This window comes from Trichosurus vulpecula, chromosome 4, assembly GCF_011100635.1.
Source record: "Trichosurus vulpecula isolate mTriVul1 chromosome 4, mTriVul1.pri, whole genome shotgun sequence".
Classification (NCBI taxonomy): domain Eukaryota; kingdom Metazoa; phylum Chordata; class Mammalia; order Diprotodontia; family Phalangeridae; genus Trichosurus; species Trichosurus vulpecula.
This window is the reverse complement of record NC_050576.1, coordinates 280,709,232-280,825,886: the sequence shown is the minus strand read 5'-3', so window position 1 is coordinate 280,825,886 and position 116,655 is coordinate 280,709,232. Positions and strand designations below refer to the sequence as shown.

General features: G+C 49.2%; 3 protein-coding genes across 16 annotated transcripts; all 3 read left to right on the top strand.

Annotated features, from left to right (window-relative positions):
* Window positions 1–7,406: 7,406 nt before the first annotated feature.
* On the top strand, window positions 7,407–90,441 carry SPEG (striated muscle enriched protein kinase). Of its 7 annotated transcripts, XM_036754447.1 has the most exons (42): window positions 7,407–8,019; window positions 18,928–18,957; window positions 19,524–19,613; window positions 19,712–20,063; window positions 22,844–24,150; window positions 25,105–25,248; window positions 25,425–25,607; window positions 42,997–43,172; window positions 43,585–43,673; window positions 47,185–47,360; window positions 50,470–50,730; window positions 54,660–54,818; window positions 55,279–55,468; window positions 55,691–55,914; window positions 59,211–59,330; window positions 61,533–61,637; window positions 62,484–62,690; window positions 64,467–64,590; window positions 64,782–64,957; window positions 66,454–66,566; window positions 66,890–67,058; window positions 67,611–67,707; window positions 68,053–68,253; window positions 68,492–68,549; window positions 69,428–69,505; window positions 69,648–69,826; window positions 69,984–70,010; window positions 70,311–70,463; window positions 71,257–71,299; window positions 71,893–71,961; window positions 76,038–78,018; window positions 79,364–79,510; window positions 82,902–83,018; window positions 83,306–83,473; window positions 83,613–83,735; window positions 83,989–84,156; window positions 84,408–85,218; window positions 85,566–85,805; window positions 85,968–86,191; window positions 88,220–88,295; window positions 88,828–88,977; window positions 89,113–90,441. In XM_036754447.1, exons 1-42 carry the CDS (start codon window positions 7,608–7,610, stop codon window positions 89,303–89,305), a joined length of 10,110 nt encoding a protein of 3,369 aa, XP_036610342.1. In that variant the 5' UTR covers window positions 7,407–7,607; the 3' UTR covers window positions 89,306–90,441. The 7 variants fall into 7 exon arrangements, with proteins under 7 accessions (XP_036610342.1, XP_036610343.1, XP_036610338.1 ...); XM_036754448.1 differs by lacking the exon at window positions 18,928–18,957; XM_036754443.1 differs by lacking the exons at window positions 18,928–18,957; window positions 70,311–70,463; window positions 71,257–71,299; ... (11 more) ...; window positions 88,828–88,977; window positions 89,113–90,441 and having other exon boundaries at window positions 19,712–19,880; window positions 69,984–70,237.
* Window positions 90,442–97,664: 7,223 nt separating this feature from the next.
* SPEGNB (SPEG neighbor) lies at window positions 97,665–99,560 on the top strand. The gene is made up of 4 exons (XM_036753941.1): window positions 97,665–97,786; window positions 98,203–98,510; window positions 99,145–99,286; window positions 99,422–99,560. The coding sequence occupies exons 1-4, from the start codon at window positions 97,665–97,667 to the stop codon at window positions 99,558–99,560; spliced, it is 711 nt and encodes a 236-aa protein (XP_036609836.1).
* Window positions 99,561–101,173: 1,613 nt separating this feature from the next.
* GMPPA (GDP-mannose pyrophosphorylase A) lies at window positions 101,174–108,507 on the top strand. 8 transcript variants are annotated; one of them, XM_036757564.1, is made up of 14 exons: window positions 101,195–101,247; window positions 102,427–102,488; window positions 102,710–102,807; window positions 103,229–103,332; window positions 103,608–103,794; window positions 104,104–104,163; window positions 104,593–104,723; window positions 105,202–105,216; window positions 105,875–106,009; window positions 106,142–106,239; window positions 106,420–106,466; window positions 106,683–106,775; window positions 107,624–107,792; window positions 108,201–108,507. In XM_036757564.1, the coding sequence occupies exons 2-14, from the start codon at window positions 102,449–102,451 to the stop codon at window positions 108,299–108,301; spliced, it is 1,278 nt and encodes a 425-aa protein (XP_036613459.1). In that variant the 5' UTR covers window positions 101,195–101,247; window positions 102,427–102,448; the 3' UTR covers window positions 108,302–108,507. The 8 variants fall into 8 exon arrangements, with proteins under 8 accessions (XP_036613464.1, XP_036613459.1, XP_036613465.1 ...); XM_036757565.1 differs by lacking the exon at window positions 101,195–101,247 and adding an exon at window positions 101,289–101,378; XM_036757566.1 differs by lacking the exon at window positions 101,195–101,247 and adding an exon at window positions 101,298–101,374.
* The last annotated feature ends 8,148 nt before the right edge of the window (window positions 108,508–116,655 follow it).

Genomic DNA, 116,655 nt, shown 5'->3' with positions numbered 1-116,655 from the left:
TCTCAGTGCGAGAGGGGAATGTTTCTTATTTTCCTCACTCTAGAGCTCATACTTGGTGGAGAAAAAGGGGTTTGATGAGGAGAAAAGGTGTCTGGATACCAAAGTTGTCACAATTCCACTGAGATAAAATGAGATGGTATTTGTAAAACACTTAGCATGGAGCCTGGCCACCTAGTAGGTGCTAAATAAATGCTTATTCCATTCCTTCGCTTCCATGGCAGTGGAATCTGGGGCTAGGTGAATACTTTCACTTTGACCATGTTGGTCAGTCACCTAGCATATATTGAGTCAGAGGAGACAAGAAGGTGTATGTCACAGGTGTTATGGCAACAGACTGGATATGGGGGATGAGAGAGAGTGAGGAGCTGAGTAAGCTGTGAGCCTGGGTGATGGGGAGAGTGATGTTAGCATCGACAGTAACAGGGAAATAAGGAAGACCAGGGTGGGTGTTGGGGACAAAGATCATGAGTTCAGTTTCGGACATATTGAGTTTAAGATGATCCTGGGACTTCCAGTTTGAGATGTGTGAAAGGTGGTTGGAGATAGGAACCGGGGGTATAGAGTGAGCCTAGGGCTGAACAAATAGATCTGAGAGTCATCTGAACCAAAATCATAATTGGAACCATGGAAGCTGATATCACTATCACTCTGTGTTTGTGTGTGTGTGTGTGTGTGTGTGTGTGTGGGTGTGGGTGTGGGTGTGTGGGTTTGTGTGTGTGTGTGTGTGTGTGTGTGTGTGTGTGAGAGAGAGAGAGAGAGAGAGAGAGAGAGAGAGAGAGAGATTCCAGGAGTCCCTGGGGTTCATGATCCAGTGGGACTTTAGCTTCCCCAAAGGATCAACATTCCTTCCTTCCCCAGAAAGAATAATATTGGGGAAAGAAGTTACTTTTGAGTATGATGGTACTAAAAAGGCTTGAAGCCAGACAATTCAGTTCAATTAAACAAAACTTCATTAAGCATCTCCCATGTGCAAAGTTCTGCAGTTACTGGGGATACAAAGACTAAAGAAAGAACAATACTTGCCTTCAAAGACTTTACATTCTACTGAATAAACATAGTATGCCCTGTACATGGAAAAGTCAATACAAGATAATTTGAAGAGCACTAATCGCTAAGGGTATCAGAAAAGGTAGTCCTACTTCAGTGAGGGAGAGGTGCAGTCAAGGGAAGGTCTGAAACCTACCTGCCATAGGAAGGAAGTAGCAACTTGAGTTGGGACTTGAAGGAGCTGGCTTTCAAGAGTCAGAGCCTAGAAGGTGGCAAAACATAAAGGCAGGAGATAGAAGGCCAAGTTCAAGGAAGAGCAAATAGGCCATATAGGTGCGATGTAGAGTATGCAAAGGGGAGGAAACTGTGCTCAGAAGGACAGGCTGGAGACAGACTGTGAAGGGCTTTAAATGCTAGGCTAAGGAATTTGTATTTTATTCTAGAGGCAAAAGGGAGTCATTGAGGGGTCAGATCTGTGCTTTAGAAAAATTATTTTCACAGTTGTTTGAAGGTTGGATTGGAGAGGGGAAAGACTGTAAGCAAGGTCATCAATCAGGTCCTTCTGCAATAGGGCAGGTGAGAGGTGACTTCGGGTAGTGACTTGTGTGAGGGGAGTCAGGAGGACCTGAGTTCAAATCTGATCTCAGACACTCACTAGCTGTGTGACTCTGGGCAAGTCACTTAACCTGATTACCTGATTGCCTCCAAAAGGAGAGAGAGAGAGAGAGAGGAGAGAGAGAGAGAGAGAGAGAGAGAGAGAGAGAGAGAGAGAGACAGAGAGAGAGAGAGACAGAGAGAGACAGAGAGAGAGAGACAGAGAGAGACAGAGAGAGACAGAGAGAGACAGAGAGAGGGAGGTGACAAAGGGAAAGGTCTAGTGTCAGTCCCAACAAACATTTGTTAAGTGCCTACTATGTATCCTGGCCTGGAGTCAGGAGGACCTGAGTTCAAATGTGACTGATATCAGTCAAATCTGATATGTACTGGCTGTGTGACTCTGGGCAAGTCACTTCACCCTGTTTTCCGCACTTTCCTCATCTGTAAAATGAACTGGAGAAAGAAATGACAAACCATTCCAGTATCGTTGCCAAGAAAACCCCAAATGGGATCACAGAGTCTAACAGGACTGAAAATGACTGAACGAAAACAACATACATCAGGTCCCCGATCTCAAGAAGCTCACAGTATAATGAGGAGACGACATGCAAATGTTTATGAAAAAAGAAGATATATACAAGATAAATTGGAGATAATCAACAGAAGAAGGGCACTAGCACTAAATGAGAACAGGAAAGCCTTCTTGGAAAAGCTGGGATTTTAGCTGAGACTTGAAGGAAGCTGCAAAGCTAGGAGCTAGAGAGAAAAAAGGGAGAAAATTCTAGGTATTTGAGACAATAAGAGAAAATGTTGGGAGTTAGGAATGGAGCATCTGGTGTGAAGAATAGCAATGAGGCCAACACCACTGGGTCAGAGAGTATCATGGACCTAAAACTGGCAAGATCCAGCAATTAATTGGTTCTAGGTCCTAGGAGAGGGAAGAATTCAGTGTGATCCTGAGGGCTGAGAGACTAGGTAACTGGAAGGTGGTAGTACCTTTAACAGAAATAGGAGGAGGGGATGGTTCAAGCTGTCAGTGTGTGGGACAGGAGGCTCACTTGGTGTGAAGGGGAGCCCAGCACTAAATAAAACCCAGGGAAACCAAAATGGAGTAAGAGGAGAGGCCTCAAAGACTATCAGGGCCCATGCCCCTTGATTTGCCTATCCTCATTCCTTCTTGGCATCTAAGCAATGACTTGAAAAAGCAGTTTTCAGGGAAGGAAAAGCTTACTAAATGGTGTTAAAAAAATCTGAATTTGTCATTCAGTCATCTGGATCCAGTCACACCATCCTCCACACAAAGACCATCCATAAATGAGGGGGTTGGAGAAGATAATTCCTAAAGTCCCTCCTAGATATAAATGCTATACCCTTTTGACTTTCCCACCCCCATCCAGGCAGCTTTTGGTATTCATTTTAGCTTGCATGCCATTTGTATGCCAATGTGAGTCATCCAATATAATTCCTTACCTAAAACAAGATTCTGCTCCCCATCCTCAACATGTAGTCATCCATCCAAGTTTCTACTTAAACACTCCCAGTAACTCGGAGCTCAGCATCTAATCAGGCAGCCTGGTTCATCTTCAGAGATCTCAAGTTTTTCAGAATCCTTTCTCCCTCTACACCCCTCCCCCCATTTTTAATCATTGGAAACCCCCTCCACTGTACTCCAGCACTCCTCAAAAAATTTCCCCCAAGAGGTCTAATCAGCAAAGGCCTAACTTACATGGAGAGGAAATGAGCCAGCCCCTGATTGCTGACCCTGAACCATCCTGCCTCCCGCTCTTATAGCCATCATACCCCTTGCCCCAAATGCCCAAATATCATCTGACCCGGGTATCCAGCCCAGAGGTCTTCTGTGATCAGAATGGATGTGGCTTAGGCTAGGCTCAAGGTTTCTCAGATGCTTTTCCACTCCCAGACCCACAAATGAATTCCCCTCCCAGTAAAGGAATTCTCAACTGAAGCCCTGGAGCCTCCCAGCTGCCTCTTCTCCTGAAATTTCATTTAGGGAGAGATCTTGGAGGAATATACCTATCTGTCACCCCCAAGACAGGGAGGAGTGTCTGTATGTTTTCTCGCAGCTTAGGCAGCTGGCCCAAGAACCCCGTGGGGTATAGGCATAGGGACACATGAGGGAATCTTTATTAGCCTGCACAGAACAGCCTGTCCTGAGGGAGAGCAGCCAGAGATCCATTCCTGGAGTGTCTTCCGTTCAGCCACAGATGGGAGAATGTTTACTCCGGCAGGGGGTGCCAGTTACGAAGAAAATCCTATACAACAGCTACTCCAGGCACACGTGGAAATGGGGACACAGTTGTATACAGACTGATTGAGGAGTGCATGCACAGGATTCCTCTCCTCTTCCCATCCTCACAATTCGTGTTCCCTTTGTATACAAGATAGCACTCTGGACACACAGTTCATGAGACTCATGCTTGGATGGTTTTTATAGGACTAGTTTCTCTCTCTCTCTCTCTCTCTCTCTCTCTCTCTCTCTCTCTCTCTCTCTCTCTCTTCCTCCCTCTTCCCCCCCCCCCCCCCCCGTCTCTGTCTTTCTCTATCTCATGTCCTACTTTACACATCACACACACACACACACTCACACACACACACACACACACACACACACACTCAGAGTTAGAAGTCATCTTGGTCCACACTTCATAAGAATCCTCTCAACATAACCCCTCCCCCCTTCCAGCTTTCTTTGGTGTGTTGTCTTCCTCCATTAAATTATAAGATCCCTGAGGATAGGAACTGTCTTTCTTTTTCTTGTTTTGTATCTCCAGAACTTAGCGCCATACCTGGCACATAGTAGGTTATCTTATTAATTAAGTTTTAAGTTAAATTAATATATTTCATTAATTAATTAATTGGATTAATTAAATTAATAAATTGATTAATTTAATTAATTAATTAATATTAATAAATGTTTTGAATTGAACTGACGTGGTCATGCAGCCTCTAAGTTATGCCGTGTAGTGAAGAGAAACTCCTTCCTCTTCTGGGTAGCTCTAAGTTTGGAAGTTTTTCTTAATACTGAAGTGGAAGCTATTTCCCTCAGCTTTTTCCTATGGCTACTAGCTCTGCTCTCAGGAACTCAGTAGAATCAGTCTTATCCCGTCTTTCACAGGTCACCTGTCACCTGTTCAAGAATTTGAATGATTCCCTGGAACACTTCTCCAGGCAAAACATTCAGGCAACAACCTAGTTGCAACAGTTGACATTCCTATGGTGTTTTTTAGGTCAAAGACTACATTTTTCTTTTTTGCCACAAGGATACATTCCATTAGCATTTATTAAGGACCTACTGTGTGCCGGGCATGGTGCTGTGTAACAGAGATGGAAGCGCAAAAATGAAATAATCCCTGCCCTCAAGGAGCTTATGTTCTACTTCATATGGTAAATTCTATTCATTAAACACAACATTAGGGCATGGGTAATACCTTTATTCATCTTTGTATTGCTTTGGTTCCTAGCACTGTACTTTATTCTTCTAAGCATTTAACAGATATTTGTTGAATAAGTGATTCAATGAATGTGAATGAACAAATGTGCTAAGTTTGGTAAGGTAGGTAGTTTTAAGCCCATTTTGCTGATGAGACTTAGAGAGGTTAACTGGGTAGCCCAGGGTTACACAGTCAGTAAGTAGTTACCCCTTCTTCTTTTTAATAATATTTTATTTTTTTCCAATTACACATAAAATTTTTTAACATTCATTTTTAAGAATTTTGAGTTTTGGGGCAGCTAGGTGGCGCAGTGAGTAGAGCACCAGCCCTGGAGTCAGGAGGACCTGAGTTCCAATCTGACCTCTGACACTTGACATACTTTCTAGTTGTGTGACCTTGGTCACTTAACCCCAATTGTCCTGCCTTCCCCCCTGCAAAAAGAAAAAAAATTTTTGACTTTCAAATTCTCTGACTCCATCCCTGCCCTTCCCCCTCCCTGAGATGGCAAGCAATTTGATATAGGTTATACATGTGCAATAACGCAGAATATTTCTGTATTAGTCACATTCTGAAGTAGTTACCCTTCTTGATCAGACTTTTTCCCTACCTCAGTATAACGGCTCTCTCTCTTTCCCACTGCGTGGAGGAAGTTGGAGCTCCATAATGCACAAAAGTGCTGGCCCTGGGGTCAGAAAGATCTGAGTTCAAATCCAGCCTCAGACACAAGCCAGTAAGCTGTGTGACCCTGAACAAGTCACTTCGCCTGCCTCAGGTCCCTCAATTGTAAAATGAGGGTAATAATAGCCACAACCTGCCAGGATCAAATGAAGTAGTAGTTGGAAGGTGCCCGGCACACAGTAGGTGCTTAATAAATGCTGCCTTCCTTCCTCTGAATCAGAGCATTCAGAGGGGTTCTTATACCCATAAACCCAGGAAAAGAACTTTAGTCCTTGGGGAACATTGCATTCCCTATCTCCATCCCTCCTCCCGCCCCTTCCTTGTGTTTCTTCTCCCTCCACAGAGCCAACAACTTTAGCTAGCCTATCAAGGCTTTTGTTCCATAATATATAGGCAGGGAGGATGAGGAGGGAAGTTGGAATACATAGGGTGGGGAGTGTGGGCTTGGGATCTCCTAACCAACCGAGGGGAAATAGGGAAGAAGGAGGCCAAGGTCCTGAGATCCTGAACCCATAGGACATTAGCTTGGGTGCACAGGTGAGAAAAATGAAGTGAGGATATTGCCTAGGTTAAAGCTGCAGGGCCAGGAGGACGGGCATGAGGAAGGAGCTTCCATGGTACTCTGCCTCGATCAGACATTATCCAGAAAATTGTGTTCAATTCTGGGCGACACACTATAGTAATAATATTGACTAACTGGAAATGGATCAAAACGAAGAGACCGAGGCAGCAAGGGCCCCGGAGAGTGTTGTTGCACAAAGACTGGTTGAAAAAAAATGGGAACGTGTATCTCAGAGGAAGGGAGACTTAGAGAGAACTTGATTGCTTATATTCAAGTATTTAAAGCGTTGTTATACAAAAGAGAGATGAGACTTGTTATGCTTGGACATGAAGGGCAGCACGAGGGTCAACGACAGGAAGTTTCAGAGAGTTCGATCTTAGCTCTATATAAGGAGAAAATTCCCAGCATTTAGAGCTGTCCATCAATAAAATGGGCTGTCTTGTGGGGGTGGTGGTCTGAGTCACTACTGTCATCATCATTATCATCACCACCACCACCATCATCACCACCACCCTCACCATCATCACCATCCTCCTCCTCCTCACAACTGATACAGAGAACTCTAAGGTTCACAAAGCATTTGTGAACTCACTGGCTGGCCTCTGGTACCTCATTTCATTTTCACAACAAACCTGTGAAATAGGAACTATATTAGATAGTGAGTTCCCCATCATGAGAGGTCCTTAAGTAGAGTTTAGATGACCACTTGCTGGCAATGTGGTCCAGAGGATTCTTGATTTGGGTGAAAGTTGGACTAGGTGGTCCCTTTGACTCTAGAATCTGTGATTCTTATGCTTTGTCAGCTCAGTTCTTCATTTTCCTTTTCCCTACCTTATCTCTGGTTCCTTCTCCTCTACCACATTCCTTTCCTTTTCTTTCAATAGTTTACATCAGGCTTAAGTGAGAAGGATAGAATGGGACTCAGATAATAATCCTCTTCTCTGAGGGTGTAGGCTAGGGTTGGGGGGAGGGGATTGGTATGGGAGAGGCTTCATAAACATGAGAGTTAATGATTAGCATGAAATCCCTGAGTAAGGAAGAGTGTGGGGGGTGAAGGTTGGAAGGAGGAGAGGAGAAGGGGCCCTGTCCATATTCCCCCTTCTGCTGCCCCCTCCCTTTGCTATTACACAGGCAACCCGAGCTGGGGGCCTAAAAATAGCCCCCAGGCGAGGCGTAGCCACCAGCCGCCCCGGTGACCTTCTGGGTGGCACAGGCCGGCAGAAGACAGGGCTGCTCAGGCCCACTGGGGACTCCTCCTTCAGGGCTCCACTCCACCCAGGTGCTCCTGTGGGCTCCAGGGTCTCCCACCGCTCACCCCCTCTGCAGTAGCCATGCAGAAAGCCCGGGGGACCCGGGGAGAATCTGTCAGCCCAAGGGCACCCCCCAGCCCAGGTGTGCCCCCAAAGAGGGCCAAGGTGGGGACTGGGGCTGGAGCTAGGGCTGGGGCTGGAAGTGGGGCCCGGGGGACAACAGCGGGAGCCCCAGTCTTTCTTCGGCAGCTGAAGAACACAGCCGTTTTCTCTGGCCGGGATGTAAGGCTGCAGGTGGCGGTGAGTGGGACACCCCAGCCTGCCCTCAGCTGGTTCCGAGATGGGGATCCTCTTCCTGACCCATCCCCGGACCCCAGCTGCCTCTGGCTCCGTGGCTGCCGGGCCCAGGATGCAGGAGCATACACCTGTACCGCCAGGAATGAGAAGGGAGAGGCTTCCTCTACCGGCGTACTGACGGTGCTGGAGGTGGAAGGTAATGGCACGGATGGGGGGAGGCTGGAGGAAAGGGAGGCTGCTGAAACAGAGATGAGGAGCTGGGGGCATCTGAAAAAGCTAATCCCTCCCACAGCCTCTGTGGCTTCCCGAGGTTACCTTCTTTCTTTGTTTTTTCCTTCCTACTGGGGCCAGGAGTCTGACGGGGAAGGATAGTATAGGGATGTAGAATCACAGCTAATGAGAAAAATTGGGGTGGGGAATGAGAAAACCTGGGTTTTAGTCCAGTCTCAGTCACTAACTAGCTACATAACCTTGGTCCAGTCATTCTTTGGGTCTCAGTTTCCTTCTTTGTAAAATGAAGGAGTTGCACTCAGATCCTCTTGCAGCTCCAGCGTTCTAAGAGCTTATGGCTCTCAGTTTCTTGGTGTGTAAAATGAGGACTTTTCAACAATCCTTTCATTTCGAATTGGTACTTTGTGTTCAGTGTCCAAGGAGCCAGACATAATTTTAAAAAGCCCAGACATATGCTTAGTCTCTTCTCTTGGGGCCTCGGGCAGATGCCTTGAGAGGGACTCCGACCTAGTGCAAGAATCCAGTGGGGAGGGTCTCACTGAACCAGTTCTGTCAACCCTCCTTTAGCTTTTTCTTTTTCTTTTTTAACTGGAAAGTGTGTGTGTGTGTGTGTGTGTGTGTGTGTGTGGAGGGAGCAGGAAGAGGGGCAGTTCTTCAATGCCTCACAATTTATGGGTGTTAGTGTGGACACCCAGAACCCCACAGGCAGGTGGTAGGATGGGGAGGGTGGGAGAGGCTGATGAGACTGAGGTCAGGAAAAGGTAGATAGGAAGGTGTTCAAATTTGGCTAATGTTAGGTTTGAGGTTGCTGTGGGCATTTGGAGAATTAGATACAGAGGGAATGGTATATAAGAATGAGGGAGTGTGAGAGGTGAAGGGGCTGGAGGGAGGGAGCAAAGTAGGAATAAGGCCACCAAGGGGTGGGGGGGGGGGACTTCTGTGAGATGGTACCAGAGGCCAGCCTGCCAGCTAGAGAGTCCCTGGGCTGATGCTTATAAGAGAGGGCAAGGAAGGCAGGAGTGTGAGGAATCGGTGTTTGGGAGGCATGGCAGACTGCCGAGTAGAGTTCAAATTGTGTGTCACTCTGTGTGTGTGTGTGTGTGTGTGTGTGTGTGTGTATGAGTGAAAGTCTATGGGAAGATAATGTCTTGTGGTGCCTGGAGGCTACCAATCCTTAGCCTGGCCCCACAGAGCATAGAATGGGAAGGCTAAGGGCATGTATGTCTGATGGTGGTGTGGGGAGGGTTGAGAAGGGAGTTACTATTCTGGAGGATATAGGGGGTTCGGAGCTTCCTCTTTCTACTCTTCCAGGCCCTGAATACCTCACCATGATTACTGTATAGGTGAGAGAGAGACAGAGAGACAGAAAGAGCAGAGACAGAGTTAGGCAGAGAGAGCAGAGACAGAGAGACAGAAAGACAGAGAGAGAGAGAAAAAGAGACAAAGAGACAGACAGACAGACAGAGAGAGACAGAGAGAGAAGACAGAAACAAAGATTGCCTGGAAAGGAGATTTCAAGGCAGTTTTGGGATAGGGAAGTATAGCAGAAAAGTTTGATTTCCTTAGTCTTCCTTATGTCACCTTAGGGTCCTGGATGACTCAGGAGGGCATGCCTAAGCAGAAGGTGTTGAAAAGGGATTTTGCAGAAGAGGAAGCCCACTGGTTGGGGGGTGGTGTGGTTCCTAAGGGTCATGATTAGGGGTATGATGGGGGCTGGGGAGATAGAAGCATGACCAGAGGAAACAAAGAGGAGGGGAGGATGCCAGTGGCTAGAAAGGTCATCCTGGGGTGGGTGGCACTGAGACAGACTGGGACAGAGACAGGTGCTGCAGGATCAGTCTCTGCTGCTTGGTACCCAGCTCTCTGCCTATACTCCTTAAGACCTCCAGGCAGATCCACACTCTATGGGTACCCAGTTGCTCTAGGTTGGAAAGGTATTCGCGTCGGGATGGAGAGTGCTTGAGTTGCTTTTCCTCTTGACACCTGGGAATGGCATTGGGTCATTCCCCTACCTTCCTTAGCCTACTTTATACCCCATCATAAGATGGATTTGTAATCCCCAATTTAGTCTGAGCCCTCAAAGATTATGGGGAAAGAGCTAGGTACCAGGACAACAAAATATTAAATTAAATAAATTAATTAAAAACTAGGTTTATATCTAAAAGCAGATAAAGAGATAGAGAGAGGAGCATTATAGGAAGGAAAAAGATATTGGGGCATATAGAGTATGGGGGAGATATTAGGGGAGGGAAATCATGCATTTACGGGAGTATTAGAAAAGGGGAGTCTGTGGGGGAAAATATTGGAAGAAGGGAATATGGGGAAGAAAATATTAAACGAGGGAAGAGGAATATTCAGGGAGGGAAAGGGAATAATGCTTAAAAGAGTGTTGAAAGGGGCATATGAGAAGCAGAGTACTGGTCTTATTTCCTCTTCAATTAGCTGGGAATGGGAAAAATGGGCTCTGAGAATTTCAGTTCAGCAAACAGCTACTTAATATGTGCAAATCTTTGTGCTGGGAGGAGTGGAGGAGGAGGAGGAGGAGGAGGAGGAGGAGGAGGAGGAGACCAACAAAAACAAAAGCTAAGCAGTCTCTGGCCTCAGGATATGGTATAAGGGGAACTGCACATTGGCTCTGCAGGCTGAAAACCCGGGTGTGAATCCTGACTGCTTCTTGTGTGACCTTAGTCAAGTGACTTAACTTTCTGTTAGCTTCAGTTTCCTTGAATGTAAAGAGGTGGTTGTGTCAGATGCTTTCTAGGATGGCTGAGGGGCTGGAACACTGGCCTGGAGTCAAGAAGATCTGACTTCAAATCCTGCCTCAGATACTTACCAGCTGTGTGATCTTGGGCAAGTCACTTAACCTCTATGTGCCTGAGTTCCCCCAACTATAAAATGGGGGTAATGATAGTATCTCCCAGGTAATGATACTTCCCAGGGTTGTTGCAGGAATCAGATGAGATAATATAGCAGGTGTTCAATATAGTATAATGGGATGCTATATTAAATACTATATTATATAGTCTATACTGGGATATACTTTGTTATACCAGTATAGTAAGTGTTTAATAGATGCTTGATTCCTTTTCAGTGGGAAGAATTAGAGGGAGGTAGATCATGGAGGGAGGAGGGGAGGGAAGATAAGGACAGGCACTATTAGGGAAAAGTAATATGGGGGAAAGCCGCCCTGGGTTTAGGAGGGGACTGAGGAAGGAATTCTGGGGGAAGGGGCTCGGAGCATAAGGGGAGATGTTCAAGGGACTCTTTTGTTATGATCTCTCCGATCAGCCCAAGGGGAGCCCATCTGGGTGGGACTTGCCTGGATCCTCAGAATGGAGTGATGGATGTGGAGGGATAAGGTGGGAAGGCTGCCTCCTCACCTTTCATCTCCCTCCCTCTCTCCCTTCCTCCAAACACACACAAATCCAGGTCACTTTCCTACTGTAATTAAGGTTAGCTCGGAGCTGTACGTACTTGAAAACACAGCAGAGAGGACTGTTCTTAATTGGGGCTAGTCCTCAAGGACAGAGAGGAACTTGAGAAGCCTTGAGGGAAAGGAGCAGTCTGGAGCTTTGTGAGGATGCAGGTGGAGGCTGGGTGGATTTCTATACAGCTGGATGTTCAAAGAATCACTTTGCCTTTGTGACCAGGGACTAGCTGGGGGGTTGGGGAGGGTGGAAAGGAGCAGAGAGTGGGCTGTGTATCTTGGTAAAGTCAGATGAAAATGAACATCAAAGGCAACCTCAAAGGAGATGTCTGGTGCAATCCTCAATGCACACCTGATAGACTGATTTAGAAAGCTTTTTTTTAACCTAAACAATATCTAGTTTTGGAAGGTCACTTTCAGGTCATAGCTGGTGTCCTGGAAAAGCACACAGGTTCTATGATACCTCTTGGAACCTCAGGTTCTTCGTCTGTAAAATGAAGGGGCTGGGCTAGGGGACTTCTAAGATGCCTTACAAGTCTAACAATCCAGCAAAAGGAATCATTAAAAGGCCACTTTTGGCCTTGGTTTAGTGTACCCGAAAGAGCATTACATTTGGAATCAGAGGAGACCTTGGTTCGGATACCTACTTGGCCCAGAACTAACCTGGATTTGTCATCTTGGCCCTTTCAATTTATTGGAGTCTATTTCTTCATCTGTAAACAAGGAGGCTGGATCTCATCATTATAATTTCCTGTTTGGGTGACTTCGGCATTTCACACCCCCCCCATTCTGGGACTCAGTTTCCTCATTTGTAATCTGTAGGTGACCTCTAAATTCCTTACATATTTAAATCTTATGAGATTGTCTTTAAAGCCCTTTCAGCTCTAAAGCTGATGAAATCTTGGATTGATAAAAGAGACCACTTTAGTTACCAAACGTGGTGGGGGTGGAATAGGATGTATTGGGTTGATTGTATGTATAGCATTGTCAGGGCATTTTTAGCACCACTAGAAACCACTGAGGCTGCCCTATTGGCTGGCAGCAGCTCTGCTATACCTGTGACTTTGAAATTATAGTTTGGGCTGTGGTTCTGATACACTGGCATTTCTCAGTCTCACTCATGGGAAACATTCTAGGTTGGTATAAACAGCAGAACTTCAGGGGCACTGGAGGGAATTCAGTGTCCAAATCCTAATTCCTGGCTTAAGAAGGAAGGCAGTTTTCTGGCCAGGAACACTTGTTTGGCTCAGAATGCTAGACAGCAAAGGTGCCTGGCATCCCAATAAATGAGGAGTTTTCTTGGAGATGTAGTCTGTGAGTGTGTGTGTGTGTGTGTGTCTGTGCGTGTATGTGTATGTGTGTGTGTGTTGGGAGAAAGGGAATGGAGTGAAATTCAGAGAATCTTGGAGAATGCTGAGGTTAGGAGAGACTGAGAAGCAAGGAAAAGAAGATGAACAGCTTTGAAGTGAAGCAAAAGAGGGGCTAGGATGGGAAGAGGATTGTGGGGAAAAGGAAGTAAAGAGTGACATCACCGATTTTATCCTTTGTGGAATTCTAGAGTTTAGAGTCTAAGGGTCAACTAAGCCAACCTCCTGGCCCAGAGAGAAATCTTTTCTTCTTCAAGATGCTTTATTAAATAGTTTATTAAATTTAGTAAACATGATACTGCCATGCTGTGTTGAGTACAGCAAATACCCAGGACCTCGTCCCTAAGGTCTGGGACCTTAGAATCTGAATGAAATTCCCAAAATTTGGGCTGGGGAGATGGAGACTGGAATGAAAGGCTGTGACAAGAGATATGAGTGGAAAGGGATAAGGGGGAGAATTGGTTAGATTTATCTGTTAGGGTTGAGGTTTTAGAGGGACATCTAGGATTAGAAATGTGAGAGGCAGAAAGTCCTACAGGAGGGGGCAATAGAAGGAGAGGTGAGAGATAAAGAGATGGGGAGGTAATAGGCAGAGAGGAGGGGGTGATGGAAGGAAGAAGTGAGAGATAAAGAGATGGGAAGACAATAGGCAGAGATGAGGGAGCAATGGAAGGGAGAGGTGAGAGATAGAAATGGGGAGGGGATAGGCAGAGATGAGGGGGGATGGAAGGAAGAGGTGAGAGATAAGGAGATGGGGAGGTGATAGACAGGTATCAGCAATGGAGAGTTCTAGGGCTGGAGAAAAGATGGGGATCTGAATGGAGAATTCTTCACTTGTTGCCATCTAGGCATGCATCTAAAAGGAAGACATTGCCCAGGGCAGGATATTGGCGGGTAAACATTCGTTGGCTCATTCATTCAATGCCCTGGGTGCCCATCAGCATACCAGGTGCTAGGCAGAGGTGAGAAGAGAAGGAGGGCAGAGACAGAGTTGTGAGGAGCCCTGGAAGAGAAGGGAGCTGCTTCAGAACCTAAGGAGACAGGAACAAAAAAGTCCCTAAGTTAGCTCACAGGCAAAGCTGGGCCAGGGAGGACTGCCAGGCAGGAGAGCCAACAGTGCCCATTCAAAGACTGCTTTCCTCTTTGTGCTTAGAATGGAAATAGGCTAGGGACAAGTTTTGGACATACTGGAGTACAATGGGCCAGAAAGCATTCTAAAGGGAGTGAGGAGATGCCAGTCCTATATTTCCTTGCCCAACCTCCTATTCCTTCAATCCTCTTCAGGAAGAGGTACTGGGTAGGAAAGGAAGAAAGGCTGAAGGGCTGGATGGGGAAGCTGTAAAAACATGAAGTAGCCTAAACCTACATAAAAATCTCAGGGATGAAGAGAGTATGAAGGAGACATACCGCAAGAAGAAAGAGTCAGAGATCTCATGGGGGGTGGAAATGAGAGAGAAAGAAAGGGGAAAAGAAAAAGGGAGGGAACCTTCTGAGAGAAGGAAAGGAGTGAAGTGAGGGGAGGTAAGGATGGGAGATGGGGCATAGGAGAATGCATTGTTGTGGCCTTCTGGATTCTGGGGTTCAGAGGAACCCAACGAGTGCCCAGATTGGTAGACTGGGTGTAAAATGGGAATAGCTACCAAGGCTCCACTTGGTAGCGAGAACTGTCATTAGGGAAGACAGCTGTGTGGGTAAAGAGCCGTTTGGAGTAGGTCCCAACTTGAGAGCATGGTACAGGGCAGAGGAAGGGACAGAAGGCTGAAGTGAGGGGCAGCTTCTAGGGTAGGAGGCAGGGGCACAGTTTAGTGGGGCAAGGCAGCTCTGAGGCTCTGTGGGGCCCAGCTGTCCTGCCACTCACACCTGCTGCCCAATAGCTATTTTTGACATGGAATGTGCCAGCCCCTAGGATTCTCCTGGGCCACAGGGGCTCGGGTTACCTCTCTCCTCACTCCACTCCCCTATCTGTGGGAGGGTGTGTGTCTAGGTGGGTGTGTACCAATGCTTTTGCTTCCATGTGCCTTTGATAGGTACAGATGTGGGCAATTGTACCTGGATCTGGGGTATAGACACTGGAACATGTACTGGGTTTGGAACCAAAGAACCTAAATTCAAATTCTTGCTCTGCCAACTCACTAGTAGCTTTGTTAGCTGTGTGTGACATTGGGCAAGTCATTCAACCTCTCTGAGCCTCAGTTTCTTCATCCGTAAATAAGGGTTGGATTAGGTGGCCTCAAAAGTCCTTTCTCTCTCTAAGTTTATGATCCTATGAACCCATGTTCTGGTGCATGTTTCCGGGCAACATCAAACTCCGACTGTCTGTGAAAAATGTAGGCACATGCACATGCACATAGAGAATGATGAAACTGGTTTCCAAGGGTGGCTTGTGAAATAAGTCTCACTACAGTCTAAGCCACACTTCTTATTTTTATAGCTGCACTGGTACGGTGTGTGTGTGTGTGTGTGTGTGTGTGTGTGTGTGTGTGTGTGTGTGTTGTGCCCTGTGAAGTATGTGATGTATGTGGAATATTCATTTGTATTGTTATTTTTGCACAGCCAGTCTATGTACTGTGGCTGTAATTGCATGATGATTTTAGTTCAGTGGGGTGTGTGTGTGTGTGTGTGTGTGTGTGTGTCTGCGTAAGAGGGCAAGTGGATGTGTTCTAGGAGGTTGTATGGCATGAGATGACTGCTTGCAGGGGACATTGGTTCGGGCTGTTGTGGCTTCTCTAATGTTCACTCGAACGTCTCTGACGGTTCCTGGGCTGGCTTTTATTCTCTGCCTCACTGCTTGGCCCCTGAAGCCTTAGCCCAGGTCACACCTAGGCTCGGAGGACAGCTCTGGGGCTTCTAGATATGCTTGGCCTAACTACTTTTTTCTGCTGGGGCATTCTAGGATGCTGTACTATATGACCCAGAGATGCAAAGTCCCAGGCCAGATGCATTGCCTCAGATTGGCCTTTGAGCAAAGGTGATAAAACTGATAACCCACATTATTGGGGTTTACAAAGTGCTTTCCTCACAAACATCCTAGGAGGTAGGGAGTGTAAGGACTGTATTCCATGTTTGACCCAGCTCTTTGCTGCTTAGACCCCGGGACAAGCAGGAGGGTGTTTCCTCTTTGTATGGCTTACTTGGACTGCAGGGTATAAAGGCCAGGTGAGCTGGGGGCCCTAGCTGTGCTTAGCTGTGCCTAGGCTTGGAACTAGGGGGTGAAGTTCAGGCCATATGGAGCCTCATGGGCTATATCCTGGTGACCCTGAGCCAATGCCTTTCCTTTTCTGTGCCTCAGTTTCCCCATCTGCTCCAAGGAGGCAAGGAAGCCTCTCCCCTTGGTCTGGGAGGGTCCTTAATTTAGGGGGTGGGGTGTGCACCCAGGTGTGTGGTGGCTGCGGGTGGGCAGGGTGGGACCTGAGCTGGGGCCCCCCTGGAAAGAGAGGAGAGGCAGGTGAGATGGGAGGCAGGGGCGGGGGTGGGGTAGGGTCCGGAGCTGAGGTACCGGGGGCCGGGGGAGGAGCAGGAACAGGCTCGGGGCGCCGCACCCGCACCTGCCGCTCTCTCCGCTCCGGATTCCGCTCCGGATTCCGCTCGCGATTCCCGTCCCGGGAGGCTCCGGGGGCTCCTAGACTGGCTGCAGAGGCGGCTCCCGTTCGTGCTCGGCTCCCGCGGTCGCCCCCGGCTCCTCCTCCGACTCCGCCCCCGCCCCCGCCTAGTCCCCTCCTGGCTCCGGCCGCCCGGCCCGGCCCTCCCCCCCTGCCATGAAGAAGCTGTGGGTGAAGAAGCGGTTCCAGGTAAGGGCTCTCCCGGCCGCGCGTGGGTGGGGTGGAGGGGGGGGCCGAGGGCCGGGGAGCCGGGAGGGCGGGGCGGAGGCGGGGGCCCCAGGGAGGGCTAGGTGGGCATCGGCCTGGGCCCTTCCCTGGGCCCTGCGGCCTCGCCCGGGCACCCCTCCTGCCCCAGTCCCTGGCACAGCCTGCAGGATGGCTCCCCCCTCTCCGAGCTGCGCTAGCTAGGCCCATCCCCCATCCCCTCCTCAGGACCACGTCTCCGTACCCCATGGTCTGTAGCACCCTGTGCCTTTATGTCCGTGGCTGTCATCAGCCTACCCTCTCTCTCCTTTTCTCCTCCCTGGTCTGATCCTTTTCACTGACGCCCCATGCCTCCATTCTGCCTACCTCCCTTCCTGTGGGGTGATTCCATCCACCTTGGTAATCTCCTGTTTTACTGGGTTTCTAAATGCTGACTTTGCTCTCCCTAGCTAAGAAATGCCCAGAAGGAACTCCATCTCCATGTTAACATCCTCCTTGTCCCTGGTGACCCTGCATCTTCTCCTGCCCCCACACTCTATTTCTGAGACTCCCATACCTTGTTACCTACCATGTCTGATGTCCCCACCCATGTCCCTGACCCATATGTCTCCTCGACTGGTACCTTCCTATATATTCCAGCATCCAGGCCCTCTTCTCAGCACTCTATCTCTACGGCCCTGTATCTCCCATGGTCCTATATCTCTTCTTATGTAGAACCTTCCATTCTCCATGCTCTTCTCTCTCCTTTTGCTTTGCTTTCCTCAATCTTCCTTTCTTTCCCTCATTCCCTTCTCCATGTGCTCCATGCCCTTCCATATCTCTGGACCTCAGGGTCCTCCAAGGTCTCCCTGTTTCTCCTTGTCCTACCAGTTTATGTTGAGGTTCTCCATGTTCCTGGGCCTAAGGTTCCTGGGTGTCCAAAGCCTGGACATTGATCAGAGGTCTATACCATGAGTGCCCCCTCCTCCCCTCCCCTGGTAAAGTGTGACATTGACCACCATTTTATCTTGGCTGGCATAAACATGTACATAGGCTTGGCACTCTAAGATCAGGGAGGGCCAGATGCTTAGTAACAGGGTTGTTGTAAGTATAGGCATCCCAGAAAACCCAATGGGGATCCCTCTGGGGCAAGATTGGTCATTGGAGGGAAAGAATCCCTTCCCCAAAATGTTGTCTTAGTATTTTACATTGCCCATGTCTCCTTGTGCTCCCTACTCCATGCCACAGGTCTCTGGGATTAGGAATGTTGCTAAATTGGGGTGGATTCCCCTAACAAATCAATTTGATTTTTCTTTTTCAGAAAACTGGCCACTCGCGGCGGGCCTTTGGTCGATTCACCCATGGTGCGTGGGACTGTGGCTGTCCCTTCTTTATAGCCCTCTTCCCAATGGCTCCCTCCCCAGGCTCACTTGGCTAGATTCTCCCCAGACTCCTGGTTAAGGGGTCAGAGCCATGATGATGCCTTATTGCTTTTAGTGACCCCTTGGGATTTGGCATAGACCTTCAACTTGAATGTATACAGCCAAGAGAGGGACAGGAGTCAGGAAGGACTAGAGTCAAGTTCAAAGAAAGGGCCTAGGCCTTCTGTTTCTCATCTCTGAGACTTCCGTTTGGCTCCTTGTCCCACTCATGGTTGTAGATGTGGAAAGGTAGACACCCTCACTTTGGTAAATTCTACATGGGATTTACTTTCCCGTTGCAAAGATGGAGAAACTGAGGCAAAGAGGGGAGAATGGGCTCAGGATTCAACAGGATTTTGAGAACTTGGAACAAAACCCAGGAGTTCTGACTTTCAATCTAACCATTGGACTTTTTAGGGGAAAGAGAGAGAGAGAGAGAGAGAGAGAGAGAGAGAGAGAGTGTGTGTGAGTGTGTGTGTGTGTGTGTGTGTGTGTGTGTGTGTGTGTGCATACCTACTTGTTCCAGCTTGCAAGTGTGAGCATTGGGGTATGTTTGTATGTGTATAGACCAAGGACAGAATATAACTGAGGAGGAAGGGGTTTTGGGGAGAAAAAAACCAAACCTTATGTACTTGGACCTCATTATTCTATGTATAGTAAGAACCTTTAGATACATCCAGGGAGAGAAGAAACTAGTTGTGAGCAGTGTGGGACTGTGCTCCCAGGTTTCCCCAACTCAGTCCCTGCAGAACACCTCTGGGAACTGGGAAGCCCAATTTCCCTCTCTACCCCATCCGCCCCATCATGCCCTGCCCCACAGACGCTCTGATAACAGTCTGTCGATGTCTCTCTCCTGCTGCTCCTATGGAAGCGAAGTTTTCCGCTCCTGCAGAAAGCAAAGCTACGGTAGGAAACGGATCCCTGCTTCTGCTCCTTGGTCCTTCCTGAGGGTTCCTGGCCTCAGGGCCTGGCCCCAACACCATGTGCTGGTCTGGGGTGGAGGATGGGACTGGCCCTGTAAGTTGGTAGCTTTCCTTGAGAGTAAGGTGTGACAGTGACTGCCATGTTTCCTTGGGATGACATTCCTTTCTACTACTGAATCTGAGTTCCTTAGACCTGGGACCCTGTTGGTGTTCTAGAGAGGGACCTGGAGAATAGCAGGCAGGGGCGCGGTGGGTTCCTTTAGTTGGGAGCAAATCCGGTGCTGTCAAAGGGACTCCATGGAGGCAGTGTGGGTGGTAGGGGTGAAGGGGAACTAGGAGCCCACAGGGGTGATGGGGAGAACTTTGGGAATGGAAATCGATAAGAGGAGCAGGTGAGGAGTGGGGAGATAAGGAGGCCTAGCTGATGATGCAGTGGAATCATGCTGGGGTCAGGGTCAGGAAAAGAGAAACATTCCAGGAAAAGCTGAGGAGGTGGTGGTTGTGGGTGGCAGAGAGGGGCTTCGTCCATGGAGGTCCCTTCTTCCCTAGACTCGGAGACCGGTGAAGATGATATCAGTGATGCTCAAGGGACACAGCGCCTGGAACTACAAGATGATGGGGCCTTCAGCACTCCCACAGGTTTGTCTTCCTTTGAGGCCTGGGGTGGGGGAAAGACTTCCAGGAAGAGAGGGTCGTATCCTCGAAGCCTCCGAGCTCATGGCTTTTCTTCTTCCTAGGGGGCTCAGACACCCTGGTGGGCTCCTCCCTTGACACCCCTCCGACCTCCGTGACGGGCACCTCTGAGGAGCAGGCGAGCTGGTGGGGCAGCGGGCAGACGGTGTTGGAGCAGGAGGCGGGCGGCAGCGCTGGTGGTGGTAGTTCCCGCCGGCTCCCAGGCAGCCCAAGGCAAGCACAGGCAGCCGGGGCCGGGGCCGGGCCGCGGCACCTGGGGGTGGAGCCGCTGGTGCGGGCATCTCGTGCTAATCTGGTGGGCACAAGCTGGGGGTCAGAGGATAGCCTTTCGGTGGCCAGTGACCTGTACGGCAGCGCGTTCAGCCTGTACAGAGGACGAGCCCTCTCCATACACGTGTAAGTAATGGCCTTGGTCGGCCCTGCTGCACCTCCACTTCACACTCCCCCGCACTGCCCCCCGTCACTGGCCCATTTTCTCCCTCACTGCTCCATCTCTCTGTGACTGACCCATTTCCCCTCCATTGCCCTATCTCCCTCTCATCCACCCCACCTCTACACAGTTTTGGCCCCATCCCACCACACTGTGTCTTCCTCTCCGTCTCTCATTCTTCAGATCCCTTCTGCTCCCACCTGCCCTGGTCTCATCATTCTGCCCCCATCACCTCTTGGATTCCCCCATCCTCTCCTCTCTCCTTCCCCCTCATCTCCATGGTCCTCAGGATCCCCATGTCCCCTCCCCCATTCGAGCTCCCACATCATTTCCAGTGTCTCCTCCCCCCTCCCTCCCTCCCCCCCCTTGGCCCCCTCCGCTCCTGCTGTCTTAGCAGATGCTGCTTTTTTTCCATTTTCCCTTCATATGCCTCTTCCCATTTAGCCCTTTTCTGTGAGAAACAGAACCTCTCAGCACTGCAGTTCCCAGGAGAGTGGGAGAGAGAAAGGGAAGAGAGCTGCTGGGAAAGAGAAGAGAGCGAGGTGGTAGGGCAGACAGAAGGGGAAGGAGGGAGGGCAGGAGGGGCAAAAGGAGAGAGCACGTCAGGAAGCAGTGGAAGGGTGGGCACGGGGAGGTCTGGGTGGGGCGTGGGAGAGGAGAAGAGGCAGGTTCAGGAAGGTGAGGTGAGAGGAAGATTCTCCCTCCTTTTGGGAGACAGCATGGCCTGGGGGTAAAGAAGCATTGGCATGGGGCTGTTCTTGAAGGCAAGGACAGGGAGGGGCTGGGGTGGGGTGGCCTGCTATGGGAAGCTATTCTGGGAAAGGAGCACAGAGTTACACAATGGGGGTACTGTGGAAGGTGGCGGGAGTGGCTGGTGCTGGGACCGGGGGTAGCATTTTAGGAGATGGGTGGGGGGCAACTAGTAATACAGAAGGTTTTTGTTTGGATCTAGGGGTGGGTTGGGAAGATGAGGGGGTAGAGTGGTTGTTGATGGCAAAGGGAAAGGGCAGGAGGGTTGTTTTGGAGATGGGTGAGGTGGTTGGTGGGATAGGGATGAAGTGGTGGGGGGACCTTGCTGATCTAGGGGAGACTTGTCCTAATAGCATTAGCCAGGTGGCCCTTCTGCTAGTACATGCCAGCTCCTGTGGCCTCCTCCTCCAACAAGGCCCCAGCCGGAGCCTGGAGTTGCCATGGCAACCTCCCAGGCACCCATTTCCTTAGTGATGTCTGTGGCACAGAGACCAGCCTGGAGGTGGGCCTGGAGCGGAGTTGACAGTAAAAGGGCCTTCTCAACTCTGGCCCCTTGCCTCTCCATGCCACCTTCCATTTATTGGGATAACTCTATGGGATTCCCTACCTCATAAATACATCCCTCTCTGAGAGAAACCAGCCCTCCCTCATCTTCTTCCCAGAATGCTCTGTATTCCTGTTGTTGTCATTTCTAGTCTTGTCTCCCTCAAGGCACTTTGTAACCCTCCCCCATGACTCCATCATTGTACTCACCCCTCCATCAGAGACTTGGCACTAGCACAAAGGGGTCAGACAGTCAGGCTGCCATATATATTAAGATATTACTACTGTAATGGCCCTGGATTGGGGGTGATGTGACCTAGGAAGGGTGCCCTCCAAAAGATGCTCTAGCCTTATTTTGAGAAGCATGCCTACTGTATTTCCTCTTCCTACTATATTTCCTTACCCTTGAGATCAGGGAGTGTTTTAACAGAGACACTGTGGGGCTAATGTGGGCTACCTGAGGTCCAGTGGAGACTCAGGAAGCAAGAGTTGGAAATCAAAGACCTTGAGCCATTCAGGTCCTGTTGGCCAGAGGTCTTGGCTGGTCCCTTTATAGTCATTCCCTCAGGCTCTTTCAATCTGCTAATTTCTTTACCTTTCTCCATTTGGGGGATTCTTGAATATCTGGGTGGGGAACTCTGAGAGACTAAAGGTAAATTGTATTTCCCTAGAAGAAGCCCATGTAAGAGTAACTCCATGTTGGCAAAGAATTGCTACCTATGGTAGGAGCTTGAGATTCTGAGAGTCCCGGGGTGACAAATGCAACTTTCAAAGTCCATGAGCACTAGTGATTGTGATGTTAGGGATGGGACCTAGGAGCACCCATACCAGCTGTGTGCACTGCTCCCAAGAGTTGAGTGATTATTGATCCATTTCTCTGAGAGGATTGTGACTGGGGGTTGTGAGGCAAAGACAAAAAGATACCACTCCTCTTAGGAGCTGCAGTGGAAGGGAGAATATCCTGGTTGAAAATGGGACTGCCTGGTGGCAGGTCTGAAAGGGTTGCATTCTCTTCAGGTCTTTCACTAAGCTCAGCCTGCTTCTCTCCTTTCCCTCCCTCACTTCATCCTTCAGATCTTCAGCCTCATTCTTTTCTTTCCCTCTTGTTCAGTTCTGTCTCTGCTGCTTGCCAGCTTTGGTGGCTGGGGAGAAAAGGCTGGCCAGGATTACTGGGGCCAAATGATTTTCAATGTCTGGAGTTTAGACCTTTCTTCCTCCAGCTTGGTCCCTAATACTCAGAGCCAGCCTCTGTCTCCCAAGGACCCCACCTAGGCCCAAGTTCCAGCTCTGGCTGCAGCCTGCACACAGTAATCAGTGGGGTCCCAGTGGTTGTTCAACTTAGGATATCCCATCTTTCTTCCCTTTGGGCTCCTTCCTTCTGCAGCTTTTCCAGAATCTGTATGTGGAAGCCCCATTCCTAATGCCAGCTCACTCTTTTTGACTTGGTTTGCAGCAGTGTGCCACAGGGTGGGCTTTGGAGGGAGGACCCTGATCCTCAGCCCCAGCCTGCCAGTGAAGCTCCAAGACGGCCTGCCCAACCACCTCCTTCCAAATCAGCTCTGCTCCCGCCACCCTCCCCGAGGGTGGGGAAGCGACCTCCTCCTGGGCCTGGTACACAGCCCCCTGCCACCCCCACCTTGCCCCATAGGAAGCTTCAGGAGCCAGGGCCACCGGAAGAGTTGGAAGAGAAGAGGGGGAAGAAGCCCAAGTCATCAGGGCCCTCGCTGGCGGGCACCCTGGAGTCTCGCTCCCAGACACCTCTGAGTGAAGCTTCGGGCCGCCTTTCTGGGGTGCGCTGCTCCCCGCGGTTGGTGCGAGCTGGCTCCCGGATCTTAGACAAGCTGCAGTTCTTTGAGGAGCGTCGGCGCAGCCTGGAGAAGAGTGATTCTCCGGTTCCTCTGAGGGCATGGGTTCCCTTGCGGAAGGCGCGATCCCTGGATCAGCCAAAGACCGAAAGTGGCCAGTGGGACACACCAGGGACCTCAAGGGAAGAGTTACGGGGTGGATCGCGAGGTGAGCTAGGTACTGTGGCAGAGAGGCGCTGGGCATTTCGGCAGAAGGCAGCCTCACTGGACGAGCGGGTCCGGCAGCGTAGCCCCAGCCCCGCCTCTGACCTTGAGCACCGCTTTGCCCAGGAGCTGGGGCGCATCCGCCGCTCGGCCTCCAGGGAGGAGTTAGTTCGATCTCATGAGTCCCTGCGGTCCACTTTGCAGAGGGCCCCATCTCCCCGGGACCCAGCGGAGCCTCCCTTGTTCTCTAGCCCCTCTACCCCAAAGACTCCCCCACCAGAGAGCACCTCCACTATTCAGCAGTTGGCCTTGAGCAGCGTGGGGAAGGTTGGTGAAGAGGCAGCAGGAAAGGGGTGCAGTGTGGCCAGAGGCCGAGGGCCGGCTGGCAGGACAGAACTTGGGGAAGGCCACCAGCAAGAGGTTCGACGGAGAGAACAGTTTCCACTTACTCGGGGGAGGGCTATTCAGGAATCCAGGAGCCCTGAGCCCCCTGAGCCCAGGACAAAAGCACATCTAGCCCGGAAGAGGGATCCTCCTGTGCAAGCTGTACGCTTTTTACCCTGGGCCATGCCTGAGCCAGAGGGGACCGCCATCCCCCCAAACCTGGAAAAGAACCAGCCTGGGCCTGAGGCAGAGAAGAGACTGCGGAGAGGCCCAGAGGAGGATGGACCCTGGGGGGCCTGGGACCGGCGAGCACCCCGTAGCAAGGGCAAAGGTCATCACCGGATACGGCCTACCTCACCCGACCTTGGTATGGTCCCACAGAGGGATGTCAGGGAGCACGGGAGACTGGGGAGAATTTTCAGAGGTGAATTCTCTTTTGAGGGAGTCCTTTTTGCCTCTCGAATTTTTCAAAGAGGGCAATTTGTCAGGGAAGGCAAACCAGAGCCTTTTGGGGTTAAGTGTCTGTGGGGTTTTGTGGGGTTTCATGCCAATGCTAGCTACTGGCATAGAGTTAGTGAGGCCAAGAAAGAGCAGGGCACATATGCCAGCATTCTCTTCATATTCTTCAGACCTGGTAGAATCTCCATTTTTTTTCTCTCATACACCATCCCCACCTCTCTCAGTCTCCCCCAGCTAGAAGTGATTTTCTGGTGGGGGTGGGTTGGAGATGACAAATGGGCAAAAGACTAGGGACAGACCATTCAGATTGCCCCCTCATCTTTTCTTCCTTTCTGCTAAGTTATGTTTGATGAAATGTCCTGAGACCACTGGCCATGGTCCAGGGGTTTGCTGGGGTGCCACTGTTTAGAGCCTGGGGCCCAGGGTCTAGGAGGTACAAAAGAAGAGATTGTCGCTAGATGAAGCCCCTTAGCAGTCACTGAGTATTCACTGAGCACCAATAATGGGCAAGGCTGTTGGAGAGACGTGTCCTTCTCTCACTCTGAAAGATCTTTCCCTCTCTACTTCCTTCAGGGTTCTTCTGAATTCCCTAGTTCTTCATGAAACCTTCCCAACCAGGGCACTGGCTACTTACACCTCTTGTCTGGTGTCCCTGGGACACCTCTTACATTGTTCTCTTGTATTGATTTTTAATTTTTTATGTTCATGTCTTTTCTCCCTAACTAGGCTGTAAACTTCTTGAGGGCAGGGACTGGAGGCGATAGCTTGTATCCCCTTTGACAGCTTGTACAGTACAATGTAGCAGATACAGTCAATGCTTTGTACATCTTTGTTGATTCTGTGAATGCTTCTGTATCCCCAGAGTCCTCAGATGATTCCTATGTCTCAGCTGGAGAGGAACCCTTGGAAGCTCCTGTCTTTGAGATACCATTGCAGAGTGTGGTGGTGGCTCCAGGGTTCGACACTATGCTCAAATGTATTGTCACAGCCAACCCCCCAGCCCAAGGTGAGTCCTAGGATAGGGGCTTGGAATGTGTGAGTGGGGAGGAGAGGAGGAGATCAAGGGCTTTTGGGGAGGCATGCTTTCCTGCTTTGTCCTACTCCCTCTAGAGACCCCAGGGAGAAGCAGCAAAGAAGGGCTGAGGGTCCCAAAGTGACCTGTCTCTGATGCTTTCCTTGCAGTGTCTTGGCAAAAAGATGGCACAACCCTCCAGAATAGTGAGAGGGTCCTCATCCGGGCTGAAGGTGAGCGGCACACTCTGTTGCTGCAGGAAGCCCAGTTAGCCGATGCTGGTCACTACACCATCACCGCCACCAACGAGTTGGGCCAGGCCAGCTGCAATGCCTTGCTCTCTGTTGAACCTGGTAGGGATCTGGCAAGGGAGGGGGTTGGGAACTCTTTGTTTTTGTTTTTGGGGAGGGGGTGGGGGTGGTGGGGGAAATGGAAAGGCTCTCTTTCTGAGTTAGGAACTCTTGATGAGGGCCATGATGATAGTTTGACTACTATGGCCAGTTATGAACTAAGAATTGGGACAGACTACCTGGCTCTCTACCCTCATTCTATTTTCAATTTAGAATTGAAGCTTTTTAAAAATGTGCGTGCGTGTGTGTGTGTGTGTGTGTGTGTGTATACATATATGTGTATATATATATATACATTTATAAGTGTGTGTATGTATAAGAATTTAATTTCAGATGCCAGTAGACCAATGAAAAAAAATTTTAAAATGTCGCTACTCCACTGTGATGCAGTGGGAAGAATGCTAAATTTGAACGGAGAGCACCTGGGTTCAAATTCTTTCTCTACTCCAGGTGTGATTTTGGACAAATCACTTAAGCTCTTTAGACCTTAGTTCTTCCTTTGCAAAGTGAGGGAGCTGGACTACATGGCCCCTGACGTTGCTTCTGGTTTTAAATCTGAGAGGCAACTTTGTGTTATAGATTGGGCCCTGCCTTTGGAGCCAGGAAGACTTGGGTTCCAATCCGGCCTCAGCTACTTACTAGCTGTGTGACCCTGGGCAGATCATTTAACCTTTGTGTACCTGTTTCTTCCTTCATCTGTAAAAAGATGATGTTGGTCTTGAGGGCTCCTTCCAAGTCTAAATCTATGATCCTATACCTGAGTCTCCAGAATGGAGACTGTAAACTCTATGAATGTCCTTGTACCTCCCTTTCTTGAACCCTGCTTTCCCCGATTTTAGTATCACCAGGTCCCCAGGATTCCCTTATTTACAATTCTCTCCTCTCAAAGAAGTAATACATCAGATGAGGTCATTCGTACCAGGAATTTGCTGGAGTTTTCGGTTTTGTAAAGAAATGTGAGAAGGGCCATGGTACACCAGCTGAGCTTGAAGAGTCTTCTCTGTGAGTTTTTATTTATAGGCCTGAATCCCTTGTATCAGCCTTTGATACTGTCATTCCTTGCTAGCCCTTCAACCTCCCCATATCCCTCCAGCTAGTTCTCTTGGCCGAGGTGAGGGAGATAAACTTTTCTCTTTCTAGGCTTTGCTTCTTACTTGTGTGATGTTGGGCAGGTCACTCCCTTGTCCTCAGTTTCCTCATTGTAAAAACGAGAGGACTGGGCTAGCTTACTTCTGAAGTCTTGTCAAGTTTTAGGCCCATTACCCTATGCTCCTAAACGATGTACTATCTGTGTCACCTTGGGAAAACAGCTTCCTTTTTCTGGGTCCCCATTTCCTCATCTGTACAGTGAGTAGGTTGGTCTAGATTTTTACAGGTGTGGGGATCCTGCAGCCTCAAGACCACATATTGGCAGGTTCCTCATCCCTGGTCTAGAAGGTCTCTAAGAATTCATCCTTCTGGCTCTGACTTTCTGTGGTCCTAAATCTCTTCCCCAACATGGGTCTGAAATTTCCTCATCTGTGGGAAGTGGTTTTTCTAGATGGTCTCTGAGATCTATTTCTTCTTTTCAGGCTCTACTACTCATTACCTGTGTGACCTTAGGCAAGCTACTGTCCCTCTGGGCCTCAGTCTCTCTAAGGGTTTGGCCCGGAAGTTTTGTTCAAGGTGACACAGTAGTAGCTGCCATTACTAATGGAGATTTTTGGGAACATTTTATTTTTTCCCAATTATGTGTAAAAACAATTTTTAACATTCATTTAAAAATTTTTTGAGTCCCAAGTTCTCTCCCTCTCTCCCTCCTCTCTCCTCACCCCTAAGATGGTAAGCAATTTGATATGGGTTATACATGCACAGTCCTGCAAAACGTATTTTAATGGAGATTCTTCAGTAAATTAACAGGATATCCTTCAAATCATGTTAGCTAGGCAGCTCTTGGTGAATATAGCCCCGTTGGATGTTCCTGTCATGGTAACTTACAAGCTTTAAGAAAGAGTGAATTTCTCTCCCAAATCCTTGTGAGGTAGGTATTGCTGATGCTTACAAACCTTCAAGTACTCTAGTAATGTCTGTGTTATAAAGAGGAGACTGAGGCTCAGAGAGGCTTAAAGCGGCAGTGGGATTCAAATGAATTAACAACCGGTTCTCCTCAGAACCCAGCCCAGCATAGCCCTTGCCAATGATGTGGTGGGCGCAGGCCCCGCCCCCGTTAACAAACGGTTTCGGGGGAACTCAACCTAAAATTAGGTACCAGTTCTCTTGAACCGGTGCAAACTGGCTGAATCTCACCACTGGCTTAAGGACTGTCCCATAGTTGCAGAACTGCTGCAGAATTGTACTAAGTGAACCCTAGCTAGAATTGTGGAATCTTAGAATTAGAAGGAACCCTTAAGGTCATCTAGGCTGACCTATACTGAGACTGGAATAATCCCTGTGACATTCTTGACAAGGGGTCAGCCAGACCTTGTTTGATACGGTTAGGTGGCCTGGTGGTTTGAGGGCTGGGCCCAGAGTCAGGAAGATCTGAGTTCAAATCTGGCCTCGGACACTTACAAGCTGTGTGACCCTGGGCAAGTCACTTAACCCCCATTTGCCTCTGTTCCTCATCTGTAAATTGGGGATACTGGGTTCATTGTTTCTGGAAAATATGGCCATTCAAAAAGAAAAGTTCAGGGGATCCTTTAACACACTGGAGAAGGAAATGGCAGGCCACTCCATGGGGTCCCATAGACTTGGACACAACTCAACAATAACAACAACATAAGTCTCCTTAATCTCACCTAGGCCTGAACTTGTGGGGAACTTCCTAAAGGAAGAGACAGATTAATTTGGGCCATGTTGGTGTGATGGAGTTGGGGAAGAAGGGTTTCTCGCATCCCTGCCTCTAATCCAAAAACTACCTTATGCTAGTCACACCCTTCCAAAGTCATTTCTTTTCTCCTCCTGCCTCTAGACAAGTAACAAAAAAGTTACCCTTGCCTGTAAGGGCCCAGCCTCAGATCATCTCCTAGCATCAGACCCCCCCCACCCAGCCCAGAGCCCAGCCGAAAGAGCTCAGAGCAAAATGTAATAGTGATAAGTGGAGGTCACCTTGTTTTCTATTTTTATGAAAAATCCTTACTTGGCTTCAACCCAACTTCTTTTGGGCATAGCCCAGTTTCTTTCTAGTGAGGTGAAAGTACAAGGCCCATCCTAATTTGTGCGGCCCAGGCAATTCAATTAAGCAAATACTGAATTCAGAGAATGTACTCTGTGACCAACCCGCTACAGGACCCGTTATAGGGATGCGAAAGGCCTTGCCGTAATTGTCCCTGCCTCCGAGGAGCTAAGAGTCTGGTTGGGGAGGCAGACTATTCTAGAGCAGTATAGGACCGAGAGGGCTGGAGTTATCGGGGAGGACTTCCTAGTATCTGGATGTCTGGGGAGGACTGGGTGAGAGCATTTCAAATAGGAGAGACTGTCTACGTGAGCTGCCCTTTTCCATTTGATAAGCCTTGTGGGAGAGGCGACCCCCAGGGTGGTCGTCTACTCTTTGTCAGAAGCACTTCCTTTTGTCCAGTCACCCTCCCTGCTACTGTTTCATGTCAAACCACTCATTGTGAGTGGTCATGGTGAGAATGTCTGGTCTTGATCTTCCACATGAAGATAAATCTTTCCAGGATTTGAAGCTCCATCTTCAATCCCTGCTTATTACTGTTTTAAAACGGTATAATGCCAGCTCCTTCTAAGTCACATGCCTGAATCCTTCCTTCTCTTTTGCCTTTTCTCCCAATTTATGTCTTTGGTTAGTTGTGGGCCCCACTCTGACCCCAGAATTTTCTGAGCTGAAGACAGAGGGACTCAAGCCCTGGGTAGCTATCTTCCATATGGTGGGCTTTTTTTTGAAATCCCAATGATTTGTCAGTTAAAAAATCAATAAATTTATCAATTAAAAATGATAATTATAATAATTCTACATATACTTGCACCCCTTTAGAATTTGTAAAGTGCTTTTATATCAGGTATCATTTCCATTTTATAGATGAGGAAGCAGGCTCAGAGAGTTACTTAAGGTGCATGTAGCTGGTAATTTGCGGGCTCAAACATAGATTTTCTGGACTTGGTGCACGGACTTGAGTGTAACTTGCATTCCCCTTTGAACTCCAGCAACGTTGTCATCTCTGGGTAGCTTATTTCCTCTTCCTAAATATGTCACTATTTTAAAAGCTTTTTTAAAGACAATTTTAAACATTTTTTAAAATAAAATTTTGAGTTCCAAATTTTCTCTCTCCCTCCCTTCTCCCTAAGACAGTAAGCAGTTTGATGGAGGTTTAAATATATATATTGCTGATATTTTCTAGATGTGCAAAAGACAAAGGAATTTTACAGGCATGGAAGGAAATAAACCAAGGAGGGAAGAAACTTTGGTGAAAAATTAAAATTCCTTCTCACCCAACTTTGATTCTGTCCTTCCCCATGCACTGGTTCCTGCCTCTGGGTCCACTAAAAAGTAGGAAGGAAAGAGCTTAAGCTAGATTTGGATCATTTAATTAATTTGAATTGAACAAGTCTTTATTATGTACCCACTATATGTAAGGCATGGTCCTCAGTGCCGGGGATACAAAGACCAAATTGCCAGTGCCTGGATCATGGGCCTATTAGGAAGGAAGGAAGGAAGCAAGCAAGCATTCACAAAGAGTCGTCTGGTGCCTCCTCTTGCCCCACAGTGATCCCTCAAATAAGGCAATTCTTTGTAGTCCAGAACTCATTGACAGCTACTCACTTGAGCTTTCTACCTACATGCAAAGCCCTGGGCAGGGCCAGATGATTTTGGGAATACAGATATAAGTTGCCTTGAAGGCTGGGGAGGTGCTGACACATCAGTCTGGGCTGCCTTCCTGGCTTTGAGTTCCTTGGCTTCCTTTTGACCCCCTGGTCTGTGAGAGGAGTGAAAACCCCCTAATCTAATGGAGGCATGGTCAGAAAAAATTAAATGATGGAGCAACTCAACAACTTTGTAACATGACCATCCTCAATGTTTTTGTGCTTTCTTTTACTGGATGTAACCTTTCCCTTAATGACCTAATAAAATCTTGGGATTTTTTTTTAGTACTACTTTCTCTGCTGGGGTTTGGACATATTAAGGAGCAAGGAGATCCTCACAGAGGGGGCTCTGGGACCCGGCTGTTTCTGTCCCCTTCACACTCGGGGCCATTTTGTTATAATCAGATCTGGGAATTTTATTGTTGTTGTGATGAATGAATTAAGCTTTCATCTGGGGTACTTCTACCATTAGCAGGGGCTGGAAAACTTAGGTTAGAATGATCCAAGAGTCAGCAGCCGGTGGTATTCTTTTCTTTCCTGACTGGGACATTTCCTCATAGGAAATTGCTATGAACGTCTGTATCTCTAAGGAGCTGGTTTCTACCTGATCCTAGTTGAATAAGATTCCAGTGAGGTCCTTGTGTTCTGAGGTGCCACTTCCTGGTACTAAGAAACTCAGACTGGCCAAAGCCTGGAATGAGGGATGGTGTTGAATGTAATTAGGGAGCAGTGCATGCCTCCAGAAGCCCCCATCTAGTTATTGTCCTTGCATATTCTGGATTTTCTCCGGGTATTCCACCTCACACCCTCCAACAAAGTCTATGGCACCCAGGTCTCTTCCTGTACCAAGGCTTTGTAGCTCCTACCCTGCGTCCAGTCTGGCCAAGAAGTCTGTGCCATTTGTCTCACCTGTCTTACTTGAGAGCCCTGCCTCGGTCGTGCAAAGAAATCAGAAGGGCTTACTTGGGAGACTTAGTCCTACTAGTGATACTAACCTTAGAATTTAGAGCTAGAAGGGACCATCTAGCTCAGGGGTGGGGAACCTGCGGCCTCAAGGCCACATGTGGCCCTCTAGGTCCTCAAGTGTGGCCCTTTGACTGAATCCAAACTTCCCAGAACCAATCCCCTTAACAAAAGGTTTTGTTCTGTAAAACTTGGACTCAGTCAAAAGGCCACATCCAAGGACCTAGAAGGCCACATGTGGCCTTGAGGCTGAAGGTTCCCCACCTCTGATTTAGCTGATTGGTTCTTAACCTATGGTCCATGAATTAAAAAAAAACAAAACCAACAAACTGACAAGTATATTTACATATAATTGATTTTCTTTATCATGCTATGCATTTTATGTATTTAAAAACATTATCCTGAGACCATGACACCCAAAAGGTTAAGAGCCCCCAATTTCTAGCCCAATTCTTTTATTTTATTTTTAACTTTTTTTGAAAAATATGTACGTTCAAATAAAAAAGCAAAATTGTAAGAAAAGAAAATATGAAATACTAACAAAGCAATGGTTCAAACCTAGCTCTCTCCTGAGCTTATAAAGAATTGTGCTGCTGTCTGCAGACATCTGTTATTTACCGATTGTTAACCCCACCCCCAAAGATGTTCCTGCTTCTAACGGTAGTATTTGCATTTTCCTTTTTTGTTTTCGTGATCCTTTTGGTTACCTCCTGAGTCCATATCCTGCCTTTCTTCTTGCTGTTATCCGTAACTAAATAGCCGTAGTCTGCACATTGGAGTTTTGTTTTTGTTTTTTTGATTTTTGGATCTGTTTTTTGCCCCTCTACATTCACTTCACAAAACTCTTCTCCAGACTCTCATCTTATGGATGAAGAAACTGAGGCCCAGGAATAAATTGCCTAAGGTCACACAGTAAATAATAGAGCTAGCGAATTTTCTCCTGTACCCCACAACCTTTCGTGTTGGTAGAGAGTAGTATCTCTGGGGTGACTTGGAGAAGCACCTGACTGGGAATCAGGAGGTGTGGTTTCTAGTCCTGTCTTGGTTACCAAATGATTTGGGTAAGTCATTTCATTCCTCTGGGCCTCAGTTTCTCTCTCTGTAAAATGAAGGGGTTGGCCCAGGTGATGCCACTGGCTTTCTGATTGCTCACATAGGCTATGGTTCTATCATCCTGTGGAGGCAGAGGAGAAGGGGCTTCTGCATCAGGCTCCTGTCCAGCTCTGGTCTGGCGGCCTTCGAGGAAGCAGGCTTCTTTACCCTATAAGGCTCTGTTTGGGCCAAATGGCCTGGAGTGTGGCCAGCCTCTTAGAGCTCCGGGAGTACAGAATGAGCCAGTAAATGGAAAGAGTGGGCAGTACGGGTGGATGGGGAGACTGACCCAGGCTAGGGGCTGGGGATGGGGCAGAAGAGCTCTTAAAAGGATGTAGTAGGTACATGGGAAAATAGAATTTGTAAAGAGCCTGGACTCTTACAGGAAAAGGCCTACAGGGAGCCAGTTTGCTCCTACACTCCCACTTTCTCTGTGCTGTGGCAGCCAAGGACAGCTTCCCCACTCCCTACAGGGTGTTTACCCAAAGAGATTGGAGCCAGGGTCAGTGGTGAACCTGATGCAATGGGGAGAGAGGAGAGATATGTGTGGGAACAAATCAGTGGAGTGTGTCTAGCCACGTGAGGGTTAGTGGACCTGGCTCTCTCATGTTTCTTAGCCATATTCCTCCCTAAAAGGGCTCAGTGTGCTTTGGCTAAGCCAGTGGCTGCTGATTTTCCTGTAACAGCAGCTTATGTTTTATGTTCTTCAAAGTGCTGTCATAACCACTAGGGAAGGCAGGCAGAGTAAGAGCTATTATACCTATTGTAGAGATGGGAACACTGAGCTTCAGGGTGGCATCGGAGTATACCAGAAAGCACTAGACTGGGAGTTAGAAGACCTGGGTCTTCTCTTGTTTCTACCATGAACCTTAGGAAAATCACAATACCTCACTGTACCTCAGTTTCTCCATTTGTGAAATGTGAGGGTCAGATTCAGGAGTGGGAATCTGCGGCCTTGAGGCCCCACGTGGCTCTCTAGGTCCTCAAGTGCAGCCCTTTGACTGAATCCAAACTTTACAGAACAAATCCAATAATATAATACGATATAATATATAATATAATTAACATAGTAATAAGGGATTTATTTTGTGAAGTTTGGATTCAGTCAAAGGGCCATACTTGAGGACCTAGAGGGCAATGGTCCTTGAGTATGGCCCTTTGGCTGAATCCAAACTTCACAGAACAAATCACCTTAGTACAAGGATTTGTTCTGTAAAATGTGGACTCAGGGGCACCTAGATGACCTAGTGAGTAGAGCCCCAGCCCTGGACTCAGGAGGACCTGCGTTCAAATCCGAACTCAGACATTTGACACACTTACTAGCTGTGTAACCTTGGGCAAGTCACTTAACCCCAATTGCCCTGCCCTAAATGCCTTCCCCCTTCAAACCTCCCTCCAAACTTGAACTCAGTCAAAAGCCCTCACCCAAGGACCTAGAGGGCCACATGTGACCTCGAGGCCCCAGGTACCTCACCCTTGGTCAAATTATTTGACCCACTAATGGCTCCATAGTGATATGATTCTGTCATTCAGTGACTTGCTTGTAGAGGAGTTAGCCTGGTGCAGCAGTGTAAAAGTCAGAAGATCTGGGTTCGAGTCTACCACTTAATGTCCCTGTGATTCTGAGCAAATCACTTAGTCACTGGCCTTTAGTTTTCTCATCTGTAAAATGGGAATCATAATACTTGCCCTGTCTACTTCATGAGGTTACTGGGGGGAAAGTGCTTTGAACATCATAAGTATGAGCTATTTGCTTAAGATCCTAATGCCAAAGCCTGGACTAGAACTCATGTCTTCCCTCCCGGGACTCTCTCTACTGCAACATAGTCTATTTTATTTGGTCAATGGAATGGAGAGCCATCCCCAAAGATCCCAGCACGATAGCCAGCGAGTTCTCAGAGAATCTGGAAGAGGGAGTTAGAAAGCTTATTGATGGAAAGAAGGAAAGAAAGAAGTACTTATTAAGTGCCTACTATGTGTCAGGCTAAGAGCTTTACAAATAGTATCTTATACGGTCCTCACGTCAACCCTGAAACGTAGGTGCTATGATTAGTCCCATTTTAGAGTTGGGGAAAGCAAGGCAGACACCAGGAAAATGACTTGTCCAGAGTCACACAGCTGGTGTCTGAGACTGATCTTGAACTCATGTCTTCCTGACTCCAGGACACTCTATCCGCTGCTCCCTCTTAATGGGAGAGAACAAGCTGGCTATCAAACCGGGGCTAGGGATTCCTCAACCTGCCAGAGGAGTAGAAACTATTATCACCACACTGAGAAGGGCTTTGAGCTCTCAGGCGAGTGAAAACTCTTAAGGACGCATGATGCTATCTTGACATATTTGAAAAAATTGTCATGTGGAAGAGTGATGAGGCCTCAGACAGTACTAGGAGTACAGAGTGGAATTTTAAGAGAGGCTGATTTCCAGCTTGCACCCTGTCTTGGGGATGGGGGAGGGGAGGGAGACGGAGAAAATTAAAAACTTAAGGAAGTGAATATTGAAAACTAAAAATAAATTAATTAGTTAAAAAAAGAACCTCAAATAACTTAAAACGTGGTATGCTATTGTGATGTGATAATAAAAACAGCTCATATTTATAAAAAAATAAAGAGGCTGATTTCGGGTCAATGTCAAGAAAATGTTAAGAAAAACTTCTGAAAAATTAGAATTATGCAAAATTCTAAGGAAGCAGTGGGCTTCTATTTGTCAGAGGGAGGGATACTAGAGAGGGAGATTATGATTCAGATTTAGTGTATGGTTTTTTCCAATGCTGAGGCTATTTGGTCAGTTCCTCTGGTTATCATCCATATTTAGGCTTCTTGTTCTAGTCTCTTATACCACATAGCATGGGGCAGCTAGGTGGTGCCATAGTGCATAGAGACCCCGGTCGGGAGTCAAGAAGACTCATGCTCCTGAGTTCAAATGTGACCTCAGACACTTACTAGCTGTGTGACCCTGGGCAAGTCACTTAACCCTGTTTGCCTCAGTTTCCTCATCTGTAAAATGAGCTGGAGAAGGAAATGGCAAACCACTGCAGTATCTTTGCCAAGAAAACCCCAAATGGGGTCACAAAGAGTCAGACATGACAGAAATGACTGAACAACAACAAACCTACCCCAGCTCCTACCTGCAGTCTCTGGCAGGTTTCCTTGCAACAGGATTTAGGAAGGAGCCTGTGGAGGACACTGTTGCTTCAGTCCTCTTGTCCTCAGTTACCTTCTTACCCAAGGGTGGCTTTATTAGATACTTTCCTGGATGTCTGTCTGGGCTGGACACTTGAAAAACTGAGTTCTACATATCCTTCCTCTGCTCTTTGTGAACCTGTGGTCTGAGCACACCGACATAGAGGGGACAGCTTGGTGGCCCATTGAGGGCTGGACTCTGAGTCAGGAAGATCTGAAATTGAATCTTCTATACCTGCCTGGGCAAGCTACTTAATCTCCCTCAGCTTCAATTCTCCCATTCACAAAATAAGGGAGTTGGATTCAGGGGCCTCTTAGATCCCTGCCAGCTATAATTCCATGATTCTACCTCAGTGGATAAAGCCTCATCTTCCTGAGTTCAAATCCAGCCTCAGACACTTACCACGTGCCCCTGGGCAAGTCACTTCACCCTGTTTGCCTCAGTTTCCCCATCTGTAAAATGAAATGGAGAAGGAAATGGCAAACCACTCCAGTGTCTCTGCCAAGACAACTGCAAATGGGGTAAAGAAGAATCGAACATAACTAAACAACAATAATGTATTAGGAATAGCAAGAAAATTGAATAATAAACAAGGAAAAAAGTTGCTCATAATGAATATTTCTCCTATTTTCAAGTAAATGGAGAGGGGCAGTGTGGGAGAGGGGAAAGAGTGAAAAACAGAGGGCCTGGGATCAAATCCTGCCTCCAGCTCTTACCATCTGTGTGATCACCTAATTTCCCTTGATCCCTCATTTATGAAATGAGGGGGTTGGTCTAGATGATCTTGAAGTTTCCTTCTAGTTCCAAATATGTGAAAAGAGTCAAGTAAATGGAAAATACCTTCAGGGGGTCAGTTTGGAAAGACTGAGAAGTCCTGTATTGAGACCTGCTGTGATTGGAGTAAATCTTTTCAGTCTGGAAGGCCATTGTGCAAGAGGTGGGATTTAAGAATCTCTGTAGGTGACAGGAAAGAGGGAGCATGTATGTATATGTATGTGTACATGCATGTGTATGTGCATGCATGCGTGCGTGCACGTGTGCGTGTGTGTGTGTGAGTGTGTATGTGTGTATGGGAGTAGGGGGAGTTATCAGGGACCTAGAAGATGTTCTAAGTACATCACAGCCTGGAAGATTTCGAGGTAATTAGATGAAGGGAATGTGTGGTGCGTTTGCCCAAGAGAAACAAAGGAGATAACTGAAACAGAAGCAGGCTAGAGACGTGACTATAAGTAGGCGACAGTTTGGGGCAACTTTTCTAAATCCATGGCTATGGATTTTGGTTGTGAGGGGGAGGCTCATTGTCGTTCATTCGTGTCTGACTCTTCGTGACTTTGTATGGGGTTTTCTTAGCACAGATACTGGAGTGGTTTGCTATTTCCTTCTCCAGCTCATTTTATAGATGAGGAATTGAGGCAAACAGGGTTAAGTGACTTGCCTAGGGTCACATGGCTAGTAAATGTCTGAGGTTGGATTTGAACCCTGGTTTTCCTGACTCCACTGTACCATCTAGCTGCCCCCGAGGGTCACCGTAGGGCATTACGCAAGGCTGCCAGACAGTACAATCCCTAAGAATTTACAGGACTAGGGACCTCCTTAGGGAGTTAAGCCAGGGTCAAATAGTCCCCTCCTCCCCAGCCCCAAGATCTGGATCATTTTTATACAGGGTAAATGAACATTAAGGGAAGTCTTGGAGTAGAAAAGATACCATAAAAGGCAGCCTGAGGGGTGTGCTGGGGTGGGAGGGGGTTTAGGGCTGCTCCTATGTATATTAACCCTAAATCTCCTTTGCTATCTCCTTCCCATCACTTCTCAGCCATTGTCTAGACACCAGCAAACTGCCTGTGCTCTGTGGTAGGGGGTGGGTGGCTGGGGGTGTTGGACACGGGTTGGTGTGATCAGAGCAACAGGCCTAGAAGACAATTTTGGCGACAAAACTAGTGAAGATTCCCTTAACAAGTGCTATAGAGAAGGGGTGTGTGTGTGTGTGTGTGTGTGTGTGAGAGAGAGAGAGAGAGGGAGAGAGAGAGAGAGAGAGAGAGAGAGAGAGAGAGAGAGAGAGAATGGTGGGGGGCAGATTCCAGCGTCATCTTTGCTGGGGCTTTAACCATCTCCTTGGTGACACAGTTATCAGAGGAGAGGAGATCTGGCTACTGTCTCGTGTCAGGGAATGAGCTAAGATGACTTTTCTGGGTGAAGTGGGAAGATACTAGCAGAGAGACGATAGTCTGGACTTTTTTTTTTTTTCTGAGATGGAAATGAATCTCACGGGAGTTCTTTGTCGAACCAACCATTAGCATCTTTGCATTTTCCTCCTAGAGTCACCAGCTCCCTGTCTTTCCTCCCCACTTGAAAGGGTGGGAGAAGGGTTGGATGGGGCAGTGCGGTGGACCAGGCAATATACTGGCTTTGGAGTTGGAGAATGCAGTAAAGGTTCTAGACTCAGCTCACTGCTATCCATCTGACCCTGGGCAAGCCGTTCAGCTCTGTGGTCAAGTTTCGTCATCTGTAAAATGAGCTCTAGGTCTTGAGATCTATCTGTAAGAAGGCGAGAAACTGATGTATAGAAGCTGGTTGGTGGTGGGGTGGGTAGGGGCGCTTTTCTCCCCTTCTCCCATTTTGGGTCAGATCTGAGCATCTATCATAAAGGCTGCTCCCTGACAGTGGTGCTTGGGGACCATAAGGGTTAGCTAGTCCAACTGCTTCATTTTACAGATGAGGAAACTGAGTCATAGAGAAATGACTTAATCAAAGTCAAATGGGATTAAGTAGCAGAGACAAGATTTGTTCTCAGGACTGACTCTGACTCCAGATCTAGAGCTCTCTCCCCTGTACCCCACTAATGAGAGTAGCAGGAGTTGATTAGTTAGCAGACTAATAATTGAAGAGAAGTACAAAGTGCTGTGCCAGGGCTGAGTTAGGGGAAAATCACTTGTAAATGGGAAGGATCAGGAAGGCTTCTTGGAGGAGGTGGAATTTGAGCTGGGCCTTGAAAGGATGGGTAGGATTTCAACAGGTGAAGATGGGGGTGACATTCCAGGCATAGAGAACAGTGCCTTGTTTAGCCCTCAGAACTCAGGAGGAGGCTAACCTGGCAAGTGCTTGGAAGCCACGAGGTGGGTGGGGAGGGGGGTGCTGGAGAGGAGGAGGAAGGGGAGAGGCCAAAGCTGCCTGAGTCACTTGGTTAGAATGTCCCTTGGGAGTGGGGATCAGGAAGCTGGAGAGCAGAATGACCCTGGAATGTAGTGTCCCAAGTAGCCACCAGGGGGTGCTTAGTATGCTCCCAAACTTGGGCAAGCCTCTAAGGCTCCCTTTGGCAGAGAGATACTTGAGCAGGAATGGCCGGGTTCTTGGTTCTGTGTTCCATGGTGGCAATGGGTGTTGGGGACTGGGGCACCTTCCTAAGGGAGACCGTAGCTTCTTTTTGGGGAGCAGCTGATGCAGTGGAGTAGAGCATTGGGTCTATATTCAGAAGGCGTGGGTTGGGAGGTGGGATTTGGACTGAGCTCTTCAACTACTTTCTACCTGTTTGACCTTATGTAAGTAGCTACACCTGCCTGGGTCTCAGTTTCCTCATCTGTAAAATGGGAGATTGGACCACCCCAGGGGTGGGGAACCTGGAGGCCTTGAGGCCACATATGGCCACAGCTCTGACTCAGTCAGAGCTGCACTTGAGGACCTAGAGGGCCACATATGGCCTTGAGGCTGCCAGGTTCCCATCCTCAGATGCTCTCTGAGGTTCCTTCCAGGGGGACCTAATCCCTACTCTGTATTACCCCAGAGAGCTGAATGTAGGGTTGTTTGTCGAGAACACTTCTTGGCTCCTGGCTCCTTTTCCTGTGTTTCTGCTGTCCTCCTCTGTTATCCACCTTCCCGTCCCTTTGCCTTGAGGATTATGGATCTGGAGGACAGGGAACCTTTGGGATCCTCTTCGTAGGATCATAATATCTAAATCTGAAAGGAACTTTAGAACTCCTCTGGGCCATCTCCCTCATTTTACAGATCGAGAAACTGAGGCCAATGCATGAGTGTCTTTCTTAAGGTCAGAAATCAGTGCCAGAACAGCGCTCAAATCCAGATTTTTCTGAATCCAGCTTGTGTTGTCGCCAGTGCCCTACCAAGGCAGCTAGGTGGCACAGTGGGTACAGTATGGGATTTGGGAGTCAGAAAGACCTGAGTTCAAATCCAGACTCAGACACTTACTGGCTGTGTGACCCTGGGAAAGTCACTTCACTGCTGGCTGCCTCAGTTTCTTTGTCTGTAAAATTGCGTTGATAATAGCACCTACCTTCCAGGGTTGTTGTGAAGGACCAAATAAGATAACACCTGTCAAGCGCTTAGCATAGTACCTGACATGTTTTTGTGATTCGATCGTGTCCAACTTTTCTTGACCCCACTTGGGGTTTTCTTGGCAAAGATACTGGAATCATTTTGCTCTTTCCTTCTCATTCTACAGATGAGGAAACTGAGTCAAACAAGGTTAAGTCACTTGCCCAGGGTCATGCAGCTAGTAAGTGTCTGAGACCAGATTTGAACTCACAGTGCCCATAGTAGCTGACACACAGTAGGCACTTAATAAATGCTTCTCCCTTCCCTTCAAATGTGTTCTTCTACCTCCATAGCCAGTGCATCATGCTACTGTTACTGTCTCTGCCTTCTCTTCTTCCGACCTCACTGCCATTGTAGCTGGAAAAATCCAGGGCCCATTTAGTACATTCAGATGGGGAGGAGACCACAGACTTCTACCCTCTCTCTTTTTGTACCTACTCCTTCTACCAAACAGGAAAAGGTTGACATGTGAACAAGGTACGAGGAACAAGTCTCGCTCATCCAGGCCCTGGCTGAGATGGGTTGGGTCGGGGTATGCTGCCAACAGGTGCATTTGGCAGAGGGCCGTGAGGGATCTGGATACAGGCCCAGCATAGCTGGGGAAGCTCTTGGGCTGGCCAGATGGGCCATGGTCTGGTGAAGTGAGTAAAGGACTTGTCCTTGGACCTTCAACTTCCATGACCCGTTTTGTGTGTGCATAACATGGTGCTCAGGAAGGTATGAAGTTTAGATAAGACAGAGATCACTATAAAACCCAATATTGCTTCTCTTGTGCCTTTCCATCTAGGGGTTGAGTATAACAAGGCCTAGGGGTCTAGGATGATGATCCATTCCAGTCTTGCATACCAGATAAACCAAGGGGCTTTAGGGGAAGATTAGGTTTATATAAAGGCTTGGTTTGAGCTTCTTGTCTTGTAGATTTTATAAGTTGTTCTCTGAATTTTGGAGGTGGGTGGGACAGGACAATGGGTTTTTGAGGGGAGAGAGTGTGGGGTCCTAGGACGTAGAATCATAGGATTTAGAGGTGAAAGAGACCTTGGGTAGGACCAGTCTAGTCCAGTCCATTTATTTTGCAGATGAGAAAACTGAGACCCAGGGCTTAAGTGACTTGTCTCAGCTTCCATAGGTTCCAAGTATCAAGACTGAATTTTGAAGGCAGGCTGTTGGATTTGAAAACCATTGGTCTTTTCTGGCATCTTCTGGCAGTGAAAGGTGGCTTGGCGTGGTATGATGGTTTGCCAAGCTATGGCCTGGGCTAGATGAGTGTTTGGCGTTATCTGTTGTGTGCCCTAACCTGTGGGGCGTAGGGCAGTGCCAGATTTAGACAGGCCCCTGAAGAGATGAGTGCTAGGTGTGGAGCATGTGGTGGGAGGAATGCCCCCTCCCAAGTCCTTTCCTCTTGAGGAGCCAGGGCTGCCCTACCTCGAGGGGAGGTGCTCATATGTGTCAGGGTCCTTAGCCCGCAAGGAGAGAAAGAACAGACGCAGCTGCTGGGGAATGAGAGGGGTGGCTAAATCCGGCAGTCCCTCCCCTCCCCTCCCCCTTTCTCCTCTCTCTGGGGCTCTGGCTGCATATGGTTTTAGCAGGCACCACCACTGCTGCCGTCACCTTCCCCAGCCAGCTGCCTTCTTGCAGCCCAGACACTGCCCTGACCCCCCCCTCCCCCTCCCCCCACAGAGCTGGCTCTCTGTACAGAATCTCAGTGGGGCCCAGGCTAGGCTAGGCTGGGTTGGGCTCTCTCCTCCCAGGGGAGCAGGGACAGGGGTGGCCAGCTCGCCTCCTTGCAGACCACTCTGGACCAGGCACGAGGGGGCAAAAGCTGAGGCTAGAAGGACACAGGCTGGAGTCTATGTGCTCCGTGGGTGAGTTGGGGTGCAGCAGGGCCCGGTGACTAGAAGGCAGGGCCAGGAGGGACTTGGGGGGGGGGATGGGGAGGGAGGTAAGGAGGAGGGGCTAGAGGGAGCTGGTAGCAACTGATTCCTGTCTCTATTTGGCAGTCGGAGCAGAGCCAAACAGGGCCAGCCTGGGCCCTGGGCCAGCCACTGGGGAGGGCCTCTAGGCTTGGGTCCCCTATAGGGACACCCCCTCCCTGAAAAGACTTTTGTTTTCCCCTACCTTCCCTAGGCTGACCTCCGTCCCTCCATCCACTAACTTGCAAGATCACTTCCTAGCCCCCTCCCTGCTTTGGGGTCTGTTTCCCTAGCAGGTGTCTCTGGGGTAGGAAGCTGAGTGGGGGGAGGAGCACAGGCTCACAGTAACTTCGATATGGCATTCTGAATTGGGAGGAGGATGTAGTCTAGAGTGGAGAGACCCCTGGGTAGGTTTGGAACCCTGCTCTTCCCTTTAGCAGCCCCATCCAAAAAGGGTCTTAGGGGAGGGAGGAGCCCGAGAAATGAAAGAGGCCTCTGATTCTAGTGTTTATTACCACTCTGGGGCCCTGGAGACCAGTCTGATCTGACATTTTGGCCCCTCTCTGCCTTTCTCCAGTTCCCAGCCTCCAGCTCTCTATCCTGCCTCTTCCCTGAGAAATCTGTTTAGTCAGTGGTCAGGCTTTTCAGTTTCCTTTGAGCCCCTTATCCTCCCAGTGTGGAGAGTCCTTGGTCTTCTAAATCTCTTACTCTGGCTCTTCCTATTGGTGACCTCCTGGGTTCCTAAGCTTTGTTATAGAATTGGAGATGGAAAGAGCCCGAGAGACCATCTATTCCAACTCTTCTCACTTGAAATATGAGGAAGCTGAGGACCAGGGAGCTGAAGGTTTTGCCCTAGATCAGAGTGACTCTGGGTGCTTGGCTTGTTAGTTGTAAGGGATGTGTGTGGGACGTCCCTATTCCTTCAGGCTGGGTGGTCCTGGATTTGGTGGTTCTGAACCCAGGGCAGCTAAGATTCCCTGGTCCCCGGCCCCAGGGACTGATCTCTTCTTATAGGTTCTGTTGTGTTGTCTCCCTTTCTCTTTTTCCCTCTCCTGCCCTCCCTACTCCATGTACCCAACTTTCTGCCCTTCTTTCCCCCTCCCCTCTTCATCTTTTCCAGGAGGGGCCACATCCCCTTTCAGCAGCCCCATCACATCAGATGAAGAGTATTTGAGCCCTCCTGAGGAGTTCCCAGAACCAGAGGAGGCCTGGCACCGGTCTTCTGCCATGAAGCTCAGCCCCAGCCAGAATCAAAGCACCCCAGACACCAGCTCCAGGGCTCCCCCCATCTTCAAGGTTAGATGTCTGAGAGCAAATGTGGTCCTGCTCCTCTGGGAGCTCTCCCCAGTGAATGTCCAGAGGGCCCCTGGCCCTGTGTCCTATGCCCATCCTGTCACCCCTAGTTCTTGGCATAGCCCCAGAGACAAGGGGCTCCCTGCTCCCTCCTGTGACTCTGCCACTTCCCTAGATCTCCATCCATAAGGATTTGTTCCTTCCCTGATGTTTATTCTCAGCCAGAGAATACAATTGTCCTTACTCAGATATCAATACTGTCTCTCCTTCACTCCCCTCCTTCCCCACCATGGTCCTTGACTTATCCTGGGTATAGAATAGTGGTCCATTCCATACTTGCCTCCTTACCCTTTGGCTCCAGAAGCCATTGTCCTGGTCATTCTTACCTTGTATCACCTCAAGTTCCCCCTTTTAGGTTTCACTCATGGACCAGTCAGTAAGGGAGGGCCAGGATGTGACCATGAGCATCCGAGTGCAGGGGGAGCCCAAACCTGTTGTCTCCTGGTAAGTACCTGAGGCCCTGGTTTTCTATTAACTCTTCTTGTTAACTCTTTTAACCCTTACTAGAGATCACAATTTCATCCTGAAGATGTTAAAGATGTCAAGGGGGTGGACCCTTCTATAACTCACCATGAGCCTGCAGAGGGTCCCTGTACGCTGCTCTCCCCATAATCCATTGTCCAACCCTCCCCCACCATCTTCAGAGAATTGGGATAATAAATCACAGACCTTACAAGAGGAGAGAGGTCAGAACAAGAAATTCTGACATAAGAATTCCAAGAAATTCCGATCTCTTCAAAAAGGACTCTGACTTCCAGGCCTAGATATAGCCCTTCTCTAGGAGATAAAGGTGGTTAATGTAAGGAGTAGAATTGTATCTTATATTTATCCGTGTCTTACCTAAATTAGTACTGTTGTGCATACAGTAGGTGTTTAATAAGTGTCCATGGAACTATTTCTGCTTCCTCTATGACCCATTTGGTAGAGGGGTAGTTACCTGCCCCAGTTTCATGTAGTAGCTGACCATGTCCAAATCACTGCTCCAGCCAGTTCCTCCTCCAACCTCTCTTGCTGGCCTTACCACCACCACTACCACCAACACCAACACCACCATCACCACCATCACCAACACCAACACCACCATCACCACCACCACAAACACCAAAAGTGTGATTGGTATTTCCTCCAGTTCTAAGAAAAAAAATTCCCCACTTCCTTTCTTCATTTGGCAGTGTTTCTCAGGATCCTTTTCTGAATTTTTCCTTCCTCAGCGACAGGTATCCCATGTCCCTAGAACAGGGACTCTTGACTTGTCCATGAACTTGTTTTTTATAAAAAATATTGGGGTAGCTAGGTGGTGCAATGGATAGAGCACCAGCCTTGGAGTTAGGAGGACCTGAATTCAAATCTAGCCTCAGATACTTACTAGCTGTGTGACCCTGGGCAAGTTACTTTCTCCAAAAAATTACTTTCATAGCTATTTCAATATAATTCATTTCCTTTGTAATCCTTTGCATTTTATTTTGTGCATTTAAAGCCATTATTCCGAGAAGGGGTCCTCCATAGGTTCCACCAGACTGCCAGAGGGGTCTAGGACACATCAAAGATGTCCCAGAGCCAATCAGTCATACAGCCTTAAAGCTACAAGGGACATTAACAGCTACCTTGTCCAACCTCCTCATTTCCTACAAAGGTTGAATGACTTGCCCATGATCACACAGCTAGTAAATGTCCAAGTGGCAGGATTGGAAATCATGTCCTCTCGACTCCAAATCCAGCATTTTCATGATGCTTCTACTCCAACTCCCCTCATTTTATTAGTGATGAAATTGAGGTCCAGAGGCCCAGTGATTTGACCAAGCTCTCACAGGTAGTAACTAGCAGATGTGGAATATGAACCCAGATCCTCTGACTTGCAATCCATTGCTTTTTTCAAAGGAGGTGATTTTCCTAGCACGTAGTAGGTGTTTACCAAATGCTTGTTCCCATTTTCCCATGCACCTTCCTCTGATCCACTACTATTTGTCAAATAGTGCTATTTGCTCTGCACTGTGCTGGACACTGGGGGTAGGGGGGTGAGGTGGGATACAAAACAGAAAAATGACTAAGAATAGTCCATTTTAATATTTGAAAGATCCAGAAGATCATCATGGGGGAAGGGGTGGGGAGAGAAGAGGGTGCTCTCTCCACTGAGGCAAATCGTGTTTTCTATTTCTATTTCATAAGAGATGTAGATCTCTTATGTCTCACCCTATGCATTGTTCGGTGCATACAGCGGGTGCTTAATAAATGTTTGTAGAAGTATTTCTGTTTTCTCTGTGGCCCATTTCCAGCTTCTCTGCAGTCAGATGGTGATTTTGCGGATTGCTGTGGCCAAATAAATTTATCACCTGATGGTGGCGAGTGTCCCTGAAGGTAGCTAAACCAGTCCTAGGAGGCTAGATGTATCTAAAGCTGCTGCTTTAATTGCCATCTTGGAAGCCTCTTCAGTGAGGCACAACTCTCCTTGCCACAATGAGACAGTAGAGTCAGGCTTCATCAAAGGGCATGAAACTACTGCCTGGCATTAGGAATTCACGCTTAAGCTGCCAGATCCGCCCCCCACCCCCCCATCTCATTTGATCCTCCCTATGATTTCAGTAGATATTAGTATCCTGATGTTAAATATGAGGAGACAGGCTCCGAAAAGTTCAATGATTCTCCCAGAGTCACACAGCCACCAAGTGGCAAAGTCAGAGCATGAGCCTGTTTTTTGAAAATTCAGTTTTATTTTATGTTCAGGTCCCCATTCTCTTCCTACTACTTCCACCTTCCACCCCCTCCCAACATTAAAAAAATAAGAAAGAAAGAACCATTACATAGTCAAGTGAAACAAAACCCCACATTGACCATGCTGATAGAGACAGATAATAAAAGGATACATACACATATGTATATGTAAATATAATGCACATGACTACATAGAGGTAATATATAAATACACGTGCATAGAGGTGTACATACATGTAACACATGTATATGCATAGAGATATAGACATGCAACACATGTATGTATATATGTAGGGGTATATATGAACATAATACATATATACCTCTATGTAAACATAAATACGATACATATATCCATATACACAGGTCTATATGTATAAATATAATACCTACATTGTGTATACGAAGCTCCACGTGTATGTCTTCATATGCATAGTGAAACATACTATGAACATATACAAACATGTATGTGTTTGTGTGTACACATGTAGTGACACCCATGTACACATATGTGAGTGTATATGTGTGTGTGTCTCTTTATATTTTTATTTGCCTCTGTTTGTATTCTGGGTCCCTTACCTCTGTATCCAGAGGTGAGTGGGGAGCATGCTTTATCATGAGTCTTTTGGAATTGTGGTCAGGAACCCAAGACTCTTGAAATCCATTCCAGAGCTTTTCCATGATGTCATGCTGATTCTAAGAAAAATATAAGATCTAGCCTTCCCTCCAGAAGCTTATAGTCTTTTTAGGGAAGTGAGGCAGATACTCTGGGAAACAGGACAATTAAATGACACGAGTTCCTGGTGATCAGTGTAAGAGGCATCCAGAGGAAGAAGAAGTCAATGCGGGTTGAAGACCTCTGGGGTCTCATCATGTAGGAGTCGGAATGGTATTAGTGTGTGTATATGTGTGTGTGTGTGTGTGTGTGTGTGTGTGTGTGGTGTGAGCACGCACGTGCACCCATATGCCTGCCTTGGGCCACCACCTGCCACAGGGCTTTGTACATTAGTAGACCCAGGGTCAATCAACAAGCATTTATTAAGTACTTTTAATGTACCAAGGACTATTCTAGGCATTGAGGCTACAGAGACAAGAATGAAACCCTCAAGGCTCTCATGAGAGTTTGCTGATTGCATGGTATGGGGGCGACACCATACTTAGCCCTTCAGGTTGAGGGCACTCTGCGGGGAAAGGAGGAGGTTGGGAATCCAAACCCCTCAGCTGAGGGCCTTGTCCCCACTGGCAGGCTTCGGAATCACCAGCCTGTACGCCCGGACCAAAGACGCTTTGCCGAGGAGGCAGAAGGTGGCTTGTGTCGGCTTCGTATCCTAGCAGCGGAACGTGGAGATGCTGGCTTCTATACCTGCAAGGCAGTGAATGAATATGGCACCCGGCAGTGTGAGGCCAGACTGGAGGTCAGAGGTAAACCTCCCGCATGCCTCTTCTCTTTGTGGTTCCAGTGCTCTTATGCCCAGGCCCACTAGGCCCCTAAGAAGTGGAAGGAGAACTGGTCTGACCCGGGAAACCCAATGACCCAACATCCCCTTTTGCTCAGGGTACCTCACTCCTGTAGATCTATTATCTTAGAGAACCTAGAGCTGGAGATCACCACAAACCTCTTATTGGAGGTGGCAAGGGGTGAAGTGATTTGTCTAAGGCTACCTAGTGAATTAGTAACAGGGCAAGGCCTAGAAGCCAGATCTTTTGACTCACAGTCCAGTGCTATTGCTGCCATATCATGTCTCAGTCAAGACCTCAGATTTGCCTCCTGCCCCCTACTTTGTGCTGGCCTGTTCCCTGAGTTTCTTTCCTGGTGCCCTTCCTTCTGTTTCCTCATGCCCCTTCTGCTCTTCTTTCTCTTCCTCTCCCTGCACCCAGATTTCCCAACCTTCCTTTCTGCTCCATTCCCCCAACCTCCTCTTTCTTTCTTCCTTTCCACCTCTTCCATCCCACCCCCATTTTTTCCTACTGATTGTAGTGTTTTGCAGAAATTGTCATTGTGGTATATTGTATCGGGGGGTTGGTGGCTGGACCCGTTCGGAGTGACTCTTGGGGGGAAGTATCTCAGGTTCACAGGAGGCCTGGGGCAGCTTTGTCTGCTGTTCCTGGCCCAGAAGGATGGCAGAGAGGAGGAAATGAGGATCTTAGTGTTTGGTGCCGGGGCAGGGTCAGTGGAAGTGGCTCAAGTCACGTGGGTGTGTTCATGGCCTGTCTTGGGGCATAGATGATAGGACACAGGGATATAAGGAGTATTGATGGGTAGCGAGCTGGCCGAAGTTGTGGGTCTGCCCCGCACTCAGTCCGATGCTCGAGTCTTTACCCCTAAGTGGGAGATGATGGCACATTGTTCCTTCTCTTGCCTTCCTTCCTCTCTTCCTCCCCTCGGTCCCCTTTAGTTTCTGGCTGAGTGACCTAAGGACCATACTTCCTCTTGGCTCATCTGAGTCTTGGCCCTCTTGTTCCCCTGGCTGCCTTCTGTCCCCCGGGATGCCCGTGGTAGGTTTGGTATAGCTAGAGTGGTATTTTCCATGGGGAAGGGACTTTGCAGTAAAATATGCTGCTTTCCTAGCCCCTGGCCTTCTCTGTCCGGCCTCTACCAGATGCGTCTTTCTTTGGTTTTTCTGCCCTGTGTTTTCTCCCTCGCTCTAATGGACGCCTTGTCCTGAGTGAGCTGGACCTGGAGCCCCATGCCCAGAGTGGCCCTGGCTGCTGCCCCTATCTCTGCCATGCTTCTCTGTATTAACCAGTGTTGAGCGCTTTCCTCCTCCAGACAGTTTCTTTCTTTGCCTTTCCCCGACTTGGTGAAGAGAGCCTGCTTTCCAGGCCACTGCCTTCCCCTAACCCATCCCCTGTGAGGCCAGGAGGCAAGGTGCCCTCTTATGGGAAAGCCACACCAGCTGCTTAGAAGCAGCTTCTTGGAGTTCTTTCTGTCCAGCCAAGTCCCTTAGCCCCAACCCTCAGGTGTGCGGGTGCGTGTGCAAAAGCACGTGTGAGTGCATGTGCGTATGTGTGTGTGCGTGTGTGTGTGCCAGACTAACCTGCCGCTTGCTGACTGCGGTTTTTGTCTGTACACAGGCGAGTGAGCTCAGGGGGCTGCCTGCCCTCCCTCCCGCTGCCCTTCGTGCCACACGCCTCTGGCTCAGGCACCACTTGGACCTCGCTGTGTCTCACTGCCTCCTGCCCACAGACCCAACCGGCGAGCCGGCCCGGACCCCTGGCCTCCCGGCCTCCCCACCCCGTGTGGTGCCCCGGGTCTGCCCGTGGGCTCGGCGGAGCTCCCCCCTTCCCTCCCCAAGTGGACGTATGGACGGGCGGGCACCGAAGCCCTCAGTTGGAACGTGTGTAGGGTGGGGAGGTGGGCTTGCGTTGGGGCATTGAAATCCCCCTCCCCCTGTTGTGGGAGCACCAAGCGCATGGGCTGCTGTTGCTGCTGCTGCTGCCGTGGCTGCGGCTTTGGAACACTGTCTATCTGTCCAGGGCTCACTGTCTATCTGTTGGTCTCTCTGTCTGTTGTACCATTGGGGTGGGGTGACTCAGAGAACATCCATCCTGGGCAGAGTGGGGTAGGGAGGGGGTCTGATTAGGGTAGGATGGGGAGGGGAGATCCCTGCTGGTTGGTATTGAGGACCATTCTAGGAAAAAGCACAGTTAGGGGTGGAGGGGCCATTTGGAGGTATATTGGGGACCAAGGTCTCTGCTAATATTCCCTTCCTCCCCCCAAACACTTCAGGCTCAGGAGGGAGGTTGGGGAAAACCAGAAGCAGTTTTCAAATGGCACAAAAAATTTTCATTTCCCCAAGTGACCAAAAGCCAAATGCCTCTCCGGCTCCTGGGACCCTAGGGTAGGTGAGACAGGGCACAGGGCAAGGATGAAGGTGGAGTTCCAGGGCACCTGCTGGCTATAGCCATGCTGGCTCAGGCCCCCCTGCTCTGCAGGCTGGATTGGGGGGGGTCATTTGGTCCATTTTCTAGCTGCCCTTGTCTCTGCCCAGCAAGGACAAGCTCTGTCTCAGTAAGGGGGGGGCCAGAGGGGGTGGTGTCACCAGGCATGTGATGTGGGAGGGGACGTGGAGCACTTGGTAATGCCTGGTCCTAAGCTCTAATAAAGTCTGGTTTGTACCCAGCTGGTGTGGTTGTTTGTTATTGTGCCGCCGCCGCCCAAACGCTGCCCCCCCCCACCTTCTCGATCTGGCATTGCCCTCCTCCCTCCTCCCTCCCTTCCGTCCTTTCCCCTCTCTCACATTCCCCTCATTGAGGCCCAGCCTAGGTCAGCCCCCAGTAGGACCACTGCCTTTCCCGGAGCCTTTCTGCCCTGCTCTGCTGGCACCAGGCCCCGTGGCTTCATCCTGCCTGGGTTCTGGTCCCGTTTTCCCTTTCTTTAGGGACCAAATTGCATCTCTCTCTCTTTCTCTCTGTTACTCGTCTGTCTGTCTGTCTGCGTCTCTCTCTCTACACCCCCTCTCCCACTCTGTGTGTCTTTCTGCTCTTTGTGTATCCCCCTATCTCCTCTCTCCGGCCTCTGCTCCCCCAGCGCACCCTGAAAGTCGGTCCCTGGCGGTGGTGGCCCCCCTGCAGGACGTGAACGTGGGGGCCGGGGAGATGGCTCTCTTTGAGTGCCTGGTCACAGGCCCTTCGGATGTGGAGGTAGACTGGCTGTGTCGGGGCCGGCTGCTGCAGCCTGCCCTGCTCAGGTGTAAGATGCACTTTGATGGGAGGAAGTCCAAGCTGCTGCTCACATCTGTGCACGAAGATGACAGTGGCGTCTATACCTGCAAGCTTAGTACAGCCAAAGGTATGCCTTCCCCCTCCCCCAGCGTGGGACATGAGACAGCATGGGGGATATAGTGCAAGGAACAGGGTGATGTTTTAGAGGTGTGTTTGAGGGGGGAGCCAGAGAGAGACTGGCCCGGGCACCAGGAGGCCTGGACCCCAGAGCTTCCTAGAAAATTAGGTTATTCTTGGAATCAGGCTCCCCGGGGCCTGTGTCCCATTCTCCTAGGTGAGTGTTGGGAGCTGGCATCAATATGCCACTGGGGGTGGGAGTGGAGGGGAGGGAGACAACATTTTCAAGGAGTGCTAGTTAGGGAGATTGCTTGCCTGGCTGGCATGGGGGTGGGGATGAGCATGGATGAATAGAGGTGATCAGGGTTCAAGATCTGGATGGTCCTGGGGGAAGGCTCAGTGCAGAGGGGTTGGGGAGCAGGGAGTGCCAGCTCCAAGTTCCTGTCTTAGGAACTGTTGGGACTCTTGGTCTGTGTCGCAGAACAGGCCACCTGGGCGGGGCAGGTAGTATAGGATAGGATGGACAGGATAGGATCTTCCTTCCATATAGACACATATCAGGGGCCGATTCAGCACTTCCAGATTCCTTCCCAGCAGCTCTCACCTGATACTATTCTTTCCTATAACTCCTGTCAGGCCCCAGCCTGTCCTTGCTGCCTTCTTCATCCAGGAGAGTGTAAGCTCCTTCATAGAAGGGACTGTTTTATAGTGTGTCTGTGGATCAACTAAGTCCAACAAACATTTATCAAATTAATTGAATTACTAAGAGCTCTGTGTGAGGCATCGTGCTAGGCACTGGGGACACTGAAGTGAAACCATCCTGGCCCTCAGGGAGCTTCTATTCTTCTGGCAGCCACCCACACACCCAGATAAGTGTGATTTGAGAGGAGAAAGGGCTCTAACAACCTGGAGGATGGGGATGCTAAGACTTCTAAAAGCCTTGAAACACATTGTTCAGAGTTCTAAGAGGTGCAATAGACATGAAGTGGATTTCAAGCACAGAGGCTGGAGATGGACTTCCAATTTGGGGGCACAGCAAGCAGGCTAGTTTGGCTGAAAGGAAGATTGTAAAGGAGAGTGAGCTGGAATAACATGCTGCAGATCTGAGTGTCACATTAAAAAAATTAAAAATAGCTAGCAGTGTGTGGGATAGAGTGTTGGATTTGAAGCTAGAAAGATCTGAGTTCACATCCTGCCTCAGACACTTACTAAGTAGGGGACCCTGGGAAAGTCACTTAACTTACTCTCAACCTCAGTTTCCTCTTCTCTAAAGTGGGGATAATCATAGCGCCTACCTCATATGGTTGTCCTGAGGTTCAAATGAGATAACATATGGGAAGTGCTTTGAAAACTTAAAAATGCTGTGTAAAAAGCCAGATGTGTAAGACTTTGATCGCTATGCTGAGGGATTTGAATTTCACCCTAGAGCAAAAGGGAGCCATAGAAAGTTTTTGAGCAGGAGAGTGACATATGAGACTTGTGCTTTAGGAAGATTGTTTTGACAGTGGTGAGGAGAAGGATGGTTTGGAGAGGGGGAGAGACTAAAGGTAGGGAAGTCAATGAAGGAATTGTTGCAATAGTCCAGGTGGGAGGTTGTAAGGACTTGAATTAGGGTACTGTCCAGATGGAAGGAGGGAGGGGTGAAGGTAGAATTGATAACTAATTTGATATGGTGGGGGTGGGATGCTAAGGGAAAGGGAAGAGTCGAGTTTTGAATTCAGGTGACTGAGGGCAGATTTAGGTATGGGGGAATAGTGAGTTCTATTCTGGATATGTTAAGCTTAAGTTACCTGTGAGACCTCCAAGTGGAGATGTTCAGTCAATGGTTGGTGACGCAAGAGTGGTGTCCAATAGAAATTAGGATGGATAGATTGGAAATCACCTACATAAAGATGGTATTTGAACCTATGGGAGTTACTGGGGCCATCAAAAAAGAAAGAGAAGGTATAGAAAGAGAAGAGATCCTTGGAGGACACCCATGTTTGAAGGACAGACCCATGGGTAGTGATTCAGCAAAGCATACTGAGGAGTAGTCATCTAGATGGATGGAAAGCCAGAAGAGGGCAGTGTCACAAAACTAAGGGAGGAGGGGACAGTGTGCAAGAGAAGTGACTGACAATGTCTCTAGTGATTGACAATGTTAGTGAGGGCAATAAAAATAGTAATAAGTAGCAATTGTATAGTTCTTTAAAGTTTTCAAAGCGTTTTACTTGTATTACCTCATTTTACCCTCACAACGACCTTGTGAAGGTAGGTTATCTCCATTTTACAGATGAGGAAACTGAGGCAGACTTCCAGGGTCACTCAGCTAGTAGTGTCTGAGACAGGATTTAACCTCAGGTCTTCCTGACTCCAAGTCCCTCATTCTATCCACTGTATCCCCCAGCTGCCTGCAAAAAGGGAAGAGGTATGAGGAAAAGGCTATTGGATTTAGCAGTGAAGAGATCATTAGTAACCTTGGAATGAGTCTTTTCAGTTGAATACTGGATTTGAAAGCCAGATTACATATGGCTGAGAAGTACGTGGGAGGTGAAGAAGTAGCTGCAACAAATGGAAATGATCTTTTTTTTTTTTACTAGAAGTTTGGGTGTGGAACAGAGGAGAAATATGGGATGTTAGCTTGAGGGGATGGCAGTGTAAAGAGAAAGGTTTTTAATGATGAGGGAGACCTGATCATGTTTGTTGGCAGTGCGATGAAGAGACAATGAGAGAGAGAGAGAGAGAGAGAGAGACAGACAGAGAGAGAGAGAGAGAGAGACAGAGAGACAGAGAGACAGACACAGACACAGAGACAGAGAGACAGAGAGACAGAGAGACAGAGAGACAGACACAGACACAGAGACAGAGAGACAGAGAGACAGACTGGCAGACAGAGACAGAAACACAGAGAGAGACACATACAGATACAGACATACAGACAGACAGAGAGAGAGAGAGAATGATTGGTGGAACAAGTTCCTAGAGGAGACAAGAGGGGATAGTCATGTTTGTTTGCAGAGTAACAAATGGATAAGGAGAAACAGAGAGAGAGGGAGAGAGAGAGAGAGAGAGAGAGAGAGAGAGAGAGAGAGAGAGAGAGAGAGAGAATGATTAATGGAACAGGCTCCTGGAGGGGATAGCACTGAGAGCTAAAGTGAAGGGAATGACCTTGGGAAGGAGAAGGGTCACAAGGGAGACAATGGGGGACGATGTTGAGAGCTTTTGAAGTATGGAGTAGGAGGGGAAAGGCAGTTCTTGATGGATGGCCTTGATTTTCCCACTAAAGTTGAAGGCATGATTCTCTGCTGAGAGGAAGGATGGAGGGAATAGCAGAGGGGAGTAGAGGAGAGAAGAGGTTTGAAATGGCCTTCTTGGGGAGTTGGAGAGAGTCTGGCATGCAGCAGTGAGCAATGAGTCTGGTGAATACTAGATAACTTAACAGTTTTGTCAATTGATTTTTTCTTGGTTGAATTGATTTCCCAAGATCTCTCTTTCAGGCTGAGCTAGGCTCTGCCCAAGACCGCTCTCCGAGTACTGGGCTCCCTGTCCCTGTTCTTTCCCTATAATGTACAACCTCTGGTTGGTACTCTATCCAGCGTGTTGCTTTTGGGAGGAAAGGAGACTTGGTAACTGTCCTGATGCTTCTGCTTCAGCAGACTCCTCTTCTGTAGATAATTAGGTGGTACAGTGGATAGAGTGCTGGGTCTGGAGTCAGGAAGACCTGAGTTCAAATCCGATTTCAGATATTAGCTGTGTGACCTTGGGCAGGTCACTTAATTTCTGTCTGCCTCAGTTTCCTCAACTGTAAGATGAAAAGATTAATGGCACCTACCTCCCAGGGGTTTTGGAGGATGAAATGAGTTGATATTTGTATGTAGTACAAATGGACGTAGTAGGGACTTAATAAATTCTTGTCCTTTCTTCCTCATCTCTCCCTCTTCCTTCTACCCCCAAAATCAGATGAACTGACCTGCAGCGCCCGACTGACTGTTCAGCCCTCGATGGCACCATTGTTCACCAGGATGTTGGAGGACGTGGAAGTTCTGGAGGGCCGTGGAGCTCGGTTCGACTGCAAGATCAGTGGCTTGCCACCCCCCACCGTCACCTGGACTCATTTCGGTAACGTGCTTTAGCGAGGTTCTTTTGGAATCGGTGTGGGGCATGGGCTGGAGAATGATGTCACCACTCAAAGAACTTCTGTGACTCTGGTCTGGCTCCAACCTACTTTTCCAGCCTTATTTCATATATTGACTCCTCTCCCCACGTTCTTCTTCCTTCCTCAATCTGACTGAGATCTAACTCTGAAGATCTTCAGCCCTTAGTCTTCCGGGGTGATCCTAGACTCCCCCCGCCCGCGTCCCCTATTCGAGGTCTACTGCCCTCTTGCTTCACCTGGTTGATTCTTCTTGGGCACTGATTCTACTCCCATCATTACCCTGACCCCCACACCCTTCCAATTCTGACCCCTCTTTCTTTGCCTTTGGTTCCTTCAGTCCTCCCTCTCCCCTCCCCCCCGCCTACCCTCCCCCTTCCTCTTTTGGTTTCCTAGTCTCCTCATTCCACCCCCTTTGCTCCTCAGGTAACCCCGTGGAGGAAAATGAGAATGTGAGGCTGAGGCATGAAGGGGGCCTTCATTCCCTGCTCATAGCCCACGTGGGCAGTGAGGATGAAGGTCTGTATGAAGTCAGTGCCACCAACATTCATGGCCAGGCCAACTGCTCTGCCCAGCTCTACGTGGAAGAACCTCGCTCATCCACCTCAGGTCCCAGGTACTTCCCAGTGCCCCTGGGGTAGGGTAGGGATGGGGTCTGGGAGTACTACCCCCCCCCCACAAATACCTGCTTGAGCTGTAGTGCTAGGTGAAGAAGCCTGGTTGGGGTGGAGAGAGAAGGTAGTTCCCAGGAACCTCTGTGTGAAGTGGGTAGTCTTTCACTTTGGTGGGTGGGGTGAAGTCCTTCAGTTTCCTCAAGCATTTGCACTATTGGTTATAGCTCCAAGTTGGAGAAGATGCCTTCGATCCCTGAGGAGCCTGAGCAGGGGGAGCTGGAGCGGTTGTCCATGCCCGATTTCCTCAGGCCGCTGATGGACCTGGAGGTGGGGCTGGCCAAGGAGGTTGTGCTGGAGTGCCAGGTGACTGGACTGCCCTACCCCACCATCAGCTGGTTCCATAATGGGCAACGCATCCAGAGTTCTGACGATCGTCGAATGACACAGTGTAGGTATCTGGCATCTGGCTGTGAAACAGTGAAGCAGTAAAGCCCCTTGGGTGGGGGTGGGGAGTGGGAGGGGAGCAGATGGAGGAGGGATAGGTGTCACTTCAGGTCCCCAGTTACCCAGGCCCATCTTTCTTCCTACTGGAGGTACTCTTAACAATTTCTATGAGCTGCCCCCCCGCCCCTGACCTGTTTGCACACTTCAGCCAGACCCTTTGCCTGGCCAAAGACCCAGCTGGTCAAAGACCCAGCAGGTCCGTAGAGAGGAAAGGATCTTAGATGACCAGAGAGTATGAAGAATGAGGATGGGCGACCAGAGTCTACATGCTGGCTCTGCCTTCCAGCGGTTCCACAACTCTAGGATCCACTGTTCTCATGCCACCCCATCTCTGATACTACTGTCTCGCACCTCCATAGACAGGGCACAACACTCACTCCTTTCCCTCTGTTGGATGCTGATCAGTATACATGACTCTATAGACAGGGCATTGCACTCACTTCTTTCCCTCTATTGTATGCTGATTTGTATACATGCCCTCTGACTTTGTCTGTGACTCAGCCTGAATTTCTATCTCTGTTGCTAGCTTTGGATTTTTAGGAGAGGCAAAGGGCTCATAGGGAAGGGAGACTTTCTGGTAGGGGCAGCTCACAACTGCAGTATCTCCCTCTTCCATCTGTAAATTGTGGAGTTTTAAGTTTAGATAAATTCAGTGGTCATAGATAAAGCTGTGGCAGGATGGTTATCGAGGGAAAAAAGGAATGTTGGGATAGATGATCTTCACCTCTGAGACTAATTCAAGGAAGATAGTCATAGGATTTCAACCTGGAAAGAATCTTAGCGAACATCTAAGGTGGCATCTAGGTGGCATGGTGGATACAGCATGGGAAAAGTGTCAGGGAGACAAGTTCAAATCCTGCCTCAGACACTTACCAGTTGTGTGACCCTGGGGAAGTCATTTTAAAATGTAAATAGCATTTTATTATTTTTTTCAATTACATCTAAATATCATGTTCAAAATTTTTCTCCCTTCCTCCCTCCCCAAGATGGCAAGCAATCTGATATAGGTTATACATGTGCAGTCACGTTAAATGTATTTCCATGTTAGTCACCACTTTCTGCCTTGGTTTCTTCATCTATAAAATGCGGATAATAATAGCCCCTACCTCTCAGAGTTATTGTTAGGATCAAAGGGGATAACATTTTTAAAGTGTTTTGAAAACCTTAATGTGCTCTATAAATGCTTGCTGTTAGGACTGCTATTATTGTCATCAGCAGCTAGTTTAGCATCCTCAGTTCATAAATGAGGAGAAAACTCAGGCTTAGAGATGGAAATTGACTGGCCTAAAAGCATCCAAGTTGTAAGATTTGAACCCAGATCCTCTGACTCCAAGACTAGTGTTCTTTCTGCTTCCGTGTTAACTTGCATTCTCCCACAGCACATCCCTTGGTAGCACTGTCGTAGACAAAATCCTCCTCAATAAACATTGGGCATCTGCTATGTGTAGGGCATTACCCTCCATTTCAGAAAGGTAAAGCTATTTAAGACATATTACCTGCCCCCAGTGGGCTTCCAGTCTAATTAAGGAAATTAGACATGTACTTAAGAAAAGTAAACTAACAACACAAGGCAATATGATATAGTATATTCACAGTGGATAGATTGCCGGGCCTGAAGTCAGGAAGACCTGAGTTCAAATGTGGCTTCAGACCCTTTCTAGCTATGTGACCCTGGGCAAGTCACTTAACCCTGTTTGCCTCAGTTTCCTCATCTGTAAAAATGAGCTGGAGAAGGAAATGGCAAACCATTACAGTATCTTTATCAAGAAAACCCCAAATGGGGTCATGAAGAGTCAGATATGAGTGACAACAACTGACTAAACACAGCAGAAATTATGAGAGAAAAGATCAGAGTGTTAGGGGTGGTGAGAGAAGGCTTCACTAAGGAAGTGGACTGCACCTTGAAGGAAGAAGAGGAGGTCAATGTGGGGAGGAAGGGATTTCCCCTAAGGTAGAGGTAATGACATGACCATGATGCAAATGCAGACATAGGAATGTTTTCGGGAAGCAAGGACACTTGACAGGCTGGAGTGGCGCAGAGGACTTCTGCAGGAGAGTAGTGGGAGCTTAGTCTGGAGAGGCAGGGAGGTGCGCAATTGTGGGAGCCTTTGTGTGCCAGGCCCGGAGTCTGGATTTTGTCCTGTAGGCATTTGCAAATCATTAGAAATTTCTGAGCCCATGAGTTATGTGAGCAGAGCTGTGTAATCTCTATAAAAGTTGTCAGATTGGTCTGGTAGTACGGTGTGGGTTGGACCAGAGGGGAGAAAGACTGAAAGCAGAGGGAAGAGTTAGGAGCAGCATGGTGCACTAGGGATAGCACTAGACTTGGGTGCTAGCTGACAAGCTAGCCATGGGCTCTTGGCTAAGCCCCTTAAGCCCTCTGGGTCTCAGTTTTCTCATCTGTAAAATGAGAGTGTTGGATAAGATCATCTCTAAGGTCCTTCCAGCTCTGACATTTTGCAATTCTCTAATTCTAGACTATTTTCGTTCAGATGTTAGAGGCTATGGGTCTGAACTAGTGTTACGGCTGTGATGAAACTATAAAGGAAAAGGTGTGAGAGACATTTTGAAAGAAGAATCAAAGAGATTTTGTGATTCACTGGTGTAGAGGGGAGGGGGAAGAATCAAGGATGACTCCAAGCTTGGTGACAAGGAGACTGGTGATACTATTAACAGAAATAGAGAAATTGGATGGAGTGGGACTACAGTTTTTTTTGGGGGGGTGGCGCACGAGAGAAAGATGATCATTAGTTTTAGGTGTATTTAAGGGGCGTCCAAGGTTCTCAGCAGAGATTTGAGACTGAAAGCTAGGAGACAACCTGTGTGACCTTGGGGACCTTGGGCAAAGCACTCCTTCTTGAGCATCAGTTTCCTTATCTGTAAAACAAGGTAGTTTGATTAGATGATCTCTAAGGTCCCTTCCAGTTACAAATTGCATGAGCCTTAAAAACCAAATCTAGAGATGTAGACTAGGGAATCAGTCTTGGGCTGGCTAGATCAGGGTTCTGACCCAAGATAACCATTCTTCTGTTCTCTTCATCCTTCCTCTTTCTCTTTGGTGAGTCCCAGCAGAAGGAGTGTAGCTGATGCCAGTGAACACATAACCCTTGTCTCTGGGGCTTCTCCAAGCCTGACATTTGCAGGTTTCAGGGTCTTGACTGAACTATGGGAACCACAGCCTTTGTAGAATCTCCCTACCTCCCACCTTGTGCTTGCTTTTGTGCTCCTTTCCCTCCCCAGACAGGGATGTACATCGACTGGTGTTCCCAATGGTGGGGCCACAGCATGCTGGTGTCTACAAGAGCGTCATCGCTAACAAGCTGGGCAAGGCTGCCTGTTATGCCCACCTCTATGTCACAGGTGAGGACTGCTGTCTTCTAATGGTCCCTTCCCACCCTGAGATCTGAGAATCCCTGGGTCAGAAAGAGCTGCCCCTAAAGGACAGTTGGACATTTGTCTAGAAGCTTCCTCTGGCATTCCTTTTATTTTTAGAAGGGGTGGGGGGTGGGGTGAAGAGCTCTATGGCATTTCCTCCCCAGAATCAAATAATCAATAGGCAGGTGCTTATGTACCTCACATAGTGTTCCGTCCAGTGGCCTAGTAAGTTTGGCTTACCCTGAACTAGACAGGGATTCTTTTTTTTTTCTTTTTCTTTTAAATAGTATTTTATTTTTTCCAGTTACATGCATTTTTCACATTCTTTTTTTCCATAAAATTTTGAGTTCCAAAATTTTCCCTTCCTCTTCCCTAAGATGGTAAACAATTTGATATAGGTTATATATGTGCAATCATGTAAAACATATTTCCATATTAGTCATATTGTGAAAGGAGAAACAGACCGAAAGGAAAAAAACCATGAAAAAAAATAAAGTGAAAATAGTATGCTTCAATCTACATTCAGAGTCTGTCAGTTCTTTCTCTGGGTGTGGATCGCATTTTCCATCATAAGTGTTTTGGAATTGTCTTGGATCATTGTACTGCTGAGAGGAGCTAAGTGAATCATAGCTGATCATCGCACAATGTTGCTGATACTGTATATGATGTTCTCCTGGTTCTTCTCACTTCATTTTGCATCAGTTCATGTAATAGACAGGGATTCTTGACCTTTATTTGTGTCATGGACCTCTTTGGAGAGCTGGTGAAAGTTATAGACCCCTTATCAGAATAATAGACTTAAAAAAAATTCATAATAGAAGGAAATGCTAAGTTTTAATTAGAGGCTATTGAAAATAAAGATGTATTTTAGTTTCTATCCAAGTTTACAGACCTCTTGAAATCTATCCACAAACTGCTTGCGGGGGTGGAGGGTAGGGCATGGACTCTAAGTTAAGATATCTTGGTCTACAGTTAGAAAACTTGGGTTCAGATTTGGCTCTGATACCATGTGACCATGGGCAAATGACTTAACCTGTTATTACTCTATGCTAGATGTGTCAAACACATTCCCCAGGGACCGCATGCGACCCACAACACTCCTAAGTGTGGCCTGAACCAGATTAAAATGTAATTGGGAAATATTTAATAAAACAAATAAAAATGTAGATAATATTACTTTTTAATTTTTTTCATATTTTTTGAATATTTTTTCCCCCCAATTACATGTAAAAATAATTTTTAACATTTGTTTTTAAAAAATGTTGAGTTCTAAATTCTCTCTTTCTCTCCCTTTCCTGCCCTTCCCTGAAACAGCAAGCCATTTAATATAAGTTATACATGTGCAATCATGCAAAACATACATTATCGCATTTTAAAACTAAATCCATATACAGCCTGCAGGGATCCTTCTGCACCGTTTAGTGGTCCTGGTTTCTGTCTGAGCACCTTTCTAAGACTAAGTTGCCAAGAAGGGGCCAATCTGTGTTTGTGCAGAGAGTTACCTAGATTCACTCTGGAAAGAGGACCAGCTTAGCTCAGTTTGGCGATGCTTATCACCAAGTTGGTGACAGCAAGTACCCAGGCCTTGGGGGAAATGATGCAGAGTGAAATGAACAGGGCTAGAAGAATATTTTCTGTAATAGCAATCATACTGAACAGACAAACAACTTTGAAAGACTTCAGAGCTCTGATCAATGCGTCACCAGCCTTGAATCCAGAGCGCCAATGATGAAGCGTGTTACCCACCTCCTGACACAGAGGTGACAGACTCAGGGTGCAGAATGGGACATACATTTTGGGGCATGGCCAATGTGGGAATTTGTGCATATTTGTTCCAATGTTTTTCTCTTTTCTTTTCTCTACGAGGGTGGGGTGAGAGGGAGAATAAAAATAGATTTTTTTTTTGGTCAATTGAAAAAAATTAAATTTAGAAATTTTAAAAAGAAGTCAGACTACAGGAAGTTGGATGATAAAGTTTTTAGCCACAGAAATTCACAAAGACTGTCTACTAAGGCAGGATGATTAATGATGCTGATGATGATGATGATGATGACGGTGGTGGTGGTGATGGTGGTGGTATGGTGATAACCGATGTACCTTTGCCTAGGATTTACTCTGGAATTCTTCCCAGGGAGATATGGGGTCCACCCCCACCTCACTGGAATTGCCTCTTGTTATGACTTTCAGATTTAGTGCCTGGTCCTCCTGATGGGCCCCCACAGGTGGTGACTGTGACCGGGAGAATGGTTATGCTCAAATGGAACCCTCCCAGAAGCGTCGACATGGCCATTGGTGAGTCAGGACTGCAGAGAGATGCCAGGAATCTGAGTGGGCGTGTTTTGCTATAGGGGAGCGCAGAGGTTTAAGGAGAGCCACAGGTGTTGAGTAAAGCTTGCCAAATGGAGTGAGAACAAAGGGGAGAAAGGCTGCTGGAAAGGAGAACAGGGATTAAGATTCGGGTTGGTGAGACTGCAGGCCTTCTTCCATTCCCTAGTCCCCTCCTTGCCCTCCCCATATCAGCTATGAGCCGTCACTGGGCATTAAGGCTTAAGGAGCAGATATTTCACTGCATCCAGTTGAATCTGCTAAACTACTGATCTGGCCCTTGGGCTGGGCATGCAGAATGTACGGGTGTCTATCCTGGGACTGTTTGGGGCTGTGCTCTTGCTCTGTGCCTCAGTTTTTCTGCTTGGAGAGGCATCATTGGCTGTGCTCACATGATGCAACATGATGAAATAGAAGTAGAAGTGTATTTGGAATCAGAAGACATGGGTTCAAATCCTGGCTCTGCATTTATTAGCTGTGTGACCCGAGGCAGGTCACTTAACCCCTCTGGACCTTCTTTTTCTTATTTGTAAAATGAGAGGCTTGGTCTAGATAGTCTCTAAGGCCCTTAACAGCTCTAAAACTATGACATTGTGATCCTATGACATACCATGTTTACTTCTACCCTGGATGTCTAGTAACGGAGTGTCAGATCCTTTATTCTCTAAGCCTGGTATAGCAGGAGTCCCTCTTTTGCCCAGGAAAGCAATAGGGAAGGAAAGCCCAAGGCCCTAGTCCAAGAGTGTTGGGGACTAGAGTGGGGGGGGGGCAGGAAAACTTTCCTACAAAGAAGTCTGTCCTACCTGCTTTCAGATCCAGACACCCTGACCTACACAGTTCAGCACCAAGTGGTAGGTTCAGGCCAGTGGACAGCTCTGGCCACAGGCCTCCGGGAGCCAAGTTGGGCAGCCATGGGGTTGCGCAAAGGAGCACAACACATCTTCCGAATCCTCAGCACCACAGTCAAGAGCAGCAGCAAGCCTTCCCCAGCCTCTGAACCTGTGCAGCTGTTGGAACGGGGTAGGTGGACAACCAGGTGGTGGTATTGGGATGCTCTTGCTCCCTGGCGAATGGGGATAAGGTAGGAGTGGTGGTTAGAACTTGCTGTGGGGGACAGAGGGGGAAGTGATTGAAGGAAAACCTGATATGGTAAGACAGGGATGGGAAGGGGGTTGTGATAAACCAGGAAAGGAGGAAAAGAGATGAGTTTTCCTTACCCTATCAAAGATCAAGCACTGGCTTCTAAGCTTCTGTAGTGCCTTGTGTGATTTCTACTTGACAGCACCCTACTCATCTTGCTGTGTCCCGTGTCTCCTGCTGCTCCTAGCACCTGCCTAGGCCTTGGTTCTCCTAGATTCTCTTGGCTTAAGGGTGGAAATAACCCACTTCCTTCCCCTTAGCTCATCTGAGCATATCTGTGCATATGCCCATCAGGCACTGCCTATGGGTGTTGTAAACCAGTAAGTATTTCCCTGGTGGAAGTCAATGGAACTATGACTCAGTCAAAGTAGGTAGAGCTTTGCAGATATGGCCACTGGGAGGACTAGCCCTGGAAATTGATGGGAAGAGACCCAGGAGGGGTGCTAGCCTTGAAAGGCAAAGTTGAGTCTTTCACAGAAAAAACTTTACTAGAATTCAAAGGAGAAAAGGCGAAATAAAACATTGTTATGATACAGAATTGTAGAACTATTGAACATGGGAACATCATCCTAAATCAGGGATTCCAAACCTAGGCTTCCTGAACTTTAAAAAAAAACATGTTTTTATAATTGCATTTCAATAGAATTGATTTTCTTTGTAATCTTGTGTATTTTATTTTGTGCATTTGAAAGCACGATTCTAAAAAAAAAAATTTAATTTAAAAAGCTTTAAAAACCCCATGATTCTGAGAAGGGGTCCATAGGCTTTGCCAGACTATTCAAAGGGTCCATAACCCAGAAAAAGTTAAGAACTCTTGTCCTACAGTACAACAGAGGCTGTACTCAGAAGGTACAGCTTCTGCTTTTGTAAGCTTGGGCAAGACCCTGAACTTCTTTGACCCTCAATTTCCCCATCTATGAAATGGACCTAATCCTTGTATTACCTAAGGCAATTGGGAGAGAAGTGCTTTATAAACTGTGAAGTGCCATCTAAATGGGAATTATTGTTAATAATAAGAGAAAATAAAGGCTAGCACAAGTTTCATGGCTGACTAGCTACTCCCTTCCTTCACCTACCACCTCCTATTCAGCTCTCCTGTGATCCCACCATTTTGCCTTAGGAAAACCTCCCATTACCTTGTGTCTCTGATCCAGTTCCAGTCACAAGCTCCTTCTGCCTCTCAAGGCTAGCACTCCTCCTGGGTCTCCTCTAATCAATTTCTGGGACTAGTCCTCCCAGTGGCCATATCTGCAAAGCTCTTCTTTGGCTTCAGCTGAGTTCCATTGCCTTCCACCAGGGAAATACTTACCAGTTTACAACACCCACAGGCAATACCGGACAAGCATAGGCACATACAATTTGTACCAACGAGCGAAGGGTCTTTCTTTACAAGAGTGTCACCTTATAGGTTGGGTTGAAGGGGGTAGTATCAGACCCAGTGTGGGAGGCGGAGAGATAGAGCACCAGGCAGGGGCTTGGGAGACCTCTATTCAGGTTTCATCCCTGCCTCTGAGATCCTCCGGCATTGAATCAGGTCCCTTCCAGTTCTTAGCTTTCTGTGTTTCTGTGATGGATTCTTCTCTCTGCTTCTATAGCTCAGGATGGACTCATGTGTTTTTCCCCCTCCTCACCCCATTTATTGTCCTGGTTCTTTAGGCCCCGTTCTGGAAGAAGCCCCTGTCGTACTGGACAAGCCAGATGTGGTGTATGTGGTAGAGGGGCAGCCAGTCAGTGTCACTGTCACCTTCAACCACGTGGAAGCCCAGGTTGTCTGGAGGAGGTACTGTTAACTACTGGCTCTGCTCTTCTTCCCCCAGTGCATTCTGATCCCAGCCCTCTCCCTTGTCCTAGCCCCAATCAATGGTCTCAACGCTACCCTATCTGTGCTCCCTATACCTGCTCCATCTGGGCCATAATGCTCCCAGCCCTCAGTTGAGGGTGATCATTCCTCTCTTCTCTATCCCCTTCCAGCTGTCGAGGGGCACTGCTGGAGGCACGTGCAGGAATGTATGAGCTAAGCCAACCAGATGATGACCAGTACTGTCTGCGCATTTGCCATGTGAATCGTCGAGATGTGGGGCCCCTCAGCTGTACAGCACGAAATCGGCATGGCACCCAGGCTTGCTCTATCACCCTGGAACTAGCAGGTGGGCCTGGGGTTCAGGGCTTATGCTAATACTCTTCTGAGCCACGGCTGCTTTTTTCAAAGGGATTTTGCTAGCATTTAAGAGAAAGAAGTCAATTCAATTGTCTTCAGCTAACCAAAAAAAGAAAGAAAGAAAGAAAGAAAGAAAGAAAGAAAGAAAGAAAGAAAGAAAGAAAGAAAGAAAGAAAGAAAAAGAAACTTTCAAAGCACAACCTTATAGCACAGAAATCTTATCCTCATATCTCCCTGATCAGGCTGGCACAAGCTGCCCGACTAATCAGCACCAACCACTCACAGCTAGTTTATATTTCTCTTGACTCAGATTCCACATCCCTGCATGTCTTCTATCCAGCTGTGCCCAGGACCAACCTCCGACTTCTATTCAAAACTAGGGCTCTTTTTGGTCCCTCCTACTGGTTTCTGGGGTCAGTGCTTTGAGCCACTAATAAGTCCATCACATTTGCAAGGCTCTAGCCAGACTGGTTCAATTCAGGTCAATTAAGTCCAACAGATATCTATTTATATTAAGTGCCCACTACATATGGAGCCCTGTGCTAGACTTTGAGGGGATTACACTGAAGAGTGCTTGTCTTCTTAGACCTCAGAAGGAGGACATGATAAAGATCGGCAAATAGAACACAAAATAGTCCATGAAAAGTGCATTGTACGATAAAAGGTACAATCGAACATGTTAGGTGGGACTTTAAAGAAAAAGGTCATGGCCAATCGGGGGAGGGGGCAAGGAAGGCTTCCTGGAGGAAGTGGAATTTGATTTGGATTATGAAGCAATTCAACAGGTGAAGCAGAGGGAAAGGATTCCAGGCATAAAGAACCATGTGAATGAAAGCATGGAGTTAATAAAGCACAGGGCATCTATATCTCTATATAAATATATCCACACTTAATTGTAGCCTGGAGGAGAGGGGGGAGGAAAGGGGAAAAAGAACAAAGGAAAAAGTGTACAGCAGAGAATAAAAGAAAACCTATAAGGAAGCAAAGAAAAGACAGACAGCTTTTAACACAACATGCAGTGTTTAATATATAGGCTTTCTTGAAATGAAAATTTATTGCTATATATTTTTAATCCTCTCTCATGTTCTACTGTGCACAGGACAAGATTTTTTTTTCTTGTTTTATATTTAAGTTTTTAAAGCTTCTTTGTTATTATTTATTTAAGCCTAAAATTAAAAAAGATAAAAAAATAAAGCACAGGGTAGGTTTGGGGGCTAAGAGAAGTCCAGTTTAGTGGGGCATGGGGTGTGCACAGCAAAATTAAACGAACTAAAGGTGGAGAAGTAAGGCACCACCAGATCGTAGAGGGCCTTGAATGCCTGTTTTTACAGGTGATAGTGAGCCACCAAAGAGTTTTGAGCTGAGGAATGAAATGACCCCCTCAGAGGGTTTGAAATACCCCATATGCTAGAATAAATAAGTACAAATTCCAGCAAGGAAGGGTCACTCCTTCAGACCCTCCACTTCAACTCCCTTGTGTTTCAGAGGCACCACGGTTCGAGTCCATCATGGAGGATGTAGAGGTTGGATCTGGAGAGACAGCTCGTTTTGCCGTTGTGGTGGAAGGGAAGCCACTGCCAGATATCATGTGGTACAAGGTGAGTGCGGAATGAAGGGAATAGGTAGCCCCAGATGGGGGGGGTTGGTTCTAAGGGAAGAATGAGGGAAGGCAAATTGAGTTCAGAGAATAGAAGCAATCCTTGGGGGTCCCAGGGGATTTTGTAGAGTGTGAATTTCCTTATTCTGAGGAGGGCTGCAAGAGATGAGCCATCTGAATGGAGCTGGCATTCTGAAGGGGGGAGTGTCAATCTTGGGAGGAAATTATCCCTGTGGGGAATCGGGACTGTGGGGGCCACAGGAGAGATATGGGGCCTTGGGTGTGATTGGGGCCCGGGGGTGGAGGTGATCTCCTGCTCCACAGGAGGAGACCCTGTTGGAAGAGAGCAGCCACGTGAGCTTTGTGTATGAGGAGAGTGAGTGCTCCTTGGTCGTGTTGAGCACGGGACCCCAAGATGGCGGCGTCTATACCTGCACAGCCCGCAACCTAGCGGGGGAAGTATCTTGCAAGGCTGAGCTTGCCATTCGAACAGGTGACTAGGCTGGTAGCATTCTTGCTTGGATTAGGGTGAAGGGGATGCCTACTACTACTCCTTTTCCCCTAAGGACCCTGCCTTTCATGCCTCCCTTTTCCCAGAGTACTTGGTCCACATAGAAAGCCCCATGGCCCAACATTCCCTGTGCTCAGTTCTTCTATTCACAGAATCAGAGATTTAAATTACCATTACAAGGCCATCAATTTTTTATTTTACGGATGAGGAAACTGAGGCTGACTGAGGTTAAGTGATTTATATAGTGTCACATAAAAACTAATAATAATTATCTGAGGCACTATTTTAAGTCAGGCCTTCCCGACTCTGAATCCAGGACTCCATCTTGGTCCTTGTTTTCTAGACCCCAGTGTCCTAATCCCCAGCTACTGCCCCCAAAGCACTTAGCCCCTTTTCCTCACCCAATCTGCCACTTCCTGGCCCACCTCCAGCTTTATCTATTGCTCCCCTGCCCTTCTTCCTTTGCCCTATCTTCCTTCCATCCCTGCTTTCTGCCTTTTAGCCTTCCATCCATCAGCCTTATCTTTCCTCCAGCTCAGACATCCATGGAGATTGAAGGAGTGGGGGAAGATGAAGAGCTACGGGGAAGGAGGCTTAGTGACTTTTATGATATCCATCAGGAGATCGGCAGGTACGGCAGTGTGGTCCTACTCTTGACATCTGGGTCTCTTTGAGAGGCTGAATGTCTAGGTCAGGGATGGGGAACCTCAAGGCTGCATGTGGCCCTCTAGGTCCTCAAGTACGACTGAATCCAAACTTCACAAAACAAATCCCCTTAATAAAAGGATTTGTTCTGTAAAACTTGGACTCAGTCAAAAGGTTGCACCCAAGGACCTAGAAGGCCACAGGTTCCCCACCCTTGGACTAGTAGCTTTGGTCTGGGGGGTGGGGTGAGGGTTAAAGGGAGAAGAGAGAACAGGGGTGCCAGGGTTGGGGAACAAACCCTAACCCCTCCCCCTGGCCACCTGTATCTCAGAGGTGCCTTCTCCTACCTTCGTCGGGTGGTGGAACGGAGTTCTGGCCTCGAGTTTGCTGCCAAGTTCATCCCAAGCCAGGCCAAACCAAAGGCATCTGCACGTCGGGAGGCTGGGCTATTGGCCAGGCTCCAGCATGACTGTGTCATTTACTTCCATGAAGCCTTCGAGAGGCGACGGGGACTTGTTATCGTCACTGAACTGTACCCAGGGGACGGGCTGTGGGGAGGCATGGTCACTGTCTGCCGCTGAGCCATACTTAAAGGACAGTGTGTGATGGGGGCTGGTGGGAAGTACACGTTGTCACAGGAGAGGGAGGGAGGGGGCATTTGGGGGAGAACACACTATGACTGGCCTTCTCCAGTGAGGTTGGGTGGTGGGGAGCCCAGGGGGCTGATGAGGGTCAATCTAGGCCCTTTTTCTCCTTGACCCTGGATTCAGTTGCACAGAAGAGCTTCTAGAACGAATGGCCAGGAAACCAACTGTGTGTGAGTCCGAGGTGAGGGCAGGGGGTGGGTGGAATTGGGTATGGGACTGTCTTCCTCCTGTCTAAACCTCTGCAATGGCTAGGCTGGCTAGGACCAGACTCTGGGGAGATAGCTCTGTCCATGTTGGTGGTGGTGGAGGTGGGTGGGGCAGGACAGAGAGAAGTGTCCTTTATAGGAATAGACACCACCTGAGGAACCTCTTAGTCCAGTTAATCCCTGGTGCATTGGGAACGGCTCCAGGCTTTGCAAACAGTACTATCTAGTAAATAGTTTTTTAAATTGGTAATTTTTAAGTGGAAACAACTTGACCAAAAATCCATAGCAGAATTTTAAGCCCATTAAAACAGATCAATAACAACCCCCCCCCCCCCCTGCCAAATTCATTCTCTAGAGAGATTAGTTTCCCTCATCCAGGGTCTCAAAGGTCCCTCCTCTTTTCTCATTTTCCCCATTGAAATTTGCCCAGAAATCTATCCTCAATATCAGCTACCATTAGCAAAGGTATCCCATGTCAACAATTCCTGCTGCTTTTCAGCTCCATTTTGACATTTTGAACAATTCCCCCCATTATTAGAATGTAATCTCCCTGAGGTCAAGGACTGTCTTTTTTTTTTTCTGCTTGTGTCTGTGTGCCTTGTGCTTAGCCCAGTACCTGGCACACAGTAGGAGCTAAATAAATGCTTATTAACTGATTGACTGTTCTTCCTCAATGCCCTTCTTCCCCATGCCTGCCTCCCCTCTCCCAGGCTTGTTCTTATATTGCAACTGAGCCCTACTTAGCTTATGCTGCCAAGCTTGTTTTTTTTCCACTATGGATCTGTTCTACCTGGATAACAGTTCTGGGTATGCCCACTTCCCCTGTGGGCTCTGGGCCCCACTGTCTCTCCAGATCCGGGCCTATGTGAGGCAGGTGTTGGAGGGGCTCGCTTACCTTCATCAGAGCCATGTGCTGCACCTGGACATCAAGGTAAGAAGAGGGCAAAGGGAAGGGGAGGCTGGCAGCTGACTGGGCTGATGGGGAGCCAGACAGCAGTGGTCTAACCCCAAGAGAGCCCAGCTTGACCAGGGTGCCTACAAACAGCCATCTCGTTCTCTCCTGTCCCCTGTAGCCAGAGAACTTGCTGGTGTGGGATGGGGCTGGGGGTGCAGAGCAAGTGCGAATCTGTGACTTCGGCAATGCCCAGGAACTGACGCCAGAGGAACCTCAGTACTGCCAATATGGCACCCCTGAATTCGTGGGGCCAGAGATTGTCAACCAGACACCTGTGTCCAGAGTCACCGATGTCTGGTAAGTATGGGGCAGGAAGGAGGATGGGGTTAGGTTAGTCTGCCAGGAGCTGGGGATACCAAAGAGGACAACAATAAATATAATAACTGAATTGGGAAGGAGAGATATAGTCTGCACTGGGGTCCTAGCTGATGACACCATCCTTTCTTTTCCACAGGCCTGTGGGTGTTGTTGCGTTCCTCTGGTAAAGACCTCTCTGATGGCTGAGTTCCCTCCATGTTTTCTCTTCTCTCTGCCTTCAGCAGCAGCCTAATGTGGGGAGGGGAGGGGAGACCCCCACGGGGATGGGAAAGAGATGGCTTGGCTTTGATCCCTGGCTCCTCATGGCTACTTGGGCCCTGCCCTTTACCAATAACCCTTACAATTGCATTCCCCCCAGTTTGTCTCCTCTCAGCCCTTGGCGCCCTCTGCTTCTGCCCCTGGAATCCCCCTGCATCCCTTCCCTTCCCTTATTAACTGCCTTCCCCCACCCCGGCCTCTGCAGTCTGACTGGGATCTCGCCCTTTGTTGGGGAGAATGACCGGACGACACTGATGAACATCCATAACTACAACGTGGCCTTTGAGGAGACGACGTTCCTCAGCCTGAGCCGAGAGGCGCGAGGCTTTCTCATTCGGGTTCTGGTTCGAGACCGGCTGTGAGTCCCAAGATGCCCCTTAGGAATCCCCCTTTGCCTTTCGTCGATCCCGCTGAACCCGCCCCGGTGGCTTACTTTCCACATTGCCCCCTCCCAGCTCCTTAGGGCAGGGCATCTCCACGAACTTGTTTCTTTAATATTCTGGCATCTATATTTCAACTTCACTGAACTCCTTGGGAATCCTATGCATTTCATTTTAGGCATTTAAAAACATTACTCAGAGAAGGAATTCACAGGCTTGCCCAGACTGCCAGAGGGGTCCATGACACAGAACAGCTTAAAAACCCTGCCTTAATCGTTTTATGATAATAGCTAGCTAACATTGATAGAGCTTGTTTATATCAAGCACTAGAAGATTTTCAAAGCACTTTATACACACACACACACACACACACACACATATATACATATACATACACACATACATATATGTGTGTATGTATATGTATATGTAATATACATACATACACACATATATACGTGTGTGTGTATATATACATATATGTATTATATATATGTGTGTGTATATATATATGTATATATATAATTTGATCCTTAGGATAACTACATGAAGCAGGTGCTATCATTATGTACAGATAGGGAAGCTAAGGTTAACGGGATAAATTTTTACAGATTTTACAGATAGAGAAGCTAAGGGTAACAGGATAAATTTGGTCTGGGTCACACAGACAGAAGCTAGGATTTGAACCTATGTCCTCTGACATCAAAGTCAGTGCTTTGATAGATTCCCCCTCTCCTCCAGCTCCCACTTAACTTCTCTGTCTCTTTGTAGGCGGCCCACAGCCGAGGAAACCTTGGAGCACCCTTGGTTTAAGGTGAGACTCTTCCCATGAAGTGGGTGGTGGGCATGAAGGATACCGGTCTTCACAGAGCTAAGAGGCATAATGGATTGGGTACTGCTCTTGGTGATGGGAAAGTTTGAGTTCAAATCCTGCATCAAACATGTTATCAGTAGGAGGTGCAGTGGATAGAGTGCCAGGCCTGGAGTCAGGAAAACTCATCTTCCTGAGTTCAAATTTGGCCTCAGACACTTACTAGCTGTGTGATCCTTGGACAAGCTACTTTACCTTATTTGCCTCAGTTTCCTCCTCTGTAAAATGAGCTGGAGAGCAAATGGCAAATACTATAGTAATCTTGACGTGAAAACCCCAGATGGGGTCACTAAAAGTCAGACACGACTCGGACTACTGAACAAAAAGAAGAAATGATTCTTCAGTTTTCTCAGACTCCATTTCTTCATCTATACTAGTTTTTAGTATTGCTTTGCAGTTTCTGTGGTCTGCAGCAGGGCCCTGGCTTGAAGAAGAAAGAGGTTGGAGCTAAGGGGGGGTAAGAGGAGGGCTCACAGAAAGCAATGGGCTGAGGACTTCACCCCTGTTCACTATAACTTGCTTCCCTGGGTTTGTAGGCAACGGCACAGGGTGCAGATATCAGCACTGACCACCTGAAGCTGTTCCTGTCCCGAAGGAGGTGGCAGGTGAGCTTCAATCCCTCGCCCCGTACTCTGACCGACCTCCTTCCACCCCCCTGTCACGTTCTACCTGCCTCCTCCTCTCCTCACGTCCCCTCTCCTTCCCTCCATGCCTCTCTTCTGTCCCTCCCCGCTTCTGTCCCTCCCCCTCTTCTCTCTCTGTCCCCTCCTTTTTCTTGCATAGACCCCCCTAGAACTCCAGATGCAATGATCTCTCAACAGATCCCACCACTTAGGTTACCATCACACCTGGCTTCCAGAGGGGCTGATCTGAGGAAATGGTTCCACAGGCAGGAAAGAGGCTGGCTCTCAGTGCCTCAGCCCAGCCCCCCTTAGGGTCCTGTGCCTTTTCTGCTCACTACTCAATCTTTTCTCCTTGGTACCCCAAAGATTCTGGGGTGCTGGAAGGATCCTGATAGCCCATCAGCAGTGCTCCTTCTGTATCTCCCAGCTATCAATAGCTCCTACTCCTCTGCCAGGCCTTGGGGTGGATGGCCCCTTCATCTTTCATTAAGAATCCAGAATTTGGAGTTTTCAGGACTTGCCTGACACATTGTTTAAAACTAACATTTGGGGGGAAAGGGTAAATGAATCTGAGTTTAAAGAGTGCAGGAATCTTCTCCTAACCTAATGGCAGAGGCTAGCACCAGCTTCCTGGGCTAATCCTCTCTGCCCCTAACTAACATCTAGGCCTGGCCTCAGTGCGTGGCTAGCTGCCATCTTGCCTCTGGAGAAAACCCCATGTGTGAGGCTTTTCCAGCTGTGCCTCTAACTGGATTCCAGCTCGCTTTCGCTTCAAAGCTGGTGCCCCTTCTGGGCCCCCCCGCCAACTTTTGGGCTGTGTTCTGGAACCATCCATCCTCTATATTAGCAAATCTTTGCCAATTTCCCAAACTGTGGGCCACAGCCTCCATGAGAAAATGTCTGTGCTTAGCAAAGGCTGGAGGGAGGAAGGGAAGAGCGGGTGAGGAATGGGGTGGCCCCCTGGGAATGCAAATAAATCTACAATAGCTTTGGCGGCAGCCACCAGGTAGGCCTTCTCCATCCTGCCCTGGGTGTAAGACAGGCTCTGCTCAGCATGCCAGAGCTAGGTTCCTGTTCTCATAAAACACACACACACACTCATCATCATCATCACTTTTGCATGAATATATATTTGAATATATGAATATATATTTGAATATATGAATATATAAATACATTTATTGCTTCAAGGTTTGCAGATCGTTTTATATATATATATATATCATCTTGATCCTCATTGTAACCCTAGAAGGTAGGTGCTATTATTATCCCAATTTTACAGATAAGGAAACAGAAGCAGAAAGATGGTAAGTGACTTGACCAGGGTCACACAACTAGTAACTGTCTGAGGCATGATTTGAACTCAGGTCTTCCTGACTCCGCTCTCTAGCCACCGTACCATTTACCTGCCTCATCATTTCATCCCTCTCCCCTTTTGGTTTCTCTCCTCATACTCTCATTGGTCCTTCTCACATCACGTCTACACGCACATACATGCACATGCGCACACACACACATGTCCTCACTCGTACCCTGAGTATGACATAAACACGTATACTGCACTATCTTGGCCTTATGAGGTATTTGCCCTAGGTCATGGGCCCTTCTGGCTATGGCAGCCTCCTGGCTTTTGTTACTGCACCAAAGCATTGACTCAGGGATCCCTTCTTGATATAGCCATGCTATTCTCTCTCCGTCAGATCCAGAAAATAGGCCCCTGTCCTGGTGCCCTCGGCCTCCCTCCCTACACCTGATCCTATTTCCATCCTTCTTTTGTAACTGCTACCATCCCTGGCTCCAGCATCCACACCTTCTTTTCCTTCTTAAACCTGCTCTCATGCCCTCCGTACCCCAAGGGGAAGAAGGTAGCATATAGACACAAGAACAGGGTGCAGGGAGTTAAAAGTATGAATACAGGAATCCTTTTAACTCTGGCCTGGACGGTCCTCAAACTTACTAACTCATGAGTCAGTAGGCCCATAGCCCACACCCTGCCTGGTATGCCACTCACACTGACCTAATGGGCGATGTCATCTCTTGAACCAGAACCCTTCTGGGTTCTGGTTTTATAGTCTGGGTCCCATTCTCAGCCAATGGGCAGGCTTTCTACTTAATCACTATCTAAGTGACTGTCTACGTAACTGTACCAGAGGCCAATCTAATTAGATGACATGACCGAGCACCAAAGAAGAACATCATCGGACCGTCTTGAATGGGCAGTACCCAGTCCCAAAGGGCATGGAGAGAAGCCCCTGATGGTGGATGTGGTGAACACACCTTGTCCCATATTTCCTTACCCTGTGTCTAAGTCTAGTCCTGGACCATTCTGTCTCAATAGGCTTCCTTAGCTTAGGTGTGAGTCTGTTGTCAAGGGTGGTTCTTGTCCTCTTGTTCTAACTATTGTCTAGCCTTGGGCCTGATGGCAGCTAGGTGGCACAGTGGGCCTGAAGTCAGGAAGACCCGAGTTCAAATCCAACCTCAGATACTTATTAGCTGGTTACCCTGGGCAAGTTGCTTAATCTCTGACTCACTTTCTGTAAAATGGAATCATGATAGCACCTACCTCCCAGGGTTCTTGGCAGGATCAGATGAGTTAATATTTGTAAAGCTCTTGGCACAGTGCCTGGCACATAGTAAGTGCTAGGGGGCATCTAGGTAGCACAGTGATTAGAGCACCGGCCCTGGAGTCAGGAGGACCTGAGTTCAAATCCGACTTCAGACACTTGACACACTTACTAGTTGTGTGACCTTGGGCAAGTCGCTTAACCCCAATTGCCCTGCCTTCCCCCCTCCAAAAAATAAAAAGTAAAAAAAAAAAGTTAGCTATTATTAGTTGTAGGGTTAGGCAGGCCACGTGGCCCACAATGTCCATACCAGTATCCTGGCCTGACCTGAGCAAGATCGTTCCCTGCCAGAAACCCTAAATTGAAGGACTTATTTTTCCTGAGAATGTAAGATTTAACCCTGGGAGGGAACTTTAGAGGTCATTGGGTCCGTTTTATACACTGAGGGCACTGAGGCCCAGAAATGTCTCCCTCAAGGTCACATTGATCCTAAGTAGCAGAAGTCCTCTGACTTTAAATCTATTCCTTTTGCTGTAGTGCCACAATGGGAATTAGCACATTTTATCACCAAAAGCAATGCCCCCTGCTTGCTGCTCCCCTCACATCCCATTTCCAGGGCACCAGCGGCTCCAGCTCATTTGTGGAGCTGGGATGACAGCCAGGCTTTGAGCCTAACCAACAGTTACTGGCTTTACCTTTGATGCAGGTTAATTTTTCATGATATACTCCGGTATCTTCAGGGAGCTCCTCTACCCAGAATCCCAGCTTATCACTTTTGAGTGTCTCAAGCACTTTAAGTATATAGTAATAATATAGACTTTTTACCAGAAATAAGAAAAGGATCATTTTTGTCATACATTCTCTGCCCTCTCCTCTCTTTTCTCTGGCCCTGTCTGTTTCTATCTCTCTGTCTCTATCTCTGTGTGTCTCTTTCTTTCTCTCTGTCTTTGTTTCTGTCTCTCTGTCTCTGTCTCTCTGTATGGTTTTCTCTGTCAATGTCTCTCTGTTTTTCTGTCTCTGTCTCTCTTTGTCTCTCTCTTTCTGTCTCTGTCTCTGTTTTTCTCTCTGTGTCTCTGCCCCAGTCTCTCTGTCTCTGTCTCTCTGTCTGTCTGTCTCTCTCTCTCTGTCTGTCTGTCTCTCTCTGTGTCTCTGTATGTTTTTTTCTGTCTGTCTCTGTCTCTCTTGGTCTCTCTCTCTTTCTGTCTCTGTCTCTGTTTTTCTCTCTTTGTCTCCATCTCCATCTCTGTCTCTGTCTCTCTCTCTCTCTCTCACTCTCTCTCCCCCCTCCCTCCCAACTTTACCACTGCACCTCTTATATCCCTATTTTCCCTTCCCTCCTCTTCTCCTCCCTATCCTACCGTAGGTGACTAGTTGGAAACAGGGCCCATGTGGGGTGGATCCCCCTGTCTCTGCAGCAGCCTCTTCCTGCCTGTCCTCCTCCCTCCCCCCATTTCTTCTTCCCCCCACCTGACTCCCATGTTTCCTTCTTCCCAGCGTTCCCAGATCAGCTACAAGTGCCATCTGGTGCTGCGCCCGATCCCAGAATTGCTGCGAGCTCCCCCTGAGCGGGTGTGGGTGGCAGTGCCTCGGCGCCCACCCCCAGGGGGTCTTTCATCTTCCTCAGACTCAGAAGAGGAGGAACTGGAGGAATTGCCCTCCGTGCCTCGGCCGCTGCTGCCTGAGTTCTCTGGCTCACGAGTCTCTCTCACTGACATCCCCACTGAGGATGATACCCCTGGGGCTCCTGACGCTAGGGATTCCACCCCCATGGACTGGCAGGAGCAGGGTGGGCCCCCTCCAGGAGATGCTAGTGCCCCCGGCTCTCAGGCACTCCCCTCCCCAGGCCCACAGCCCCGAGAAGTGGCTGCTCCCCGCCGGGGGGAACTTCGAAGGGGTAGCTCAGCAGAGAGTGCCTTGCCCGGGGCAGGGCTGCGGGAGCCGGGCCGGGGGCTGCAGAAGGCAGCCTCTGTAGACCTGCCCCAGCGCCGCAGCCCTAGCCCGGGGGCTGCCCACCTGGCCAGGGGGGGCCTGGGTGAGGGGGAGTATGCCCAGAGGCTCCAGGCCCTGCGTCAGAGGCTCCTTCGGGTGGGTCCTGAAGATGGCAAGGTCAGCGGCCTCAGGGGACCTCTCCTAGAGAGCCTGGGGGGTGGAGGAAGGGCCCGTGACCCCCGGATGGCAAGGGCCGCCTCCAGTGAGGCAGCCCCCCGACACCCACTGCCCCCTGAGGCCCGCAGCCTTCAGAAAAGCAGTAGTTTTTCCCAGGGGGAGACAGAACCCAGGGGCAGGCACCGACGGGCAGGAGCCCCCCTGGAGATCCCTGTTGCCCGACTAGGAGCCCGGAGGTTACAGGAATCACCTTCCCTGTCTGCCCTAAGTGAAGCCCAACCTCACAGCCCTGCCAAACCCATCCCTGCCAAGCTATCTCCTACAAAGCCTGCTTCCCCAGGACCCACTGAGCAGCCCTTGGCTTCCTCCAGGGGCTCTCCCCGGCCAGGGCCCCCTAAGACTGCGCGAGAAGAGCAAGTGCCTAAGCCAGGACCTTCCAGAACTCTAGAACCCTCAAAAGCAGCTGTGGTCTCCCCGGTCCCAGAGACCCCCCTTACCCCCTATGCCCAGATCATGCAATCTCTCCAGTTGCCTGGTGCCCCGAAGATCGTCCTGGGCCCTCCCCCCGAGCCTAAGCCCCATGCGGCTGTCTTTGCCAAGGTGGCTTCTCCACACCCCGGGAAGCAAGGGCTGGGAGTCAAGGGGCTTGCTCCTTCTTCTGGGGAGAAGACCATGATTCCCTCAAGGCCTACTGGCTCAGATAGGAGCTTAAGCAGCATTGAAAATCTGGACTCGGAGGAAGTGTTTGAAGCTAAATTCAAGAAAAGTCGCCAGTCTCCCCTGGCTCGGAGACTGAGGATGCTGAGCCGCTCTCAGTCCGAGGAGCGGGGCCTTTCCCGGGGATCAGAAGAGGAAGATGGCATGTATAGGCCCAGCCCAGCTGGGACCCCGCTAGAGCTAGTGAAACGGCCTGAGCGATCCCGTTCTGTGCAAGACCTTCGTGGGCCTGGGGGGTCTGGGGAGCTGGGGCTGGTACGACGCCTCTCCCTGTCCCTGTCCCAGAGGCTTCGCCGGACACCTCCCTCCCAACGTCACCCATCCTGGGGGTCTCCCCGGGCTGGGGACGGTGAGAGCTCAGAAGGGGGTGACTCAGCCAGGGGATCCCCGGTGCTGGCTGTTCGGAGGAAGCTCAGCGCCACCCTGGAGCGACTCTCTGGGCGTCTGCACAGGAGTGGCAGCAGTGAGGAGTCTGGAGGCCGGTCTGGGGGGAGCACCCCACTGTTGGGCCGGCTGCGCAGGGCAACATCTGAGGGGGAGAGCCTACGACGCCTCGGCCTGCCCCACAACCAGCTGTCGGCCCAAGCTGGCGCAGCCACACCGTCGGCGGAGTCGCTGGGTTCTGAGGCTAGCGCTACCTCAGCTTCTTCAGGTGGGCTGTTCAGAGGGGCAGAAGTTGGGGCTGGTGGATGAGTGGGCAGTGGATGAGAGGGTCAGCAGCAGAGCCTGAGGCTTACTGAGGCTCCTAGGGTGGAGAAGGGGACCAACACTGAGAATGCATGAGGTGTAGGATGGGATGACAGGCTGGGGAGCAGGAGGGCGCTGGACACTCAGGAGATGAGCCTGGGCCAAAGATCTGGCCATGCTTTCCTTAGCTTGCTTAGCACAAGACCAAGGCTTGGGAGCCCACCGCAGCTAGTCCTGAAGAAAAGGCCCCAGGCCTCAGGCCTTCTGATGGGAGTCAGCTTTGGAGAAATTCCATCTCCTCAGACAATCCCAAGGATCTTTGCCTTCAGGCCTAGGGCTTTCACCTTATATAAACCTTCCTGGATCTTGAGGTCCTCCTGACTTCATTTGATCCTTATGGGCCTGGTGATCTGCTTCCTCCCATCTCTAATTCCCTTCCCTGCTTCTGCTCTGGCCACTCTGTAAGGGGATGCCCTAACCTGATGTCTTCAAGCTCACTCCACGGACCTCCCTGTCCAGATTATGAGTCGGATTTCTAGGGAAAAGAGACTAAATAAATTAAAAAAGCTAACACCAGGTGAGGAAACCAATGTGCAGAGTCTCACTTAGAATAGTTTCCAAAGTGTCTCCAACTAGAGATACCCAGGTAGGCCTTGCTTGGTCCATGACTCATTCTAGGCTGGAGAGAGATGCTCTATTTACTGTCTAGTCTGGCTCCCTCCTGACCTTGGAGGACATTGACTTCTTCCATCCCAGAAGAGCACCCCACCTTCCTCCCCCATCCCCTTCCTTGATGAATTGGGAATGGCCCACTTGAGTGTTCTGGTCCATTCTACCGTTCTGAGATCACTTTCCATCACGAAGCCTTCTGGTTGCATGGGATTTGTGGGTGTTCCAAATGCTCATGTTTCTACCTCATCACTGATTATTCTTACTTGGCCTTCTCTCCTCCCTTCTCCATGCCGAAAACAAGGAAATGTAAAACCAGGTACATAAGTCTCCTAAAAACAGAATACATTACAACCCTGAAAATACACAAGGGTAAGGTGGTCTGTCCCAGGCCTTGGGAAATATGAAGTATCTCAAGAGCCAAAAGAATTTAACTGAGGTGTGAGGCAAGGGGGAGACTGGGAATAGAATGGGAAGAGTCTAGAAGACCAGGGCTGGCCTCCAAGACAGGGAGGGAGGCAATTGCTTCCTCTTTGTAGCCTTTCCTGTGCTGGGGCATCAGCAAAGTCAAAATAGAAGGATAGGACAGGGCCAAGGCCAAGGCCAGGTGGGCCAGTGCCAATGAGTTAGGGTTTCTGCAGGTCCTGGGGAAGGCCGGACCCGGTCCCGCTGGGATCGCTGGGGCCTGTCAAGGTCACGGAAGGACAAAGGGTCATCGCAGCCTAACCTCTCAGCCAGCGTCCAGGAAGATTCCGCTTTGGACTATCAATATGTGCGCAGTGAGTCAGGTAGGACATTGGTGGCGCCACCAACCCTTCCTCCCTTGGTTATTTTTTTCCTTCCTTGGTTTGGGGTGGTGGGAGGGAAGGCATTCTAGGGTCTAACTTGGATGTCTTGTCAGGCTGTGGGATTTTGGGGTCAGATATTTGAACTGATTTCTTTGATATGGCACCATGGGCACCTTGCTTGAATTTTTCCTGGTCATTCTCTCCTTGCCCAGACCAGTTCCAGATATCTGAAGGACTTTGGGGAAGTATGCATAGTTTAGAGAGAACCTAACCCTCTGATTGCCTAAGACATTCCTTCTGTCTCCTCATAGCCCTGGGGCCCGCATTCCTATTCTTTTTACTGCCCTGCTACAGTCCCTTGCATCCCTATTTCACATTCCTGCGCTCCTCACCCATGCCCTAGGCAGCAGAATCATCAGATTTTCAGAGGCAGGGGAAACATTTAGTCCAAATTCCTCATTTTACAGATGAGGAAACTGAGGACTAGATCAGGGACGTGACTTATTCAGGCTGTGATATAACTCTTCAGTCTTAGTAGCAAAGTCAGGACAGAACCTGGTCTGGTTTGCTTACCTTATCAACCAGGGCTGACCTTTGCATTCTCCTGCCCCTTTCCCTATCTCCCTCCATCCCACCTCCTTTACTTGTCCCCTCCTGGGCCCTTTCTGACAGCCGGAGGTCTTTTGTTTGTTGGCCCCAATTCTCATTATCACAGCATTCAGGCCACCCTGGGTATTTGCCTTTAAAAGAGGGAGAGGGTAGTGCTTAATCTAAAAGAATGAGTCTCTATTTGTAGACTCTCTGCACGGAGGTTGGGAGGGGGAGGTGGAAAGAGATATTTTTGGGTGGTGAGCTTTTCCAACCCTTCTCAAATCACATGATGAAGTGACCACCCAGCCTGCTCGCTCAGTTTCTAATCTTTCCTTTTCTCGCTTGTCATTCCTTAGGCTTATGTGACAAAATAGATCCCTGGCCAGAAGGGTCCCCTTCTGAACACCGAGGGCTTCTTTTCCTATTCCACTCAATAGTTAGTGGTTGCCTTTTGTTATCCCCACCCCCAAATCCCTTCCCTTCCAAAGTGCTGGGTGCAGTGTCTCAGTAACCCTTGCTGCCACCGCTTCTAGTGAATTCCCCAAATGAACGTCCAATTTCTTTCTCCATAACTTGTTAAAGATAGAGGTTTGGATTTGGGGGTGGGGGGGTGGGGGGTGGGAAGAGGATTGGGTAGCAAATTAAGAGAACGAAGACATAAACCAAAGTTAGAGAAAATAGGCCACTTGTCCTGATATGCCCACAATTTCGATATAAATGAGCGGCCCAGCTTTCCTGGCTGACTAGCCCATTCTCAAGAGTCTGAATCTGGCCAGGCACTGTGACACCCTGGGATCAGGGAGTTTAGAACTAAGAGGAATCTCAAACAGCTTCCATCACCTCCTTTTACAGAACGGAAAACATGACCAGAGAGGTTTTAAGTGACATGCCTAAAGTCACGCAGGTGGTGAGAAGCAAAGCTAGCTGTGGAATCCGGGGCTTTGGACTCCATGCTTCACTCTGTCTGGTGTAGCTAACTGGATAGATCTGGGCTTCTTTGAGTCAGGGAGACCTGAGTTCAAATGTGGCCTCAGACACTCACTGGCTGTGTGACCCTGGACAGATCAACTAACCTTTCTGTCTGTCTAAGTTTTCTCAGTGGTAAAAAGGGGGATAATAACAGCACTACTACCTCCCAAGGTTATTGTGAGGATCACAAAGTGCTTAGCACAGTGCCTGGCACATAGTAGGTGCCTAATTCATGCTTGTTTCCCCCTCTCTACTTCCCTGTTCTTTGTTTCTAAGCTGATGCCTTTTCTAGCCCCTTCCTATTTACATGGCCAGGCTAGGCTAGCACCAGCTGGGTCCAATTAAACTTCCATAATAGTGGTCCCAGCCTGGCTGTTGGCTCTGCTCCCTTAGAGTAAGGGGGAAGGTTGGATTCATACCAGCCACGTATTCCCTTTCATTCCATGGAATTATTCCTCCCCGCCATCAGTCAAAAGTGGTCTTTCTCTTCTATGAATACTCACAGCTCTGAGTACCTCTTATGTATGCTGACACCCTACTTTGTATTCATTGTTTCTATACAGTGTGCTAGGGTGGAGAAGAGGGACAGCTAGGTGATACCATGTCTTGGAATCCTGGAGTCAGAAAGACTCATCTTCCTGAGTTCAAATCTGACCTCACGAAGACTCATCTTCCTGAGTTCAAATCTGACCTCAGACACTTCCTAGCTGTGTGACCCTGGGCAAGTCACTTAACCCTGTTTGCCTCAGTTTCCTCATCTGTAAAATGAACTGGAGAAGGAAATAGCAGGCCATTCCAGTATTTTTGCTAAGATAATCCCAAATGGGGTCATGAAGAATCAGACACAACTGAGAAAAAAAAAGATTCGACAATAAATGTGGGTAGGGGCCTCTAGGTGGCTTAGTGGATAGATGACTGGTCTGGGCAAGTCACTTAACCCCAATTGCACCCCCCCCCCCGGCCAAAATGTGGGGAGAATGCTAGATCTGGAGTCAGGAGAGACCTGGGAATGATTCCTGATTTAAACATTTAATGCCTGTCTGGCCTTGGACAAATCACTGAATGTTTTCAGCCTCAGTCGTTCCATCTGCAAAATGGGGAGAATGATACCTGTTACCTACGTTACAGGGTTGCTGTAATGATCGAAGGCCTCTAGGTGGTCCAGTGAATAGAACTGCCATGGAGTCAGGAGGACCTGAGTTGGAATGCAGCCTTAGACACTTACTAGGTTGTGTGACCATAGACAAGTCACTTAACCTCTTTGCCTCAGTTTCCTCATCTGTAAAAATGATCATGATCATAGTACTTACCTCTCAGTGTTATTTTAAGGATAAAATAAGGTATTTGTAAAGTACTTAGCATAGTCCCCAGTGCATAGTAGGTACCCTAGAAATGATAGCTATCATTATTATTATTAAGAATTTGCATCCTGCTTCAGACACTAGCTGTGTGTGACACTGGACATGGCTCATCTATAAAATTGAAATAATAATAACGCCTGCTTCGATAATATTAGCACCACCTCCACATCTTCGTTGTGAGGAGCCAATGAGATCAAACGCGTATTGTACTTTGCAAACCTTAGTGTATGTAAATGCTAGCTATTATTGTCCAATGGTGCTTAGAAGCGCTATCTAGGTTTCTGCTGTTATGGGCACATGCCTTATTTCATCCACCACAGGGGAAGGGCTCTCGTCTGATCCATTAGGCAGGCCCCATAGCACCTTGCACAAAGAAGGCTCCCTGTCTAGAATCTGTCCCCACAACAAATACACACTCCCTAACATTTCCTCAGGCTGACACCGTACTTTTCCCTTAATTCTCCCTTTAGACTTTCCTCCTGTCTTTCATATCAAGCTGAAGGACCAGGTGCTGCTGGAAGGGGAGGCAGCCACCCTCCTGTGCCTCCCAGCAGCCTGCCCCGCACCCCACATATCCTGGACGAAAGGTAGTAATATGTCTCTTGTCCTCCTACCACGGCTCTCACTCTCATTCTGTGTGATCTGTATGAAAAGTGGGCTGGTGACTTCCAATCTACCTCCCATTCCCTCCCCCTGGACCTGCCCCTTAATTCAGGAGAGATAGATCCTGCTTGACCAGCTCTTGGGAGACAAGAGATGCCTAGCAATGAGAGAGAGGGCCCAGGGTTGTCTGGGAGATCATGAGGAGGTCAGACAGCTACGGGGCAGGGACTCGAGGATTGACATGTCTGTGGCCCTTTCTTGGCCCCTGCAGACAAACAGTCCCTTCGGTCAGAACCGTCAGTCACTATAGTGTCCTGCAAAGATGGGCGGCAGCTCCTGACCATCCCTCGTGCTGGGAAGCGCCATGCGGGGCTGTATGAGTGTTCCGCCCGTAATGCCTTGGGCAGTGCCACCAGCTCCTGCACGCTGGCGGTGGCCCGTGAGTACACGGGGCAGAGTCAGAGGTGGGAAGGCTGATAATCCTCAGTAGGAATGGGGGTGGAGGGGTGAGAGAGGAGGAGAAGAAATGGAGGGATTTTGGAGTTGGGGGTTGAAAGTTGAGGTCTTCCTCTGATTAGGCCTTCCGGGCAAGCTGGCTCCCCCTGAAGTGCCCCAGAAATACCAGGACACAGCATTGGTGGTGTGGAAGCCTGGAGACAGTCGAGCACCTTGTACATACACATTAGAGCAACGTATAGATGGTGAGACCTGGGGCTGGGGGGCTCAGGGGAGCTCAGAGAAATCTGGGAGAGGATCTGGGAGAATGGGGGTGAGGAGGAGAAGTTTCTGAGGGAGACTGGAGGGGAGGGAGCACACTAAACCATTCATTCCACCCTCCTTTCTTTAGAACTCCTGGGGGCCCTGTTATGTGGCCTAGACCTCCCCTGTGCTCCCACAGTCTCTTGACAGCCCCCCACTACCTACCTCCCACCATTATCTCCTCTCTGCCCCCAGGGGAATCTGTATGGCACCGTGTGGGCTCAGGCATCACTGACTGCTACTACAACGTGACCCAGCTGCCACAGGGCATAACTGTGAGGTTTCGAGTGGCCTGTGCCAACCGAGCTGGGCAAGGCCCCTTCAGCAATGCGTCAGAGAGGGTCCTTGTTGGGAAAGCCACAGGTCAGAAGGCTGGGGAACTGGGGCCCTGCAGGGATGGATGGTGGGAATAATTGAGTACTGATGGGCTGGGGACGCGGTGGTTTTTGAATCAGAGGGATTAAAATAACACCCTCCAGTCCCCCAAGCCCTCAGGACTTTGGGATGCTGTCTGCTTAGTATAGAACTTTCTCCTTTCCACCTTTATTCATCACCAGGACTTCACTTCTACACGGAGGGTTCTATAGCAAACACTTTCTCTTTTCTCTGCCCAGATACCCTGGTTTTGAAATCTACCACTCAACAAGAAATCCCTGTTACCTCAGTGCCAGCTGGGACCCCCATTCCTTCCACTCCTACCTCACCTATCTCTCCCACAGCCCCAGCCTCTGCAGCTTCCCCAGCCTCTCCAACCCCGGCCACACCAACCTCAGCTGCCCCAGTCCCAGCGTCTCCAGCCCCAGATTCCCCAGCTCCAGCCTCTCCAACCCCAGCCCCCTCAACCCCAGCCTCCCCAGCTCCAGCCACACCTTCCCCTGCCACCTCAGCGCCCTCCTCTCCAGTCACTCCAGCCCCAGCTCCTGAGCCCACATCTATCTTGGCTCCAGCCTCTCCACAGTCTCTTCCTTCCACCCCAACCTCCCCCTGTCCCCCATCACCCCTCAGCCAGGTCCAGTCTCACCTCAAGGCTGTAGGCCCACCTCCCCCAACTCCTCCAAGAAAGCACAGGGGTCTGCTGCCTGCACGGCAAGCATCTCTCAGTGATCAACCCCCACCTAGTAGGCCGGAGTCTCTTGTCCCCAACACAAAAGCCCCATCCCCTAGCACCTGTGAGAGTAAACCAACCTCTTCCCCAGCCCCTAGGTATATGGTGACGTCTTTTGTGTCAGAACCCACTATCCCTGAGCCCCAAGCCCCTGAGCCTACCCCCAGCCCCACTAAGATGACTGTGCGCAGCCTTACCCCAGCCAAGGAGAGGGTCAGCTCTCCAGGAAGTGGACCCCCCAGCTCTCCTGGCCCTGAGAGCACCACACTTCGTCAGGGACCTCCCCAGAAACCCTACACTTTCCTGGAGGAAAAGGCCAGGCAAGTCCCAAAGAGGGATGAGGAGGAGGGTGCGTGTACCCAGGGTGGCAACTTTTCTTTGTATCTTCAGTGCTCTGCAGCTGCCTTGAACATAATAAACTCTTAATAAATGCTTGTTGGCTTGGGGCAGGGTTATGGTAGAGCTGGGAGTGGGGAAGTTGATGCAGAATCCTGATGTTCAAACCCAGATATAGGATGGGACATGGATGCCAAAACACCTTTCCTCTTTCCCCAGAAGCCCCCACTCTGGCTTCCAGCCCTTATTCAGGTGTTTCCATGTCCCTCATTTCCCCTGATCTCACTCTGTAGTTTCCTTGATCTGTGCCCCCCTACCCCCCCACCTCCAGGGGTCGTTTTGGTGTGGTGAGGGCTTGCCGGGAGAACGCCACAGGCCGGTCATTCGTGGCAAAGATCGTCCCCTATGTGGCTGAAGGGAAGCAGCGGGTGCTTCAGGAGTATGAAGTGTTACGCTCTCTACACCATGAGCGGCTCATGTCCCTGCATGAGGCGTATATCACCCCCCGCTACCTTGTGCTCATCGCGGAGAGCTGTGGGAACCGTGAGCTGCTCTGCGGACTCAGTGAACGGTACAGTGCATGTGGCTTTTGGCTCTCTAGCTTGGGGGAGAGAGGGAGGGAGATAAAGGAGGACTCTGGCCACAGCCTGGGGTTTTTAGCATCCCACAATCTACAACAGGGGAGTTGGCCCCTGTGACCTCCCATGCCATCCCCCTTGTTTTCTCCCTCCAGGTTTCGGTACTCCGAGGATGATGTGGCCACATACGTGGTCCAGCTGCTGCAGGGTCTGGAATATCTACATGACCACCATGTGTTGCATTTGGACATCAAGCCCGACAACTTGCTGCTCACACACGACAATGCTCTCAAGATTGTGGACTTTGGCAGTGCCCAGCCCTATAGCCCCCAGGCCCTGCAGCCCCTGGGGCATCGCACTGGCACGCTGGAGTACATGGGTGAGGGCTGCTCAGGTTCTTCACTAGCAGGAGTGGCAGTCTCTGGGTGTCATTTCCACTTCATCCCCATTGTGGTACAAATGCTCATAGAAAACCGTATAAGATGCATTCAGACCTTGGAAACCTCAGGAAAGTGAGTTGGGCTTGGGGGAGCTTTAAAGGGGTTAGCTTATTATCCAAGGGTCCCTCAGGAAATCTGCTGGGGTGGGGAGGGAGTAAATGTTCCTGGGACCCCACCCCTTCTGGAGCCAGCTTCAAACAAAAAAGTACTTTGTAAGCTATAAAACCTGGGGTCAGTGGGAGCTATTTTAAAGCACTGGGCTGGCCTCTGGGCCCAGCTGGACTGAGCAGGACTAATGGTTCGTACAACCTGGCTGAAGGCTGAAGATGAAAAGAGCCAGGGGACCTAGTCTGGCATTTACTCCTTGCTAACTCCAGATCTAACAGCTCAGGGAGGCACGGGCATTCACCAGCCCACCCAAGTCAGAGCCCTGAGATTTCCCTGAACATCACATGCATGGCTTTTCAATGGACCATCCACACCTCCGGGGGAGATGGAGGGGGAAGGACACCCAGTGACTGCCCTATTGGCTGTACAGTTATCCCTTCCACATCTCAACTTTCCCCATAATGATTTCAATATATCATAGGTCGGCATAAGGAATTAAGTGGGAATTTTGGGGGGAGTTTTATGGAAGCTGCAGACAACATGTGAAGGCCAGCTGATAATGCAGAAAACGTTTAGAAACTCAAAAATGCATAAAATATATGTACAGTATTGCATGTCAACATATTTTATCTTTTAATATTATGATAATATAATAATTCAGACTTCTTCTCTGGTACAAAGGGAGGGCCAGAAAATTTTATGTAGATTTTCCAGATTACGGGGACACCATACTGTTAACCCTTGTGATGTGGAATGGATAATTGTATATGTAAGCTAGAGGCACCTATTGGCTGACCTCTGTCTATGGCCCTTGATACTCTCACTTGTCCATTTGGCAAATTAAATTTAGCAAACGTTTGTTAAGTGCCTGCCGTATGCAAGGTATTGTGTTAGGTACTTCAGGGGTACAAAGATGAATAAGCAAAGTTTTAGTCTTTAAGTCAAATAAGGAGAGAAGATGTATAACCCTAACTATAATAAAAAAGTATAGGGTGAGAAAAACAAAGAGCACTAGAGATGCTTTGCTCTGAGGTTCCAGAGAAAGGAGGAGAGGGCATTACCCTTTCCCTCAGGACTTGAAGAATGGGAGATGGGGAAGTGCTATGCTCTGTGCTGGCAACAGTTCAAGTACAGGCACTCTCTAGAAATCGAGATATGTGTTTGGAGAAAGAGCTGACTAGTTCCCCTCAAACAGAGTCTAGGAAGGAAGGAAACAAGTACTTATTAAGCGCTTACTGTGCGCCAGGCACTGTGCTAAGCACAGGAAGGAGAATTATCGGGAGACAGGACTGGAAAGAGGTTTGGAGCTATGAGGGATCAGGAAGAGAAAGCAGAGATGGAAAATAATATAGTGAAGGAACGGTGAGACAGGCAGAGCTAAGGACAATGGCAGGAAAGCAAAGGGAGGAGAAAGTACCCAGAAGGGTGCTGCAGAGATTTCAAGGGGGGTGAGGACTGGGAAGAGGCAGCTGGATTTGGCAGTAAGATGGTCATTGATGACCTCAAATGGAGAAATGTCAATGGGGGAGGCAGAAAGGAAGCTAGATTACCAGGAGTTAAGGAGGGAGTGGAAGGTGAAGAAGGAGAGGTATCAAAGGTAGGTTACCCTGTCTAAATAGTTAGCACTGAAAGAAAGAGGACCAAAAACTAGTTTGGAATTTGGTTGAAAAGAAACTTGAATGCCAGCCTACAAGTTTGGACTTTATTCACCAAGCGGTAGAGGTTACTTACAATTGTAATTGTTTTGAGTGACATGGTGGGTGGAGGCTTGGGCTTCTGGCTGCATCAGGGAACCCCCATGCCCAGCAGAGATACCATACATAGGTAGCTGGGTCAACTCTGTCTCTATCTCTTGCCAGCTCCTGAGATGGTGAAAGGTGAACCCATTGGCTCTGCCACAGACATCTGGGGCGTTGGTGTGCTCACCTATATCATGTGAGTGATCCCTGTCCTGAGGAGCCCAGTCATACTCCCTAAGCTCTGGTCCCGGGACTACCCCAACTCCTTCCACCTAGGTATATTCTGTTCTCACTTCAAAATCTATCTCTGTGGACCTGATGTGAGAAGTAGGATGGTATAGCAGATAGAGGGCTAGGCTTGGAGTCAGCTCTGGGTTTGAATCCCACTTCAGATACCATCTTGCTTGTGTGGTTCTTGGACAAGTCAACAACACTGAGTCCCAGTTTTCCCATCTGTAAAATGGGAGGATACAATTTGGTGGACCCTAAGATCCCTTCCAACAAGTCTCTGATCTTTTGCTCTCTATATACATCCTCTGGGACATCTTTCCCATTTTGTTACCTCCTGGCAGCTCCTTCTCCAGAATTCTTCCAATAACTTGCCTCAGGGGCCAGGGTGGCAGTGGTGTTCATTCCCATACACAACATGGTTCGTTCGAATTGCTCTTTCAACTCCCAATTCCTCTCCTGCCCCCAATACTGACCTTTTTGCTGTGTCTTTTTCCCAGGCTCAGTGGACGCTCCCCATTTTATGAGCCAGACCCCCGGGAGACAGAGGCCCGGATTGTGGGGGGCCGCTTTGATGCCTTCCTGCTGTACCCCAATACCTCCCAGAGTGCTGCCCTCTTTTTGCGCAAGGTCCTTTCTGTCCACCCCTGGTGAGTGGTGGGGCTGCCCCCTTCCTTATTCCCTGCCTCTTCTAGTTCCCAACCTCCTGCCTTGAATGAATTCCTCTAGCTTCTGCTGACTTTCTTGCAGCTCATCCTGATCTCCAATCCATCCTTGTTCTCTAGGAGCCGGCCTTCACTGCAGGACTGCTTGGCACACCCCTGGCTTCAGGACGCCTACCTGATGAAGCTCCGGCGCCAGACATTGACTTTTACCACCAACAGGCTGAAGGAGTTCCTGGGGGAACAGAAACGCCGACGGGCAGAGGCTGCCACCCGCCATAAGGTGCTGCTCCGCTCCTACCCTGGCAGCCCTTAGCCTTCTGGACCCCAGATCCCTGGCCTCCTGGACCTCAGACCCACCCCTCCCCCCAGCCTCCTGGACCCTGCACTCTGGGATCCCTGCAATCCAGCTCCTGGACTTCCATGCCCTTGTACACGGGCCATTCCAGGGGCTTCTGGCAGTATGGGGGTAGGGTGGGAGAAGGCAGAGAGGCCAACGGGGACCGGATACCACCAGCAACAGCCAACCAGGTGGCATTACCTCATGGACCCAAGGGCAGCGGGAGCCCCAGGGATAACATAAGCCCCATCTGGGGTGCGACGAGCTTCAACCAGGCTGAAGGACTGAGGGCTGGGGGAGATGAGGGACAAGGAGAGAGGGAGTAAAGAGTCAGAAGACTGGGGTGGAGGGCAGAAGGGGGCAGATACAAAGAGAAATGGTAAAGGGGAGGTCATGGAGGGAGTTTAGGTGTTGGACTTGGAGCCCTTGGGGGAGAGATGGGGGGGAATCTGAGCAGGGTAGGCGTAAGCACTATTACTGAAGACAAGAAAGTGCAGGAATAGGAAATGAGACGGCCAGCATCATGAGGCGGATGGGATGGGAGCCATCAGGGAAGGGATTGATAAACCAGAAAGGGAAGCAGCAGGAGAGATAGGGATGGGACATCAGGAGGCCAGTTAGGCAGGTGAGTGATGAAGCCTAGGAAAGTGGGGAGGAGGTGTTCAGTGTGTTGGGGTGGGACGGGGGCAACTGGGCTGCAGGCCCAGCAAGACTACATCCTGGGACAAGGGGGTTCAAGAACAGGATGGCCCAGAGGTTGGGAATCAGTGAGCGGAGAGGCCAGAGAGGCCATCCTTCCTCTTCTCTCCTTTCTCTGCCCAATGAGGGGGAGGGGGTCTTGCTCCTGTCCTCCCAGCTTGTGGCCCAAGGCTTCTTGTACTGGGCCTGAAATGGTCCCACCACCTTCCTCCTCCCTCCCCCCCAATCCTCAAAGTCTCTGCCCTCACCACCCTCATATTTATTTATTTATTGACTTTTGTGAAGTTTTCCCTTCCTCTCTCCATCTTTCACCCAACCCCCATCTCCAGTGTTGTCCTGTGCCCTGCCTATCTCTCCAGCCTCCATCTATCTGTCTGTCTGTCCCAGGGCCAATAAAAACAACAAGCACCAGGGAGATCTTTGTGTTCTGTCTGGGGACTTTCCTGGGGTGGTGGTGGGGGGAGTGAAGGAGGGAGGGGGAGTAGAGCTCACTTTTGCTACCTGTAGAGCTGGCTTCTTTAACTGGGGTCCATGGATGGGTCCATGGACAGATTTCAGAAGGTCCACGAATTTGGGTGGGCAAAAATGACCATTTATTTTCACTAACCTTTGGTGTCCTTTGTAATCCTATATATTTTACACAATTAAACACTATTTGGAGAAGGGGTCTATGGGTTTTATCAAACTGCCGAATGATTCCATGACACAAAAGTATTATCTCTAGACCGATTGAGGCAGCTAGGAGATGCCATAATGCACTGGGCCTGGAGTCAGAAATATCTGAGTTCAAATCTGGCCTCAGATGCTTACTAGCTGTGTGACCCTGGGCAGGTCACCTAATCTCTGCCTCAGTTTCCTCACCTGTTAAATGAAGATAATAATAGCACCTACCTTAGAGTGGTGTTGTGAGGATCAAATGAGATATTGTTAAGTGCTTAGCATGGTGCCTGGTAAACAGTAGGCACTATATAAATGCTTATTCCCTCCCCCTATTCCCCAACTCCATCTGGGAAGTCCTCTCCTCTCCAAATGACTGCCCTATTATACTATCCAGACCCTGACATTGACTTTTCATGCTTCCTTTCCCCCATCACTGTTTTCCTTCCTTGTTTGGGATTCCTGCCTTTCTTTGCCTACTAGTCCTCACCATCTCTAGCCAATCCTCTCCTCTCCACTACTAGTCTCTAGACGGGTTTGGTCCTAATAAATAATACAGTCCCTGGGTTAGGTGCTTCAGGTATAACATTCTTCACCAAGTGAGACCCCAGGAAATGAGCTGCCTCCTAATCTCCAAGAGCCACATTGGGATAGTAGCCAAGTAGAACTTGGTAGTAGGCAGGAAACTAGAGAAATGGGCACTGGAGCTATTTTACTCAGCCCAATCTGACCTTCCTATACCTCTGCTGGATAGATGCCTTACCTCCTCTCAGTCTTCAGCCCTGCCCACCCCACCCCCCCAAATTCTATTCTCAACCCTGAGAATAAATGATAATATTTGTAAAGCACTTGGCACACCGTAGGCATTCAATAAATGCTTGTTTCCTTCCTTCTGTCCTTTCTTTCCTCCCTTTTTTCCTTCCTCCTTTTCTTTTTTCCTCCATCATCTGTTCAGCATAGCCAGGCCCAGATCCTAGCCCTGTTTGTCATGGTAAACCAATATTTTGACTTGGCATTTGCATAATTCTTGATTGTTTAAAAAGCAAATTCCATAAAATCACCCTATGAGGTGGGGAATACAAACAAATGCCCATTTTACAGATGAGAAAGCCTAAGACATTTCAAGGGCTTATGGAGGCACTGGGGTAGTGTGAGAAGGACAGAGAGGCCAAGGAGAACAAGATTTCACAGACAGTAGCCAAGCATGTAGCATTATCTCATTCCCACGGGTAATGGGAGCCCTGAGGACAGTATAAGCCCTCTCTGGATTAGGAAAAGGTTCATCGAGGCTGATGGCTAAAAAAATAGGTCTCAGAAAGGTTAAGTCATTTGCCATGGATCCCACAGCCAGTAACCATCTAAGCCAAGACTCAAATCCAGACCAGTGCTCTTTCAACCATGCCATCTTGTTTCCTGACTGATTTCTCAAACATTGATCCTATGTGGAGCGCTCTGTACTAGGGACTGAGAAAAGACCCCAAAGAAGACAGAACAAGGTAGATACACATGACTGGTGCATAAGAGCACCTACAAGCAGGAACCTGACCACCAGCAGCTGCTGCACTCTGTTGCTGGGAACGTTGATATTTGTCTATCGTTCTCAAAGAGGACCATGACATCAGGGAGGTGATGCCATGACATGCAAGTGACTTGGATTTAAGTGAGGGAGGACTGTGCAAAGTCACCAGCCTCATTTTCTCCTCTGGAGCCATCTGAGTCCAGTGGCAAGATATAGATCAGGACGACTGGAGATGATCCAGGATGCAGTGGGGAACCTTGGCTTTTTTAAGGTAAGGGCTTACCCAGGTCTCAGTTTGACTGAGGCATTCATTGATTAAGGCTAGGTAAGAAATGAGGCAGAAAATGACCTCTTACCCAGTTAAAAAAAAAAAAGAAAATCTGCTGAGAAAGTACACCAGAGCTGAAGGGTCTATATGTAGTGACAGGATCCAATCAAGCACCATTTACCTGGGCCTGTGGGAAACTTAGGGTAATTCTACCTTTAACCACAAGTCAGCATGCTGCAGTTTTTTTCTTTCTTTTTGAAATAACTGAATCATCATGTTAGAGCTGCAGGATCCCATGAAGCCCAGCAGGACTGACCCAAAGGTTTATATGGGTCCTGAATAGCTGCAAGATTTCTGGAGGGATCAATTCTGTGCTCCCATCCCTTTCTGCACCCCACACCTGGCTATTCTGAGCTGCTGCTCAGGAGGGCATCTTGATTCTATTTATAGGAAGGGATCCCAGAGGCATTTTACAGATGAGGAAATGTAGCACGTTCCAGAGGTGTATGGAAGCCCTTTACCTGCCCAAGAGTGCTCTCTAAAGCATCCTTAGGAAGCAGCCGTCCAGCCAGCCACTACCTAAAAGGCTTCTGGTGAGGGGGAACCTGCTGTCTCCCCCACCAGCCCATTCCATTTTTGAATTGCTTTAATTGTTTGGAGATGTTTCAGTTCTCTGCCATTTCCACACCTAGTTGTCCTGGAGGGGGAAGGGGGGGAACAAGCAGACCAAGTCTTATTCCTATTTTATATAATACCTTCAAAATCTTAAAGAGAGCCAGCCTGGCACCTTTAAGATATCTCTTCTCCAATTGAAACACCCTCCATTCCTTCAAATGACACATTTTCTCCAGAACTTTCACCATCCTGGTTGCCTTCTGGATGTTCCTCAGCTTGTCTAAAGTGTAGCAGCAAGCACTGAACACTACTCCAGAGATGATCTGACCAAAGTTATGGCCTCCCTTATTCCGTATACTATTTTTCTCAAAGCAATCTAGAAGGCATTAGCTTTTGGCTGGCACCTCCCATTGTTGGCTTATACTAAGCTTGCAGCATATATACACACATATTATGTAGAACATATGATTGTAATATATAAATATAGTGTACAATTTTATTATATGATATGTAATATTATATAAAATATATAATCTATATATTATATATATACATTTTTAATGAGCTCAGGAACTCTACATTTACTTCTTTTAATTTCATCTAATTCTCTGACCTATCAAGAGCTTTCTGGCTCCTAGCTTGGTCATCCAGAACGAAACTATAACAACCTGGAAGTGCCCTAGAGTTTGGGGTTTGGGCTGAGTAGTCCTACAGCCTGATAGCCTCATGCAGTAACACCCTCCTCTCCTACCTGCTTCTCTCTCAGCCTTGATGATTCTGCCTTGGGTGAAGGAGAAAACCAAAACCGAAACCATCACCCCAAATGGAAATGGGCTCAATGACCATTAAGAGACTCATGACTTGGAAGAGGCATTCATTGGCAATTTTCTTTCCTGCCATTTAAATCCAGCTGCACCCCCTGCTCCCCCACAAGAATTCCCAGGCTTTCTGACCCAGCTCAGACAAGCCCTTCTTTGGACCCTGGTGAAGAGAATTATAAACTATTAGGATTTTAGGTTGAAGAAGGGATTTTATTTTCCCCTGGGAGAATAAAGAGGAAAGATTGTTGCACTTCATAGTCAAACAGAAAGAGCTATGGAGTTAGAGGGTTCAAATCTCAATTCTAGTGATTCCTACTTATGTGACCTTGGACAAATCACTTAATTTCCTTGGGCCTCAGTTCTTCACCTATAAAATAAAGGGATTGAACTAGATGGCTTCTGAGGTCTCTTCTAGCCCTAGGACACACAGGTCATCAGGGATTTAGGGCTGGAAGAGAGCATAGATATCCATTTGTCTAACCCTCCCATTTTCTTTCTTTCTCTTTTTTTGAATAATATTTCATTTTTCCCCCAATTACATCTACATACAATTTTTAATATTCATTTTTTAAAAATTTTGAGTTCTAAATCTCTCTTTCCTTCTTTCCTCCCCATTCCCTAAGCAATTTGATATATAACCCTCTCATTTTAGAGATTAGGAAATCACTTTTCCAGGTTCACACAGGATTTGAAACTGGGTTCTTTGACCCCAAATCCAGTATTCTTTCCACTAGAACATTCTGCCTCTCTAACCCATACCCAAACTTAGTCCTTCAAGTGGCTTTTGTCTTGTTTCCCCAGATATTCTGACTCTCTTCATTGTTCAGTCAGACTGAGACCAAAGGATGAGATTATGTCTAATTATAACTTACATTTATATAGGATTTTCTTTACAACCACCCATTTCCCAGATGAGATAACTGGTGGTCAAATAGGTTAAATGATCTGCTCAAGGTCATACAGCCACAGCTTCTGGGCTAAGAATTCACTATTTCACAAAAACTTCTGGGAAAATTGGAAAATGGTGTGGCAGAAATTGGGCATAGACCAATATCTTACACCATATACCAAAATAAAGTCAAAGTGGGTTCATGATTTAGGAATATAAAGGCTGATACTATAAGCAATTTGGGAAAGCAAGGAATAGTTTACCTATCAGATTTATGGGAAAGGGAAGAATTCATGACCAGACAAGAGATAGAGAGCATTACAAAATGCAAAATGGATAATTTTGATTATGTTAAATTGAAAAGTTTTTGTATAAACAAAGCCAATGAACAAAGATTAGGAAGGAAGCAGAAAATTGGGAGAAAATCTTTACAATTAGTGTCTCTGATAAAGGCCTCATATCTAAAATATATAGGGAACTGAACCAAATTTATAGGAATACAAGTCATTCCCCAACTGAGAAATGGTCAACGGAGATGAATGAGTAGTTTTCAGAGGAAGAAATTAAAGATATCTATAGGCATATGAAAAAATGCTCCAAATCACTATTGATTATTGAAATGCAAATCGAAACAACTCTTAGGTACCACATCTCTCTTGTCAGATTGGCTAACATGACAAAACAGGAAAATAATAAATGCTGGAGAGGATGTGGGAAAATTGTAACACTGTTGCATTGTTGGTGGAGTTGTGAATGGATCCAGCCATTTTGGAGAGCAATTTGGAACTATGCCCAAAGGGCTACAAAAATGTTCATACCCTTTCACCCAGCAATACCACTCCTAGGGCTATATCCCAAAGAGATCACACAAGTGGGAAAGGGACCTGTATGTACAAAAATACTTATAACAGCTCTTTTTGTGGTAGCAAAGAATTGGAAATCAAGGGGATGCCCATCAATTGGGGAATGGCTGAACAAGTTGTGGCATATGAATGAAATGGAATACTATTGTGCTATAAGAAATGGGGAAGATACGGTCTTCATAATAACCTGGAAAGACCTACATGATCTGATGCTGAGTGAGGGGAGCAGAACCAGGAGAACATTGCACATATTGCTTCTGTGATGACTAACTTGGATAGACTTGGCTCTTCTCAGCAATACAAGGTTCAGAAACAGTTCCAAAGGACTCATGATGGAGAGAGCTATCTACATCCAGAGAAAGAACTATGGAGTCTGAATGCAGATTGAGGCAAACTATGTGCTCTCTCCTTTTTTTTTTCCTCTTCTTTTTTGGTTTTGTTTCTTCTTTCTCATGATTCATTCCATTGGTCATAATTCTTCTTTACAACTTGACTGTTGTGTAAATAAGTTTAATGCGAAGGTATATGCAGAACCTAAATCAGACTATATGCCATCTTGGGGGGAGGGGGAGGGGAAGGAGGGGAAGAAAATTTGGAATTCAAAAATGTGGAACTGAGTGTTGTAAACTAGAAAAAAAAAATAAAAAAAGAAATGATAGATCCAATATTACAAAGGCCAAAACTAGTAGAAAGCTGTGGCCCAAAGAAATAAAGGGAGAGGGAAACAAACATTTATTAAGCACCTACTATGTGCCAGGTACTGTGCTAAGCTTTTTTGCAAATATCTTATTTGATCCTCACAACAACTGCTTTTACAGTTGAGAAAACTGAGGCAGAGATTTGCCCAGGGTCACACAGCTAGGTCAGTGTCTGAGGCCACATTTGAATCCATGTCTTCCCGACTCCAGACCCAGCACTATCCATCAAATACCTAGCAAGTGAGTTGCTCGAGGTCACACAGGTCATCAGTTGAAGAAATATCATAGGTTCATAGAATAATAAATGTAGAGATGGAAGGTACCTCTCAGGTTATCTAGTCTAACTTTCTTCATTTTACAGCTGAGGAAACAACCCAAGTTCTCTGACTCCAAAATCCAGTGATATTTCCACTTATAGCACATTACTTCTCTAAAGGAGGTCAGGAATGGGGAGAGTCAGGAGTGTGGGAGCCGGTAGAAGGTACACCTATCCTCAAGAAACTATCTGATCTTGTCTTACCCCGTTCTCTGAAAACAGTACAGAAATGAGCATATGTTAGGGGGAGGGTGGGGGCCAGACCTCCTCCACCATTCCCTGTGTCCTCCTATCAGCCCATTGGTTGGTATTGGGGGTGGGAGAGAGCAGAACTGGAAGCTCCTAGGCAGAAAGTTCAGACTGGCTCAGGTCTGGGCACTGAGGGCTCTGTCTGATTGGTCACAGTGGGCCTGTTAACCTCTTGTGATTGGTCGCATGGGTATACTCGAACTTCACTCAGAGAACTGAATTTTCTGCTTCTGTCCTCCCCAAGTGTTCTGCTGTTGGGGGTGGGGGACAGGGGGCGGGGCGGTGTCTCGCTGTCCAGCTGTCCGGTCGCTGACGCTCTGAGGGTCCCAGTGGCACTCGGGTTTCCCCCACAGGTTAGCAGCGACGGCTGAGCCAGCATCCTTGGCGTCCTTGGTCTAAATAAGGATCCAGCTCGGGTTGGGTAGGCAAAGACTGGGGTCCCAGGGGAACCAGGGGCTACCACGCCAAACAAGGCGAGGAGGGGAGCTGTATATAAAGCCAGGGGCGCGGGGCCACCTGCCCTCCCCGTCCGGTCCTGTGCTGTCCCGGGGACTCCGCGCGGAACGCTAATCTATCCCTTCGGCCCAAGTCCCTTCTCTTGGTCCCTCTGCTCCCAGCTCCGTGGTGAGTTCGGACCCCCTCGTGTCCCATTCAGTTTCTGCTTTGGGAGGGAAAGGCTGATTATTTGGGAAGAGTTTCCGTCTAGGCCTTGAAATCCGTGGTCACCATCTGCTTCCCCAGATGTCCAAAGCAGCTCCGGCCAAGAAGCCGGCGGCCCCACCTCCAGGCTGCACCCTGGACATCAATGACCCCCAGGTGCAGAGCGCTGCCATCCGCATCCAGGCCTCTTACCGGGGCCACAGGTGAGGGGGTGGAAGTGTCTTGGTGTCGGTCCTGAGTGACCTAGGACGTTCCAAGGGTCAGCAGGACATCTCTGAGAAGGGACAAGGCGGGGGTGGGGGAGAGAGAAAGAGAGAGAGAGAATGAGAGAGAGAGAGAGAGAGAGAGAGAGAAAAGGAAGGAGGGAGGGAGCGGGTGCGGGGTGGTCAGGAGAGTGTGCTTGATCTGGGTCAGGAGGAGTCCTGTTGAGGATGAGGACTTGGGCTATGACCCAGAGGTCAAATGAAGAGAAAGTTGTGAATTAGGGTATGGGGTCAATAGTTTGAGGAAAGACTGGAAGGAGAACCAGCCTGGTGATCGGTCTGTTATGGGGGGAGGGGGAGGTGGTGTGGAGTTGCGCCGAAAGGGACCAGACCGAGACTGGCATTGACCTGAACAGGTCCCGAAAAGAGCTGAAAGAGAAGGGGCCACCACGCGTGCTGCAGCCGCTGCAGGACGTCGTACTGATTGAGGGAAGTGCAGCGAAACTCTCCTGCCGGATCTCGGCTTTTCCTGACCCTTTTATCCGCTGGAGCAAAGACGGCAAGGAGCTCCGTGATGGGCCGAAGTACCGCTACGTCTTCGAGGACCCGGACGTGGTGGCACTGGTGGTGCGCGACGGAGAACTAGCTGACCTGGGCCAGTACAGCATCAACGTGTCCAATCCCTTCGGCGAGTGCTCGGACTCTGCGCGGATACTCGTGGAAGGTACGACCTTCTAGGTCCCTAGTCACGTTCACCTACTCTTGGAGTTTGTTGGGCATTTCGGGCTTTCCCTTAACACACCCATTTCCCCCGCATACCACACCGATCCTCACCACCAGCCCGTGAGGTGGGTGGGGCAGGTAGTATTACAAAAGTTATTAAAACAGCTCGCCCAAGGTCACCAGACTTTCCCGGACTTCACGTTCTCCACAGGGAATGAGGCTGCGTGCGAACTCTCCGCACCACATTGTCTTCATCTGTAGATATATACCACATATTTTTCTAGCTCTTTGAGATTTTAAAGAGTGCTTTCCTCACAACAACCCAGCGAATTAGGTCGTGCAAGTATTAGCATACTTATTTTTACAAATAAGAACCATTGAGGCTCAAAGGTTGAGTGACTTGCCCAGGGTCACACGGTTATCAAGTGACAAGGCTGGGATTTGAGCACAGATCTCCTTGCCTCCATGTCCAGTGTTACAACATACGCGTGAAATGAGACGGGACTATCTCTAAGGTCCCTTTCAGCTCCAAGTCCTGTGATGGGCAAGTCCCAGGAGAGGAGGCAGGGAGGGAAGAACTCTTCCCCATCCATCCCTTTGCTCCCTTATCGGTTTTCTTCCTACACACCCTACAGTCCCAGCTAAGATCAAGAAGGGACCAGACAATACCAAGGCACGCAAAGGAACCACGGTAACGCTGACCGCAGAAATCCTAGGAGAGCCACCTCCTGACGTAGGATGGACCAAGGACGGGCTGGACATTGAAGAGGATGACAGGCGAGAGACGGGGTTCTGGGTAGAGGATGGAGCTCTGGGTGGGGCCTCGGGTAGGGGTTGGGGGGGTGGGTCCCGGTGATCGAGGTGGCCTGGGGCACTGCCGGCACAGATATCCTCTCACCAGCTCCCTTCCAGGGTGTACTTCGAGATCGGCAACACCAACACTACGTTGACCATCCGCCGGGCTACCGCTGAGGACAGCGGCAAGTATGAGGTCTACGTGGAGAACAGCCTAGGGATGGACCAGAGTTTCGCCCGCTTGGATGTTGCCTGAGGGGAATCTTCGGACCTTTCATCCGTGCCCCCGGTGCCAGGGCTGTCACAACATCCTTTCTTTCTCGGTCTGCGGATAATAAAGTTATGGTCTCTCTGACGTTCCCTGTCTCATCTTCCTATGGGGAGGTAGGGGGAAAGGGGAGTCCCATTTCCCAAGCTAGACCTAGCCCCTCCGCTTCGGTGTATCGCACTAGTGAGGGTCACAGAATGTCAGAGCTGGAAGGGATCTTAGAACTCATCTAGCAACTACCTGGTGTAGTGGGAAGAACACGCAACCGAAGCTGCAGTTGGAGTCCCGACTCTAGCATTGCTGTGTTTCCTGGAAAAGTCACTTCGTGAGGCAATTAGTGTTGCAGAGAATAAAGTGGTGGGCTTGGAGTCAAGTTTGTATCCTGCTGTGTGATCCTAGGCAAGTCACACAAACGGCTCTAAACCTCAGTTTCTCCATCTGTAAAATGGGAACAATGATAGCACCTACTAGAGTTATGAGAATCAGATAAAGTAGCATGTAAAAAATGAAATAACACGTAAAATATGCAAACCATACAGCTATATAAATACTAGCTATTATCTCTCTGAACCAAAGTTTCATCTTCAATAAAGAAGCATTTATTACCTATGAAAGGAGACAAGTGTGTTAACTAACCTCTTGGTGCCTCAGTTTCCTCTCCTGCAAAATAGGAAGGTGGTAATTGATTTCTAAGGTTCTTTCTTGCTCTAAATCTATGATCTTATGACATGTTGGAGTAGAATCCAGTCTAAGGTTCCTTCCAATTCTGTCTCCATTACCAAATGAAAGCCTCAGGTCTAGGTGGCCCTGTCCTAGCCTCTTCCTCTCCCTTTTCCTCACCCTCTCCCCTCCTCCTTCCCCTCCTCTTTCTCCTCCCTCTCCCCTTTCTCCTCTTCCTCTTCCCATTCTTCCCCACTCCTCCCCTTTTTCTTCCCCCCTCCTCCTTTTCTTCCCCCTCCCCCTTCCTCTCCTCCTTTTCCTTCTCCTCCTCCTCTCCCCTCCTTCCCTTCCTCCTTCTCCGCTCCCCCTGCTCCCTTTCTCCTTTCCCTCTTCCTCCCTTTCCTCCTCCCTCCTCCTCCTCCTCCTGTTCCATTAACATCTTTAGCTGTGCCAGGCCACCCTTCGTTACTCCCACGCCACGCGATGTGGGTGGGCTTTCTCTAGCCTTTATCTGCTTGCGTAGAACCCACTCTGTAAGCCCGTGTCCCCGCCGCACCTCGTAACCTGGGAGGGAGATGTGGTGGGGTGGCCAAAGAGCCCCGGATTGTGTGTCAGGGGACTGATCAGCTTTGTGACTTGAGGAAGTTGCATTCCCTCTCCAGGCTTCAGTCTGCTCATTTTTGTCCCTCTATTTCAGAGATTAATCTATGATTAGATTTCGAGGTACATGACAGCTCCAAATCTACAATTTCTTTTCGCGTTTTCAGCCCCTAATGATGAAGCCCCGCCCTCCTCTGGACTCTCTCCGCCCCTTCAGTTTATCCCCGCCCCCTAGCCATTGAGGCCCCGCCCCCTCCCGCGGTCTCCCCTCGGTAACTCCATATGGGGAGGGAAGGAAAATCTGCGAAACTACAACTCCCGGCATGCCCTCTGGAGGAGTTATCGCGAAGTCCGAGAGGACACGTATACGGAAGGATTTTGGAACCGTCGAAGGATCCCGGCGCGACGAATTGATGTGAGGGGCAGTAGGGACTCCGAAGTCGGGCTGCTCCCGGACCGCGTGCGCGTGCGCGTGCGCGTGCACGCCCCGCTCCGCGTGCGCACCCTCCCCCTTCCTGGCCGGCGTGGGGCGGGGTGTCTGCGTAGGTGGGCTGTGGGGTGCGGACCTAGGAGAGAGCAGCCTAGGGCGGGGTTCCCCGTCGGGGTTCTTTTTGAGGGGGTTAGAAAGTTTAAAGGGTTAGTCAGAGTTCCGGGTCTGTGGAGAGGTCAGTGTCAGGTGCGAGATCTGTGGAGATTGGGGGGGCCCTGAATTTGGAAAGGTCATTGTTGGGGTTCAGCCTCCGTACTGATTGGGGAGTTGTATTTGAAGGTATCAATCGAGGTTCAGAGTGCACCAAGGGTCGTGCTCAGCCTCCATAGAGATTGGGGGGTCAGAATTTGGAAAGGTCATTGTTGGGGTTCAGCCTCTGTACTGACTGGGGAGTTATATTTGGAGGCATCAGTCGGGGTTCAGAGTGTGCACCAAGGGTCGTGCTCAGCCTCCATAGAGATTGGGGGGTCAGAATTTGGAAAGGTCATTGTTGGGGTTCAGCCTCCGTACTGACTGGGGACTTGTATTTGGAGGCATCAGTCGGGGTTCAGAGTGTGCACCAAGGTTCATGCTCAGCGTCCATAGAGATTGGGGGGTCAGAATTTGGAAAGGTCATTGTTGGGGTTCAGCCTCTGTACCGATTGGATAGTTGTATTTGGAAGCGTAGGTCAGGGTTTAGAGTGTGCACCAAGGTTCGTGCTCAGCCTCCATAGAGATCATGGGTGTCAGTATATGAAGGGGTTAGTCAGGGTCTGGGGTCAGTGTTGGGGCTCAGGTTCTGTAGAGATTGGGGTTCACATTCTGAAGGTTCAAAGTGGAAGCTTTTTGGTTTCATGGATTTAGTGTTTTGGAATCTAAAGGAATTGGCCAGGGGTGTCTGTGAAATTTGGTCCAGTGGGAGCAGTGTTGAGGTCCAGAGTCCTAGGTTTGGGACTCAGCATCTGAATGGGTCTGGGTCTGGGCTTGGTCTGGGGTTCTGAAAGGAATCTCCTGGTTGGGGAGGGGTCAGTATTGTGATCACGTTGAGGACTTGGGGTTCAGGGTCTAGAAGAGAGAGACCCGGGAACCTTTGGAGTGTGAACAGGGTCTGTTTGGGGTTTTTAGGGATTAGGAGGTCACCTTCGCCATGCTCAAAGCGGTGATCCTGATCGGAGGTCCCCAGAAGGGTGAGGCCCCTGGACTTGCAGTCTGTCTGGTGGCGTTCCCTCTTTGCTTCTTCTCTCCATCCCCTCACCCTTGGTGATGCCCTGACTCCTTCCCCACCCCCCACCACTGGGTTGGGCTACCTGTGGCCTCCACCATCATGGGAGGGCAGCTGGGTGTACTGGTGCGCTGGAGACTGGGAGAGGGAGGAAGCTGAGGCCTTTACCCTTTCTTCTGACCCCAGGGACCAGATTCCGACCTTTGTCTTTTGAAGTGCCCAAACCGCTTTTTCCTGTAGCGGGAGTCCCCATGATCCAGCATCACATAGAGGCCTGTGCCCAGGTAACTCCCCCAAAGCAGTACAGACCACCCCCCCATACCCCAAGGAATACTCTTTCCAGGAGCTCCCCATACGCTTGAGCGGACCGTTCCCTTCGCCTTTGTCTAAGAGTCCAGGACCCTTGCTCATCTGGTGCAGTCAGGGAGACCCGAGTTCAAATGTGACTTCAACACACTAGCCGTGTGACTGGGCAGTTTCCAGCTTACAGTTTCCTCAACTGTAAAATGAAGTAATGATAGCACCCACATTGCAGGGTTGTATGTCGAGGATCCATGGAGAATATTTCTAAAGTGCTTGGCACACAGTAGGTGTTTAATAAATGCTTGTTTCCTTCTTTCCATCCATGGCTTCCTTCTCAGTCCTGTCTTTCCCTATAATCCTAAATATTTCTCTTCCTAACCTCATCCCTGTATGCCTTCAAAGGTTCCTGGGATGCAGGAAATTCTCCTCATTGGTTTCTACCAACCAGATGAGGCGCTGACCCGTTTCTTGGAGGCTGCTCAGCAGGAGTTCAACCTTCCTATCAGGTGTGTGTGTGTGTGGGGGGGGGGAGCGGGAGATTCTGCCTCAGCGTCCTCCATGCTGGGTCCACTTAGATATCTGTAAGTTTATCGTCCTAAAGAAAGGAGGCTCTGTGGGAATCTTTCATTCCGTTGAATTTCCAGGGTGTGAACAGGAGGGGGTGGCTTGAGTGGAGATGCCCTCGGGAATAAGACGGATCAGGGGTTTAGGCCCAAGGGAGTAGGTGATTCTCACTAGATCTCATCTGGGGGTGGGTGGGGTCTGGTTTTCCGGGCTTCAGGTACCTGCAGGAATTTGCCCCCCTGGGTACAGGGGGTGGTCTGTATCATTTCCGAGACCAGATCCTGGCAGGGGGTCCCGAAGCCTTCTTCGTTCTTAATGCCGATGTCTGCTCAGACTTCCCGCTGGGGGCTATGCTAGAAGCCCACAGACACCAGCCCCATCCTTTCTTGCTCCTTGGCACCACGGTGAGAGATGGAAGGTCTGGGAGTCCCAGGGGTCAGTGGTGATGGGGGTGCAGGGGAGGGGCTTCACCTTATTTAAGACAATGTAAGGAATTGAAGAGAAGCTGGCCCAGGGAAGTCACCTGAGAAGTCACCCATCCCCTGGGTGCCCTCTTGCTGCTCTTCCTTCAGAATGGGGTGTCGGGAAGGCCATGGTTAAGTAGCACCCTTTATGGGATGGGTGCTTTTTGTGGAAGAGCCATGGCTCTAGGGGATGGAGAGAAAGAGTCAGGGCCCCACCTCCCGACTTGCTCATGTGTCTTTGTCTCTCAGGCAAACCGGACTCAATCCCTCAACTATGGTTGCATTGTGGAGAATCCAGAAACACATGAGGTAAGGAGAGGCAAAGATGGAGAGGAAGGTGGCAGCCTGGTTCCTGTTTCCTAGGCTGCTGGAGTTCTAGACTTTTCTCTGTCCCTACCCTTAGGGGATTTTGGTTACACTTTGTTCTTGTAGGGTGTGCCCTTCACTTATTCCATCTGGGTCCTTTCTGGTCTTGATTTCTTTCCCTAGCTTTTGCTGCCAATCTTAGTGACTCCCCCAGGGGGAGCTCTGCTCAAACCTGAACCCCAATAGCATCACCAAGGTCAGGGGCCTTTAGGGGAGCCTAGCAGTCAGTCCCTTTTAAAGTGAAGCTCTTGGTTTCTGAGCCTTGTTGATTCTGCTGCTTTTCAGCAGGACGTCCCCATAAATCTCATGAGCAGCGGTCATCCTCCTTTTTTGACCTCTCCCTCTCTCTTCATTTCTTCTCATCACCTTCAGGTCTTGCACTACGTAGAGAAACCAAGCACATTTGTGAGTGACATCATCAACTGTGGCATTTACCTCTTCTCCCCGGAAGCCTTGAAGCCCCTCCGTGATGTCTTCCAGCGAAACCAGCAGGACCCGCAACTGTGAGATGCGTCCCAAGTCCTTGATGCAGACCTCTAGACAGTCTCTTCTCCACCTGCTCCTATTCTTCTTGTCCCCGTCCTGTCTGCCCTCTCCCAGCTCCTGCTCCCTCTTCATCTTGTCCCTTTTGGGTTTCACCCCTTCTTGGTCACATGGATTCGGCAAAACTGGTTCCTCAGAGCCCCGCCCCTCCCCACAGCCAGCCCTGGAGTGTCTCTGGATCACTGTTCTGTGACCTCAACTCCCAGGGCCTAGGGACCTTCATTCTTCTGAGAACTAAAGGCTTCCTGAGATCCCCTAGACTGGGCTCTGCCATCCATTTCCTCATCTCATGCAGCCCCTATTTCATGCCTCATTCCTTCACATTTACCATTCTTACTCTGCCTCAGCTTGGCGTTCCATCTCCTTTTGCTTCTTTGTTTGTTTCTGGTGTCTTTTGTCTCTGCCATCTCCCTCTTCATCTTTTTCTGGCCTCACCAGCTGCCTTGATCTGGGGTGAGTGTCTATCTCTGAATCAAGGGACAGGGGAAGGGATAGCAACTGAGTAGGGCTTTCGGGCCTGTGAGTGCCTAAGGCAAAGGGGGATCTAGGTTCTTTGGTCATTCCCACTCCAGGCTTTCCCACAGGGTTGGGGCTGCATGTGAGGATAGAGGCAGGGGAAGCAGAAGGATAGGGGGCGGCATTGTGATTGCTGCATCTCCTTGGGTGGTGGTGTACTATGAGTACCTGAAGTTCTTTGGTGGTGGTGAGTGCCTCATCCCTAACAAACCCCCAGAGATGTGCTGTAGGGCAGCACTGTCAAACTCGGATAGAAACAAGGGCCAATAAACCATGAGGAAACATTTCTGTGGCTCCAACTGACTTAGAAAACCACAAATGAACATTATCTATGTTATACTGTTTTAATTGATTTCGTTAAATATTTCCCAGTTACATTTGAATCTGATTTGAATGCATTTGTGGAGTCTTGGGGGCCACAGGCATGTTTGATATGTCTCATGAATGATTCCAGGCCACCAAGTCCTTGGAATATGCCTCAGTACCTGGACAGTTCACACCAGGGCTGGGGAATGTGCTTGGAAGGGTGAGGGGCTTCCTCAGCATCACCACCAGCTTCCTTGTCCCCTGATTCCAACACCTTGATTCCCCTTAGGGATGGCTCTTCAGGCAGTTGGCCTGGGGCAGGGACCATCCGGCTGGAGCAGGATGTGTTCACAGCACTCTCTGGACAGGGCCAAATCTACGTCCATCTCACCGATGGTATCTGGAGTCAAATCAAGTCTGCAGGGTATGGAGGGGCTAGCAGAGGGAGACTGCAGCTGGAGTGTATCTTGGGGATTCCATATGGAGAGAGCTCGGGTGAAAGGGGATGGGGTCAGGATCTGTTTGTTTTTGACCTCTTCCTTCCCTGTCACCACAGTTCTGCTCTTTATGCCTCTCGTCTCTATCTGAACCGATACCAGCTCACTCACCCTGAGCGGCTGGCCCACCTCACTCCTGGAGGTCCCTGCATCAGAGGTAATGCCCCTTTCCTCCCTGGAGTCAGCTCAGATACCATCCCTCCCTTGATCTATTCCTTATCATCCAAAACACAATTCTTGATATCTTTCTATGTCTGAGACCCCCAGTCCTTCCCCTTCCCCTTCTTAGGGCTGGTTTGGAATATTTTTTTCCCCAGGTTTTCTCTTTTGCTTACAGGAAATGTTTTCATCCACCCGACAGCTAAGGTGGCCTCATCTGCAGTGGTGAGTGGGGTCATGGTTCCAGGGAGCCTAGGGGAGGAAGTAGTGGGAGTGACCCCTTGTCTCTGATGCCCCGTGTGATTTTAGTTCCTGCCTCTGCCACTAACTAGCCATGTGACTCAGCCAAGCTGCAGTTTCTCTGGGCCTCAGTTTCTTCATTTGTAAAATTAAGAGATTGTACTAGATAATCTCCAAATCTAAATTGTGTTTGCTCTGTAGCTTGGTCCTAATGTCTCCATCGGGGAAGGTGTGACTATAGGGGAGGGAGTCCGGCTCCGAGAATCCATTGTCCTCCATGGAGCAACTCTGCAGGTATGGGGGCTGTGAGAAGGGAGCTAGGAAATTGGGGTGGGAGGACTGAGTGGAAATCCCATGTTCTCCAGGGTGGAGAGAGGAGAGGGAACAGTCCTTCTGTACTCCTTGATGAGGGATCATGGTCAGGACTAGAGCCTCATCTCAGTCCAGGTCACTGATGATAATGGCTATATGTAGTGTTTTCAGTTTGCAGAGTCTTTCACGAGCATTATCTACTTTTATCCTCACAACAGCCTTGTGAATAGGGTCCTAGTATTATCCCCATTTTACAGATCTAAGTGTTAAGTGGTTTGCCCAGGGTCACTCACACACAGCTAGTAGGTATTTGAGGGAAGATTCAAACTCTAGTGTTCTGATTCTACTCTGTGATACCTCGCTGCCTCCTACAAGGCCGAGACCCCATGAGCTTGAGGTCAAAGCTGAGGACCAGACTTGATAGGAGTCAGGAAGAAAGAGGCCACTGAGAAGTGAGAGGCCTTGCTGTTGGCATGGAGCATCGGGATTTACCCTTATTTAAATCCCTCCTGTGTATATTTTCTTGTACTTTGTAGCAATAAACCCTTAAAAAATCCCAAAACTAAGAAGGATTTTGTGCTGTTTTCAGGCAGGAAGGAAAATGGTTGTGACTTCTCTTGCTGACTGAGCTGGGTGGTGGCAGTGGGCAGAAATGGCCATAGGCGGCACCAGTGAGCTGTTGACCTCACACGTAGGAAAGAGGAATGGGAATGGGAGGGGGACAGGGGCACAGGAAGGCCTGGGAATCTCAGCTCCCTTGGGGTTAGAGGGCTGAGCCTTGTCTGTTCTCTGCTGTTTCCTCTACCCTGCCCTAATCTTTCTCGCCACAGGAGCACACGTGTGTGCTACACAGTATTGTAGGTTGGGGGAGCACAGTAGGACGATGGGCCCGAGTGGAGGGTACTCCCAACGATCCCAATCCCAACGATCCTCGAGCCCGAATGGACAGTGAGAGCCTTTTCCGGGATGGGAAGTTGCTGCCAGCCATCACTATCCTGGGTACAGGAAATTACTTCCTGTGTTGGGTAGGGCAGGGAGTGGGGAGGAAGGGTTGGTGCTGGGGGAAGCTATGTCTAGGGCTGCTGGTGGATACCAGTATCCCAGGACTGGTTTGATGAGACAGGAAGCTGCCATTATTGTATGTGCCACCCATTCTGTTCTGTGTGTAGAAGTAATTTAAGGTGGCTGAGCAGGGGCATCTCCAGAAACTGCCCTGGGCATGAATACCCTGCTAGGGTGTTTCATTCAACAAACCTTTATTGCCTGCTCTGCCTAAGCTATGGGCAGTGGACTGGGGCACCGATCTTATGTGTTACTCCCAGATGCCAGTGGCCCCTGGCTCTCACCCTAATGCCTTCTCCCTTCCTTTCCTGACATCTTCTTGTGCCCATTCTACTCACCCTGCAGGTTGCCGGGTTAGAATTCCTGCCGAGGTGTTGATCCTGAATTCCATTGTATTGCCACACAAGGAGCTGAGCCGGAGCTTCACCAACCAGATCATCCTCTGAAATGAGGGACTTGGGGAAGGATGCCCCCCCACCTCCTCCGTGAGCCTTGCCTCTCAGGCCGACTCCTGTCTCTGGAGAGGAAGGGATGGAGTCAGTTGAGCTGAACCTTCAACTGACTGGTACTCTGGGGTTGTGGGAGATATGTGGGTGGCCAGGGCACTCCTCCCTTTCCACCTCCCAATAAACCCTGATGAACCTTGGAGCTAGGACGGTCTCCCGCCTATGACTGGAGTGAGGGGGGCAGCTGAGTCAGGGCCCCCCCACCCCCCCCTCCACATTAGCATTTAAATTGGAGTCTCTGGGCTGCAGGCTCATGAATAATGAATCTGGATTCGTGGTAAATCTCCCCCCCTTCATCCTCTTCTACTGCTCAGGAGGGAGACACACATTGCTTCATATCCCATCCTGTCTTTTCCCCCAAAAAACTTCACCCAGTAAACAACCCACACTCAAACCCCCAACTGTTGCCCTCCCCACAATGCTGAGCCTCTTGTTTGTGAGTCTGTCTCCTTGCTTTCCTCTGTCTCTGTCTCAGGAGCAGAAGGAATTGATTACCAAGGAGAGTGTGAAGCATCTAGGTTGGTTGGTTGGTATTGGGGAAAAGCTGGGATCAGAAGATTGAGTCCTGGACCAGTGTGTTATGGCCAGGTTCCCCCTTGGTTTGAGCTCCACTCCAACCCCCACCCTGCTCCGCTTTGCTAGCTCCATCTGCTACCCAAGTTGCACTGTTAGCAGAGAAAAGATCTTTCTTTCTATCTCTGTCTCTCTGTGTCTTCTGCTTCTTGGGCTCTTGGTGGTAGATGCTGCCATGGCTCTGTGGCTCCCAGTGGGAGGTACTGTTTAATAGGGGGTGGGGGCAAGGAAAGCCATCCTCCAAATTCCAGCAGCCATTGTGGTTACTCTGCTCATCACCCCCTTCCCTGCCCAGCTACTTGATACTTCTGCATCTCCTCACACTAAGGAACCTGAACTCAGGGAAAAAAAAAAAACTTTGTCCCCACCCTATGTGCCTATGACCCCTGTGTGCTCTCCCTTCTCCCCCTTCCTCCAGCTATGGGTGCGGAGCTTGGTTGCCAGATGAGCTGGTAATGATCGTAATCTGCTAATTGAGAGGAATCTAATTACCCGAAAAGAATGGGGGGGGGGTTAGGGAGTGGGGAGGAGGAGGAGGGGTACCAGCAGCAGGAGGTTGTATGTTGTGGGGAGGGTTACCAATGTGAGAGCCTAAGCCTGGGCCCCTGGTAGGGTTGGGAAGCCCAGAGAATATGGGCAGTTTTGAGGGACCCACTTGAAGGCTGGCTCTGGGCATCAGGCAAGTGCCAAGTTTAGGGGTTCACAGAAGTTTAGGCTGCTGTGGAGAGTAGAAAATGTTTTCCTGGCCCTTAACCCATAGAAACTGCTCCTAAAGGGAGAACAGGAAATAGCACCTGCCTTCCCTATCACTTTTTCTATCTTTCTGTCCCCCACTTTTGCCTCCCTTTCCCTCCAAAACCTCCCCCTCCCCCCTTTTGGGAGTGGAGCAATAGTTTTCAGCTTGTTACTTGAATTCCCTCCTAGGTGCAGCACACGTCCCTATGAGTGGAGGGAGTTGGGGGGTGCAGTCTGTGGGACTGGGGTCTTGCCTCCCCTCCTGACCCTGCCGTTCTGTGTGACTGGTAGAGGCCATGGCAGTTCCGTCATAAATATGATAATTTAATTATTTTCTCAGCAAAACACCGTGAAATCCAATAAGTCTGTGTCAGGCCCTGGCCTCCGGGACAACCCCCCCCCAACCCCCATCACACACACACACACACACACACATACATACACACATGCACACACATTGGGGGAAGGGGGAGAGAGGGTCTGGGTGTTTTGTGTGTGTATGTGTGTGGTGGGGTTGGGAGGAGCTGAGGGAAGGGAATAGGAAAGGGAGAGAACCTCAAATCTCTTCCTCATACCAGTTCTCTCACTTTAGGGTGGGAGTTGGGGGTGCCTTATGTTCCTGTGGGGGCAGGATAAGAGCTTAAATGGAAGAGAAAGGCATGGGACAGAGCATAGACTAGTACAGGGAGACCTAAGGAGAAAATGGAGAAGAAAGAGATCCTTTTCTGGGACCTAGATTCTTTCTTGCTTCCAACCTAGGATGAAATGAACTCCAGGAAAGAGGAATGTTGGGGTGAGGGGAATTTACTAGGCTGTAAGATAGGAGGGAGTGGGTGAGTAATGGAGAGTATGGAGATGGGGAACAGAAGATACTGGGAACAGGGTTGGAAGATGGGGATGGGTAGATTGATGAGGGGTGGAGGAGGGGAGAGGGATGCGGGGGAGGTGAACACTCTTGCCATTAGAGCTTTTCTCCTTTTCCATAAAAAGATTATTCTGTAAAATCAGAGAGGGGGAGAGAGTACTAGTGTGGTAGAGAGGGATAGGGTGACACATGGGGAAGAGGTGGGGACAGGGATTCCAAGAGAGATAGATGCCGACTGGCATCAGGAACCAGAAATCGCCATTGTGGGATGGAAACAGGCACAACCCAAAAGGTGGGACAGATAGTGCCTGGGCTAAAGATGAAGACGAGATTAGGATTCCGGTAAGGGATGGGGAAGGAGCAGAGCCTAGCCTGAGACTCTTTGGATCCTACTAACCGAACAACTAAGTTACTCAGAGCTTGGATCCACGTTCCCTTCCCCCTCTCCCTCCCCCAAGCACTTAGCAGCCATTAGCTGGGGAGCAGATTGCAGCACCCCCCCTTCCCCCACCCCATGGAAGCTGGCACAGCTGGGCGCTCCTCCACATCTGCCACATCAGCACTGAGCACAGCTGGATGCACCCAGAGCCCCCCCACCCCCAAAGGAGGGAGGAGGCTGGGTAGGGACAGTTCTGGGGATAGCCCTCCCCTTTTGCTTTCTCCCCAAGACAGAAAGACACACAAAGAATCACACTACGATACAGAGGCACACTGACACACTCAACAATGAAGCACAGATACACCCTCTGACAGACACACACAAACACGATGTACTGACAGACATAGACGTGAAAACTGACAAAAACACACAATTACCCTGACAGGCTCACACACCTTCATTTCTCTCTCCCGTTCTTTCTCCTCCTCCCCCTTTGCCTCCCTCAATAGTCTGTTCCCTGTTTCAGCACCCTCTTCTTTCCCTCTTCTCCCAGGACCTGGGCCTTTGGGGAACCCAAGCATACCCTATCCCTAGAATTAGCCTCTTCTGATCTTGGGCTGGGGGAGGGCAGCGTACCGGCTGGCTCTCAAAGGTACCAAAGAGAGGAAGCAAGATCAGGGGAGCAGCCACTCGAACCCCTGCCTCCACATGCCACTTAATGGCCAGCCAACTCTTCTCCTTGCATGACCCACAAGGCATATTGAAGAGACCCCTCCCCCACCTCACTACACCATCCCCATAGGTCTTGACTATGCCCCTGGCCTCATCTTGTGTCTGCCCTTGACTCTTTGGGGGGTATTGGTGGGGACCTGAATTAACTTGTTTCCTAGGCTTCTCTGTTCACTTTTCTAGCATGTCCCCTAAGGTTAAGCACCTGCCCCTCAGCAATGTGGAGTCCGTTATCCTTCTTCCTGAGGAATAGCTGCTCTCTGGAGTATGAAACAGTTCTGGGCTCTGAGCTTCAAATTGCCTCCCTTGTCAGCTAGCTGCCCTCCTCCCCAGAACCTGGTGGTTCCCTTTTCCTTAGGTCCTTCCACAGCAGTTCATCCATCTATCTTTGGGGCTCCGTTCTGTTTAGGCTGAGGCTGCCCTAGGAGATTGGAAGAGGGAATTCTCCAAGGTCTGCTACCTAATGGGGAGAAGCTCTCCCTCTTTGTCCCCTTACTCTGAAGGGCTACCCACTCCACTCCCCAAATCACTACAGATTGATTGTCTAACCCCAAGCATCTGGCCGTGTCTCCTCTCCTTTTTCTTTTCCTGTCTCTCATGATTCTCTCCTCCCCACCCCTGACCTTCCTCCCTCCCTCCCTCCCTCCCTCTCTCTCTCTCTCTCTCTCTCTCTCTCTCTCTCTCTCTCTCTCTCTCTCTCTCTCTCTCTCTCTCTCTCTCTCTCTCTCTTTCTTTCTCTCTCTCTCTCCCTCCCTCTCTCCTCTCCACACACACACACACACACACACACACACACAGAGATTAAATCAAGACCCACCTCCCCCCATTTTCCCTCCCAGATCTTCACCACTTCGTTTTCCATCCCTCTCCTCTCTTCTCCCTCCCTCCCTTTATCCTTTCCCCTCTCTTCTTTTCCCCTCCCTTTGCTCTCCTGCCCCTTAGAGCTTTAATCCCTCCTGCTGCTTTGCTGCCTTATCTTCTCCCAGCAGCTTTCACTGCTGCAAAGCCCTCTCCCCCTCCTCCTCCATCTCCCTCCTCCCCCCACCTCTATCCTTCTCTTTTTTTCCCTCTTTCTTTGACTCCCTTTGCTCCCTGACCTCACCTCTTTTCCCCCTCTATTTCCCCACCACCTCTGACACTCATTTTGTCCTTTGTCCCCCCTGGATTTCACTCTGTCCTCTGGACTCCCATCTCTCTTTGACCTCTTCCCCTCTCCACTCCCATCCCTCTGACCTCTGCACCACGTCTTCCCTGTGTCATACCTTTGATTTCAACTCTGCACCCTAGCCCCTCCCTTCACCCCATTTGTCTGACCTCTGCACCTCATCTTTCTGACCCTTCCCTTTCCAAATCCCATCTTTCTCTCCCGCCATCTCTCACTAATCTCCTGTGCTCCATGTTTCCCTGTATCACATCTAACTGTCCACTCCATCTCTCTGACATCCCTCTCTGCTTTCCTATTTCTCTGACTCTTCCCATCTGCACTTATCTCTCTCACCTTTTCCCTCTGCACCCCTACTTCATCTCTCTAACTTCTCCCTCTGCACCCCCTCCCCCCCCACTTCTCTTTGAATCCCCTAGTCTCTCATTCCACACCATCTCTGACCTTTCCTTCCTCTTCATCCCCATTTCTTTCTGGCCCTTCCCTCTGCACCCCATCTCTCTGATCTCCACATTTCCCAATGTATACATCCACTCCATCTCTATTTCTGAATTCTTTCCATCTGCTTTTTCCCCTGTAGAGTATCGCTTGTCTCTGGTCTCTCCCCCTCTAGTTGTCCTTGGTTTCTGTCTCTGTCCACCCCCACCCCTTACCTCCTTTGCCCTGGCTCTTCTCCCCAGCTCAGTCTGGTAGTCCCCTTCCCCCACTACCCAAATCTTGGCTCTAGCCCCTTTCAGCCTGAGTCACTGTGAAGTGGCTAGGGGTTGGGTGGGGGGCCAGCGACGGCAGACGTTAGAGGCAAGAGTAGAAGGTTCAGCGTAGGGAATGGGGGTGTTTGGGGTAATGAGGTAGAGCTGTGCGGGACTAGGAAGTGGCAAAGTGGGGTGGTGTCGGTGTGGGTGGGCTGGGGGGCAGAGCCTCTCCTTCCGGAACTCTAACCCTCTTCAACCGCCTCAGATCACGTCCCGGCCTCCCCGCCCCCCCTCCCCGGGACTCTCATTAACCGCTTCTCCTGCCTCGTCCGCGGCATAAATAACCCAGATAAATCAGCCGCCGTCCGCCCCCCGCCCCCCGGCCCCCGCACCGCCCGTTTGTCACCGCCGAGCTCGCCAGCCCCGCTCACCAGCCCAGCCCCTGCATGTCCCCCCATCCCCTCCCACTCGCTACCCACTCGAGGGTACTGGCTCAGCACCGCCTCCCCCCTCTTGGGTAGGTAGTGGGGAACACTAGGGGCTGGTGGGGAAGGGAAGTCCTTGGGGGAGGGGTGACTTGAAAGGGGGGGTAAGGGTGGTGGGAATCCTTGGAGGTGAGGAATTAGAGTCGGCCTGAAGAAGGGAGAGAAAAATGAAGCCCTGCAGTGTAGGGGTTTTTCAGGAGTTTTTTTGGGGAGGGGTGGCGGGAGAAGGATGGCGATTGTTCTGGCCTTAAATGCGGGGATGCACATACGCAAATCAGGGGTAGGGACCAATTTTGTCACACCACAGGGTTGGGGAGGGGGACCATAGTCCAAGGGCAGGGCTGGGGGTGGTGGTGGTAAGATAGGGTAATGTGGGGTGGGGGTGGGGGTGGGGAAGAGAAAACCACATGAATCCCGACAATTGGTGGAGGCTCCCTGTCCTGTGCTTGGGAGGGAGAGGACAGCCTCAGGGAGGGTCCTTGCGTTTTCCCTGTGAGGGTTGGTGGGGTGTATCTGTGTGTATGGGGGAGCAGTTGTGAGGGATTGACATGGCTCAGGGGGATTGTATATAGCTCTTTGCAGCTGTTTCCCGGGTCACAGGATCTTCCTTTCAGGCAGCTTGCCAGAACTGAACCACAGGTTTTCAAATGGACCTGGGACCCCATCCCAGCTGTGCTAAACTGACTTACCTGCCTGTCCCCCAAACCTGGATTTCTCTGTTCCTCTCTCCCTTTCCTCTCCCCACCCACTCTGATGCTCCCAGTGCTGTCACCCAGCTTAGCTGTGATGTCCCTCCTCTAATCTCTCCCTCTCCAGTCCACATTCTATTTTCCTTTAATCACTGTCTCAAAGGCCAGTCCATCATCTCTGGGGGACCCTTTCAGAGGTGGGGTAAGGGGAGGAGGATGGGAATGTCTTCCAGCTTCCACAAGGGACAAGAAGAGGACATACCCTCTGGGCTTGATGTTAACTCCCAGCAGTACTTCAGATAATCTTTCAGGAGATGCTCCCATCACACAGAACCAGGGACTTTATGATACCCCTACCTCCATAGGCTAGTCCCAGCCAGGGCCAGTTCTAGCTGACCTTGATACCCCTTAGAGTGGTCTCCAGAGATGGGGTGTGTGTGTAAATGGATATAAGACAAGTCTGCATTTATGTGGGGGAAGCAAAAAAGGGATTGGGGGGGAGGATGGGCTATAGGGATTGGGGAGGGGGAGGAATCTGGGCTGGGCCCCAGGGACCGGCTGGGCAATGAGCCGGGGAAGCAGCCGGGAGGCTAAATGAGGGAGATTATCACCCAACTGCAGCCGGGCAGGGAGAGAGCAGAGAGGAAGCAGGGAAGCGGAGAGAGGGGGGAGAGTGGGAATGGGGGGCTACAGGGGGAATGGGGGAGCAACCAGGGGTGAAGAGTTACGAAGATGGGGACTTGAGGAGGGTGATTTTGGAGGAGTAGTGGGGTGTGTTCTCGGATGAGGTAAATGAGCAAAAGGGATGGAGAGTTGAGTATGTGGGGACATTTCTGTGGAGATGGGAGACAGGTGATGGGAAGACTGGGGAATGGTGGAACCGGTTGGTGGTGCAGAGGTTGTTGAGGGCTGGGTGGGAACTGTTGACAATTGCTTTGTGTTTTAAGAATCCGAGAGCTGTCCCATGGTGGTGCCAACTCCTCTCCACCACAGAACCCCCCTCTCAAACATGGTGATACCCCTCTTTCCCATCTGCATGTGGAATTTTACAAAAACACATTACTGTTTGAGATAGAACTTTTTCGTGCTTACCTCTTAGGGGAAAAGGGAAGGGTGACATGGACTTACTATGCATGCCAGTGGGGAGCAAGGAAGAGGGGATTTAAGGTTTTGAAAAGACTGGAAATCTGGGGAGCAAGTTAAGGGCATGTAGGTAATTGGGGATTAGGCGTGAGAGACTGTGGGAGTTAGAGCTTGAGGTGGCCAGGCCCCTCATTTCCTTGGCAAAGACCCAGACTGAAGTAACCTTAAAAAAGCAATTAAATCACCTTTAAAAAAACCCAGTAAAGAAAAATCAATACTAGGAGAAAGGGGAGGAGAAGGAGAGAAGAGGGTAGAGGAGGATGGGGGGGTGGGGGTGGAAAGGAGGAGGAGAAAGGACTGGAGACTGGGAAAGAGGGGTAGTTTAGGACTAGAGGGAGTGGGGGGCACTGCCAGGGGGCAGGAGGAAAGAAAAAGGGGGAGGTTGACCCATCCTTCGGTCACCATCATTTGCATTTTCCACAACATATCACTTCCAGCTCTCTGAGGTCCCCATGACGGACTCCTCCCAGCAAAACCCCACATTCAGCCTTCAGTTGGAAGTTGAGGCCCATGGATACTGATGGTCCTATCCCTAGGGATCCTTCAGGAAGATCCGTTTGGGGAACCAGGTATCCAAGTCCCCAGCTTCCTTCTGAGGATATTGCTGTAGCTCAGCTTCTTGGTCCCAGCCTCCCTAGCCAGTCAGGCAGGGTACGGTTCACCAGGAGCTGGGGTCAGAGTGGATAGAATAGAAAGATGCAGGGTATACATGCTTCTTCATGGGGAGGGACCTGATGTCTCCAGGGAGAGCACGAGAGACACAAGATAGGGGTGGAACTGAGCTGGCATGGAACACGGACCATTTCTCCGACAGGGACCCCCGGGGAGACATTCTCTTTTCT

Bases quoted from the DNA above. Each gene is read 5' to 3' on its own strand.
- SPEG (XM_036754447.1), top strand. From the start codon at position 7,608: ATGCAGAAAGCCCGGGGGACCCGGGGAGAATCTGTCAGCCCAAGGGCA. The intron at 59,331-61,532 runs GTGAGGACTGCT...TATGACTTTCAG, and splicing joins TGCCCACCTCTATGTCACAG to ATTTAGTGCCTGGTCCTCCT. The intron at 61,638-62,483 runs GTGAGTCAGGAC...ACCTGCTTTCAG, and splicing joins AAGCGTCGACATGGCCATTG to ATCCAGACACCCTGACCTAC.
- SPEGNB (XM_036753941.1), top strand. From the start codon at position 97,665: ATGTCCAAAGCAGCTCCGGCCAAGAAGCCGGCGGCCCCACCTCCAGGC. The intron at 98,511-99,144 runs GTACGACCTTCT...CACACCCTACAG, and splicing joins TGCGCGGATACTCGTGGAAG to TCCCAGCTAAGATCAAGAAG. The intron at 99,287-99,421 runs GCGAGAGACGGG...GCTCCCTTCCAG, and splicing joins GACATTGAAGAGGATGACAG to GGTGTACTTCGAGATCGGCA.
- GMPPA (XM_036757564.1), top strand. From the start codon at position 102,449: ATGCTCAAAGCGGTGATCCTGATCGGAGGTCCCCAGAAGG. The intron at 106,010-106,141 runs GTATGGAGGGGC...CTGTCACCACAG, and splicing joins AGTCAAATCAAGTCTGCAGG to TTCTGCTCTTTATGCCTCTC. The intron at 106,240-106,419 runs GTAATGCCCCTT...TTTTGCTTACAG, and splicing joins TGGAGGTCCCTGCATCAGAG to GAAATGTTTTCATCCACCCG.